At 40.1% G+C, this 141,790-nt stretch overlaps 3 protein-coding genes and 1 long non-coding RNA gene across 6 annotated transcripts; 3 read left to right on the top strand and 1 right to left on the bottom strand.

Moving 5' to 3' along the window:
- Nucleotides 1–4,083: 4,083 nt before the first annotated feature.
- On the top strand, nt 4,084–68,056 carry PPP3R1 (protein phosphatase 3 regulatory subunit B, alpha). Its single transcript, XM_069582997.1, has 6 exons — nt 4,084–4,629; nt 43,110–43,149; nt 60,539–60,715; nt 61,782–61,841; nt 62,911–63,095; nt 67,857–68,056. The coding sequence occupies exons 1-6, from the start codon at nt 4,627–4,629 to the stop codon at nt 67,902–67,904; spliced, it is 513 nt and encodes a 170-aa protein (XP_069439098.1). The 5' UTR covers nt 4,084–4,626; the 3' UTR covers nt 67,905–68,056.
- Nucleotides 68,057–74,843: 6,787 nt separating this feature from the next.
- Nucleotides 74,844–84,758, bottom strand: PNO1 (partner of NOB1 homolog). 3 transcript variants are annotated; one of them, XR_011255617.1, is made up of 7 exons: nt 84,409–84,737; nt 84,037–84,186; nt 81,784–81,867; nt 81,527–81,587; nt 81,175–81,296; nt 76,477–76,547; nt 74,844–75,588 (listed from the first exon to the last, which is right to left on the bottom strand). XR_011255617.1 is itself a non-coding variant. In XM_069582995.1 (7 exons), exons 1-7 carry the CDS (start codon nt 84,613–84,615, stop codon nt 75,521–75,523), a joined length of 759 nt encoding a protein of 252 aa, XP_069439096.1. In that variant the 5' UTR covers nt 84,616–84,758; the 3' UTR covers nt 74,844–75,520. The 3 variants fall into 3 exon arrangements, 2 of the variants coding, with proteins under 2 accessions (XP_069439096.1, XP_069439097.1); XM_069582995.1 differs by having other exon boundaries at nt 81,179–81,296; nt 84,409–84,758; XM_069582996.1 differs by lacking the exon at nt 81,175–81,296.
- A 156-nt stretch (nt 84,759–84,914) lies between these two features.
- Nucleotides 84,915–116,172, top strand: DNAAF10 (dynein axonemal assembly factor 10). The gene is made up of 8 exons (XM_069582998.1): nt 84,915–85,321; nt 100,018–100,118; nt 102,424–102,554; nt 105,503–105,604; nt 107,769–107,884; nt 108,590–108,724; nt 111,772–111,869; nt 114,975–116,172. The coding sequence occupies exons 1-8, from the start codon at nt 85,139–85,141 to the stop codon at nt 115,180–115,182; spliced, it is 1,074 nt and encodes a 357-aa protein (XP_069439099.1). The 5' UTR covers nt 84,915–85,138; the 3' UTR covers nt 115,183–116,172.
- A 7,027-nt stretch (nt 116,173–123,199) lies between these two features.
- LOC138436804 (uncharacterized) lies at nt 123,200–125,375 on the top strand. Its single transcript, XR_011255618.1, has 2 exons — nt 123,200–123,981; nt 124,379–125,375. It is a non-coding gene; the product is annotated as an uncharacterized lncRNA (long non-coding RNA).
- Nucleotides 125,376–141,790: the final 16,415 nt, after the last annotated feature.

Consider the following 141,790-nt stretch of genomic DNA (forward strand, 5'->3'; position numbering starts at 1 on the left):
GATAATTAATTATAATGTATGCACTTAATTATAATGTATTTATCATATAGAAAAATAATCAGTTTAGAAATATAATAAAGCTCATCATGTAAAAGGTGTTAATACATTGCCTTCAAAAACACTGTGAAATTTTCCTTCAACAAATGGAATTAGATGTGGATTTAAGATGTTCAGGAATCAATCTCAGGAAGTTCCTTCACCCCCACTTTCCTTTTTGGTCCTGTATATCATACAAAAGTAATTTATATAGCCAATTTAATGAATAAGTTTTGGAAACTTTCCTAATTAAGGAATATTTCTAACCTGCGTTTCATCTGAAAAGTAAATTACAGATTTTATTTTGAACAGACTCAATATTATTAATTCTTACGTTAATTCGAAAAGTTCCATACAATTCCATAGTTTTAAAAATAGTTACGTGTAGAATTAAAAGAAAAAAAATCCACCCAGCACTTTTCTTCCCATTAATTCTTAAAACTATATATATTTTAAGAGCATTGATTTCTATCATTGTGTTTTTAATAGCAAATACAGAGTTTCAGCTACATTATAATATAAGTAGGCTTTTGTAGGAAGGTCATTGTTTACAGAATTCTTTGTAAAATTGTTTCTATGGAGAAATGAGTTTCCAAGATAGAACTTGGAATCCTTGGTTCCTACTTTTGCTGCTTAGCAAGAAGGGAACTAGCCACTTCCCTGCCAACTCAGGTGCCAAGGAATCCTCCTTCAACCATACCATGGAGCAGGGGCCTACCTGGCATCCTTGCTTTCTTCTTGGTATAAAAAGAGATTCTAGGAAGGAAAGCGATTTTTTCCCCATGCAACCTCGGTGCTCACAGCAAAGAGAATTTTATATGAAACTGGATGGCAGAAAGGTACAAAATATTCTTAAATGTTGGCTTCTTGAGCTGGGACATGTATGGTTTTATTTAGGAGGGGAGGTAGATGTTTCCTCTGTGTTAACAGATGTGTACTAAAAAGGAACAGACATTATTTACAAGTTGTTTTGATTCTTTTTCAATTGGCATTTTCTTTCCATGTATGAGTATAAAGTTAAATGAGTATAAAAGTTAAATCGTTTAACTTTATGTTGACCACATTGTCATTCAACATAATCATGAATGACAGTGCATATTTTGGGGTAACATTGCACAGGAATGCCTTAAACAACTATAGAAATGCTAATTCAGCTCTTCTACCACTCTTATATTTTATATATAAGGAAATGACCACAATGAGACCTTTATTATCATGTAGATTTCTGTATATCACAATGACCTTGATAAAATTACCTGTGACATAGCTAACTTCAGAAAGATAATTACAGAGACACTGAAGTCTAAAGCTGTTGTGCAGTCAAATATGACTGCAAGCATTACGCTTTTTCTTAAAACCTCAAAAATAAATTCTACTTAGCTTTATGATGATCTTGGGGTCCCTTCTTTTTCTTGTGTCTAAATAAGGGGACACTTGAAGTTTTCAATTTTGATTTCTTTTTTTTTTTGAGATGATTCCCACATCTCTCCTCCTTTCTACCCTGCAGTTCCAGCTTCTTTTCCCTTGGGTGCTTCCACAACGATATCTCACCAGCAACTCAGATTTAGCATTTTAAAATCCAAACTCATCTCTTTCCACTCAGCAATCAAACTTCTCCAGACTTCTCTGTTTCTCTCAATGGTATCACTATTTGCTGTCACCAAACAAAGTATAATGGTCATCTTTTATTTTCCCTCTTCTTATTCCCTACATTGGTTAAACTGCATAGTCCATTTTTACTCCATGTTTTTCCTATTGATCCCTTCCTTTTCTCCACTATTGATACTTCTCATGACCTCATGCTAGCTGTTACCATTCCTATAACTGGTATCTCTGTCTGAAGTGTTTCTCCCAGCTGTTACCATTCCTATAACTGGTATCTCTGTCTTAAGTGTTTCTCCCTCCAACTTACCTCCATAATGTCCCCCAACAATCATCTTTTACATGCTAAGTTTTCCAGGAAATAATAACCCACTTATTAGATACGTCATTTGCCTTGTGTGTTTTTGGCAGGACCACTAGGTACTTGCTCCCTTAGTAAAAAGACAGAGAGAAGACTGATTACCATACTTTCCATTTTGACCTCAGGGGAAAAACCTGGATGATAAAGGTGCATTGTGGATTTACCTCTCTTAATGAATTCAGAATAATCGGTTTCAGAGTCAGAGATGCTACCAGTTTGTATACTATGCAGTATATGCAAAACTGGGAGAATGTAAGTGGTGAATTCCAGTAAATTTGCATGATGCCAAGAAACAAGTGAACTGGCCTTGTGTTTCTTGTTAGTCACAAAGGCTAGCCAATCTTTCACAGCTCTGAACTCTTAAATTCCTGATTTAAGTTCACAACAGATATTTGTTGAATGACTATAGTCTGCATTGGTACAAATCATGACAAAATTACGGGTCACTTTGAATCTATAGTATCCCATATAGCTCAAATTCCTTCTCAGTATTTAATCCTCAGTCAAAATGATAATTTCATTTTCACTAAACGTATCCGAGGGACACACAAATGCAGTTAGTGATGATCTCTAAGAGGTGGAGTTGAGGGGGAGGAATTTTTAAAATACTGTTCTTTTAAAAAGTGAGCTTAATTTTATGATGAAAAACTAACTAAAAATAATATACCTAGCAAACATAAATGACAATATACCTTAGGGATTTCCCTGTTTTGGAATACATATTAGAATCTAAATAGCAACATATCTAAGTCAAGACTTAACAGATTAAACGGTGGAAGAAACAGGGTCATTTCTCGGCCTTTCCTCCATACATTCGCTATGTGATACAGCTTGTCATCAGTTACTTTCCCTTATTTATACTGAAACGGATACAAAATAGTTTTTAAAGAAGAGGAAGGGACGAAAGGTTAGTTGCACATCTCTAGGGCACATCACTGAGTTTCTATTACAAATGATGAATGTTTATCACATAGAAAAATGATTAGCGCGTTAAGAAGAAAACCCACATAAGGAGCTTTAGCAGACTGCCTTTAAAAATACTATAGTTTTTAATAAAACTGTTGAAGACAATTTGTTCACTAGGAGTTTCTGACCACTCAGTAAACATCTCTCTCTCTCTCTCACACACACACATACACACACGAGATTATCAAGAGCTGAAAAGGAGTAACTGGTTAAAACTGTTGCAAAATGCTTCCATCATTATCCTTAATCACACCTCTCCTGGCAGCTTTTTTTTTCCCCCCCTGAACATAACTTTCCATCCTTAGGCTTTTCTGGACTCCACGTCCCACCGTAGTCCCAATTTTCTGAGAACAGTAATTACCACCAAAGTGAATACAGCCCTACTAAAGGGACAAGTGGGCAATCGGTCTTTCAACCCTTCACCAAAACACTGCCGCGTCAAAAAGGTCGCCTGGCGGGTTTCAGGAAAATCCAGAGCTGGGTGCGAAGGGCTTCGCGGCAGCCTCTCTATCGTCTGTTCTGTTGACTCTGCAAGCCTCCTCCTGTCTTCCCAACCCGGCTCCTGACTGCCAACCTATATACGTGTGTAGGCCTGCGGGCGCTGCACCTGGGTGACAAGTGTTTAGACGCGACATGCATTCTGTAGGGCATCCAAGCCATCACACTGATGCAAAGATACCTGTCTTCAGGCGCAAACTGATTCCCTCCAGCCCCAGGGCTGGGGTTGGCCTCTTTTTGGTGAAGAGTCTGGGTGTTCCGACCTTAAGGCCGCTCATCTGTTCCTCCTCTCCTACGAGGTTTTCACTCCCGGGCCCAAGGCCCCCTCTGCCCAGGCTCGCGCACCCCTCGCACTTCCTCCCTCACAGGGAACCCTAGTATTTCCTCGTTTCCCCCTCTCGGCTCAGCCTTCCCCCTCTTCACCCCCTCCACCCCGCCCGCCTCCAGCCACATGACAGGAAGGGCTCCACCACGCGACGTCACTGACGTCCGCGCCCCCGCCCCCGCGCTCCCCCCGCTTTGCACGCAGGGGGCGGCCGGCGCGCTCCGCGCTCCCCAACCAGAGCTCGCCAGAGCGCCGCCGCAGCCGCCGCCGAGCGGGTGCGCGAGTTCCCGGATGTGCGGCGCTCGCGGAAGCCCCGCCCCCGCCGCCGGCTCCGCGCGCGCCCCCGCCCTCCGCCCCGCGCGCCGCTGCGCTCCGCTTTCCCCTCCCTCTCCTGCCCTCCCCCTTTTTCGTGCCTTGAGGTTGCGGGTCAGTGCGAGCCACTGCAGTGAGTCCGTCACGGCTCTGGTGCGGGCGCGAGCACGAGTGCGAGGCTGCAGCCCCCGAGCCCCTTGGCCCCCTTCTCCCCCGCCTCCCTCCCTGCTCTGTCTCTCTCCACTTCTCGCCGTGTCTCCTCCCGCGCTCTCCGTCTCTGAATCTCGACCTTAATTTCTCTTCTCCCCGCCAGCTCCCGCGTGTCCAGTCACCCCGGCCGGCGCGCTTCCCGCGGCGCCGCTTGCCCTCCCCCAGCCTGCACCCCCCCTTCCCCCGCGGGCGTCCCGAGGGCCGCAGCCGCCCCAGCCGAGCGTAGCTGGGCCGCCGCCGCCACTGCTTCCTGCGGGAGACCGTCAGAGCGCCGACACTCTTCTCTGTGCGAGCGAGTCGCCGACCGCCAAGCAAAATGGTGAGCTCTCGGCTTCCCCACGCACCATCGCTCCCCGCCCGCCGCTTCCAGGGGCAGGGGCGGGGGCGAGCCCCGACTCCCCCGGGCGGCTTCCCCCGGTGGAAAATTCGAGAGACCCGAGAAAGCCCCAGCGGCCCGGGGGCGACGGGCGGCGGATTGACAGCCCGGCGGGGCCCCCGCGCCCGCCCCCGGGCCTCCGCGGGGAGCCCCTCCGCCCCCTCCCCCCTCGCGCCTCTGGGATTCCGCCTGGGCCTCGACCCCCAGCCACCCCGGCCGTGCGCCGGGTACTGTCCCCTGATCGGCCCGCTTTCTCTTCTCCGGACCCTCCTCCACGTGGAGCCCCCCTCTCAGCCCCGCACTCACTCTCAAGTTCGGGGAGATTCCGGAATCCTACGGCAATCATAGGTGGCCAGTGGCTCTTTATATAAGACCCACTTTCTCTCCAGGGCCGCGCTCTCTCCCACTCCCACTCTATTTTGAAGCAGCAAGTCTTGGCAGGAATCCTGCCACTTACTTCCCCCCTCTCCCGTTAGTGTTTATTTCACTGCTGTTTGCAACCTTACGAGGCTTTTTTTTTTTTTTTCCTTCTTCGCTGCTGGTTTTCTCTCTGCAGTGGCGAACCGGAAAGGTCCAAGGTGTCGATTCATGAACACAGTGTAGCTCGGATTGTGATAAACGGGGATACTTGTTTTTAGTGCTTACTGATTGCCAAGGGTTTCTCGTTTTCTTTGTTACCTTCGTGGGTCTCTCCGGTGCTGGTTGTTTTTGAATCATGGCGATTTAAATTTGTCTTTCCTTACCCTCACATTAATCCCTAGGTAGAACTCAACTGCTGTAGTGTTTCCGACCGACGCTAGGGGTGTGTCTCCCGCCTCTGTCACTGTAGCCAAGAAATCAACGACGCCCTTTTAGCCTGTTACCCTACCGGTTCTCTAGCTCCGGCTAGCCTGTGGAGTTTTCTCTTTGTAATCAAGAATTGCATGCAGAGTAGAAAAAGTTTGCAGTGCTTTTTCATCTAGATCAGATATCCGAACAGGTGATTTGGTCGTTAGGCTATTTCTAAAAGTTTTTGAACAGTTGTCCGAAGATTATTCCGACTGATTGCTAGGCGTTGAGTAATGTCTTGCAGCTTTTAATTGTATTGTATTTCACCTTGTATGTAGAATTAAGTATTTCAAAATAGTGTGGTGGGTGAGTGAAGAGAGAAATTGTGTGGACTGCAACTCGAGATCAGTTTAGTGTGATTGTGGGAGAAGAAAGTGACAGTAGTCAAGTAAGTCAGCTTTTATTTAAAAAATAGGACAAATGATTAAGTGCACCTATTGTGTGTGTGCTCAGTCGTGTCGGACTCTGCGACCTCATGGATTGTAGCCCACCAGGCTCCTCTGTTCATGGGATTTTCACGGCAAGGATACTGGAGTGGGGTTGCCATTCCGTTCTCCAGGAGAATCTTCCCAACCCAGGGATCGAACCCTCGTCTTCTAAATTGGCAGGCGGATTTTTTTTTTTTTTTTTTTTTTACCACTGAGCCATCTGGGAAGCCCTAAGTGCACCTATTAGTGTCCTTAAAATTCAGATTAGGAGCAGACTTAAGAAATGGTTAGTGATTTTGATACGTGGAGGAGGTTTTTCCTTGCCAATTTGGGAGGCAGCTTCGAGACGATTTTGGCCTTCAAAGTCAAAACTTAGGTTTTTCCAGACTGCTACAAAAACAAGTTATATCAGAGCCATTCATAGTACATAGTACTCTCTTTTTTTTTTTTGGCATAATCTTTTGGAGTTATGAATTGTGCTTTAGTGCTTTAATACAGCTTCCTTATAGATGTATTTTACCCGAGGGTCCAGATCTTGAAGATCTTTGTCCAGTGTTTTTTTTAACCGGTATTTATAAAGGATACGTTTTGAGGAACAAAGACCTAGTCTTGTTGATGTAGTGTATAGGAGAATGATCTGACTTCCAAATAGTTCTTTTCCCCTCTGTGGTGCCTCCTCTCCCGTACCCCCCTCGCGCTTTTTTTTTCTTGAGCTACAGTCAGAATTTGGGAAATGCTCTTTTAGCTTTTAAATTTATCTTCTGGAAAGTTAGTGTTTCTTTATCTTTCAAAAATATTTTAAACTTCCCATAGGGTATTTTTTTTCTTCCAGGTCATTATTTCCCTCTTCTTTCCAGTTTCCTTTTTAGTATTTATTTTTTGGTTCACTCTTGGCTCTTTTTTCTGCCGTCCTCTCAATACCATTTCAGGGCATAATTTGTCATGACAGTGGCTCCTCAACTTTTGGAATTGTGTTGGTCTGCTGAGTATAGCACTGGTTCGCAAGTGTCGAGCCTGTACCTCAGTTGTGCGTTATGGCATATTGATTAACTCAAATAAATAGGAGTTTGGAGTGATCTGGTTCATTTTCTTGTTATTTGAGCATGTAATTCTGAAAACTTTCACTGTCTTCGGAAAACCTTTGTAATTCCTCCTGAGTATCATGGACATACTTAGATTTTTGTTAATAGACTTTAATTTGTGAGTTAGTGATTAATTCAAGTAAGGGGAAAGCACAGAGGCTTAGAGATTGAATTGAACCGATCAAGACTCTTTTGACAGGTATTAATTTTAGTTGCTACCTTAAAAGTAGCCAACTTCTTTTTTGCCTGTTGTATCTTTGCCTCTCTTTATCATCTTTGTTTGAGTCTGAAAATGTTGAGCAAGTGGGCTGAAAATTATGGATGTCTCCCATATAAAATAGTGAGTACTGAGCTCCTAAGAATTTTTCTTGAATCATTAATGATCAGTTTTCTGTGATTACATAAATGAATGTATATTTATTGAAATAACTGGATGTCATCACAATGTTTTCTGTCGGTATGTATGTATAGTTTTAGATAGAGTACTTCAGTGTTACTGACATGCTGAGGCAGAATAAGAATAAAATAATCAAGTAGAATGCTTGTTTGAGTGAGTGAAAGTCGCTCAGTTGTGTCTGACTCTTTGCTTGTTTAGATGGGTGTAATTGAAAACAGTCTCTGAGTAAGTTTTGAAGGGGTAAACTTTTTAAGGTCATTTTTAGAAACTAATTAACTTTTCATTTATCAGAGGTGGTTTTTACTGTGTTCTTAGTGTAATTCAGAAATATGACCAGGTTTTTGGTTGGGATAGGTAATACAGAGTTTGTTCTGGATACATATATGAACATATTGTATAAATAATTAGCTATTCTTTTAAATTTCGTTTCTTAGGGCAACCTTATATTTCCTAAGTGACCTTGTTATATTTTTGTGTTTTTTAAACTTTTTATTAAAATTATCTCCACTATCTGTGATGAGAGCCTGAAGCATATTTATTGCTGTCTGCAATAATTGTAGTTGGGGTTGTACACAGGATATTTTAGTTCGGATTCTGTAACCAAGAGAGGCTACTTTAGGAAAAAAAAAAAAGGCAAGCAACCTGCCTTATGGCCAGCAGAATTAAAATTCAAAACAATCATACAGAGAAGATTTCTCCACTTACTATGTCCCATAGTTGTTAAAAAAGGTTCAGAGTACAAGGTAAAGAAGCTGACTAAGGGTCAGTGAGCAATAAGAGGGACAGATAAGTGTGGGAGGATCAGGCGTCTGTCATAGGTAGTCAGGCAAGCAAAAAGTACAGAGCAGTGTAAGAAGTCAGCTTGGGCCAGGAGGATTAAGCGACTCAGACTGTGGGCTCAGAGTCTGGGCAGTCAGCAGGGATTCATTCACATCAACAAATGCTTGTAGATTTCATCTGCTCTTCACTGGCTACTGTGCTAGGTTATGGAGAATATTAAAGTGATTAAGGCAGGTTTCCTTCCTTCCTTTAAATGGAGAATGGAAGACAACTGCCAGTATGTGTGGGGAAAGAAATTAGCATTCATTACCATATGAATAATGTATACAAGGCTGGATACAAATAAAGGAAAGAGCAAGATCAGTTTCTATGGGATTAGGGAACGTTTTATGAAGGAGATGACAGTTGGGCTGGGTCTAAAAAGATTATTCGGGTTGCAGTAGGCAGAGATGGATGCAGCTGGGGAAAGACTTTAAATTCTGGAGTGAGGAAGAGACTGCATCTATTTGGAGCACTGACACTCAAGATGTGATTCCTGTATTAGCTGTATCAGCATCATCTGGAAAGTTGTTAGGTCCCACGCTGAACCAGCTGAATCTGGAACTCCGGGGTGGGGCCAAGCAGTCTAGATTTATATTGCCTTCTGGGTAATTCTGATCTATGCTAAATTTTGAGAGCCAGCATTTAGAGAATGGTTCAGTGGTAAAGAATCTACCTGCCAATGCAGGAGATATGGGTTCAGTCCCTGGGTTGAGAAGATCCCCTGGAGAAGGAATTGGCAACCCACTCCAGTATTCTTGCCTGGGAAATCTCATGGACAGAGGAGCCTGGTGGGCTACAGTCCATGGGGTCACAGAAGAGTTGGACACGACTTAACAACAACAATTTAGAGAGCAATGTTGTTGCTCAGTCTTTCAGTTGTGTCTGACTCTCTGCCACCCCATGGACTGCAGCATGCCAGGCCTCTTGGTCCCTCACCGTCTCCAGGAGTTCACCTAAGTTGATGCCCATTGAATCAGTGATGCCATCCAATCATCTCATCCTCTGTCATGCCCTGCTCCTGCCTTCAACCTTTCCCAGCATCAGGGTCTTTTCCAGTGAGTTGGCTCTTGGCATCAAGTAGCCAAAGTATTGGAGCTTCAGCATCAGTCCTTCCAGTGAAGGACTGGAGCTTGAAGTCAAGTGGGCCTTATGAAGCAGTACTACCAATAATGCTAGTGGAAGTGATGGAATTCCAGTTGAGCTATTTAAAATATTAAAGTGCTGCACTCAATATGTCAGCAAATTTGGAAGACCCGCCAGTGGCCACAGGACTGGAAAAGGTCAGTTTTCATCCCAGTTCTAAAGAAGAGCAGTGCTAAAGAATGTTCAGACTACCAGACAATTGCGTTCACTTCCCATGCTGGTAAGGTTATGCTCAAAATCCTTCAAGCTGGGTCTCAGCAGTACTTGAATCAAGAACTTCCAGATGTGCAAGCTGGGTTTCGAAAAGGCAGAGGAATCAGAGAGCAACGTGGAATGTATTTATTTGACTTTTAGCTGAGTACCTGTTAATATTCCTAACATTTGACTATATAAACAGAAGACATAATTGTAGTTTGGGGAGCTTAATCAACTGGGTGAACAAGACAGTTGTTACACAGTGTAATATGTGTTAACGGACTAAACACGGAAAGAGGTGTACTCCAAACTTTCAGGGATTGAATGGAGAGAGAAATGTCACTCAAAGAAAGCTTCCTAAAAGAGATGGTGCCTGAGCTGAGTCTTAAGAATGAACATTTAGCCAGTGGAAAAGGCACTCTAGAAAGCTTTATGGTTAAAGACACTGAGGTATGAATATCCAGGCCTGAAGTTCAGCATGGCTGGAGGGTAAGGGGTTGGTTAGGGTAGCATGGAGAGAGAGAGAGAGAGTGGTAGCTGGAGGATTATAGAAGGGTTTGCTTAACACATGCAGGAGTTAAGTTTTTTTTTTTTCTTAAAGCCTGTGGAAGCTATTGTTTTTAAGTAGGAGAATAACATTGTCTCATTGGCATTTTTAGAAAGATGAATCTGATGGTCTGGGGCTAAAATAGGAAAGATGAAAGTAAACGTGGTGACCAGTTAAAAAGTTACCGCAGTCACATGAGAAATAAGGACCTCAGAGAACGTAGGAACAGTGCAGATGGAGGCATGAGACACATTTAGAGGGTAGCAGGTATGACTTGGTGTCTTAGTCTATGGGGAAGGAAAGGGGTGAATCCTGCTGGGGCTTCTGGCTTGGGTGACTGGATAGATAGTAGTGCCAGCCACTCTGCGATGCTTATCAAGCCTCCGTGTACTTGATTAAGATTTGATTCTAAGGATATACTAGAATGCTATCCCATGCTAAAGAAACTTCCAATTTGCTATAATGACCATTGTTTCATCTCTAGTCTTCTCTTATCGTGTGGTAAATAATGCTTAGAATGCTGTGTTGCAAGATTCTAAGTTCAGTAGAACAGAGTGCTGTGAAATATTAACAGTGCCTGCTGCATAGATATCATGGCCTAGGAGATAGCAGAATGAACTTGACAGCCTGGAGGCAGAAAGAGGTAGTATATGTGTGAACAGTGATTCTCAAAATAAGGATCCTGAACTAGCATCATGGGCATCATCTGGGACCTTGTCAGAAATGTGCATTCTCTGTCTAGGAGAAACAGGAGAAGGAGATTGGGAGGAGTGATGACGATTTCTACTTTGGACACAGTGAATTTAAAGTAGTCATGGGTCACCTGGGTGGATATGGCTAACAGATAATTGGTTATATTGGGATGTAGAAGAGAAATTGAGCTTTTATTAAAGATTTGAGTGTTGTTTGTATTTGTTTTAGGTAGCAGTTGAAGTCATGAAACTGAATGATAGCTTATAGATCTTTTTGTTTGTTTAGTCGCTGAGTTGTTTCTGACTCTTTAAAACCCCCATGGACTGCAGCCCGCCAGACTCCTCTGTCCATGGGATTTCCCATGCAAGAATACTGGAGTGGATTCCCATTTTCTTCTCCAGGGCATCTTCCCGACCCAGGGATTGAACCTGGATCTCCCACATTGGCAGGCAGGTTCTTCACCACTGAGCCACCAGGGCAGCCTAATCCTACAGAGAAAGAATATAAAACGATGAAGAGGACAGACCCTAAAGAACACTGCATTTAATAGCAGGTGAACCCGTGAATGTTGTCTGAAAGTAAATAAGTCAGAGAGATAGTTGAAAAAAGAGTATTGATGTCACATTTGAAGTTGTCAGCAGTGTGTAGATTTTGCAGAGATCAGGAAAGAGAAGAACTGAGAAGTGTCTTTTGGAGGGAGCCGGCAAGTTGTGGTGACTTTGGCCATAGTACTAGAGAAAAACAACATTTTGTACTGGTGGCGAGGAAAACTAGGATGCTGTGAGTTGAGGAATAAATGGGTAGCCAGAGATTGAGAACAGACTACTCTTTAATGCTTGATTTATGGAGAAACGATGCAAGAGAATTTAGGTTTGAGGAAGAATTATTTTTAGGGTTAAGGGAATGAACCTGGAAAGAAGGAGGAGTTAAAGATTCAAAGGGAAAAGTTGGAATTCTTAATATTTTGAGAGCCCCAGGGAGGTAGGAGGGAATATGAGTCTCCTTAGACAGTAAGAGAGGTTTTTCTCATCCATTAACATGGGAGAGAGGGAACTAAAAATGAATACTATTATAGAAGTTATAATCCTTAAGACAGTAACTTCAGTTAAGCCCTAGGTAATGAAAATAAGATCGCAAAGGAATGTAAACTGAGAATGCAGAGGCCTTGTCTTTGTCTTTTCATTGTTACAGTCCAAATGCTTGATATATGATAGAGATTAAGTAGTGTTTGAAGAAGGAATATGTGGATGAATAAGTGGAATGAAGGAGTAAATCCTGATGACAGAGTTGAGGCAGTGAGTGTCAGTTCATTTTTTGAGCCATTTATGGAAAATGGACAAAGAAAGGTTACCTTGAGTGGTTTACAGTGGGGTAATTCTCGATGTCCCTTTGAGTTAGAAGAAAGCCTGGAGAGGGAGCTGTGAGAAAAAGGATGATTAATGGAATGAGAGCCGACCAGTCCACCCTAAAGATCAGTCCTGGGTGTTCATTGGAAGGACTGATGTTGAAGCTGAAACTCCAATATTTTGGCCACCTGATGCGAAGAGCTGACTCATTTGAAAAGACCCTGATGCTGGGAAAGATTGAGGGCAGGAGGAGGAGGGGTCGACAGAGGATGAGATGGTTGGATGGCATTACTGACTCAATGGACATGAGTTTGGGTGAACTCCAGGAGTTGGTGATGGACAGGGAGGCCTGGCGTGCTGTGGTTCATGGGGTTGCAAAGAGTTGGACACAACTGAGCGACTGAACTGAATGGAATGGAATGAGCCCAAGAAGTGGTAGGAAAAAAAGATGGATGAAAGGAAAAGAGGGACATGGAAAGAGAGGGAAAGAAAAGAAGATGAGGAGAGTAAGTCATGACAGGTATGTTTTAATAATGGAGTTCAAACCAGGTGACCCCAAATCATCTCAGCAACTGGGGATAGTTTGAGGCAAGATCTTCTGCTGAAGTTGAGACTGATGCTGAGGTGAATGGGCTGGATTGAGGATGAGGAGTAGGGACACAATTATAATTTCAATTTTGAAAGATTTGATAGGTGGTTAACAGGGTATTAGGTACATATTAAATAATAGATGGATCCAAGGTCTAGAAAGTTCATGTGGGAAACAGGGGCTTTAACAGGAAAAGAGGTTAATTGTTAGTTTTTGTGTTAGTAACTTCTAATCAAATTACCTAGTTCTAAGAGGAACTATTTTCTGAGTTTAGATTTTATGATAAGGGGAACATCTAGTTGTAGATTAATATTCTTAAAACATTTTTAAAGTTCTAAACCCACTGTTGATACATTTACTTAAAACATAAAACCATACCAAAAGTTATGAAGTGGAAAATAAGTCTTTCCTGGTCATTCCTTCTTCTTGTGTTGATCATTGTTAAGTTTCTTGTATATTCGTACAAGGAGTTTGTGTGTGTGTCCCTTTCTTAAAGCTATGCCAGTGTGGGGATTTATTTTTTTTTTTTTTGTAATTTATCTCTTGTTAAGGTAAGACTTAAAGAGATTTTTAATGATGCCATGCTCTAGTTTACTCATTGTAATCAGTTTTATTCCAAGGTTTTTAGTGATATTTGAGATGTAAGCATTGAGTCAAAAACAATTCAGCATACTTTGTTAGGTAGCAATTTCATAATGGTTGAGGTTGGTACTTCAGCATGAACTATGACAGTGTTCTTATAAAAATTACTCTTAGGGAAAATAATATTTCACTAGGACATTTTTTGTGTTTATTTTTCCCACTTAGCCATCTTATTAAGTGTTAACAACATCAATAGCCGTTTTCTAAATTAAAAAGAGAAAATGATCTTCAAAGTGTAGTGGAGAAAGCTTTCATTTTATTTCAGGCTTGCCAAGTTAATTTCTTCCGCTTTTAGCCTTCCAAATAAACTGTTTATTCAGCAGTCCATCTTCACTCTCTCCCTTTCTGAGTTTTCTCCTTAGAGTCCCATACCTCCTTTGTGGTCTCGGGTTGACAGTAATTATAGCTAATCTTCGGGCTTCCCTGGTGACTCAGATGGTAGAGAATCCACCTGCGGTGTGGGAGACCTGGGTTCCATCCCTTGGTTGGGAAGATGCCCTGGAGGAGGGCATGGTAACCCACTCCAGTATTCTTGCCTGGAGAATCCCCATGACCTGAGGAGCCTGGTGGTCTGCAGTCCATGGGATGGCAGAGAGTTGGACATGACCCAGCAACTAAACACACAGCACATAGCTAATGTATAGATCTGGTGCAGGAATAAAAATTTGAAATGAAATGTGACTAATTCATGTTTCTGGATTTGTCTTTGGTTTTTATAGTCGTGTGCGATAAAAAAATGTTTAAAACTTTAGACGATTTCTATAGGAAATCCTTTAAAATTTAGCACAGGTACAACAAGTCATAGGTTCTTAACAGGTTACTTTCTCAGAGTTCTGTTTTGTTAGTTACAGCTCTTTCTTACCAGTATCGACAGCAGGGTCACGTGGTAGCCCCACTGCTATCCTAGAAGCATTTCTGTAAATAAGATAGCACTTTGACTTGTGTTCCAGGAGCATTATTAAGCTCATCTGTGCTCTAGCCAGGTCTCTTGACTTTTGTGAACAGAGAATTGTTTTTTCGCTTGTATGTTTTTACTTGTATGTTGGAACTAGGTATGCAGTTTTAACCCTAGGGATGAGAGTGTGAAGCACAACTACCTACAGAAAGAGTCCAGCCTTTTCCACTGGCATTATTAGAGCTGTCTGTTAGCACTTTTACGAACTTTTCCTTACTGTCTGTATAGTTTTCAGGGTGAGTTTTCATTCATATCCTCCTGAGTGCAGTGCCACATGCATCCTCCTGTTACAGGCAGGCAGTAAGCTGCAGCCTGTAGTGTTATTTGCTTGTAACACGGTTTTTAATAAAAACTAGAATGTCAGGTAAAACCAATGCTAAAAGGTAATAAGGGAAACCTGTGGTTTAATGTGTGCTTATGTTGCATCTATTTTCCTAACAAATAGAATTTCATGAGTTATAAACTAGCTCATAATGATCTTTCTCAAATAGTGAATTTATGAATGGACAGCTCTACTTCAGGTCTGCCTTCAGTATCTAGCTGTCACTCTTGACCATCATTCTTTTGACTTATCTGTATTTGCTCATTTTCTTGTTTTTTCAGTCTACTGCAATCTAGATCTGTGATGTCCAGTTCAGCAGCTGCTAGCTACATGTGCCTATTTAAAAAAATTTTAATGACATAAAATTGTAAGTTCAGTTCTTTGGTCATAATATCTATAAGTGCCCAGTGGCTGCTTGTAGCTGGTGGTTACAGTATTGGTGCAGATACAGAAGATCCCCATCATTGTATAAATGCCCATTAGATAGTGCTGGTCTAGAATGATTATGCACCTACATGTCACTGAAAATTACTATGTTGGCAGTAATCTCCTAATTATCAACATGAGATTGGGGGTTGAAAAGGTTTAACTTCAGACTCTGGTTCTGCCATTTTCTAGCTAAGTTGTTAAGTTGCTCAGTTGTGTCCGACTCTTTGCGACCCCATGGACTGCAGCGTGCCAGGCTTCCGTGTCCCTCACCGTCTCCTGGAGCTTGCTCAGATTGATGTCTCTTGAGTTGGTGATGCCATCCAACCATCTTGTCCTCTGTTGCCCGCTTCTTCTGCCTTCAGTCTTTCCCAGCATCGGGGTCTTTTCCAGTGAGTTGGATGTTCATAGCAGGTGGCCAAAGCTTCAAGTGGCCACATTCTAGCTGAGTGACCTTGAACAAATGCCATAAACTCTGCAGGCCATGTTTACTATGTATGTAAAGTGGGAGTATATGCACCTGAGAGACAGCTGACCCTGGAGAGTCTGGAAATCACTGCCAGCCTAGGCTCCTACATATTACAGGAATTCAGTAAATACTTGCTGAGGGAGTAAATTGAGTGAGTTCATGACTTCTTTCTTTCTTCGCAGAATTTCACCATCTCCTGTGTACTGATGATTCATATTTTTGGCCCACATTATTCTCCTCTAGTCCATAATTGCTTACTGTATATATACTAAATGAGGATGTCTGCAAAACAGCTCAAACTCAATGTAACTAAAACCACATTCATTATATTATCTTCATATTCATGCTTCATTTTTCCTTAATTTTTCTTAATGGAAACAGTATCTGTCCATTTGCTCCTTTCTGGAAACCCGGTATACCTTTTATTCACCTGGTAAAGAATCTGCCTCTCTTCTTTCCACAGCTATTTGTAAGGCCTCCCCAGACAGCCATTTTGCTTTTTTGCATTTCTTTTCCATGGGGATGGTCTTGATCCCTGTCTCCTGTACAATGTCACGAACCTCATTCCACAGTTCATCAGGCACTCTATCTATCAGATCTAGACCCTTAAATCTATTTCTCACTTCCACTGTATAATCATAGGGATTTGATTTAGGTCATACCTGAGTGGTCTAGTGGTTTTCCCTACTTTCTTCAATTTAAGTCTGAATTTGGCAATAAGGAGTTCATGATCTGAGCCACAGTCAGCTCCCGGTCTTGTTTTTGTTGACTGTATAGAGCTTCTCCATCTTTGGCTGCAAAGAATATAATCAATCTGATTTTGGTGTTGACCATCTGGTGATGTCAATGTGTAGAGTCTTCCCTTGTGTTGTTGGAAGAGGGTGTTTGCTATGACCAGTGCATTTTCTTGGCAAAACTCTATTAGTCTTTGCCCTGCTTCATTCCGTATTCCAAGGCCAAATTTGCCTGTTACTCCAGGTGTTTCTTGACTTCGTACTTTTCTGCTTTATTGACTATGCCAAAGCCTTTGACTGTGTGGATCACAATAAACTGTGGAAAATTCTGAAAGAGATGAGAATACCAGACCACCTCACCTGCCTCTTGAGGAATCTGTATGCAGGTCAGAAAGCAACATTTAGAACTAGACATGGAACAACAGACTGGTTCCAAATAGGAAAAGGAGTACGTCAAGGCTGTATATTGTCACCCTGCTTATTTAACTTATATGCAGAGTACATCATTAGAAATGCTGGGCTGGAAGAAACACAAGCTGGAATCAAGATTGCCAGGAGAAATATCAGTAACCTCAGATATGCAGATGACACCACCCTTACGGCAGAAAGTGAAGAGGAGCTGAAAAGCCTCTTGATGAAAGTGAAAGAGGAGAGTGAAAAAGTTGGCTTTAAAGCTCAACATTCAGAAAACGAAGATCATGGCATCTGGTCCCATCATTCATGGGAAATAGATGGGGAAACAGTAGAAACAGCATCAGACTTTACTTTTCTGGGCTCCAAAATCACTGCAGATGGTGACTGCAGCCATGAAATTAAAAGACGCTTACTCCTTGGAAGAAAAGTTATGACCAACCTAGATAGTATATTCAAAAGCAGAGACATTACTTTGCCAACTAAGGTCCGTCTAGTCAAGGCTATGGTTTTTCCTGTGGTCATGTATGGATGTGAGAGTTGGACTGTGAAGAAGGCTGAGTGCTGAAGAATTGATGCGTTTGAACTGTGGTGTTGGAGAAGACTCTTGAGGGTCCCTTGGACTGCAAGGAGATCCAACCAGTCCATTCTGAAGGAGATCAACCCTGGGATTTCTTTGGAAGGAATGATGCTAAAGCCGAAACTCCAGTACTTTGGCCACCTCATGTGAAGAATTGACTCATTGGAAAAGACTCTGATGCTGGGAGAGATTGGGGGCAGGAGGAGAAGGGGACGACCGAGGATGAGATGGCTGGATGGCATCACGGACTCGATGGACGTGAGTCTGAGTGAAGTCTGGGAGTTGGTGATGGACAGGGAGGCTTGGCATGCTGCGATTCGTGGGGTCTCAAAGAGTTGGACACGACGGAGCGACAACTGAACTGAACTGAAAGAATCTGCCTGCAATGCAGGAGACCTTAGTTCAATTCCTGGGTCAGGAAGATCCCCTGGGAAAGGGATAGGTTACCCATTCCCATGTTCTTGGGCTTCCCTGGTGGCTCATTTGGTAAAGAATCCATCTTCGATACAGGAGGCCTGGGTTCGATCCCTAGGTTGAGAAGATCCCCACCCACTCCAGTATTGTGGCTTGGAGAATTCCATGTACAGAGGAGCCTGGCGGGTTGTACAGTCCATGGGGTCTCAAAGAGTTGGACATGACTGAGCGACTTTCATTTTCACTTTTCACTAGTGCCTAAGTCTTAAGCAGTCATCCGTTGGGGTCTGTACTAAGAGAGCGTGACACAGGAACATCACCGGATGTGGTTTGGAGATGGGAGACTCAGTCACTCACTCGAGGGACTTCTGAGGCATTCCAGACTGGCTCACATGCTATCCATAAAGAGGAAAATGGAAGCGTGTTAATGCTTCCTACCATCAGTAGTGGCCCCTGAATTTAAAATACAGTAACATAGCTGAAAGCAGCATTCTGCTAAGCAAAGAGTTCTGTATACTCTGTCCATATACTGCATTCTTCCTCTTGACTGATATTTGCAGTTTATCTGTGTTGGAAGATTTTATTGCACATTTCCCTCAGGGTTTTTTTTTTTTTTTTTTCTAGTTCTACCAGTTTTTTGCTATCAACCTAACTCCCTCCACCCTCATGCACACGTTGCTCAGTCATGTAACCCCATGGCCCAGCAGCCTGGCAGACTCCTCTGTCCATGGACTTTGCCAGGCAGGAATACTGGAGTGGGGTTGCTGTTTCCTTCTCCATGCCCCAGTTTTTTGTGCATTGTTTTTTCTTTGTTTCTGTAACTTAGCTTCAGATACCTTTTACACTTTTTTTTTTTATTACAGTTGACCCTTGAACAACATGGATTTGAACTTGGTATGTCTGTTTACACGCAGATTTTTTTCAATAAATTCAGTACTGCAAGAGCAGCGGTTGGTTAAATCTGTAGGTGTGAATTGCATATGCAGAGGGCTGAACTATGGAACTTGAGCATCTGCAGATTTTGGTGTCTGGCAGGTTCTGGAAGCACTCCTGTACTTTGAGCCGTACTTTTAGAAAGTGCCATGCTTGTTAGTTATTTAAAACATCTTTAACTATGTTATTTTGCTTATTAGGATTCTTGTTGGTTTTGTCAGTAGTCTGGTTAGAGTTGCCCTGATTTTGAGTGTCTTGCTTCCAGCTGTTTTCCTTAGGCCATGTTATTTTTAAACTGTGATTGATGTATCTTTGTTTTAAGGTGTAGTTTTTAGACCATGAAGATTTTGCAGGAACATAAGTATCATGTTATACTAAATGTATCCTGTCATTTAGATCCCAAAATATCTCCTGAATCAACCTTATCCCTATGCTTCTGGCATCATTGCGGTTCCATTTATTTCTTACCTGGACTATTTCTGTAGCCTATTTGATGCTTTGCTCTTTTTGCATCTAGGTTTTTCATTCTGTCTTCCATACTACCACTGGAGTTGGCCTTCTGAAAAAGAAATCTAGTGTTACTACCTTATTTAAAAGTCGATGCCACATCTTCCAGAATTCAACATTTAAACTCTTTTGCGTGGTACTTATGTTCTGATCCTTATTTCTAGCCAGGCTTATGCTGTAACCAAGTCAAACTTCTTGGTTCTTAAATGCCTTATTTTTCACTTATTGGTGCCTTTGTATATACGTTTATTCCATCTGCAGTGTCCTTTCATTTGCTTTCTCTGTCTGGCAAACTTCAGGACCCTATTCCAGTTATATTTCCCAACTCCTCAAGGTAATTAATGGCCGTTTGTAAGTAACTTTGATTATAGTACATCCCATTTTTCATTGTGTTTCATTGCTTCCCCTCTTAAGTGCTGTGAAATCTCTAGGGCAAGGGATGCATTTTTATTCATCTTTGTTTAGCCAGTTGCCTTTGTGGTATGCTCGTGCAATATAAATGCTAATGCTGGGTGGGCAGGTAGGTACTTGGGAAGCCGGCAGAGGTACAGCTGAATGAGTTATATCTATCTTGGGCCACAGGGCGGAGGGGGAGGGGGGTGGTCTTCGAAAGTCTTGTGAATAAACAGTTAGAAAGCACAAGGGGTTAGGCACAATTGAAAAGCTACCAAAGTGGAAACTGCTGTTGATTCTAAAAGTTACAGGATTATTTTATTCTTTAAGGTTCTTTTTACATATCTGAGTAAAGTGTCAGTTACACGTCATTTGTTAAACAGTAAGAAAACTTTTTCACAAATAACATTCAAAATTTATAAATAATGTTTAGTTTTGTTAATTTACCTACATTTTATAGATGTATTATAGAACAACTGGTAAAGAGGAACTGCAACTCCAGGTCTTTGATTTCTTAGTTTAGCAAACATCTATCTTCACCTGCTACATATATTGGAATATCAAGTATAGTGTTAGGTACAGAGATGACAGGAAAAAAAAAATATAAGTCTTCACAACATAAATTGAGCCAGGCGTGTAGAGGGAAAGATTTTAATACAGTGTAAGTACTTCAGTAGATCCATTAGAAAGTGCTGGACTTCTCTCGTCGCTCTGCTTGCCAAGTTTAAACTTAACATATAGCAGCTCTTTGGACATTAAAAAAATTCATTTTAGTCACATTACTCATCTAAGAGAGTTGCATAATGTCACGTAATTGTTTAAGTGCTGAAAGAATACTGTCATCACTTTGTTGTTGACTGTATTGCTTTTTTTGTGCATATAGCTGACTTACAGTGCTGGGCCAGTCTGTGCTGGATGGCCCGGGGACTCAGTTTACTCACAGACATTCTTTACTTTTTCCATTATGGTTTATCAGCTATGTTGTTTTTAGTTTGCATCTTATTTGATACTATGAGCATACTATGATGTGGTATGTGGGCTATAGAATTGGAAGATCTATACTGGGGAAATATATATCTGTAAAATGGCCTCAAGACTGCTTGATTTAGAGTTCTGGTGGATATTGGGTAAGGTAGTTACCTAGAATGCTTGATATAGTGCAAAGTACTGTTCACATTTTTAAAAATCAAACTTCTGAAAACTAGTATGTAACGTTCTAGGCAGGTCTATATTTCATAATTCTGTTCAGTCACTCAGTCGTGTCCAGCTCTTTGCTACCCTGTGAACCACAGCACGCCAGGCCTCCCTGTCCATCACCAACTCCCAGAGTCCACTCAGACCCGTGTCCATTGAGTCAGTGATGCCATCCAACCATCTCATCCTCTGTCATCCCCTTCTCCTGCCTTCAATCTTTTCCAGCATCAGGGTCTTTTCAAATGAGTCAGCTCTTTGCATCAGGTGGCCAAAGTATTGGAGTTTCAGCTTCAACATCAGTCCTACCAATGAACACCCAGGACTGATGTCCTTTAAGATGGAGTGGCTGGATCCCCTTGCAGTCCAAGGGACTCTCAAGTCTTCTCCAACACTACAGTTCAAAAGCATCAATTCTTCAGCACTTAGCTTTCTTTATAGTCCAACTCTCACATCCATATATGACCACTGGAAAAACCATAGCCTTGACTAGATGGACCTTTGTTGACAAAGTAATGTCTCTGCTTTTTAATATGCTGTCTAGATTGGTCATAACTTTCCTTCCAAGGAGTAAGCATCTTTTAATTTCATGGCTGCAGTCACCATCTGCAGTGGTTTTGGAGCCCCCCAAAATAAAGTCTGACACTGTTTCCACGTCTATTTGCCAGGAAGTGATGGGACCAGATGCCATGATCTTCGTTTTCTGAATGTTGAGCTTTAAGCCGACTTTTTCACTCTCCTCTTTCACTTTCATCAAGAGGCTCTTTAGTTCTTCGCTTTCTGCCATAAGGGTGGTGTCATCTGCATATTTGAGGTTATTGATATTTCTCCCGGCAATCTTGATTCCAGCTTGTGCTTTCTCCAGCCCAGCATTTCTCATGATGTACTCTGCATATAAGTTAAATAAGCAGGGTGACAATATACAGCCTTGACATACTCCTTTTCCTATTTGGAACCAGTCTGTTGTTCCATGTCCAGTTCTAACTGTTGCTTCCTGGCCTGCATATCAGTTTCTCAAGAGGCAGGTGAGGTGGTCTGGTATTCCCATCTCTTTCAGAATTTTCCACAGTTTATTGTGATCCGCACAAAGGCTTTGGCATAGTCAGTAAAGCAGAAATAGATGTTTTTCTGGAATTCTCTTGCTTTTTCAATGATCCATGCAAAGAAATAGAGGAAAACAACAGAATGGGAAAGACTAGAGATCTCGTCAAGAATATCAGAGATACCAAAGGAACATTTCATGCAAAGATGGGCTCAATAAAGGACAGAAATGGTATGGACCTAACAGAAGCAGAAGATATTAAGAAGAGGTGGCAAGAATACACAGAAGAACTGCACAAAAAAGATTTCATGACTGAGATAATCACGATGGTGTGGTCACATACCTAGAGCCAGACATCCTGGAAGGTGAGGTCTAGTGGGCCTTAGGCGGCATCACTAGGAACAAAGCTAGTGGAGGTGATGGAATTCCAATTGAGCTGTTCAAATCCTGGAAGATGATGCTGTGAAAGTGCTGCACTCAATATGCCAGCAAATTTGGAAAACTCCGCAGTGGCCACAGGACTGGAAAAGATCAGTTTTCATTCCAATCCCAAAGAAAGGCAATGCCAAAGAATGCTCAAACTACTGCACAATTGCACTCATCTCACATGCTAGTAAAGTAATGCTCAAAATTCTCCAAGCCAGGCTTCAGCAGTACGTGAACTGTGAACTTCCCGATGTTCAAGCTGGTTTTAGAAAAGGCAGAGGAACCAGAGATTTCATAATTACTTCATCCTTATTTTTGTAATAGCTCTGTCCAGTAATTTGCTTATTGACAAAGTAGAAAATGTATCAGAATGTTTTGAAATACAAGTAACAAGACCCTCCCAGCTAATAAGGAATGTTTTATTTCACAGAATAAGAAGCCCAGAGTCAGAGTTACAGAGTAGTTCAGCAGTTTTCATCAGTTTCCCCAGAGACATAGGTCCAGTGTACTTTGAAGGTCTGCATGTCAGGAGAGGGCTGTCATAGTTTTAGATGCTGCTATCTGACTGAAGAAGAGCAGGTAACGCTCCAGCTGTCTCTGTTAGGGAGGAAAAGCTTCCTTGCCAGTCTCCCAGCAGGGTTCTTTCTTAGGTCCCCTTGTGTTTTACATGTTTCTTAGGTACCAGAAAAAGACCGGATTCCTTACTCAGGCAGCTAAGTTGTTATTAGCTGGCTAGCTTACTTTACATGACCAGAGGATAGGCCTTACAGTCTTAAAAACAACCTCATCGACCCTGTATGCAAGACAGGGAAAGAGACACAGATGTGTATAACGGACTTTTGGACTCAGAGGGAGAGGGAGAGGGTGGGATGATTTGGGAGAATGACATTCTAACAAGTATACTATCATGTAAGAATTGAATCTCCAGTCTATGTCTGACACAGGATGCAGCATGCTTGGGGCTGGTGCATGGGGATGACCCAGAGAGATGTTATGGGGAGGGAGGTGGGAGGGGGGTTCATGTTTGGGAACGCATGTAAGAATTAAAGATTTTAAAATTTAAAAAATAAAAAACTAATAAAAAAATAAAAATAAAAATAAAACATATATTAAAAAAAAAAAACCTCATCAATATCTTATTTGGTACTCTGAACAGAAGTCACAGATTTTTGATGGGAATTTTGGCAGTGAGAATTCTACCTGGCTTCTGATAGTATACTGTATCTTTTCCCTCACCCATATATAGCTGCCACCCAGTACTGTCAGCCTCTTAACACAAATATTTTCTATACCTAGTTTTCCTTAACCAAAACCATATTTCTACCCAGAATTTATAACAGGTTCTTAAAACTAAACAATAAAAAGACAGCCTAACTAAAAAATGGGCAAAGGATCTGAATTGACATTTCTCCAGAGAATGTAAACAGATGTCCCATAAGCACATGAAAAGATATGCAACATCATTAGTCATTAGGGCAATGCAAATCAAAACCACGGAGAGAGAGCACTTGACACCCCACTAGCCTGGCTATGATAAAGAAGACCAGGTGTGTGTTGAGGATGTGGAGAAATTGGAACCCTCATAACATTGCTGGTGGGGATGTAAATGTTGTACCTGCCCTAGAAAATAGTTCCCCAGAGTGTTTAACATAGGGTTAGGGTTACGTGTGTGTGTGTGTGTGTGTGTGTGCACGCGCACATGATTGTCAGTGTGAGTAGCTCAGTTGTGTCTGACTCTTTGCAACTCCATGGATTGTAGCTCACCAGACTGTTCTGTTCATGGAAGTCTCTAAGCAAGAATACTGGAATGGGTAGCCATTCCTTTCTCCGGAGAGCAACTGTAAGACTTGTTAATTCTATTCCTAAGTATACTCATCAGACATAAAATGAAAAATATTTACTGAAGTTTGTAACAGCCTTATTTATAATAACCCCCCAAATGGGAATTGTCTGCATGTCCATTAACTAAAGAATGGATAAATAAAATAAATGGATAAATAAAATGTGGTATATACATACAACAAAGCATTATTTGTCAGTAAAAAAATTTTTTCTTAACCATGGTTGAATCTAGAAAATATCTGCTAAGTGGGGGGAGGGGGGAACAGATACAAAGGAAGACTTATTCCATGATTCTACTGATATGTATTCTGGATACAGAATAGGCAAGTATGTAGAAACAGAAAGTTATACATTAGTGGTTGTCTGTGGCTGGGGTGAAGCTGAGAGATGGGAGTGACTGCCAATGGATATAGACTTTCTTTTTAGGGTGATGAAAATGCTCCAAAGTTAATTGTGGTAATGTCTACACAGCTCTGTCAGTGTGCTAAAAACCACTGAATTAATTGTATGCTTTAGTCGAATTATGTGGTTTGTTAATTTTATCTCAATAAAGCTATTGTTGAAAAGAAATCTTTGGGACTTCCTCAGTTGCCCAGTGGTTAAGACTTTGTTCTCCCAGCACAGAGGGCACAGGTTCAGTTCCTGGTCAGGAAACTGAGATCCCACATGCCACAAGGTGTGACCAGAAAACCCCAAAATACCCAACCAGCCACACAAAAAACCTTCACAAAGCAATAGTAATCAAAACAATGTGAGGATGGCGTAAAACCAGATACAGATCAGTGGAACATAATAGAGAGCCCAGAAATAAACCTGTTCATCTTTGGTCAGTTAATTTACGATAGAAAAGCCAAGATTATAAAACTGGGGAAAGGATAGACTCTTCAGTGGTGATGGGAAAACTAAACCACTGTCTTACACCATACACAGAAATTGACTCAGTTGTTTAAAGACTTGAACATAAGGCCTGAAACCATAACATTTCTAGAAGAAAACATAGGCAATAAGCTCCTTGACATGCATCTTGGCTATGATTTTTTTTTGGATATGACACTGAAAGCAAAGGCAACAAAAATAAACAAGTTGGGACTGTTGAAAAGCTTCTGCATAGCAAAGGAAACCGTCAGCAAAATGAAAAAGAGACGTACCAAACAGAAGAAAATATTTTCAAATTACGTATCTTGATGAGTTAATATCCAAAATATATAAAGAACTCATATAGCTCAATTGAATAAAAACAGTCTGACTGAAAATTGGGCAGAGAATCGAAGCAAACATTTCTCCAAAGAAGACATACAGATGGCCAGCAGGTACATGGAAAGATGTTCATCACTAATCATCAGGGAAACACTCACCAAAGCCACAACGAGATATGGTTCTCACACCTGTTAGAATGACTAATATATGTGTATATATATGTATATATACATATATGTAAATATAAATGAGACAACAGATGTTGACAGAGAAAAAGGAATCCTTGTGCATTGTTCGGAGGGATGTAAATTGATAAAGCCACTTTGGAAAAAAGTATGACAGTTCCTTAAAATATTAAAAATAAAACTTATCATATGATCCAGCAATCCCACTTTGGGTTATTTATTCAAAAGAAACGGGAAAAAAAAAAAGCTTTCTCAGAGAGATACATGCATCCCCATCCATTGCAGCATTTGCACTAGTTAAGACATGCAGCAGCCTAAGTGTCCATGGATGGATGGATGGTTAAGAGAAATTGTGGTATATATATTTGCATATATGATGTAATATTAGCCATAAAAAAGAATGTCTTGCCATTTGCAGCAGTATGGGCAGACTTTGAGGGCATTTTGCTAATTGAAATAAGTCAGAGCAAAACAAATACTCTATGATCTCACTTATATGTAGAATCCTAGAAACAGAAACAAAACCCCCAAACCAAGCTTACACATAACAGATTAACAGTGTTTGCCAGAGGCAAGGGGTGGTAGGTGGGAGAAATGGGTAAAGGTGTCAAAAGCTGTAAACTTCCAGTTATAAAATAAATTAGTCATGGAAATCTACAGCATAGCGACTGTAGTTAATACTGTGTTGTGTATTTGAAAGTTGTTAGAGTAGCTCTTAAAAATTCCCATTATGGCATTTTTCACAGACCTAGAACAAAAGATTTCACAATTCTTATGGAAACTCAGAAGACCCTGAATAGTCAAAGCAGTCTTGAGAAAGAAGAATGGAACTGGAGGAACCAGTTTTCCTGACTTCAGGCTATACTAAAACATCATCAAGACAGTATGGTAGTGGCACAAAAACAGAAATATAGACCAATGGAACAAGATAGAAAGCCCAGAGCTAAACCCAGAAACCCATGGGCACCTTCTCTTTGACAGAAGTGGCAAGAATATACAGTGGGGAAAAGATAGTCTCTTCAGTAAGTGGTACTGGGAAAACTGGTCAGCTACATGTAAAAGAATGAAATCAGAACACTCCTTAACACCATACACAAAGATAAAATGGATTAAAGACCTAAATATAAGACCAGAAACTATAAAACTCTTGAAGGAAAACATAGGCAGAACACTGTATGACATGAATCACAGCGAGATCCTTTTTGACCCACCTCCTAGAGTAATGGAAATAATGACCAAAATAAATAAGTGGGACCTAATTAAAAGCTTTTGCACAGCAAAGGAAACTATAAACGAGGTGAAAAGACAATGCTCAGAATGGGAAAAAATAATAGCAAATAAAATGACTGTCAAAGGATTAATATCTAAAATTCAGAAGCAACTCATGCAACTCAATACCAGAAAAACAAACAACCCAATCAGAAAATGGGCAGAAGACCTATACAAACATTTCTCCAATGATACAGATGACTAATACACACATGGAAAGATGCTCAACATCACTCACTATTAGAGAAATGCAAATCACAACTACAATGAGATATCCCCTCACACATCAAAAAAATCCACAAGCAATAGATGCTGGGGAGGGTGTGTGGAGAAAAGAGAGCCCTTGTGCACTGTTGGTGGAAATGTAAATTGGTAACCGTTGCTACGGAAGACAGTATGGAGAGAGATTGCTTAAAAAAGTAGGAGTAAATCTCATATGACCCAGCAATCCCATTACTAGGCATATACCCTGAAAGAAAAGTGAAAGTGAAGTCGTTCAGTCGTGTCTGACTTTTTGCAACCCCATGGGCTGTAGCCTACAAGGTTCCTCTGTCCATGGAATTTTCCAGGCAAGAATACAGGAGTGGGTTCCCATTTTCTTCTCCGGGGTATCTTCCCAACCCAGGGATTAAACCTGGGTCTCCTGCATTGCAGGCAGACGCTTTACCAGCTGAGCTACCAAAGAAACCCTATACCCTGAAGAAACCATAATTGAAAAAGACACATGTACTCCAGTTTTCATTGCAGCACTATTTACAGTAGCTAGGGCATGGAAGCAACTTAGATATCCATTGAGAGATGAATGGACAAAGAAGCTGTGGTACATATATACAATGGAATATCTGTCAGTCGTAAAAAGAAACACATTTGACTCGGTTTTAATGTAGAGGAACCTAGAGCCTATTATCCAGAGTGAAGTCAGAAAGAGCAAAATATATATTAACATATGTATATGGAATCTAGAAAGATGGTACTGATGAACCTATTTGCTGGGGAGCAGTGGAGATGCAAACGTAGAAAACAGACTTTCAGACAGAGAGAGGTAAGGAAGGAGTGGAATGAATGGAGATAGTAGCATGGCAACATGAGCACTACCATATGTAAAATAGATAGCCAGTGGGAATTTGCTACATGACTTAGCTCAAATCAGTGCTCTATGGAAACTTACAGGGGTAGGATGGGGTGGGAGGTGGGAGGGAGATTGAAGAGGTAGGGGACATATGTATACCTGTGGCTGATCCATGTGGATGTATGGCAGAAACCAACACAATATTGTAGAATAAATATCCTTCAATTAAAAATAAGTTCCCATTATAAAAAAAAGAATTGTTAACTATGTAAGGTGTTGAGTGTTGACTTATTGTGGTGATTATTTTGTAATATATACAAATATTGAATCATTGTGTTACACATCTGAGACTAATACAGTGTTGTGTGTAACATGTATCTGAATTTTAAAAATTACCTGAGGTGGTAGACTTGATTTGGCTACCTTACAGATTATTACTTCTGATAGTGCCTGCAAAATCGTTTCCTTCTATCTGACTGAACCTTCCTTTATTTCTTCTCATTGTTGTCATCTAACATTTTCCTGGATCAGTTTTCATTCAGAATTTAAGTACCCGTGTCCTGTTGCCCCTCTAGGTTCCACTGTTGTGTTTTTTTCATTTTTACCCTTGCTTTAGCGTTCCTTGGGCCTTCTCCATAATCACCACAGCTTCTGTCTACTAAAACTATATCTTGTAGCCACTATATCCTGTGGTCTCTTATCATAGTCCATAACTCTTCCACTACTGGGACTTTATTTCCTCCATTTAGAGATTATTTTCTCAATTATATTTTTTGAACATGCTGTGACTTTAGAGTTTTCTGTTTTGTTTTGGGATTGTGTATGTTTTTAAAGTAAAATACAGTACCAAATGAGTACTGTTCCCTACAAGAATTTGTTGGACCGTTTCCATTTATTTTATACTTTCCATTCCTTTACTCCTCTTCTCAGCTGTCTCCGCCTATCTCACACCCTCTCATTGTCATGTTTCTGCAATTGTTACCATTGTGTTAGATATATGAGCAACATATTTTAAATTGCTTTGCTAGTATGAGTTGTTAGCAACAAGCCTCTTTGAACTTAAGTGTTCTAAGATGTGATGAAAATGGTTTCACTGACTTCTTTCTCTTGTATAATGCAGAAAGGGTGTGGCTGTATGATATATTGGTAAGAATACTCTAGAAATTATATTAGGTTGGGTTCAAATTTGATCTCCACTACTACCAGCTGTGTGACCTTGTGCAAACTGTTTAACCTTGACACTTCATTTACCCAGAAGTTTGTTTGGAAGATAAATGAGATAAGGTACGTGAAGTTGCTAATGGAGTACACAGCACATAGTATTTCTTATTTTTTTGTATTCCATAAAGTTAACTATTCTTTTTCCATCCCCATTTATATTCACAAAGCTAACTTTTAAAGATTATGTTTTAGATCCATCAGTTTTTGCCTTAAAAGAAGTCCATTAGAACTTGACAAAGTAACAACGTTTATTGTACTGCAGAGTCTTTTTTCCTCCATGGAAAGGGATTTTATTTTAAATATAGCAGTGTGTACATGTCAATCCCTATTGCGTGTTTAGTTTGAACTAAAGTAATTACTGAAATTTAGGTGAGTACATTTAAAGTATCTGAAGGATTTTAGAACTTTTATGTATATTGTCTTAATTTGAAGAAAAGTCTTAATTTTATTGTTAGAATAAAACCAGATGAAAATGCCACCCATTAAGATAATTTTAGAGATAGTTTTTTAGGGTAGTGTTAGTAACTACTCTTTGTGTAGCAGTCTGCATAACTTAAGACTTATTATTGATCAAATTAAAGTTATATCTTAGTTTTAATAGTGTGAATTTTCTAGTCTGAACTTACCCCTGCCGTGGAAATAATTGTTACGTGTCCCCTTTGTGACTCTTGAACTCCCTCTTACTTAAATTTTTCCTTGTACAATTTTTAGAACCATATTAGAATATGATCCATAATAGAATGAAAACACTATATATGTTCTATTATGGACTAAGAAAACATCATGGAATAATATAGATTATGATAAAGCCATGATGGAATATTAAATTATTTGAATAGGACCATATTCTACTGACTCTTTACCTGTTTTTAATACTTTTTGTTCTTAGTGAATTTCTCATCTAATTTTTTAAGTGTTAATATTTTGCTATTTTTTATTTTGTTTTCTTTTTTTAATGAACTCCCCTTTGAGTGGTGAAGGCTACTATCTGTATGCTGATAATATCCAAGATCATATCTCTAATAGTTATGATCTTTCCTCTGAGTGCAGGTTCTGTACTTGGTGGATATATCTACCTTAATGTCCATAGCCCTCCTGCAGTTTCAAATTGTGTGTTTAGGGGACTTGAGAACCAGCAGTGTTTATACTTTGATCACGCCTCTCATATTGCACATGGATGGGCATTTTTCCCTCTCCTCACTCATGGCTCTGTTAAAGGGTATAAATAGGAGGCTCTTTACATGAAACAATAAACTTCAGAATGTTAATAAAGCAATATAAACAGTTACAAATTCATATAGCAAAGTTATACTTAGATTCAGACAGCTCAGTGAAAAAGTAATCGAGTGTGTTATGAATTAGTCATAGTGTAAAATGAGATGAATAAGCTAGGCTGCTTTAAAATTAAGAACTTTTCTTCATGAAGTGTTACCATTAACCATTCTCCACTAAAAGGATCTTGGGCTCCTTGGACAAATAGCCGATTTCAGGACTGGGGCAGGCAAAGTGCAGTGTATACTTGCAGCGTCGTGTGCCCAAAGGTAAGGAAGGCTCATAAAATGATGGGAATATATTAAAAGAATACAGGAACTAGCCTAAAGGGGAAGGTTCCCACTGGTCACATGTGGGACAATTTAAACGTCGAGTTAGATATGATAACAAAAGATTATACCCATTGAAATAAACCCAGTAAGTCCATGCTGAAATATATAAGTACATGTGGATATGGAGGAAAAAGAAGTCTTTCCTACAGGAGGAAACCAAATAAGAAATGTTGAAGGATTGATGAAATTTAAAAAATACCATGTGGCAATTGTGTCAGTTACCTATTGCTTCAGAACAAATTACCCAACAGTGTAGTAGCCTAAAATAACATGGATTATTTTGCAGTTTCTCTGGGTTTAGCCATGTTTTCTACTTCATGGAAACTTGAAAGACTGACATGAAGGTGTTAGTCTGTGGGTTGTGGTCTCATCTGAATGCTTGATTGGGGAAGAATCTGACTTCCACAGTGTTGTTGGCAACATTTAGTTCTTTGTGGGCTGTTGATTAGAGGTCACCTTGCTATGTGAGCTTCATTAAAGCGTGCAAGATGAGGTTATAGAGACTTGTTGGCAAGGTGGAAGTCACAGTCTTTTGTAACCTAATCACAAAAGTGGTATCCTTTTAATATTATCATACTCGGTTGGTTAAAGGCAAGTCACGTCAGGCAAGGGGATTATACAAGTCACACAAGGCAAGGGGAATATCAAGAGGTGGAAATCATCTTGCAGGCTGGCTAACGCAGCAGCCATCATGATATAATTGACTCAGATAAGAATCATCAGTTGATGTTAAAATGAGTGGATGAAAGTTTGAGGAATAACTTGAATATCTACATAGACCAAAAAATATCTTCCCACAAGATGCTTATTAAGTACAAAGGGAAAAATGTAACTTTATGAAAGAGAAATCTATCAGTCAAAGTGATCAATCAAAGTGAAAGTCGCTTAGTCTTGTCCGACTCTTTGCTACTCCATGGACTGTATAGTCCGTGGAATTCTCCAGGCCAGAATACTGGAGTAGTTAGCCTATCCCTTCTCTTGAGGATCTTCCTGACCCAGGAATCAAACCGGGGTTTCTTGCATTGCAGGCATTTCTCTATCAGCTGAGCTGTCAGGAAAGCCCCTCAGTTACCAGTAATCAGAGTTACCAGTAATGAGAAAAACTAACATTATCTTTTCCCCACTATCTGGCAAGAATATGTTACCACCTCTTTGGTATTTTACCCAAATCAAATCATGAGGAAGCATTAGGTAAACTCTTAGAAGGAGGGTCTACAGAATAACTGGCAAATATCATTTATAAATATCAAAGTTACGAAATACATGAACAGACTGAAGGATAGTTCCAGTTTAAAGTACTCTTAATTAAGAGCAGCATGGCTATTAACCACAATACATGATCCAAGTTGGTTTTTTTTTCCATAAAGAATGCTATTGGGACACATTTATGTATTGTAGAATCAGTTCAGTTCACTCACTCAGTCGTGTCCTACTCTTTGCAACCCCATGAATCACAGCATGCCAGGCTGTGTATATATTGTAGAATAATATAGACTATTATTATGGAACCATAATAGAATATTAGAAAAAGTAGAACAGATGCATAGTCTATTGGTTTTGTTGCTGTGGTAGATTTTCTTTTTCAGTGGTGAATTTCTCTTCAAATGTTGCTTTTCTCAGTTGGCAAAATTTAAATAAGATCTTTGGATCATTAGTTTTCAGAGTGGTTCATGATAACTGGGAAATCCCCAAGACCCTTTCAGGGGGTCCACGAGCAAAAGCTGTTTTCATTATAACACAGAAATAATATTTGTTTTATTCACTCTGTTTATATTTGCATTGATGGTGCAAAAGCAGTGGCTGGTAAAACTGCTGATACCTTAGCATGAATGAAAACAATGACACTGTACTCTATCAGTAGTCAATATATTCACTGCCATGCAGTTGCAGGTAAAAAAAACGCCAATTTCTCTCAGTATCGTTGGTAAAGCAGTAAAAAGTATTAATTTTGTTAAATCTAACCAAGAAGAAGCAAATGGCAGTTTTAGAACTGAAAAACAATAATTGATGGAGTAACGCAGTGGATAAACTCAACAGAAGAGAACAGAGGAGTCAATAAACGGGCAGACGGAGGAAAAGAAGTTACCTAGTCTGAACAACAGAAGGAAAACAGAATGATAAAAATAATCCACAGAGCCTCAGGAAACTGTGGGACTATAAAACAGATTTAACATTTGTGTCATTGGATTCCTAGGAGAGGAAGAGAAAAGGCTCCCTCAAGAACTGAAGAAAGAGAAAAATCTACCCAAAGGAAGGAAATAAAAACAGAAATCAGGGTAACTGAAAACAGAAGGACAGTAAAGGAAATCAGTGAAAGAAAGAGCTCGTTCTTCAAAAAGATCACTAAACTAACAAACTTCCAGCCACACTGAGAGAAATTAAAGAAGCAGCAAAGTATCAGTATCAGGAATAAAACTTAATAGTATTATCATAGACCCTAAATATGTGAACAAGATAATAAATACTACAAACAGCTCTGCACACTTAAATTTGACAACTTTGATGTAATGGACCAGTTTCTTGAAAAATGCAAACCACCACACCTCACCCAGTATGAAATAGTTTAAATAGTCCTATTGCCTTGATACCGAAAAAAGAATTTTTAAAAGGTACAAAGAACAAAACTATAGGTTAGTATTCCCATATCAGTGTAGATGCAAAACCCCTTAACAGATATAAGCAAATAGAGTTAAACATTAGATAAAAGAAATTTTTTTTAAATGTCATAACTGTGTATGGCTCTTTGCATGGATGCAGCAAGGCTGTTTCACTATTTGAAAATCAACTAACATTAAATAGTGTCAGTCACTCAGTCGTGTCTGACTCTTTGTGACCCTGTGGACTGTAGCCAACCAGGCTTCTCTGTCCATGGATTCTCCAGGCAAGAATCCTGGAGTGGGTTGCCACTTTCTTCTCCAGAGGATCTTCCTGACCCAGGGATCAAACCAGAGTCTCTTGCATTGCAGGGAGATTCTTTACCATCTATAGGGAGGTCCTCCAGTTAGGTAGTATAGTAATATCAAATCTTGTTTAATAAGGTAAATGTCTATTTTATTTATCCCATTCTAAATAAGCATCCAGAGATTTATTCATTTGAAGTTGCTGTTGTTCAGTTGCCCAGTTGTGTCTGACTCTTTGCGACCCTGTGGACTGCAGCACGCCAGGCTTCCCTGTCCTTCACCATCTCCCGGAGCTTGCTCAGACTCATGTCCATTGACTTGGTGATGCCATCCAACCATCTGGTCCTCTGCTGCCTCTTTCTCCTTTTGCCATCAATCTTTCCAGCATCAGGGTTTTTTCCAGTGAGTCACCTCTTCGCATCAGGTGGCCAAAGTATTGGAGCTTCAGCTTCAGCATCAGTCCTTCTAATGAAAATTCAGGGTTGATTTCCTTTAAGAGTGACTGGTTTGATCTCCTTGCTGTCCAGGGGACTCTCAAGAGTCTTCTCCAGTACCACAGTTCGAAGGCATCAGTTCTTCAGGACTCAGCCTTTTTCATTGTCCAGCTCTCACATCTGTTCATGACTCCTGGAAAAACCTTAGCTTTTACTATACAGACATTTGTAGTCAAAATCATGTCTCTGCTTTTTAATATACTGTCTAGGTGTGTCATTGCTTTTCTTCCAATGAGCAAACGTTTTTAATTTCATGGCTGCAGTCACCATCCACAGAGATTTTGAAGCCCAAGAAAATAAAGTTTGTCACTATTTCCATTGTTTTACCATCTATTTGCCATGAAGTGATGGGACTGGATGCCAGGATCTTCATTTTTTTTGAATGTTGAGTTTTCAGCCAGCTTTTACATTCTCTTCACTCCCTTTGAAAAGAAAAAGAAAATTTATTTTAATATGATCTACCACATTAACATTCTGAAGAATAAAAATCACATGATCATATCAGTTGAAGAAAATAATTTGATAAAATTTGAGACCCATTCATAATTTTTTTTTAAAGTATTTAATTAATTTATTTGGCTGCCTCGGGTCTTAACCTCGAGACTCTTGGGATCTTTGTTGTGACATGCAGAACCTTCTGTTGCTGGCCCCGGACTCACCGGTTGTGTCACGTGGGCTCAGTAGTCGCGGTGTGTGGGCTCAGTTGCCCTGTGGCGCATGAGATCTTAGCTCCCCAACCAGGGATCAAACCCATGTCACCTGCATTTGCAAGGTGGTCTTTTCACCACTGGACCACTAGGGAAGTCCCACTCATTCATAATTTGAAAAAAAAAAAAGGCGAAATTTCAGGAAAATATACTTTGGAGAAACTAACTCAGTTGGATAAGGAACATTTATGAAGACCTACTTTATCCTTTTCAATAAAAGGGAACATTTCATGCAAAGATGGGCTCGATAAAGGACAGAAATGGTATGGACCTAACAGAAGCAGAAGATATTAAGAAGAGGTGGCAAGAATACACAGAAGAACTGTACAAAAAAGATCTCCACGACCAAGATGATCACGATGGTGTGATCACTCACCTAGAGCCAGACATCCTGGAATGTGAAGTCAAGTGGGCCTTAGAAAGCATCACTACAAACAAAGCTAGTGGAGGTGGTGGAATTCCAGTGGAGCTATTTCAAATCCTAGAAGATGATGCTGTGAAAGTGCTGCACTCAATATGCCAGCAAATTTGGAAAACTCCGCAGTGGCCGCAGGACTGGAAAAGGTCAGTTTTCATTCCAATCCCAAAGAAAGGCGATGCCAAAGAATGCTCAAACTACTGCACAATTGCACTCATCTCACACGCTAGTAAAGTAATGCTCAAAATTCTCCAAGCCAGGCTTCAGCAATACGTGAACTGTGAACTTGCAGATGTTCAAGCTGGTTTTAGAAAAGGCAGAAGAACCAGAGATCAAATTGCCAACATCCGCTGGATCATGGAAAAAGCAAGAGAGTTCCAGAAAAATATCTATTTCTGCTTTATTGACTATGCCAAAGCCTTTGACTACGTGGATCACAAGAAACTGTGGAAAATTCTTCAAGAGATGGGAATACCAGACCACCTGACCTGCCTCTTGAGAAACCGATATGCAGGCCAGGAAGCAACAGTTAGATCTGGACATGGAACAACAGACTGGTTCCAAATAGGAAAAGGAGTACGTCGAGGCTGTATATTGTCCCCCTGCTTATTTAACTTATATGCAGAATACATCATGAGAAATGCTGGACTGGAAGAAACACAAGCTGGAATCAAGATTGCCAGGAGAAATATCAATAACTTCAGATATGCAGATGACACCACCCTTATGGCAGAAAGTGAAGAGGAACGAAAGAGCCTCTTGATGAAAGTGAAAGAGGAGAGTGAAAAAGTTGGCCTAAAGCTCAACATTCAGAAAACTAAGATCGTGGCATCTGGTCCCATCACTTCATGGGAAATAGATGGGGAAACAGTGGAAACAGTGTCAGACTTTATTTTGGGGGGCTCCAAAACCACTGCAGATGGTGACTGCAGCCATGAAATTAAAAGATACTTACGCCTTGGAAGGACAGTCATGACAAACCTAGATAGCATATTGAAAAGCAGAGACATTACTTTGCCGACTAAGGTCTGTCTAGTCAAGGCTGTGGTTTTTCCAGTGGTCATGTATGGATGTGAGAGTTGGACTGTGAAGAACGCTGAGCGCCGAAGAATTGATGCTTTTGAACTGTGGTGTTGGAGAAGACTCTTGAGAGTCCCTTGGACTGCAAGGAGATCCAACCAGTCCATTCTAAAGGAGATCAGCCCTGGGTGTTCATTGGAAGGACTGATGCTAAAGCTGAAACTCCCAATACTTTGGCCACCTCATGCGAAGAGTTGACTCACTGGAAAAGACTCTGATGCTGGGAGGGATTTAGGGGTAGGAGGAGAAGGGGATGACAGAGAATGAGATGGCTGGATGGCATCACCGACTCGATGGACATGGATTTGGGTGAACTCCGAGAGCAGGTGATGGACAAGGAGGCCTGGCATGCTGCGATTCATGGGGTTGCAAAGAGTCGGGTGCTACTGAGTGACTGAACTGAACTTAATTGAATATTGGGAGAATCAGATTCTTAAGTTCGGTTATTAAAAAATCTTTAGAGTTCTACTTTCCTTGATGCACACTTTTCATACTGGCTGTCTTTTAAGCATTTATATGTACTTCAGATCAACAAGCATATACTCTTAATGCTGAAATATTTATAGTTCACAAGGAGAGCCTGTAACCAAATAAGACAATGTTGTCACGACTTAAAGTCTACTAGATAAAGATGAATGTCTAAATATTCTGACAGCATGCCCTTTGAAAATATTCTAAACTTTATAGTATGCGTTTATAAAATTTATTTTTGTTCTCTCACATCTTGACACTTTAAGATCAAAGTAACTCTAAACAAAATGAGATAAAGGAGATCCAAATATATTTGCATTTCTTCGCCAGAAAATTTCTTTAGAAAATATTCTAGTATTCTTACTGATTTTTATGTATACTAAAATTGTAATCATAATTTTTTTTTTTTAAATTCTGAGTAGCATAGACTTGAGGGGAAAGTTAAAATCAGTCCAAGTGTCTATATCTGTTGAAAAACAAATTTGTCAACTTCTCACAAACCAGTTTTTTTCTAGGATAAAGTCAGACCATTTTAATAACTTTTAAAACATACTCCATTCTCAGAAGTATGACAGGTGTTAAACCTTTTTTATAATCCCTCAGTTTATAATTCCCCGAGGCTCTGTGGACTATTTTTTTTCAATTTGTTTTCTTTCTGTTGTCCAGACAGGATAATTTCTTTTCCTCTGTGTACCAGTTACTGACTCGTGCCCCTGTCTGCTCTATTCTGTTGAGTTTACTCACTGCATTACTCGATCAGTTATTGTTTTCCAGTTCTACAGTTGCTATTTGGTAGTTCTTTATGTTTTCTTTCTTTATTGTGGTTTTCTCTTTTTCATGTTTCAGGTATCAGTTGCTTTCCTTGAAGGGACAGGCTCACTGTTCAACACACTGATGCTTGAAAGTCCACTTAAACCAAATTGCTTAAGCAATGTAAATTTTTATATGTACCTATAAAACTCTTCTTCCTCTAGTAAAGTTAGGATAATGTTAAACCTGGCAAGGGATATAGAAACATAATAATTGTTGTCTTCATGGACTTTAAAATCTGAAAGTGAGTTGAGAGTGAAAGTTGCTCAGTCGTGTCCTACTCTTTGCGACTCCATGGGCTGCAGCACGCTGGGCTTCCCTGCTCTTCACCAACTCCCGGAGCTTGCTCAAACTCATGTCCATTGACTTGGTGATGCCATCCAACCATCTCGTCCTCTGCTGCCCCTTTCTCCTTTTGCCGTCAATCTTTCTAGCATCAGGGTTTTTTCCAATGAGTCAGTTCTTCACATTACGTGGCCAAAGTATTGGAGTTTCAGCTTCAGCATCAGTCCTTCCAATGAATATTCAGGACTGATTTCCTTGAGGATTGACTGATTTGATCTATTTGCAGTCCATGGGACTCTCAAGAGTCTTCTCCAGCACCACAGTTAAATATTGTTAAGGGTTTTTGTATCCATGGACATGAAATACTGGGGAATAGTTTTCTTTTTTGTGATGTAGTTGTCTGATTTTGCTCTCAAGGCAATGCTGGCCCCATAAAATGAGTTAGGAACTATTTCTTCTGCTTTCTAAATGAATTTGTATGTTTTTGGACTTTGAATGTATGGTAGAATTGACCAGTGAAGGCATCAGGTCTTTAGTTTTTCTGTTAAACTCATTCCCCCCCCCCCCCTCAAATTCAATTTAATAGCAATAGATCAACTTACCTGTTTTTTTCCTCTTGAGTCAGTTTTGGTAGATTCAGTTTTTCAAGAAAGTTGTCCATTTCAGCTGAGTTAGACATTTTATTTTCATGCTTTTTAAAAATATACACTTATTTTTCTTTTAATGTCTGTAGCATCTGTAGTGATTTGCTTCGAGTGTTATTTATTGACCTTTTCCAAAAAATGAAGTTTTGATTTTACTGATTTTTGTCTCTGTTTGTCTACTTCCTAGTTCATTAATTTCTGTTTTTAGTTTTCTCTTTCTCCCCTTGCCTTGGGTTTAATTTATTCTTTTTCTGGCTCTTAAAGGTAGGAAGAGATTTTGCATTTTAGACTTCTCTTCGGGTAGTACTTTCCTCAAAAGACTGCTTAACCTGTAGTCTTTAAATTCTGATCGGTTCAGTTTTCACTCTGTTCAAAATATTTTGGTTTCTCTCATCATTTCTTCGGTGACTTTTGGGTTATTTAGAATTGTGTTGTTTATATTCAGATATTTGAATGTTTCCAGATACCTTAATTTAATTCCATTGTAATGTGAAAATATATTCTGTATGATTTCAGTCTTTTATTAAGACTGTTTTTTTTGAGGCTCAGAATAATGTCTATCTTCATGAATGTTCATGTGCACTAGAACAGAGTATTTTGTTGTTTTAGGACATCTTGGGTGATACTGTTATTCTGATCTTCCACAATTCTGTTTACTTCAGCCTTTGGTCTGCTTATGTTCTGTCAGTTACAGTGAGAGAGATGTTAAAATCTCCAAATATGATTGTCTATTTCTTTTCAGTTCTCTGTGTTTGACACATTTAATTTTGAAGCTGTTATTAAGCATACAGTTGGCTCTTAAACATGTGTTTGAACTGTGCGAGTCTACTAATACAGGGAATTTGTTTTTTTTTTTCCCAGCAAACATTGTAGTACTCCATGATCGAAGTGAATCCAAGGATTAGGGTATCTCTGAGGGTCCTGGAACCAATCCCCTGTCATTACTGTGGGATAACTATATATGAAAGGGTTCTGGGACTCCGTTACAATGAGTTTCCCTACACAACCACAAAATTCTTGGATACCAGGTGTCCTACAATTCAACTCAATTCTGACACTGTGGATCTAGAGATATCATGAGATTCCACAGGTTAAGAACTCAGACCTATAAGATTGCCTCCATCCCCACCCCACCCCCACCTTAGATGGGAATTCCAAGTCCAGGTTGTTCCTTGAGGTTCTGACCAACCAGTTATAGATTGGAGGTTCCAACAACCCCCGCCTTGAGTTTGATTAGTTTGCTAGTGCATCTCAGAACTCAAACATTTTACTTACTAGACCACGGGCTAATTATAAAAGGGTGTAACTCAGGAACAGCCAGGTGGAAGAGGTACATGGGAAGGCGTGTGGAGCTTCCATGCTGTTCCAGGTGCTCCCAAACCCAGAAGGGGGTCTCCAGCCCCTATTTTTGTTATTTTTTTTTTCTGGAGGCTTTATTATATAGATGCCTTATATAGAAGCATTATTTGGCATGATTGTTAAACCACTCACCAATGGTGGTTGGGTTCAGTCTCCAGCCCAGATTAAATCATCAGCCATTGGTGAGTGGTTTTTATTTTGGCTGTGCTGGGTCTTCACTGCTTTGTGCGAGTTTTCTCTAGTTACGGTAAGCAGAGGCTACTCTCTGCTGTGGTGTGCCAGCTTCCCATCGGGGGTGGTTTCTCTTCTTTCAGAGTGGTGCATGGACTTAGTTGCCCTGTGGCATATGGAATCTTCCCAGACCAGGGATCAAACCCATGTCCCCTGCATTGGCAGGCAGATTCTTATCCACTGCACCACCAGGGAAGTCCCCTGGCCACCAGCCCCTGTCCTTGGTCCTTTCCCATAGTCATATCATTTATATAGCAAAAGAAATCTCAATAGCTCTCCTCACTTAAAACATTCTAAGGAGTTCTTATGCTAGAAATGAATGAGGACCAAGGATATTTCTCATTACATATCACAGTATATTTAAGATTGTTACATCTTTCTAAATGAATTGACTCTTTTAAGATTATGAAATAATTTTCTTTATCACTGGTAATATTCCTTGTTCTGAACTCTACATTGTCCATTATTGCTAACCACTGTATCTTTCTTTTGATTATTGCTTTTACAGTATATCTCTTTCTTTCAACCTATCTGTAAAGTAGGCTTCTTGTAGATAGCATATAGTTGTGTATTCTTTTAATTGGAATTATTAGGCCATTTATATCAAACATAATATAATTCTCAGAATACTTGGATTTAAATCTAAATTGCTAGTTACTGTTTTTTTCTCATTTGGTTTTTGATCCTTGCTTCATATTTTTCTACATTTCTTTGGATTGTTTTTATGATTCCATTTTTTTTTTATTATAAGGTACTGCTCTAGGGTTTACAATATGCATCTTCAGCATCATGCTCTACCTTCAAATAATGTAATGTTTCCCTTGTAGTATAAGATCTTGACAAATATATTAATTTTTTACATTTTTCTTGGTTACATGTCTGTCTTCTACACATTATATACTCTACAGTACATTGTTATGTTTGTGTTAAATACAAACACAAAAGTGAAAGTTACATTTGAAAGACATTTAAAAATGAGGGAAATGTATATTTTTCTTAACTTTGGGGTATCTTGGAAAGACACTTTACCTTAATATTAAATATTTGGAAGATACCTTTCTGGGTATAAAATTAGATGGGTTAAGGTTGAAATAAGTTTAGGAGAGAGATGAAGCGTTCATTGTTGATGGAAAAGCCCTGAGAAACCCAGCCAGATTGATCCTTGGGTCTTGTGATTGCTTAGAAGGAAGTGATACAGGCAGAGAGGTTGGATGGTACCATTTATAAAGAATCGATACACTGTGAAAGTCAGTGGGCTGGAGAAACAAGGACCTGGTTTCTAAGTCCTCCCTGAAACTACTACATAACCCTTTTGCCTTCACCTATGAAACAATTACATTTTAACATTTAAACAACATTTTTAAAAGTTACATCATTTAAAAAACACCTCACAGTGACAGTATAAGGATCACTATACTTTTTTGAGAACCTCATAAGAAACATACTTAATTGTAAGGTAGAGTGGAATTTTTAAATATGTGAAACAGTAAGCGATAAGTAAGAATCGTGGTAAGAATCTTAAGGTTAATTAAATAAGATGCAAAATAAGTAGAACTCTTTATCTCTGCTCATTAATAATGTCATTTTTTATCAATGTTTGCTACTTCTGTCTCTGTTTTAATATATATTTGATGTTTAAATTGACCTAAAATTAGACTAACCAGTTAAATTAGCTGCTATAATTTTCAAGGAAAAGATTGTTGGCAAGATAAGAATTACAGATGCTAATTTACTGATAAACTTTTCTTAGACCTTACGTTTACCCAGAATACTTTTAGACCTTACGTTTACTCAGGATACTTTTAGACCTTATGTTTACTCAGAATACTTTTAAGAGTTTAAAAGCTAGTTTGCCAGATTAAAATGATATTTCTCATTTCAGACTGTATTCAGTAACTTCTTGGAATACTTTGGTATATTCAAGTATTTAAGTGTTAATCCTGTTGTACACTTCCTGCTAGACACGGTCACAATTAGATAGCTGGGATATAGGATGCAAGGTATACTCAGTTTTATTGATGAACTTTAAAAATTCAATTTGTATTACTTTTAAGTTCTGTTGACTTTTTCAAAAAATTTCTTCATCATTTTTACTTTATGTTAGCCTGTTATACTTGGAATTTTTACTGTTTTAGAGCTACTCCAGGTGGCGCTAGTGAAAAAGAACCTGCCTGCCAGTGCAGGGGGCTTAAGCGATGTGGGTTTGATACCTGGGTCAGGAAGATCCCCTGGAGTAGCAAATGGCAACCCACTCCATTGTTCTTGCCTGGGGAATCCCATGGACAAGAAGACCCAGGAGGGCTACAGTCTTCAGGATCACAAAAAGTTGGACACGACTGAAGCAACTTAGCACTTGCACACACACATACCTGGTTCTATTATTAATCAAATGGTCTGATTTTCACCAACTTACTTGACCTCTGTGTACCAAGTCATCAAGAATTGTTAAATGTAGGCCTTGGATCAGGTCTGTAGTTTTTCTTCAGCACTTTTTTCTTAAATAAAAATTTAAGTTAGGGATCCAGGTAAATTGTATTAACTTAGAGTTTATCCATGAGATAAGACTTCTCCTGAAAAAAAACAAACAAACTGGAGTTCAAGTGGCTGGCTGTCTTACACTGGACTTACCTTCCTATTATTTCTTATTTTAGTTGCATAGCATATAGAAAATTCAGTTTCAATGCAGGTATAAAAGGTAACAGATTTTTCTTAGCAGCTTTAAAGTCTCAGTAAACTCTGCCATTAAAGAGAGATGGCAGGAGAAGCTTTATTCTGAACTCTACCCAAAAATGAGTTCGTCCAGCAAGACAAGTTAGAGCATTGACAGTCTGCAGTGTGTTAAAGTTTGATATACAGTATGTTTAGGGTGTTAAAAATATAAAATAAATTTTAATCAAATGTTTGTATGTCTTAAGTGACAGAGCTGCAGCTCAGGCCTGTTTGATGCAAGAGCTCTTTCTATCATATTGTATAATTTTTTAAAGTAAAAAAAATATTTGTAGTCTAACCACATTCGTTTATGGCTGTTGCTCAATGTTTCATGACTCAAAATACTCAAGTTCAATCTTCTAAAGACATTTGTGCCAATTTTGTGACTAACTATTATTATTTCTTTTCTCCAGGGAAATGAGGCAAGTTATCCTTTGGAAATGTGCTCACACTGTAAGTGAAATATTCTTATCAAGAATTTCTTTTATTTTCACATCTTTGTATATATTTATGTATATAAATCATACACCTCTGTGTATTTGTATGGCAAAGGTAGTTCTTAGCCGTTTTAAATGGTTAGTGAGTTTGACTTAGAGTCTTTCTGAGTTACCAGAATAGTGAAAGATATTTTTTAATGGATCTCTTTACTATTAGTGTCTGCACTGTGTTGTAATTACAAATTGACCCTCAAATTTCAGTGGCTTAACCCAACAGAAGTTTTTCAGATTAACAAAGCTTCAAGTAAACAATTACTTTATTTAGCCTGTGGCTATGTAAAATCAATGCTTATTGGAGGCACAACTCTGGTAGACTAAGCAGCTATTCCATAAGACCTTTCTGGGGAGAATGAGGAGTATAAGAAGTGTGAGTGGGCTGGTTATTTCTGACTGTACTAGAGAATATGAAGAACATGGCAGTCTTACAAATTCTTGATTCAAGTATCAGAGGACCAGGGAGCTTAAATAAAAATCATAAGGTCTCTTGTGTGGAAGTACAATGATTAGGGAAGAAGGGAGATCATGGGAATTGGAATGGTGACCCTTGGTAAGTTTAGATAAAATCCTGAGGTTCCAGAATTCCCAAACTCTTCTGAACCTTCCTTGCCTTTTCTGCCATCCCTGTGTGATGAAGCTGGTTGTGCCTTGTTTGGAGACAACTCACTTTGCGATGAGGTTTGTCTTATTAAAACTGTTTTTCCATTGTTCCATCATTTCTTCAGTCTCCTTTCTCTTCTCAGAACAGTTGTCAGTCCATGGGGTTGCAGAGACTGGGACACTTTTCATTATGATCAACACCTTTGCTTTCTTCTGCTTTCTGGTTAAATGCTCTTACGTCAGCTCTTTTCTTGACTGACTTCATTGTGTTTCAGGTCTCAGCATACATGTCCCCTCTTTGGAGATGTTTTCTCTTTCTCTACTCTCTTGAGAGTCTCTCTAACAAGGATAGTACCCTGTTTTTTTGTTTTTTTGTTTTGTTTTTTTTTTAATAGCAGTTACCATAAGCTTAAATTACTTGTTTATTAATACATTGTAATCCATTTTATTTTCTATTTTGTAACTTCTACAATTAAAAAAAAATTTTTGTGGTGATACTCTGACCAGTTACCCATAATTTGGCCATCTCTACTGCTGTGTACATTTTATTTTACTGTTTGCTCCCAAGCTTTCTCTTATGAATTTCTTATATAACTTTGATCATACATAGCTGTATATTTCTGTTTTAAACATGAAGGTAAAATGTTGTATTGAGGTTGGTAAACTATTACTTACCAACAGTTTTGTTGATAAAGTTTTATTGGAACACTGCCATGCCCATTTGTTCACATATTGTCTATGGCTGTTTTTGTCTGACCTGTGAAATGTGGTCAAAGTAGAGTAACGTAACACACTAGTGCTCCAAGTGTTACCTCGATCTATAATTCTTGTCTGTGCCGTAGTTATGTCAGTTATATAGTTTCTTTAGAAACCTGCTCAGAGTTGTACCTTGCCACTTACTGTTCAGCTTGAGCCTGTGGTGTAGTCCTTCCTCCTGTCGCTAGTGGGCTAAGAATGGGTTATAGAAGCCTGTAATTAACTAGGATTCAGGCTGCAAATAGAGTTGAGGTGGGCTGTGGGGAGTACGACTCTGAAAGGTATGAGGGAGGTTAGTTTTTGTTTCTTGATCAGGGAGCAGAGGTCTTAAGGGGACAGGACATCCCAGGTTCTAACCTTCTGCTCTCCCTGTAAATCTGGGACTGAGGGTCATTTACCTGATTGCAGAGAAAAATGTACCAGGGCGAAACGCAAGATGGTTCCCTTCAGTGTATCCAAGATGTTGAAAGCCAAGTTTTTTTAAAAATAGTAAGTATTTGAAATAGATTTCATACACTGTTAAAGCTGTTTCTTTTAGTTTTATCCCCAGAACTAAGTCTTCTTCCTTCTGACTTCATCTGTGCTTTGAGGAGGCTTGAACCTTGTCACTAAAGGTCTGTACTTGTCAGTGATTGTTCAGCTAGATGAGTCTGTCTGAATTCTTCTGTCATCCAGTAAAAGTGTAGTCTTCTTCCTTCCAAGTTGGTTCACCAGAATATAATATTTTAAACATGATTTGGATGAATATGAATTTATCCACATTAAAACCACAACTTTTCCCCCACCCACACATTGTAGTAAGTCTTTTTTGCTCATTTGCAAAACTTTGTTAATGAGAGAGCTTAGTGTTATTTATAAACAGCTCTTACCATGTATAGTGTTAACACCAATCCTTGAGACACTTGACTTTACATTCTTCCCTGTTGAGCTTTGGGCCTTTTTTTCCCTTTTAAGACCTAGCTCAGGTCTGTGTGCTCTCACATCATCAGTAGTTACTGTCTCTTTTGCTCTTTTAGTATTAAATTGTACTGTTTTGTAAAAGGTAATAAGATTCTAAATTATATACTGTAAAGTACTGTTTATAATCTTGTGTGTGACACACAGATAAGTACCCACAGTGCTTACAGTCTAGCTACTGGGCGAAAGAGAAATGCATTTTTTTCCCTAGTGGAAATAAACCATTATGAGCAATAAAAGCAAAGGCTCCAAGAGGGGAAATTACCATTGGTTAAGAAAATTAAGAAAAGCTTCATGGAAAGGGTAATGTTTGAAACTGTTTTTTGAAATCTGCATAAGATTTGAATGCTGATTAATTCTTACATTTGTCTGGTCATTTGCCTCTTTCAGTCTCTAAATTCCATCCAGATCTTTGACATTTTATCTAACCCCATGAATTATTCTTTCTAGCACTCTACTTTTAATCAGTGACTTAATGCTTTAAGAAATGCTTAAGAAAACTTGAGGCCATTTCAAAGTGTTAACCTCATTACCTCCTTACTCCATGACCCCGCTGCCTGCCACACACAGAAACTTTCCCATTGTCTTAGTCAGGCTTAATAGCTCTTTGCTCTTTCAATGTCAAAGTTTGGGTTATCTCCCTTATTCAAGGTCAGCCTCTGCACTTGTGCTTTTGGTCTCATCCCCTCACCTCTTGGACCTTACTTTTATTAGTTTTCTTTCCATTTTACCTATGTCTGCAACGTCTTCATTTTTCATCAGTTTACATAGTCAGCTCCCCTTTGATCCTGATCCTGCATGTATCTCCCAGTTTTTCTCCCTTCTCTGTCATATTTGAGCTTTGCAAGAGCATATACAGTGATCTCCATTTCCATATTTCTGTTAATTTCTTTGCCTGCTCAAATCTGGCTTTCATCTCCTACTTTTATTGAAACTGTTACTATTAAGGTCACCTTCATTTTATTGACACAATGCCCAATTGCTAAATCCGATGGAGTAAAAAAAACCTGTAAAATCATTTGTGGTATTTGGGGAAATTTGAACACTGATTATTTACTATCAAGGAATTAATTAGTAATAATTACTGTTTTAGTTAGAATAGTATTTTAGAGATAGATGGTAATTACTGAACAGACATGGATATGGTACTACTGTGTCTGGGATTTGCTCTAAAATACTTGAAGTGGATTATAAATAAGATTTTGAATGTGTTAATGATTGAAACCGGTGATGGGTATGTGGGATTCATTATGAGTCTCTCGATCTTTATATTTGTCTAAAGTTTCCTTTATATGTATTTTTTTAATAAGTGAAAAAAAGTGGAAAATAACTGAGTAACATCAAGGAGAAATTACTATTTAAGTATAGATAAGTATGGCATGCAACACAGCTGGCTTTAATAATAATAATAAGAGGTGGTTAAGCTCATTTTCACCACTGAACGAATTGAGGTGTTGACAGTAGAAGTGGAAGTGTGATGCCTGGCATGGAGCAGATGCTGAATAAGTATCTGTTGACTGAATAAGCTAGTGCGAGCTCAGTGCTGGATTGTATAGACAGCTAGTTGGACGATTTTAAAGGCTGTATCTTTAGAAAAACCCAGTAGTTACCAGTCACTCCATTTGTTTTCATAAATAATGACAAATACCTGCATGGCATTTAACTCATACCAGGCACTGACCTAAGCATATCACGTAGATTTACTTTCTGACCTTTGCAGTAGCCTCATGAAAGAGGTGTTGTTACTTTTCCCATTGTATAGATGAAAAAACAGAGACATCAGTAATTGACCTAAGATCACGCAGCAGCAGGTAAAATAACAAAGCTGTGATTTATATCAAGCAGTCATGTTCCAGAGTTATATCTTTAATCAATACTGTATAGCCTCTCTTATAGTAACTCTTATCAGATTAATGTTGTTTATCTACAAGAATGATTTTATGGAAAATTGGACTTGTCTAAGATATATTTAGGTATTCTGATTTTGTGTGTCTCTTTATGTCTCTTAATTCAGTATTTGGTTTTTGTTGAATTAAATTATTCTTGGCCATTGTGACTTTGTTCTTTCTGTTGGCTAACCTGTCTGGAGAAGGAAATGTATACTCTGTTGAGGTGATTTGCTCAAAGACTGTGGTTGTAACTTGGCATGATAACTTGGAAAAATGGCTGAGTACAAGATACTAGATTAGATAGTTTAGCAGAGGGGTAGATTGGAGCACAGGTGGAAGTGAGTGGAAAGTCAGATTCAACTAATCTTTTTACTGTTGATAAAACCAGTATAACTGAATAATTTTAATAAAATTGGTAAATGTAGGGCCCGTTTTGTAGATTGAATGCAGATGAAAGACACAAAGTCTTTTATCTGAAGAGATTTCTCAATTTTCTTTTGTTAGAAGGTGACCCAAGAGGAGCTTTGCAGGCTCTGAAGGACATTTCCCTTTGCATAATGAACTATCTGTAGAACCCTGGAAGACACCTTTAGCCGCTAGGACACTGCTCTTATTTTAAGTCAACAGTCTCATGTTTAAGTGGTTTTGTTTCTGATTTGAATATTTCTGCTCACAGTCGGATTGTCTTAGGGAGGTTTACATGTTCATATTCTTTACTTAGACGTGGATGTTTGTTTTGAAAACAAAACTTTCTCACAGAAAAAGTTAAAGTGAATTTGATTTCCTTTTTCACTTCTGCATTCCTTTATGTTTCCTTTCTTATATGGACTAGTTAACTCACTATACATTTTTCAGTGTTGTGTATTCTAAAGAGAAATACCTGGTTTACTCCCAAATCATTCATCATCTCAAAAATTTTTGGAGGAAACTTTTAATATCAACAAAAATTTTGTCACTAACTTTGCTACACATGTTACTTTAAATTAAAATCTTCATAAAGGTATTCCATAATTCATGCTTCTTAAAGACTCCACCAGCCTTGATTATCAGTTGCTTAGTGATCCTGAACTCTACTGTATTTCACTTAGTCCGCTGAGAATTGCTTACATTCTCTCTTCTTTCAGTAAAGCTTTATTGCTGAGTAATAAAGTATAACCTAGGCTTGAATTTGCTACCTTGTTTTGTAGTTAGAGTACCTTAAAAAAAAAAAGAAAAACCCCTGGATGGTCTGCTATAAATATTTCAGATTTTTATGTGATTAGTCTTAAGAAAAATGAAGTGCTAACTCTGTTTTCTTTATCTGTACTGTCAGATTTTGGCATTGTGGTAGCACTTGCACGTTTTTAGTTTTAGCAGTGAAAAGTCCATGGCAAGTAGTAATTTGAGAGTCTACCACAAATTTGAATCGTTTTGTAGCTGGTATGTAGAAGACAGTTTCATCAGCTGGTGAGAAAACCTACCTAGGTATTTAGCAAAAATTCTTGGATCTTTCTCAGAATATTAGAGCAAAAGATATGGAAAAATATGCAAGGAACTTGGGGAACAATACAGAATGTAATAGCATCTGCCTAAAAGACATCTCGAAAGATGTAGTAGATAAAACAGAAGCAAAAATAACCAGTGCATTAGTAGGAGGAAATTTTCTTCATCTGGAAAATCGTATCTTCGATTGGAAAAGCATTCTGATACTTGGGAAGTTTAGATGAAAAGAAGTCTATATTTGGTGTCAACCTCTTTGGTAATTTTAGAAGTCCAAAAGCAGAAAAGAAAACCCTAGAAGCTGCTCGACAGGGAAATGTTTGGCCTCAAAAGAATGAGAGTCTGCTGACATTGAAATTCTTAGCAGCAGCAATGGGTATTAGAAAACAATAGGGCAGTTGATTCAAAGTTCTGAGTTCCTAAATCCAGAATTTGATATCAACCAAATGATTACTCAGGTGAGAGATCAAATTAAAGACATTTCCAGGAATTTAAGGACTTGCAAAATTTACCTTTCATGAGTTCTTGAATATGCACCCAGAAAAGTGAAATAGAAGTTAGAGAAAAAAGAAAGGAACAAGATCCAAGAAACTGAATCTCTAAGACACCAGTGAAAATCCCAGGATAACAGCTCTGCCAGGGGGCCTGAAAAGCAGGTGGTTCAAATTAGAGCAAGAAGCCACAACTGTCTGTGGAAGACATCATCAAGAAGAAAGTAAAAGCCATTACATAAATTGTATGCTGGAATTTCTTAGTGTTAAGATAAAAAGCAAGTCAATAAGGAAAAAAGAAAAGCAGAGACTGTGGTTGCAGTGTGCAGTATTACATTCTTGGTGATAAACCAGATTGAGCTCTGGAGCAGCCACAAATAAGTCTTTTGACTTATTGGTCCTGAAAGTAAAAGAAGACTCTTGAATATGCTTGATTTTGTGAAAATACCATATTTTGGGGAGAGTTGGTTGTGGGGAGTGATACAGTGCTAAAGAAAAGGGCAACTAGCATATTCAAGCACAACATATCATAGAAATAGATAAAAGGAAAGCTTGAAGAATGTAGTGTAATGAATTAGGGTTGGATTTGATTTACAAAACAATGGAAATCATTGAAAGCCACATCTTTTGAATAAGGTATGTTAGTGACATACACAGTATACTTAGGTTAAAAGGAAAAAAGAATATGACTTAAAAATTAATTATTTTTAATTGGAGGATAATTACCCTATAGTGTTGTGTTGGTTTCTGCCATACATCAACATGAAACAGCCATGGGTATATGTATGTCCTCTCCCTCTTGAACCTCCCTCCTGAGAGTATGACTTATAAGCCAAGTTATTACTAACTTAGAAAACTTGAAGATGTGTTATCTGACCTATTAAATGTATGCTTTTTCATTAACTTATTGCATATTTTGATTTGGATCACAGTGTAAATAAACCAAAAGGAGAAAAAACAATAGCAATACAATTTTTTGGTTTTTATCTACCTGCAATGTGGAAATACTGTCATTATTCCCTTTTCTCCACACTTGGCCCAAGAGTACAGGTTGAGTTGAGAAACGGAAATATTTAGTATCTCTTAGCCCAATATTCCATGTTAACTCTTCTGGTGGAACTAACAAGGAAAAGAAATTGTAAAGTATTTTAAGAAATCCCTTTATCCAGCTTTTACCATCAAGCTTTTCAGGTTAAGCAGTTTTACTTAACTCTCTGGGTCTTTATTTCTCATCAGAGTTTTTCATTTCCAAGGTTTCTTCCAGCTTTTTGCATTACATGGCTTTTCTATGACAGATTTTCTTCTGAAACTCAGTGAGCTCTGAAAATTCTAAGAATGTTTTTTTGGATTAAGTGTGTAGCTTCTTTTGTGACATCTTTGGCCAGTATTCATTGCCTTGTGAATTTTGATGTCGTGGATCATTTTTGACTGTCTTTTATGTAAAGTAGAAGTTAGTGTTACATAGCGTTCGCATTTTGAAGGAGCATTCTAGAAGAAAGGAAGGAAACCGTTTCCAGTATTAGTAATGAAAAAGCTGAAGTCACTTACAGTCCCTGTACATGTTAAAAGAATAACAAGGCAATTTTATAAACAGTCTTATTCCAGTAAGTTCTACACCTTGGATGAAACAGACAAATTCCTTGAAAAATGAATACAGGCAGACCTCTTTTCATTGTATTTCACTTTATCATGCTTGCAATATTGCATATTTTTTCATTGTTATATTTGTTATGGTGATTGTGATCAGTGATCTTTGATATTTCTGTTATGACTTGCCAAAGGCTCAGATAATAGCACTTTTTAGCGGTAAAGTATCTGTAGGTTTTTTTACATAATGCTATTGCATACTTAATAGAGTACAGAATAGTGTAAACATATTCATAACTTTTATATATGCTTTGGAAAAAAAAAATCATGTGACTTGCTCTTTTTGCAATAGTCTAGAACCAAATCTGTGATATCTTCAAGGTATACCTGTTCCTAAAACTGACACAAAAGGGAATAGAAAATCTTAATAGCATTATATCTATTAATGAAATCAAGATTGCCGGGAAAAATATCAATAACCTTAGATATGCAGATGACACCACCCTTATGGCAGGAAGTGAAGAAGAACTGAAGAGCCTCTTGATGAAAGTGAAAGCGGAGAGTAAAAAAGTTGGCTTAAAGTTCAACATTCAGAAAACTAAGACCATGGCATCCAGTCCCATCACTTCATGGCAAATAGATGGGAAAACAGGGGAAACGGTAACCGACTTTTATTTTTCTGGGCTCCAGAATCACTGCAGATGGTGACTGCAGCCATGAAATTAAAAGATGTACTCCTTGGAAGGAAAGTTATGACCAACCTTGACAGCATATTAAAAAGCAGAGGTACTACTTTGTCAACAAAGGTTTGTCTAGTCAAGGCTATGGTTTTTCCAGTAGTCATGATGTGAGAGTTGGACTATAAAGAAAGTTGAGTGCCAAAGAATTGATGAGCCTTTGAACTGTGGTGTTGGAGAAGACTCTTGAGAGTCCCTTGGACTGCAAGGAGATCCAACCAGTCTATCCTAAAGGAAATCAGTCCTGGGTGTTCATTGGAAGGACTGATTTTGAAGCTGAAACTCCAATACTTTGGCCACCTGATGCGAAGAGCTGACTCATTTGGAAAGACCCTGGTGTTGGGAAAGATTGAAGGCAGGAGGAGAAGGGGACAACAGAAGTTGAGTTGTTTAGATGGCATCAACGACTCATTGGACATGAGTTTGGGTAGACTGCAGGAGTTGGTGATGGACAGGGAGGCCTGGCGTGCTGTGGTTCATGGGGTTGCGAAGAGTCGGACACCACTGAATGACTGAACTGAACTGAATACCAAAAATGCTATAGAAAACTATAGACCTATATTCACCGTGAACATAGGTGCAAAAATCCTTAAATATTTTTAAATCACATAAATAATGTGTAAAAAGGACAGTAAAGCATGATCAAGTGGAGTTTATCCCAGGAGTATGATTTTAACTTAAAAAAAGAAAATCAATGTGATTCACTATATTGACATAATAAAAGAGGAAAAAATTTCAATAGGTTTAGCAGAGTATTTGTTTGAAGAGTTCAGTACCCATTAATGATAAATACTTTTGGTAAATTAAGAACAGAAAGGAATTTTCTCAACCTGATAAAGGGCACCTACAAAAAAAAACCTACAGCTAGTGTCATACTTATTTAATGATAAAGGACTGAATGCTTTCCATGTAAGATTGGGGGGGAAAAGCAGTTTTTCATTCTAATTGTAGTCAAACTCGTACTAGAAGTTCTAGCCAGTACATTAAGTCCAGAAGAAGAAATAAAATATGAAAGTGAAAATCGCTCAGTCATGTTGGACTCTTTATGACCCTGTGGGCTATACAGTCCATAGAATTCTCCAGGCCAGAATGTTGTAGTGGGTAGCCTTTCCCTTCTCCAGGGGATCTTCCCAATCCAAGGATCAAGCCTCGGTCTCATGCATTGCAGGCAGATTCTTTACCAGCAGAGCCGCAAGGGAAGCCCGAAATAAAATGTATTCAGATTGAAAAGGCAGGAGTAAAATTGTCTTTATTCTTAGATGACATGGTTGTGTTTGTAGTAAATCCTGTTACCAGAAATAAGTGAGTTTAGCAAGATTGTAGGCTACAAGGATGATATTCAAAAACCAGTGGAATTTCTATATAATAGCAGTGAGCAATTGAAAAGAATGAAATTAATAAGAATATTATTTATAGTAAAATAAAAACATTGGGATATTCAAGTGTAAATTAACCAACTAGATGTTAAGATCTGTAGATTGAACTATGAAACATCACTGAGAGGAAACTTAAAAAGACCTAAATAAATGGAGGAAGGTACCATATTCCTAGATTGGAAGACTTTGATACTCTCAAGGTATTGTTTTGACTCAGATTGATCTGTAGAGTTAAGACAATCTCAGTCAAATTTTCAGCAGGGTTTTAATGCTGGTGCTAAACCGCTTCAGTCGTGTCCGACTCTGTGCGACCCCATAGATGGCAGCCCACCAGGCTCCCCCATCCCTGGGATTCTCCAGGCAAGAACACTGGAGTGGGTTGCCATTTTTTAAATAAAAACTACCAAATAATTATTAATTCTATATAGAAAAATCACAGGTCTTAGAAGAGCCAGCACAGTTTTGGAAAGAGACAAGAAAGTGTGAGGACAGTGTCCCCTGATTTAGAGACTTACTATGAAACATAAAGCTGTGGTATTCACATAAGATAGATAAGCACATCTAGAGGGTATAAACCCCTGTATGTTTTTATTCACTTGATTTTTTAAAACATTTTTAATTGGATATTTTATATGTAACATTTTGTGAATTTAAGGTACAATTTGTTGATTTGTATAGTTAATTGGTTTTTGACAAAAACATCAAAGATACCATTGTAAGGGGAGCCTTTTAAACAAATAGTTGAAATGAAAGTTTCCCCTTAACTTACATACAGAAAACATTTGGTCATAAGTTTAAACCGTAAAAGCTACAACTGTGGAACTTCTAGAAGAAAACATCAGCCAAAATCTTCTTATTAAAGGCAGAGATTTTTAGTTGATCTGCGAAACATGAATCATTAAAGAAAAAAAAGGGTCTCATCAAAATTGAAAGTTTTTGCTCTTTAAAGGCAGTTTATAAGCAGCATATAAAGCTGTCTTTGTAAAAAGTAAGATACTTGAAATACCTCCACCTGACAAAGGACTTGCACCAGTCAGTCTAAAAAGAGAATCACATAACTTTTAAAAGACAACCAGACAGTGAAGAATCCGCCTGCAGTGCAGGAGACCCAGGTTCAGTCCCTGGGTTGGGAAGATCCCCTGGAAAAGGGAATGGCTACCCACTCCAGTATTCTTGCCTGGAGAATTTCATGGATGGAGGCCTGGCAGGCTCATGGGGTTGCAGAGTCAGACATGACTGAGCAACTAACATTTTCCCTTTCACAGTTAAAGAGATAAAGGACTTGAAGTCATGTAACAAATGAAGATATATGAGTTGCCAATAATCACGTGGAAAAGATCCTCAAGATCATTAATCCTCAGAGAAATGCAGGTTAAAACTACAATCACATACTTCTGCCATCCACCAGAATGGCTCAACTTAAAAAGGCTCGTAATACCATGATCTGGCAAGGAGATAGAGAGAGCCCTTGGAATTCTCAGGTAGTGCTGGTGGGAGTGTCAAACGGCACACCCACTTTGGAAAACTTCTTAACAGTTTCTGAAAATCAGACCCTATGATCCAGCAATTCAAGAAAACATTTGTTTACACAAATGTTAAGTATAATATTCTTAGAAGCTTTATTCCTAATAGTTTCAGATAGGAAATAATAGGAATGTCTATTAAAAGATGAATGCTTAAACTGATTGGGAAGTATTCATACGATGGAATATATATACTACTCTGCTGTAAAAAAAGAAGAAACTACTGACATGTGAACCAACCCGATTAACGTCAGAAACTTGATGAGAAAAAGAAGACGTCAAAAACTTAATGAGAGAAAGAAGAGTACGTACGTATGATTCCATTTACATGAAATTCTAGACAGAATTTAGTTGCAGAAAGCAAATCAGTGGTTGCCTAGAGTTGTGATGGGGAGGTAAGTGGGGTTTGTTTGTGATTGATTGAAAGGGACCCAAGGAAACATTTGGAATGACAGACATGTGCTTTTTGTCTTGATTGCAGCGCCACTTCCATAGACGTATACATTTGTCAAAACCTGTAGAACTATATGATGATGTGTTTTGGGAATATCATTTATTTCCCAAAGTTGGCTTAAAATTTCTTTTTAACATTTTATTTACAACTTGATAATCCTTTTGTTGGTGCTGATGTCTTGTTTTTGTATATTTGATAATTAATATTTTTAAGTTGGCTTCACTCATAGCTCAGTCGGTAAAGAATCTGCCTGCAATGCAGGAAACCCAGGTTTGATTCCTGGGTTGGGAAGATCCCCTAGAGGAGGAAATGGCAACCTAGTCCAGTACTCTTTCTTGGAGAATTCCATGGACAGAGGAGCCTGGCAGGCTACAGTTCATGGGGTCACAAGAGTCGGACACGACTTAGCAACTAAACCACCACCACCACCATTTTAAAGTGTGTAATAATTTAATCTAGAAATACCAAAAGCGCATATTTCATCTTGCTTTAGAAAATCGTGATATACCCCCTAAAATCTAAATATTTTAAAAGTGGTTGAAAGTTTTTCACTTGTAAGAAAAAGACACAGTACAAATGTCCATATTTCATAATATACTTTTTTGATTCTCTTTCAATATTAATAGGGAGTTTTCTTTGTTTTGTTTCATTGTCAAACTGTTCTGTGCAGAACATAAATATTAGACTGTTAGTCTATAGAAAAGGTCAGTATAAAATTAGGTGTGTATTTTGAAGCTGATTCAGTTCAGTTCAGTTGCTTGGTTGTGTCCGACTCTGTGACCCTATGGACTGCAGCACACCAGGCTTCCCTGTCCATCACCAACTCCCGGAGCTTACTCAGACTCATGTCCGTTGAGTCAGTGATGCCATCCAACCATCTCATCCTCTCTTGTCCCCTTCTCTTCCCGCCTTCAATCTTTCTCAGCATCAGGTCTTTTCAAATGAGTCAGTTCCTTGCATCAGATGGCCAAAGTATTGGAGTTGGAGCTTCATCATCAGTCCTTCCAATGAATTTTCAGGACTGATTTCCCTTAGGATGGGCTCGTTGGCTCTCCTTGCAGTCCAAGGGACTATCAATAGTCTTTTCCAACACAACAGTTTGAAAACATCAATTCTTCGGTGCTCAGCTTTCTTTATAGTCAGTCTATGGAGCTGCTTATGAAGGTTTTTATATGTGATGGTCTCTTCTGCGCCCCCTGGTGGTTTTGATTTCTTATTTGGGATAACATTGGAAATACAGTCATTACTTTTGTTGAATTTTACAGAAGACTTGAAAACTTTTAAACTAGTCTTTACTTTGAAAACCTACCCAATAGCTTCTGTTGACAATAGTGTAAGGCTTTAATCATATGATACTCTTTATAATAATTACTTAAAAAAAAAAGACAGGGTTTTTTGTTTGTTTGTTTTTTTGACAGTAACAACCTAGTTAATAATGAGGGGAAAAATTATTAGGCAATACCACAGAAATAAAATTCTGCAAACAAGGCCTACCTAAGAGGATGCTAAATTTAGATCAGAGTTTGAGAAGAAAATAGGATGTTTGAATAATCTCAGAGTACTCCTCCCTCTATTTTTTGATGAAAAGGAAAGATAGTAGACTTACAGTGGAGAAGTCTGACAGAAACCCCTTTGGCCACCCTTGACAATGATGAAGTGAGAAGGGCACATTATTTCCACGGTATTCTTGCCCCAAATGCATTCTAATCATAAAATAAAACATCAGCAACTCATGCTGGAGGACATTATACAAAACACTGGATCAAAAGTTTTCAAAGACAAGATAAAAATTGAATTGTCACAAATTGGAGGAGACTTAAGGAAAAATTACCAAGAAGTTGCAAAAATAATAAAGTCTCAGTTATCACATACCCAGCTTCTTCTGATGTTAACATTTCACAGATTTGAAATGCAATTATTGTTATCAAAATCGAGAAATTAATCATTGTTACAACATTGTAAGCTCTTATCAGTTCAGTTCAGTTGCTCAGTCGTGTCCGACTCTTTGCAACCCCACGAATCGGAGCACGCCTGGCCTCCCTGTCCATCACCAACTCTCGGAGTTCACTCAGACTCATGTCCATCGAGTCAGTGATGCCATCCAGCCATCTCATCCTCTGTCATCCCCTTCTCCTGCCCCTAATCCCTCCCAGCATCAGAGTCTTTTCCAACGAGTCAGCTCTTTGCATGAGGCGGCCAAAGTACTGGAGCTTCAGCTTTAGCATCATTCCTTCCAAAGAAATCCCAGGGCTGATCTCCTTCAGAATGGACTGGTTGGATCTCCTTGCAGTCCAAGGGACTCTCAAGAGTCTTCTCCAACACCACAGTTCAAAAGCATCAGTTCTTCAGCACTCAGCATTCTTCACAGTCCAACTCTCACTTCCGTACATGACCACTGGAAAAACCATAGCCTTGACTAGACAGACCTTTGTTGGCAAAGTAATGTCTCTGCTTTTTAATATATCTAGGTTGGTCATAACTTTTCTTCCAAGAAGCAAGCATCTTTTAATTTCATGGCTGCAGTCACCGTCTGCAGTGATTTTGGAGCCCAAAAAAATAAAGTCTGACACTGTGTCCACTGTTTCCCCATCTATTTCCCATGAATGAGGGGACCAGATGCCATGATCTTCGTTTTCTGAATGTTGAGCTTTAAGCCAACTTTTTCACTCTCTCTTTCACTTTTAAGAGGCTTTTTAGCTCCTCTTCACTTTCTGCCATAAGGGTGGTATCATCTGCATATCTGATGTTATTGATATTTCTCCCGGCAATCTTGATTCCAGCTTGTGCTTCTTTCAGCCCAGCGTTTCTCATGATGTACTCTGCATAGAAGTTAAATAAGCAGGGTGACAATGTACAGCCTTGACATACTCCTTTTCCGATTTGGAACCAATCTGTTGTTCCATGTCCAGTTCTAACTGTTGCTTCCTCACCTGCATATCGGTTTCTCAAGAGGCAGGTCTCTCAGAATTTTCCCATCTCTTTCAGAATTTTCCACAGTTTATTGTGATCCACACAGTCAAAGGCTTTGGCATAGTCAGTGACGCAGAAATAGATGTTTTTCTGGAACTCTCTTGCTTTTTCGATGATCCAGTGGATGTTGACAATTTGATCTCTGGTTCCTCTGCCTTTTCTAAAACCAGCTTGAACCATCAGGAAGTTCACAGTTCACGTATTTCTGAAGCCTGGCTTGGAGAATTTTGAGCATTACTTGACTAGCATGTGAGATTAGTGCAATTGTGCGGTAGTTTGAGCATTTTTTGGCATTGCCTTTCTTTGGGATTGGAATGAAAATTGACCTTTTCCAGTCCTGTGGTCACTGCTGAGTTTTCCAAATTTGCTGGCATATTGAGTGCAGCACTTTCACAGCATCATCTTCTAGGATTTGAAATAGCTCAACTGGAATTCCACCACCTCCACTAGCTTTATTCGTAGTGATGCTTTCTAAGGCCCACTTGACTTCACATTCTAGGATGTCTGGCTCTAGGTGAGTGATCACACCATCATGATTATCTTGGTCGTAAAGATCTTTTTGTACAGTTCTTCTGTGTATTCTTGCCACCCCTTCTTAATATCTTCTGCTTCTGTTAGGTCCATATCATTTCTGTCCTTTATCGAGCCCATCTTTGCATGAAATGTTCCCTTGGTATCTCTAATTTTCTTGAAGAGATCTCTAGTCTTTCCCATTCTGTTGTTTTCCTCTATTTCTTTGCATTTATCGCTGTAAGCGCTATATTTTAGTGGGGATAAAAAGTGACTTTTCCAAGATTCTTTTCAGGATACCACCTCACATTTAGTTGTTTCTTTGAAAATACTATTATTGCTGGAAGGATTTGATAGACTTACTTTGTTTTTAAATCATAAACAAACCAATAGGTAATAAATTATTTATAAAGTGGCTGTTAGATTTTTTGAAGGAATAGTGTTTTGTTCTTTATTACAATTATACAAATTTTGGAAATTGGCTAAAATTTGAGGAAAGCTTGTTTTTCTACCATTCTGCTTTTCCTCAAAACCACCTAACAGTCGAGTAGCAACTTTGTGTGTGTGTGTGTGTGTTTAGTAATAACAGTGCTTGAAGGCCTACATCTCTTTGCTGCTGTTGGGAATCTCTTATATTCTTTTTTCTAAATGAGAAAAAATATATATAATAATTTTTTGATGTTTCTTTATCTGAGATGATGAATAGATAGGCAACTTTCTATATATATTATATATTCTTTAGTGTTATTATGTCCAATTAGAAATACTTATTTAAACTTAGAGTAGCATCATGAGATCTATGAAAGCAACTTCTTAATTATTTTATATGTTAATACTAATAAGATTCTTGAAATCACTTTAAATAAGTAACCATCTAGATTGTACCTTTGTTCCTGAGTATATTCAAGGATGGATTGATCTGGGTAAGGTTTCAATCATTTAATTTGGTTGTTTTCTGTGTTAACATTCCATAGTAATAGCTGTATTTTAGAAACTCAGACTAAAAGATCTGTTTTTAATATCTTGATTTTTAGAGGCAGGCATATATGTATGATTATAAGATTATCTGTTTTAATACTTTGTATAGTATAGTTTAAATTGAATATGTAGAAACTTTCAACTACTAGAAAAGATAGTCCCTCCCAGAGGTATCCTTACAAAACGTGGAGAAATAGCATGAGTCTCAAGTTGAGACTTGGCAAAACATGAAAAACAGTGTCTCTGAGTCACAAGATGAGTCAAAAGGGTGAGGTTTGTTTGTTTTTCCTTGTTCATCTGTTCTAAAGGGAGTGTGATTCCAAGTAGCTGAAAAAAATCTTCGATGAAAGATGGTGCCAAAAGTTGGAATTCTTTATATTTAGAAGTACAGATCTGAAACATTCAGTGGTGTTGCCAGGATGGATTTGATCTGTGCCTAATTTTTAGGAGATTGGTAATAACTGTAAATGAAAAGTAACCTTTAAAAATATTTAACTTTTATGAAAGTTTTTCCTTAAAATTTAATAAAAAATTAAAAGGTGCTGGGTTTTATTTGTTCATACTTGCGAAGAGTGATCTTTAGACGAATATTCAAGAAGCTGGCAGCATTGGAGGGAGACTTTGAATATTGAACTGTATTCAAACCTTGTTCAGATTTTGAACCATGAACTGTTAGAAATAAACTAAATTAAAATTTTAAAACAGAAATGAAAATCAGAGTGCCTGGTGTACATAGCAGAGATTGATTTAGTCCGCCTGATATGAACCACCTGACTTTCATGATCAGCTTAGCATTGTCAATCCTGTAATATCTTGGTACTCAGCATACAGTTGGTTGTATGTTATGGCGGGTGCACACAGGCAAAGAGGTAATGAAAAAAATTTCATGATATATTTTCTTTGCTATAAGAAGTTATTCCATAGTATGTTCAACTCTAAATTAAACTGAAAATTAAACTATTGGATAACTGCTGAATTTCTTCTTGTAGTTATCATACAATCATTTGGTAAATCGTGCTGCCTCTTTTTGTTTGCTTTTAGTTGATGCTGATGAAATTAAAAGGCTAGGAAAGAGATTTAAGAAGCTCGATTTGGACAATTCTGGTTCTTTGAGTGTGGAAGAGTTCATGTCTCTACCTGAGTTACAACAGAATCCCCTAGTACAGCGAGTAATAGATATATTCGACACCGATGGAAATGGAGAAGTAGACTTTAAAGGTAAGAAAGTAGTTTTAGTTAAACTGCAAGTTAGGCAATCTATCAGTAGTCTTACATTTCTTTGTACAAAAATGTCTGAAAAGTTGATTTTTTTCTTGAATGTCCTTGAGTACTGGTTTTCTTATAATAATAGATTGTTAAAACTCAAAAGTCTGTGATATATGAACTTTAATAAACTAATAAGACCTTGTACTTTTTGGAACATAAATGATCGAAATACCCTTTTAGGTAATCTAAAAAATGGGATTTAGTATTTCTTTTGTTGTTAGAAAATTTCAGAGAAACTTAAAATATTAGAAGCCACATTTTTAAAAAACTGTTTTTTAAAAGAATGAGACTTTAACAATAAGTCAGCAATTAAAAAAAAAGCTGAAGTCAGAAGGATAGGAGTATTATCATAGACAGGATTAATTTAGTTAATCTAGATTTTACAAAGACAGTAGTGCTTTTGCTAATGTCAGCCATTTGGTTCTGCACTTTAAATAAACCTTTCATTTCATCAGGAAGTCAAAGAATTTTTGTTATTTTCATTTGAAGAATTGAATTGTCCAAGTGAAGGGCTCTAAACTAGTTGTGATTTAGTGTTCAGCAGCAGTGAAGAAAAATGACCATTTGTTATGAAACTTTGAACAGTTTATGTAAATGGTTCTGAATTTTGGAACCAGAAACCTCCCAATTTTTTCTGCCAAACAATGTAAATATTTTTTTAAAGCCCTCTTGTATAGTCATATTCTAAGAATATAGAGTTAAATAGCTTAAAGAATATGTTTTTTGAGTGTTATGCTCTGTAGCAACTAATTTTTAATAATAATAAAAAATAAATCAACTTGTTCAAGTTGATTTGATTTTAGAGAGTTCCAGGTTCAAATTATATATAGAACCTTGTTTGTTGAACTTTCAGATTTGGCTTTTTCCGTTGTAAATGCCACTAGTAATATTTTCTTTTGGAACAGGAAAATATTCTGTTGTGAGCATGTAGGGTTTGTGTCCATGCGCGTGTTTGTATTGTTCTTCTTTGTAAAAAATTGAAACTTCTGATTTGTAAATGTGTTTTATTCTTATTCAGAGTTCATTGAGGGAGTCTCTCAGTTCAGTGTCAAAGGAGATAAGGAACAGAAGTTGAGGTGTAAGTATTTTTCTTCACTGAGTTCTTAGACCATTACCCCATACTGCATTATAACCTCTTTTTAAAATATTCTAAAAGGTATCTTTTATTCTAGATCCTTAGTAGACATAACAGAAATTTTACATTCTGGAGAAAATCCTTCTTGGACATTTGCAATTTGTATTTTTTAATGATGTGTCATTATTACTTATAAGTTACAGGTGTACAGTAGACAAAATTGATTAACAGTTTTTAAGCATTATATTCCATTTGTGGGTAAGTAATATAAAATATTGGCATGGAAGTGAGAAGAAATGCTTTAATATGATTAGCCTAACTTCGTTTACACTTGTATTCAGAATTATTTAGCTGGAAGTTTACTATTTTGGTTTATGTAGGCTTGCCTCTCTTTCAGGGAACATCTGGTATCTTTTAAAAATATTCATCTCTTAACTGGAGAGACATTATATTCAATAACAGTTCTCTGAGGCACAGGCTATATGCTAACTTCTTTGCAAATGAACTCTTGATACAAATGAGAATAATATTAATAGTAATAACAGTTGCTGTCTTTGATTGTATATTATCTCACTCAGTACTGTAAAGCAGCAGTCCCCAACCTTTTCAGCACTCAGAACCAATTTTGTCAAAGACAGTTCTTCCATGGACTGGGGGTAGGGAGTGGTTCTGGGATGATTCAACTCCATTCATTTATTGGGCACTTTATTTCTATTACTGTTACATCAGCTCCACCTCAGATCATCAGGCATTAGATCCTGGAGGTTGAGGACCTGGGACCTGGGAGGTTAGAACTGTTATTAGCCCCCATTTTATATGTGCAGAAACTGAAGCTTAGGAAAGGGTAAATGACTTAAACTCCAGGCTATGTTAATTGTCCCAAGCAGTTTTAACTCCATAGCCCATATACTTGTAACCACCTAGTTTCACCTAAAGACAACATCTCTGTGTAGGAAGGAGCTGTCCTCATAGTAGAATTCTAAATGCTGGGCAGCTTCCTATCTTCTCTCTCTTAGAAAGTGTTCGTGATTACGATGCAATTGCCATTGATTTTTCCTTACTCTTTTTTTAGTTGCTTTCCGTATCTATGACATGGATAAAGACGGCTATATTTCCAATGGGGAACTCTTCCAGGTGCTAAAGATGATGGTGGGGAACAATCTGAAAGACACACAGTTACAGCAAATCGTAGACAAAACCATAATAAATGCAGATAAGGATGGGGATGGAAGAATATCCTTTGAAGAATTCTGTGCTGTAAGTACAAAAAAGCTAGTTCTTCATTAGTTACATTTCATAAAAACATTTTTAATATCACTTAATAGAGAATTCCTTATAGTTATATTTTGCCCTAGAAATTTCTGTTTGATTTTGCCCAATAGCCCCAGATTCAAAGTTTTGAAATGTTCTTTGTTGTAACTGTTACTAATTACTAATTATTCTCAAGAACTAATATTCTCAGTGATTGTCTGATAAAATGCCCCAACAATGGAACTAGTCACTTTTACTTATTATTGGTAGCCTTCCAAGTGAACAACTAGGTTATTTGAAAATACTTCTGTAGGAAATAAGAGTTCATGAATTTCAGCTAGGAATTCAGAAGCTTGGTCACAAGGATGACAGAAATGGAGTCCCCATCTGTCAAACTCAGCAGCGAGGCAGTGTAGAAAGGTGATTTGTTTTCCCCTCTCCTTTTTTCCTAAGCTGCTGACGGGTAGTTACTGTGATCTGGGGCAAGGGCTCCACAGAGGCATAGCCTACAGTTGTGAGAAGTCCTGGAGAGCTTGCTCTCGGTGAGAACTGGGGCCCTGGCTCGGCTTCCTGTTTATTGCTTCTCTTCTGTGGCTGCTGCCCCTAAAACAGAGATAGTAACTTTCTGATGTGTCATAAGCGGTTGTAACAGTAAATTGAAAATCCTGGACAATCCAAAGGAATGCAAAGAAAATAAAACGTTTTGAAAATTTTCAGTCATTACTGGATACCTCTGTAGAAGGTTTTCCTCCTCTTCATTTTTCCCTTAAACGACACCAGGGAAAACAGATTAGTTTGTCATGTGTTACATAAGGACTTAAGTAGCTGCTTTGGCTTTTAAGTAGAAGTTCACATTATACTTCAAGGATCTTTTTTCATCTCAAGGGAATGAGATCTTTGCATTTTGTTTCAAAAAAGTAGGGTGGTGCTCTAGTTTAAAGAACAGGCTAGTTCTTCTTGGAAGAGAGTTAGAGAGGCTGAACTGCTGAGATGGGAACCGATGCCGAGGGTGCTGCTGCCAGTGAGTCCTCTTCCTCTGCCGCGTCTCCCCCACTCCGCGTCTCCTCCACGGTTGCCGGCACATGTTGAAGGCCTCCCGTGGGCGGGCATCAGATTGTGCATGACATGAGACTCGCCTGGTAGTGGCATCATAGATAGCAGCCAGTTTTCAAAAGTAGAAAAAAAAAAAATTCCAAGACTTGAGGGAACAAAATAAAAATGAGGAACTTGGCTGGAGTAACGTGAAGGGATGTATATAAGTGAAGACTACTTGCATTTAGTAAATATAAACTGTAACTTAAAACTACATTAAATCACTTTACTGGTGGAAGGAAATACATCCCTAGGTATAGAAATTATGCTCTGTACACTGAAGGTGTAAGCTAAGCTTTGAGATTATTTTTCAGCCTTTGTTATAAATTGCCCTTACTTGTAGTTTTGAAGGGCATAGTTCAGGAATGAACAAAAATGTTTGTATATTAAGCCAACTTTTGGGAACATTTATCAGGCTGATAACTTGGGCTTTATTGAGTTCTCTTTATTCTGTTTTCTTAAGCTGTAACAGAGAGAAGAAAGAGTTATCTTAAAAGATCACATACTATGTATCTATTTTAACATTTTCAGAATACTTTACCATACACAAATCTTATAAATGATCAGTGACAGGATTAACATTGGTGGATTGAACGCATGTATTTACTTTTGTTCCCTTTGAAAACTTCACTGAAATTAAGTGGGTTAAAAAGAAAAGGTTATAAACCCACAAGGGCCAGTGAAGAGTGGAGAGGATGGTAACTCAGTTTGGTAATTTTATAAAGTTGAGTGGCTAGCAGACAGGAGTGAAAATTCGAAGCTGTCAACTAGGAAAGCGGAGAAGCAGCTTGGTTTATACTCTGGAACCCCTGAAAGGCTCAGAAAGTGGAGATATGACTGAAAGTGAGTGCGAAGGTGGGGCTAACAGCAGAATGGCTTAAGTCTGTTTAAGAAGCATGTGGAACACAAGATCTCCTTCCTGACTCTGTTCAGTCCCTCCTGCACTGTAGTGGGAGATTGGCAAGAGTGAAATGGTTGTGTGTGTCTGTGTGTGTGTGTGTCTGTGTGTGTGTCTGTGTGTGTCTGTGTCTGTGTCTGTGTGTGGTGCGGTGGGGAGGAAATTGAGTGAAGAACAGCATATTTGCATTTTGACACCTCCAGCCTTCTTCTCTTACTTGATTCCCTGGCAGCAACACTTGTACCCTCTAGGCAAGAGGTGGGAAAAGCCCTGTCTGGGAAAGCTGACCTCTAGAAATGGTGTTTACCCAGTTGTTCAAAGCGCAGTGCACAGTCAACAGCCATGCCCTGTGCACAGAGGCTCTGGGGCGGCACTTTCCACATGAGGAGAGAGCCTAGGATCACCAGACATTCAAGGAAAACCTCTGACACGGATTACAGAGATGAACTCAAACCTGAAAAAGAAGCATGCTGAAGCAGGCTGTGCAAGGCCAATAAACACTTTAAAAGTAGAACAGAAATCTGTCATTATTACCCTCAGGGATATAATGTATTAGGTCTTTGAAACAAAAATTAGACAATGTATAAAAGAGCTCTGGGAAATTTAAATGTTGGGATTCATTCTAGGAGGTCTAACATCCCAATGTTAGGTCCCAGAAAGAAATTGGAGGGAAGGAAATCATCAAAAATGAATCAGAAAATTATCTCAGATTCAAAAGTAATGAGTTTCCTTGACTGAAAGGACTTACCAAGTACCCAGCATAGTATATAAAAATAATCTGGGCCTTGGTATATTGTCATGAAATTTTAAAACAAAGAGATGGTTTACAGGCTTCCAAAGAGCTAAGGTAGAGGCATAGGGGAAGGGCTTCATACAAAGAGTCAAGAATCGTAATGATGACAAATTTCTCACTTAGCAACTTGGAAAATAGAAGACAAAATAAGAATTCTCAGTAAACTCAAACTGGATGGTAGAATCAGACATTTTCAGGGATGCAAGTCCTCCTCCCTTTTTTGGAAAGTACTAGAAGATGTGCTCCCACTATGAAAAGGTTATAGATCAAAAAAAGAAGAAGTCAGTGTGGGATCAGGAAGCTCAGAGGGTCAGGCAGAAGAGAAAGCCCATCTCTAGGAGGATCCATGGATGCCAAGCCTGGATGGGAGTAAGTCCAAAGACTCTGGGAGTGATTTGAAAATAATAAAATTGATAGCTTGATACAATACATCTGAGTGCCTTTAGAGCAAAGTTTAGTGTTGAATTAATGATAAATGCATAGAACACTCAGTGAAGAAAAAGATTAGTTATTAACTGTAGCAAAGCAAATATGCAGGGAAGCAAAAGTAATCATAGTACACAGTTCTATTCTGTAAGTAGTGTTTTATGTAGTCATAAATAAAACGCTGAATTTCTATCTAATTAAAAAAAAGTGCAGCTCTTTGAAGCATGGGAGAGGTGGGAAGCATGTGGGGTAGGAGATGATGTAAGATAGGAGATGAAAGGGAAGATGTGTGTGTGTGGAAGTGAAAGCTGCATCTCCTATGATGGGAAGTTGATGGCTAATGCCTAAAACTTTAAATCCAAGAAGAAGCAATGGGGGAATGTTATTCAGAGTCTTGTAGGCAAATACTGAACATCAGCTGAAAATTCTAAATGATTGCTGCTAAGTAAAAAAAAATTTGAGGACAAGATAGCAAACGGCTGTTTTCATGACAGGAGTTGTAGAACTAGCTAGCTGTTTAAGTGTTATTTTTCAAATAAAAATTGAAAAGTTCAAAAATATTAGCAGATGCAACTATGTACAACATGGATGAATCTCACAAACCTAATGTTGAGTGAAACAAGACAGACACGAAAGATTTCATTTGTAAAGTGTGTAAAAACAGATCAAACTAATCCATGGTGTTAGGTCGTAGTGAGTAGTTCTGTGCGGGTGGTGGCTTGGGAGGAGGGAGGTATTGGTGGGAGGGGCGTCGCAGAAGAGCCATGGTGACGCCCTGGGTGCTGGTTACTTGGGTCATCACTCTGAAAATTCACCAAGCTGTTAACCTTTATAGTTTGCTTATTTTATGTAGGTTTTGCTTAATAAAAGTTATCCCCAAATAATACTACAGGTAATCTCACTTCGACATTGCCATGTCAGTATTGACAGAGGTGTCTGTAACAACTCTACATGTATTTGACGCCATGGAAGAGCAATGTGCAGAAAATTTTAGTCATTACTTTTGTTTTTGTTTTTTATTATTATTATTTTTTATTCATTACTTTTGATACATTCTAGAACAGAGTGACAGTGAAGCCCGTATTTGATTTTTGATAGTTTTTATGGTAACACCTAGTTGAACATTTGATATTAAACTACTGAAGTCCATGTCGAAATGCAAAGAAAAGAGTGGGCCAAATCCCACCGGTAGCCTATTTTTTATATTTTTGAGCTAAAACAGTTTTTTTACACTTGAAAGTGTTGTTTAAAAAAAAATGGAAGAAGGAAATTTAAGAGAAACTATACATGGCCTACAAAGCTTAAAATATTTCCCGCCTAGTCCTTTACAGAAAAATTTGCCATCTCTTGTGTTAGAACACAAGAAAATGCTTGTTATCCTGGGAGCAAGAAGCCCTGAAAATTCTAACAAAAGGCAGTGCGAGTTTTAAAAAAAGAGCAGCTTCTGGAAATGGCTAAAGTAGTGTGCTTTTTAAACTGCGGTTTTGGTAGGGTGGTTAGACTGGTAGAACGGAGGCCCTCAAACCTGTTCAAGCGTGGTCTGTTCTGTCTGTTGCAGGTTGTAGGCGGCCTAGATATCCACAAAAAGATGGTGGTAGACGTGTGACTCTTGTGTAAAGAGTACCACCCAACACTTTTGCTTTCTTCTCCATCTCTGAAGATCTGCTCAAGACGTCCAGCAATGCTCTCTGTGTATTTAAATGGAAGTATTTTTCTCTGTGAAGCCACATTTTCCAACATGAGCCTCATGAAGCCCAACTAAGTGTTATTGAACTCTTATTCTCTCAATAACTCAGTGTAGCACTTTAAAGCTGAAGGACAGCAGCATGAAAAGAGCATATCAATGTGGCGAAGAAAGGGAAGGGGTTGGCTTTTTAATTTATTTTTCTTCATCTTTTATAACAAGAAAGTATCTATATATACATATGTAAATATTTATATATAGATATATGTAGCTTTCTATATGTGTAGTAGGTTGGCTTTAATTTAATATACTTGATTCAGAAACAAAAATGATAAAGAGTACAAAAGTGCCAAGCAGAACATTCAACATCCTTACTTTTATTTCACACAGTTTTATATATAGATCGAAGATTGTACAGTTTGAGCCGGGTGTTAGGCCAGCTGTTTTCCTTTGCCTGCTCTTTCTCCTTTGAGAGATTGACAAAGCATTTGTTAACATCTTATTATTTACCTTGATTACATTTTTGTAACAAAGGAGTTTGTAACTTAATTTATACCTATGATATATTTCCAGGGACTGTGTCTCATTGCTGAGCAGCTTTGGCGACGTCTCTGCTCGAGGAGAAAGCAGAGTCGAGCGCTGCCGCCCTGAGCTCGTCCTTGTGTCCTTGCAGTCACTGCACAGAGCTTACGCCTCATGCTGTCACTTCATCACTAGGCGCCATTGCGTCCATTAGGTGTCCCTGAGTCGGTGTCAGTTCGTCGTGATTTTATTCGTAAAGGACAGAAGCTATGTGAGGCAATCCTGATTTGATCTCAGACATGACTTGATGAAGAGTTCCGGAAATAATCATGTAATAGCTCAGGATATCCGTTTATGTTTCATTACATGGGTGGTAAATTGTCATTAAACTTACCTTTAAACCATAAATTTTCCCTTCTCTGTTTCAGAAGACTTGCAGCTAATCTAAAAACTGGTGATGTTTAATGTGCATGTGTGTGTCTATACACCCACATATACTTACATGTGACTTACCTGGGAGAAACCTTATTAAACTGTTTGCCACAGAAGAGCAAAATTATATCCAAATTTATATCTCTTAAATTTCTTTACCACAAGGCATAGAGAGTGCATGATGGTGTTCTTCCTTTGCCCGAAAATGTCTCGGGTAACTTAATACTTTGTGTGATTTAAAAGTAGTGTACCACGCTCCGCCAATTGATGTTATTATCCCTTCCCTTTTCTGCAAAGGTACTATTGGCTGGAAGAAGACATTCTGGTTAGCTTTGTAGGACTGTAGTCTTTCCCTATAATAGATTTTGTAGAAAATTGGTTTTATACTCTGAGTGGGGAAGGGCAGGTTGAATCAAGGCTGAAAGCATCTTAATTTGGGCACACCCGCCTGCCACCGCTGTTCCTTCAACTGAGTGCTGCACGCCATGGGCTCTGTCTGTGAGAGAAATCCCGGTGCTTGGTGTCCTTGCATGACATGGAGTTTTGCATGTAGATCAATTTAAAATGTACCTCTTGTTTACATAATTTGCATAATTTTAAAACATAATGTTGCCAAACTTTGGAAATGTTAATGTTCAAACTGAAAATCTCCACATGTAACTTTCTCCTCTGGATCAGTGCGTGGCTCACAACCCCAGCCAGTGGCTTGATCTGTTCCAGTGTCAACTGCCATGTGCTCTGCTTCAAGAGGGGAACTCATCTTTTGTGAATTTTTTGTACATAAGTATTTGTTACAGATATTTTAGCAAATGCTTTCTATTTCTCTTGCTTGTGCATATCTTGGCTGGCGTTACAGAAAAAATAGTGCAAACATTATTTCCTTACTGGGGAATGAGGGTTTTTTCTTTTTCTTTTTTTTTTTAGTGTGTGTGGGTGGGTGGGTGGGGGATGGTTTATGTTGAATGTTTAGTTTTTCTTCTGCATGAAACATCATGTTGTGGGATCTTTAGGAAACTTCATACTGTATGAATAAGAAAATAAAATATTTGAAACTTGATTGAGTGTATCTGCAGTGGTCTTTAGGCTTCCCCAGCCATCGTGTGTGCGTGCGTGTGCTCAGATACACCTGACTCTTTCGCTACCCCATGGACTGTTTGCCCGCCCACCGGGCTCCTCTATCCATGGAATTTTCCAGGCAAGAGTACTGGAGTGGGTTGCCGTTTCATCCTCCAGGGGGATCTTCCTGACCCAGGGATCAAACCTGCTTCTCTTGCGTCTCGCGCATTGGCAGGTGGATTCTATACCACTAGCACCGTTGGATGGGCTTTCTTCATTCTTTCAGATTTTTTAAAAAACTTCGGTGGGTTGATGTTTGATCTTTGACTATAAAAGAGTAAGTCTGCTTTGTCACTGGGTGGAAACAGGTCAGTGTGACCTGGAGAGCCCAGGCTGTCAGCCTTCCTCTACTTGCGGCCTCCCTGCCTCCTCTGTAGGCCTTTGCAGCCTCTTTCCCGACAAGGAATGCTGCTGAGGGGCTCGGCCGTCTCGCAGTTCAACAGGAACTCTGCTGGCCACCGTTCAAACACGCTAAGCCTGATTCTCCTTTTACCCCAGTCTTCTTCCATGACATTGAACCTCGTCTTATCTGATTCATGTTATATTTATCTTCCCTGGTTATTCAAATAACATGAATGAAAGCTCCCTAAGGGCAGGGATTTCTGTCCCTTGTTCACTGATAGACCTGATTGTCTAGATTCTGCCTAGCTCTTAGTGTTTACTCAATTAAGTACTTAATGAAGTAGGAAACACCTTTTTTCTACAGGTTGTGATACTAAGATTCTGTTCAGTACTTTGGTTACTCTTCATAAGCATTAGTATTGGGACTTTTATTCATTCAACAACTTTGTAGGGTTCCTAAGCCATGCCTGCACTATAATGAGCACTTGAGAGTCTTGCGACAGGTAAATGATGTACCTGGCCCAGATGAAATATAGGCTCTTGGTGTTTTATACCCAGAACACCTATATTGTCAGGCATGCACTAGTTACGAGATACTAAACACTGGGTTCCTGACTCTTCATGGGTTAGTTAAGCTAAAATCAGTAGGTAACATTTAAGCTCTAGGTCTCCCTTTCTTTCCTTAGTTCTGATAGTAGAAAAGATGACTTAAGTGAAACAGCAATCCACAGAATGGGAGAAAATACTTGTAAATCACATATCAGCTAAGAGATTGTTAGCTGGACTATGCAGAGTTACACTCAGAAACAAAGAACCTGATTAGAAGATGGGCAAATTACTTGGACACTTCTCCAGAGGAGGTAACATATAGCCAGTGCCACAAGAAAAGATGTTTAGTATCACTAGTCATTATGGAAATGCAAGTAAGAAGATACGACTTCATTAGAATTGCCATTAGCAAAGTAAAGGTATTGGTAAGGATATGGAGTAGCTGGAATGCTTGTGCATTGCTGGTGTGGATATCAAATGGTGAAGTCAGAGGAAAATGGTATAATGGTTGGTTCAAAAAAACAATTAACCGGGTGTGTTTAGTCGCTCAGTCATGTCTGACCTTGCGACCCCATGGACTGTAGCTTGCCAGGTTCCTCTGTCCAGGCAAGAATACTGGAGTGGTTTGCCATTCCCTTCTCCAGGGGATCTTTTCAATCCAGGGATTGAACCTGGTATGACCTGGCAATACTACTTCTAGATACTTAACCAAGAAGTTCTAGGGACCTGTAGAGGTATTTGTGCACCCACATTCATAGCCGTAGTAGTCACAATAGCCAAAACTTGAAAGCAACCAAAACATCAATGATGGATTGATAAGGAAAATGTGGAATATTATTCAGTTATAAAGGGAAGGAAATTTTGACACATGCTATGTAACATGGATGAACTTTGAAGACATGCTAAGATAAAAGAGCCAGTTCCCAAAGAACAAATACTATATTCTATTTATGCAAGTTCCTGGAGTCATCAAATTCATGAAGACAGAAGGTACAACTGGTTGCCAAGGGCTGGGAGGAGGTGAAAATAGTGAGTTGGGTGTTGAATGGGTACAATGTTAGATGAGGAAGATAAATGTTCTGGAAATGAAAGATGGTTGGAGGAGAATGAACTTAAATGTCACTGAGCTGTACAAATGGTTAATGGTGAATCATGTATAATTTACCACAGTTTAAAATTTAGAGTAGACAAGATGGTAGAAAAAGAATCTCGGTTTTTCTGGATGCTCTCCAGGACTTAGAAAGAAATGGTGTTCAAGCTCATCATATATGCCTTGAAACAATTCTTAGTCTTCAGAGATTCCCATATGTTCAAAAATCTCTCATTACACTACCTCCCATTTTAAGCTAAGGCCCACTGCCACTTCAACCTCTCACTAACCCTGTTGGTTTAGTCACTTAAGGTGTGTCTGAGTCTTGAGACCCCATGAACTCTTTCCCTTTCCATGGGATTTCCCAGGCAAGAATACTAGAGTGGTTGCTCTTCCCTTCTCCGGGGGATCTTCCCTGACCCAGGGATCGAACCCACGTCTCCTGCATTGCGAGCAGATTTTTCCTGTTGAGCCGCCAGGGAAGCCCTTGGGCAGCATAAATCTGACAGCTAAGTGGATCAAAACAGTGAATCCTTGCTCTCCCGAACCTTGAGATTATTGGTGTCCCTGAATAACCCTAGTTTCTTTCACCAGATAAGTCATTGACACTTGTAGAATACAAGCATTTTACAAGGTATAGGATGGTTATGTTCATCATCACTGTATACTCAATGTTATCTAACATTAAGCATGCTGTCCCATGGCTCCGGAATCAGGGAGGTTACGTCTCTTCCCCAGGGCTCAGTGAACATAGCTTTCTTCTGTCAATAGGATGAGAACTGGAGTCCAAATCTTCTGGAACAACAGGAAGAAACACGAAGGTCTCTTCCCTTATCAGCCAGAGTAAGAAAACACTCCTAGCCAATGCAGCAGTTAATATGTTAATAAACTGTTACATGATGTTATCGGAAATTGTACTACATACTGAGAATTGAAAGATCAGAGGCTTTAGGGTGGAAGGCAGACACTTAATGGCAGGATAGCATGATAGATGCCACAGAAATATGGATCAGCATGGCTAAGGTTCTCAGCATTAGTCTCCAGGCCTTAGAGAATTTCAAGAAATGATTTGAACTACCAGATCAATTACCACTGTCACGTAGTTAAACTGATTACGCTTCTGTACGGTTCCATTCTAAGAATGGATAAGGTGGCGATGGTGGTGCAGAGGTAAAGAATCCGCCTGCCAGTGCAGGGGATGTGGATTGGGAAGAGGCCTTGGCAGAAAGTGAAGAACTAAAGAGCCTCTTGATGAAAGTGAAAGAGTGAAAAAGTTGGCTTAAAGCTCAACATTCAGAAAACTAAGATCATGGCATCCGGTCCTATCGCTTCATGGCAGATAGATGGGGAAACAGTGGCTGACTTTATTTATCTGGGCTGCAAAATCACTGTAGATGGTGATTGCAGCCATGAAATTAAAAGACATTCCTTGGAAGGAAAGTTATGACCAACCTAGACAGCATATTAAAAAGCAGAGACATTACTTTGCCAACAAAGGTCCATCTAGTCAAGGATATGGTTTGTTCAGTGGTCATGTAGGACGTGAGAGCTGGACTATAAAGAAAGCTGAGTGGTGAAGAATTGATGCTTTTGAACTGTGGTGTTGGAGAAGACTTGAGAATCCCTTGGACTGCGAGGAGATCCAACTAGTCCATCCTAAAGGAGATCAGTCCTGGGTGTTCATTGGAAGAACTGATGTTGAAGCTGAAACTCCAATACTTTGGCCACCTGATGCAAAGAGCTGACTCATTTGGGAAGACCCTGAGGCTGAGAAAGATTAAGGGCAGGAGGAGAAGGGGACAACAGAGGATGAGATGGTTGGATGGCATCACTGACTCAATGGACATGGGTTTGGGTGGACTCTGGGAGTTGGTGATGGACAGGGAGGTCTGGCGTACCTGTGGTTCATGGGGTCGACAAGAGTTGGACACCACTGAGTGACTGAACTGAACTGAACTTGGAGTAGGAAATAGCAACCTGCTCCAGTATTCTTGCCTGGAAAATTCCATGGACAGAGGCGTCTGGCGGGCTATAGTCCACGGGGTCACAGAGTCCAACACAACTGTGAGCACACACACCTCTAACATTTTGTTTCTCTTTTAAGTCCCAAGCAGTACTAATTCCCTATTGGGTGGGGATGCTTCATCAGGGAGAGGCTCAGCAGTATCCCAGATTTTAGCAACTGCCAGAGAAATACATTTGCTCTCTTGTTACTGATAATTCTATGTAAGAAAACTTAAAAAGGAAATGCAAATAATACCAAAAGATAACCAGTTTAGCATAGAGAACCTGTTTTCCCAATCAAAATTATGCTTTTTTAAAAAAAATTCAACATAAAATGTTTATGGTTACCGAGCAATGGTTCATTTCAGTCCAAGCGCTCTGAAAACTGTGGACCCATGCCTCAGAAAAGTACACACCCTCAGTGGTCAGACTTTTGTATCTGATTTCCTAGACAAGGCATGGCGAGTAGGCAAGTACATGCTGAAGCCTGTGCAGACTAACAAAGTGCCAACAAATTCCAACTTTCCGAAAAGTTAGGAGTAAAATGGTAGCATACACATACTCTCTCCATGCTGCTGTGCTGCCAAAGGACAAAAAAATATTGCTGGGACATTTCCAGCCACTTCCCACTGGATTTCCACTGTAATACTAAGTACATCTAATACCAATGCAGCGTACAGGCTAGTTTGGGACAGTGGCATATGTAACACATAGAACTCTTAATAGCAATACTTAACACTTGTTCTTACATGTACTTTCAAGTTTAAAGTTTTGGTCAAGGGTTGTGGAGATAATATACAAGAGAATACTATCATCACAGTCACAATTTAATGAAGTGAGTTCATTAAAAAAATGTGTAATATGAATCAAAGAACATGTAGGCAGATGCTTGTTAAAACAATCTATTACATTTGCAGAATATAGTAGTTTTCTTAGGAGTAAAAATTCTTTTATTACATTTCATCTTACTACTTAGAAGAAATATACCCAATACTTAGTAAGGTCTGACTGCTTTTATTGAACACTTATTTTTACAAACTGCAAAAATAGGTAAAAAGATTAGTCTTTCTTATTTCATAGAGGATATTCAAACTGCTGTTTATGACCTGGATCTAAAATATTCACACACGACTCACTATTAAGGGTCATAATTCAGAGAGATTTTCTGAGATAATTCTTTTAATTACAACTGACAGAGAAGAAATGTTTATAAATTTAGAAAACATAAATTTATAAATAAACTCAGAAAATAAAGAACTGTTACTTAAAGTAAGAGGTTTCCCCCCCAAATGAGAGGATTATAAACTACGCAAACCTGCTACATGTGATTTAAAATGGAAACAATGATAAATTATACTTAATGTGCTAGTATAATAATGGTACCCATGACTGAAAAGTTCTTCCTATGGTGTTGGGTGACCACGTGTAGAAGTAAAGTCTTTTTCTCTATAGAGGTCAAAGATTAAAAGTCCTTGATGTGAAATCAGAATCGGTCTGCCGCTCTGCTAGCCACAGCTCGAATATTGCCATAAACCTTTGATGGAGGATTTCCTGCAGGAGAAAATAAAAACGCTTATCTTCACAAATATATGTATAGATGCTACACAGACAACAGCCTGCAACACTGCCTAGAACTTTTTCCCACTGGATCCTCCTTAAATCAACAAAAGAGCTGTAAAGGAAGCCATACAAATACCCTCCCAAAACTTAAAATCCTAAGTGCCAAAGACACCAGGTTGTCAAAGTATTTCGAAAAGCAGCTGGTCCAGTCAGACCTGGGCATGCGTACTAAGTCACTTCAGTTGCGTCTGCCTCTGTGACTCCATGGGCTGTAGCCCCCCAGGCTCCTCTGTCCACGGGATTCTCCAGGCTAGAATACTGGAGTGCGCTACCATGTGCTCCTCCGGGGGATCCTTCACAGGGACTGAACCCACATCTCTCCTATCTCTTGCACTGGAAGGCAGGTTCTTTACCACTAGCTCCACCGGGGAAGCCCCAGCCTTGGACACCAGAGTGAATTCCATGTGTTTCCGCAGCAAGTGCTATAGCCTGCATCTCTGACCACAGGTGACAGTACTTTGTGGTCTGAAGATGGGACCAAGTGGGTAATTAAAACAACTGATGCTAATCAGCAGCTCCCTTTCGGCTGAACCTAAAACACTGCCCACTGCTACTCTGGAAGGGGTCCCAGTGCGTCTCCTCAGGGGGACACAGCCATGATGTAAGCAACATGCTCCAATGAGCCCTTTCTCTTGGGCTCACAGATGGAATCCAAGCAAAAATATTCCAGCTTCCTCTCTGGGCCAATACTTGCCAACCCCCAAGAGTTTCTGCCTGCTACCTTTATCAACTGGGCCCTAAAGTGAGATGCAATGTGATCTGAGCTCCTAAATTCTCTATTCCTTTAGAGAAAACAGCAGAGGAAAAGACTGCGGTTACCCAGAATGAGGTTGCAAATGGCAGTTCTTGCCATCTTGATGTTTTGAAAAGAACCAAGGATGTGAACTTTCCTGCAAGAGATAAGTGAGACAAGTTAGCCACAAAAAACATTTCCTTAACTAAGTCCCATGATCCAGAAACTCTGGAAAGATGACATGGATTTCTAAATAAAGGTGGTGGTGATGGCCCAACACTGTAAATATACTACCATTCACTCTGAAAGGAAGGATTTTATGGTAAGTGAATTAAAACATAAGTTCTTCAAGATTCTTGGTGAATAATGGCTTCCCTCCATTCAGTACTCTGCATACACTAGGGCTTTATATACATGTTCTCATCATTTAATCCTCACACAAGCTTTATTAGATAGACGTTATTCCCACATTACAGATGAGAAAGAAGTTTGGGAGAACTCAAAACACCGGTCCAAGATGACACACTGGCAGAACTGAGATTAGATGCAAATTAGATGCATTAACTATACTTAGTTAAAATATATTTGGATTTCAAATGCAAATATTTCTAAAAATGATCTAAATTTCTTCATCACTGAGGATTATCCAGACCCCTTTTACTGTGCATTCCTTGCTGAATGGCTCCAATTAGACTGATATTATAGCATTTTACTTTTTGCTTCCCTGATGGCTCCCACGGTAAAGAGTCTGCCCGCAATGCAGAAGACCCGGGTTTGATTCCTGGGTCGGGAAAGTCCCCTGGAGAAGGAAAAGGCAATCCACTCCAGCACTCTGGCTTGGAAAATCCCATGGACGGAGGAGCCTGATAGGCTACAGTCCATGGGGTTGCAAAGAGTCAGACATGACTGAGCGACTTCACTTCACTTCATTTCACTTCAAAATATCAGTAAACTTAGGAAACTGAAGCCAAAATCTACAGGGGAAGAACCCTCTCCCAAAGCAGAACCCTCTTCACACCACAGGCTCAGACATTTCTGAAACTGGAGGAAAACTGAGGCTAAAAACAAGAGAACAAGTTAAAGTCAGTTCAAGATGATCCCCAGGTTTTCTTCCCCACTCTAGGCAACAGGCAACCATCCAACTACCCTTTCTTTTACTCCAGTAAAACTAAGGGCAAGCGGCTCACTGGAGAAGGCGAAAGACTTGGGGTCTCGACCAGGGGCACCAGGCACAGCAGAAGTAGGAAGACCATGACCAGAACGGAGGCAATGTCATGTGGACATCCGCACAGTCAAAGACAGCTGGCTTCCAGACGTTTGTCAGCAGAAGGACTAGAGAATACGTCTCAGGGGAAACTGGCCTCAATGGGAAAGACTAAAGATACTGACATCAGGGCTCCCCCAAAGGAACAGCCTGGCAATCACCCAAGTGAAGCCCAACAGTCCACCAGTCTCTCCCACCCCCACCCCCAAGCACCCCGAGCCCAGGGTTTCTAGTCTACTCTTTATGGTCCCACTTTTACACAGAACACTCTCACTATAAGGAATCAGAACCCGAGGAAAGCATCTAATACAAAGAGTAGGCGGCGTGACCAGCAGGCGAAGAAAGCGGTACAGAAACTTCTGCAGGGAGAAAAGAAAAACAGAACTAGTGCGATGAGAAAAGCAGTTTTCACTCACTCATGAATCAAGGTCAGGATATTAAGAAAACTGAAGACAAAGATTAGAAGATGAAGTTACTAGAAGCAGCTCTGAATGAACATCATTTACAACAAAGTGGAAGACATCTTCAAAACCAGGTCTCACCAAATGTCCTTCCTATGCTAAGCCAGCTCCAGGACCATCTGTGCCACCAAAACAAAGCAGGACAAAGAATCCAAGAACCGAGGGGCTCAAACACCAAAGGCACCAAAGGGCACTGGGGAAAGAAGCCAGGATGGCAGCTGTGGGCCAGGTAGAAGGGAACAGTGCTTTGGGAACAGAAACCTCCAGCAGAGACTTCAAAAATGTCTGATATCTCTGAGCCCACCAAGAGGAGATACAGGTACAGCGTTCTAGTCACTGCAACACTGAGGAGGCACAGAGACACATTAAGCATGACTTCTTCATGTGACAGCAAAGGGGCAAAGGACAGATGAGCCCACTATACTATCTGGCTCAGCTGGTAGTACTCCAGTACCAATGCATACTCAGACAACACTGAGCGGGAACTGAGCAAAACCCAGAGTACAGGGAGGCGAGCAAACGCCTGCTGAAAGGCTGACTGAGGGTGGAGGGGGAGGCGGGGGACGAAACAGTACAAGTCTTCCTCTTTCACAGGAGAAAATCAACAGTGAATCTGAAAAAAAGAAAAATGAAGCTGGTATATAGAGATATTTGGAGATACAGAGATAAATAACGTTTAAAATTTAGCTAGAAGAGCTCAGTTTGAAGACTTGAAATTTCCTCCCTCGGAGGTGGAAATGGAAGTAGACAGTGGCAAGTTTAAGCATGTGTATATATAACTTTGACAAAAATAAAACTGTAAAAGTCAGGCACGAAAGATGAGGAAATAGAGAAGCAAAAACACATACAGGGTGAGTAGTTTAGCTACTAAAACAAAGCTTCAGGGCAGTAGTTGGAATGGGATGTATATAGGTCTCCAGAACATAGGCAGCACTCTTTCCCATTCGATATACTGAATGTATCTGGAACAAATGGATGTTAGCTTTATATCGTGTTCACATTCTACTCTGCCAGGTTTTCAGCAACTCATCAAAAAGAACATTTACGGGTGCATAGCAGTCCATCTTATTACTATGTCATAATTAACATGAGTTGCCGAACACATGCATTTCCAATTAGCCTACCTACAGTAAAAACTGCAGGACAGTATATCTCTTTGCTGGTACTTGGCACTTGAAAAAAACCTACTGCTAACCACCAACAAACCGGAGAAACTTGAACCCACATGCTATCTAAAAACAGTCATGCACTAAAGACTACATACTGGGTATTTTTAACCTACATGAATTGCAAGAAAAGGCAAAACCCTAGTGACAGGAAGGAGATGAGCGACGGCCTGGGAATCGGGAGGGGTTGCAAAGATGCACAGGGAAGTTTTGGGGTGACACAGCTGAGTGTGGAGGGATCACAGGACTATATAGACTATTTGCCAGAATCTCACTAAATTACACCTAAAACAGGTGACTTTATCTGAATGAAAATCATACTGTAATACAGCTATTTAAAAAATGAATTTGACAAGGAAATTTTAAGCCAAGCCTTAGAAATAATACTTGGTGGTGGTTTGTCTCTAAGTTGTGTCTGACTCTTGGACCCCATGGACTAGCCTGCCAGGCTCCTGTCCATGTGATTCTCCAGGCAAGAATACTGGAGTGGGTTGTCATTTCCTTCTCCAGGGGATCTTCCCGGCCCAGGAAGCAAACCCAGGTCTCCTGCATTGTAGGCAAATTCTTTACTAAGTAAGTTATGAGGGAAGCTTTTATAAATTATAAACTTAATATTATGTCCTAACAATAATTAGAATTACAGCAAATCAGTTACATTTTAAAACTTCTAAATTAAAAAACTATTAGGACTGTATATGATATTTTAAAGTATAGTACACACTTCAAAATTATTGAAATTTCTAGTTCAAGAGAGCTTTTCCCATGACTCTGGAGCCCCATCTCCAGGCTCAAGTCATGAAACGTCAACGCTGTAACACACTTACCTTCAGGTAAACAGGGCCACCAATGCAGTGTTAACAGTTTTCTACTTAAGTATAAAAAATAGTCTAAAATTTAGATTTGAAAATAATAGTGAGCCCCTCAGAGCAAAGATGAGATGACTTTAAATAAAATTATTTCTGGATTTAGTAGCAGGCAGATCCCTCCTCTTCACAGTCAACTGCTTCGTTTCCCAACTTCTCGGCACTGTATAATCTCTGCGCCATCTGCCAGTAACCCCAAGCTGGTAAAGGAGCGGCTTCATCCGCAGGCAGAGAAGGGTAATCCCAGCTTCACTTCCTGCACCCTTATTTTAAGCCCATATCATCTTACTGATGTTCATATTAACTGCTCTGTAGTTTTCCCAACAATGTGCAACACTCATCTTCCCTTTATGAAAGGCCTTTATATATTCGTGCATGCACATGTGTATATATACATTTATGTTTTTATTTTTTTATTGAAGGATAATTGCTATATAGAATTTTGTTGTTTTCTGTCAAACCTCAACATCAGTCAGCCATAGGTATACATATATCTCCTCCTTTTTGAACCTCCCTCCCATTTGCCTCCCCATCCCACCCCTCTAGGTTGATACAGAGCCCCTGTTAGAGTCTCCTGAGCCATACAGCAAATTCCCACTATCTATTTTACACATGGTAATGTAAGTTTCCATGTTACTCTTTCCATACATCTCACCTTGTCCTCCCCTCTCCCCACGTCCATAAGCCTATTCTCTTTTTAAAGTAAAGACTCATAATGGCACTGAACCCGCATACTTCTTGCTCTCCTCTGCTGATTTAATCGGCTCCCGTGATACTATTTAAATATTCCCGTCATGTAATTTAACAGTGATTCTCAACATTTCCTTCATTGCAAACTGAGAAAAAAGCTATAATATCTAAGATTTTTCTCAACTAAATCTGCTCTCAGTGTAGCTAACTGTTCAGCCAAAAGCATATCCTCACAAAGATTTAGAAGTTACGTCATGCATAAATACAATCTAAATCACTTCTTGAAACCATCAAAAGACCAAATGTAAATTATGACAATAGTTTTCTCAAGACTACATACTTACACATCAGCTAAAACTATCCGTGTCCGGGTCACGTTCTCGATGGTGAATTTGGTTTTTCCTCCTTTGCCAGCAATTCTGCCTATTGCCCTGGACAGGTGGTCTCCCTTTAAAGGTTTAACTAAATGAGAAAAGCAAGACCTCAGGAAGGAAGCCATTCCAGCATTACCCACTTCCACAGGAGTTTAATCATTAGCCAAATTTCCCTCCTAAAAGACACAAAACATGCATTTCTGCTAAGAATACGGCTCAACTGATGCTACCGGAAAGCTGAGAGTCATGCAGAATACAAAGTCAGCAGTAAAAAAGTACCATCCAGGAATTCATACAAAAAGACCACCATACACTCACCATCTGTAATTTCAAAGGACTCTAGAAAGAGGTCATCCAGTCTAATAAGGGCAAGTGCATCCTACAATACAGAAATACATACTGTGAAGTGCTTCCATTCAAGTACCTGTGTGAGTGAGTGAGTGTTAAGCTAACTCATAAATTGTAAAACTAGAACACTCAAATTAAAAAACAAACAAAAAATGCCCAAATCTATCACAACATTCATGTGGAGTGTTTTCTGAGCTCCCCATTTCAGCTATCATGAAATCACTCACCTCCACCTGAAACCCAAGAATGAAGGCTTTCACAAAATCAGCTGCTTTTGTCAGAGCGCTAACATCTTTAGTTTCTTTACAAGTCTGTTTAAAAAAAAAAAAAAGGTGGGGTAAGAGCCACAAATTATAGCTGGAAATGAAAACGGCAACATTCTAGCAAACTACTAGGACTGACCTTTCCCATTACTGTAATTTCCTTCACCATCACCCTTCCCAATAAATTCTCTGTGACCCAGTTTTTGGTGAGGTAAGTACTGTGTTTAGTTTTCAAAACAAAACTTTGCTAGCTCCAGGGTTGGGCAGTTCCCCTTCAAATACTGTCAAAAGACCGACTGGACTCCATGGCTGATCTGACTCTGGAGCTACTGGCAAGATTCCTCCACTCACTCCCATTCTGAAGTACCTCCATCCTCAGTTCATTTCCATCCAAGCTGGTCCTCTTCAGTGCCATCTCCCTGGGAGTCCAGGTCTAACCTCCCGACTTCAACCACCATTCCTGTGCTGATGTTGCCGTCCCAAAGCAACAGCTCTAGTACTAACTACCAAGAACGGTTTAGGCAATGATCCTGCCCTCAAAGATTTTATTTGATAATCACAGAAATAGGTGCTCTTCATAAAATGCCCACCCCTGTAAATGACACGCACTGCAAAGATGCTTGACAACACTATAACTCTGATCTTCATGTCAACCTAAATTTAAGCAAGATAAATACTTTTACATTAGAGGAAACTCAAGCACCATAATGAAAAAGTAAAATCTGAACCCGGATCTGATTCCAAAACCATGAGTTCTCTTCCACACAGACTCACAGTTGAGTCGAGGAGGCTGTGTTTGTATTTGGCAACTTTGAAACCATGCAGGGTTGTGTAACAGCACATTTAAAACTACAGATCCCAGTCCCAATTCCATATGTGACCTTAGGCACGTCTCATGAATGCTCTAAGTCTTAAGTTTTCTCATCTGTAAAATAAATTGGAACAGAAGAGCCTGAGAGGTCCCTACCAGCACTGATGACTTTGCCCAAGATACTCCTTGGCCAGTTTCCTCACATCTATTAGATGGGGTATGTTATCTACCTCACAGGGCTGTTCTCAAGACCAAAATGATGTAATGCCTGCCAAAGCGCCACTCTGTGTCTGGTACAGAGCAATATCAACAAACATCAGAGGAGTCCAAACTGATGGTGCTGCAATACATAATCAAGAGACTCTGACAACTTCTTTATTAAGCCTTTTATCAGTCAGCAAAACATAAGTTTAAGCCCTGAAGACTAGACTGAAAAAAATGGACTGGCAGTAAAGGAGAAAGAACTTGAGCTAGATTCTGAAAGATGATGAAACTGAAGTAGGAAGGAAAAGGAAGTAGGGAGGAGACGGTCTTCACAGAGCATAAGGAGGGACAAGAAAAATGTTCAAAGCAATGGTAAGAGGACTTGGGAATGAGATTCCTAATTTAAAGTCAAATTCAAATATTTTTATCTTTCAGAGATACTGTAGATATCAAGATATCAATAAAAGAAGTGTGGTCTGGGAAAATTAATCTGGCTCTGGCAAGAAGGATGGAGAAGCGAAATGAGATTTAAAGATATTAAAGAAAGCAAACTTATAAGCAAACAAGTTCTGGCAGAAAACCATAAAAACCTAAATGAAACTGACAGTGAGAACAAGGAGAAATTCTGTCAAGTTCTGTATTTTAAACTCTGCCAACTATTTAGGACAGTGCCTCTCTGCTTTGCTCCATTATTCTAATCCCTCAACAGAAATAAGTCTATAACAACCCTGATAATGAATCCTTAAAATGGAAGATATAATTAATTTTGGTCACTGATTCGAATGCACAATTGGAATCCACAGGAAAAAAAACCCCATCTATTAATTTTAATTGTCCACCTCCTAGACTGACATCATGGAATGAATAAACAAATATTTTTACGTAATTTACACTTACTCTCAAAACTTATTTTTTCCTAAAAAGTAACACTAAAATATAGTATCTGTACTACAGCAAGTACTTCGGCTGCTCATTTACATACTTCTATTTACGATAACCTCTTTATTAACCCTTTAATCAATCAACACAGAACACTTAAAAATGTGCTGAAACGCAGCTGGTAGTTTAGTTTAGTTTCAGGTCAAACTGGAAGAAACTCATTCAACAAGGTAAGTCCCACTAAGAATTCCTAGAAAGTCTGTTCTTTCTTCCTAGAACAGAAAAACCTCGGCATATTTTAAAGTGGTTAATAGTCTCCTTACTCTGATTTCAACATTCCTCGATTTCAAGTTAAAGCGTATCTGAAGTCCCAAATGCTCCACAATAGGAGTAAATATCTTCAGCCAGTTCTCTTTTAGTGGCGTGTATCTGTTAGCTGGGACTGGAATTTTCCTGGTTTCTTCTTTCCCATTCTACGACAAAAGAAAACACAACTCAGCAGTTGTTTAAAGGAATGAGGGTGAAGTTGTAACGACAACTGATCCTCAAAAAGCCTCCTTTAATTGGACAGATTAAACACCAGGAGAGTCGCCGCTCTGAACTTCACTCCAGAAAAAGCGTCATCACCCAGAGGCCACCGGGCCGACCCGTCTCTGGCCCCAGCCCCGTTCCTGTTCCTCGGTCCCAGCCAGTACCAGGAACCCGTCCCCGGAGAGGGGCGGGAAGACGGGCCTCTTAGCGGGTCGAGCTTCCTCGGTGTCCATGCAGGTCGCGTCGCCTCCCTCCTCCGGCGTGGACGGCTGCTCAGCCTGCCGTTTCTTCGCCCGCCGGCCACCTTTGCGGGTGACCTGACTGAAGCCGTCCTCGGCCAACGGGCTCTGTGCCTCCATCACGCTTTCCATTCTCCAGAGCCTCCAGCCCCAACCTCAGCTTCCAGCTTCAACACGTGCGAGGCTGTACCGCGCAGGCGCGCCTCGCAGGCCCCCAACCTCCGCCAACCAGCCCCAGGGCTCCGCCCTCTTTCCTAAGACGTCCCATGCGGGGGACCTAAAGCGGGAGTTTCTGCGTGTTTGTTGGTGAGGAGGGAGGGCTGTCCTAAAATATGCCTGATTCTTAGGTTCGCCCTCTGCCCACACCTCTCGCAGTCAGCGCGCTTTATAACCCATAATCTGTATCTGTACGAAAGGCACTAGGTAAAGCCATAACAAGTTTGTGTTGTTGGGGAAGGAAACTCTTGTGGGCCTGCACTAGAGCATCCGGCATTATCTGAGAAACCTAAAACTACTTGTTAGGTTTCTAGGGGCGCCTACGGCAGGCGGGAGGGACAAACTATCCGTAACGTTTGGACTCTGGTTTCCAGGTTTGTTTCGTCAGGGTTTGTTGGCTGTGTCCCGCTTGGCGGAGGCGAAATCTCTCGGCTGGACCATGTCGGCCTTTGAGAAGCCTCAGATCATCTCGCATATCCAGAAGAGCCTCAATTACACGGTGTTTGACTGTAAGTGGATGCCCTGCAGCGCCAAATTTGTGACCATGGGCAACTTCGCACGGGGCACCGGCGTCATTCAGCTGTACGAGATCCAGCAAGGGGACCTAAAGCTGCTGCGGGAGGTGGGTGCCGGGGCGAGACCTCCCAGTTCCAAAATCTGGGACTGCTGCTGGAGGGGAGTGCGGATCTTGGGGGCGGGAGTTCTGCGTTCCTTTTTGCCAAAGCCTTTGTCCAGCGTCCCCCCAAAGCGGTGCTGAAACTGCGCGGGAGTAGCGAATCTGACCGCAGACTGAGGAATAATTCCGACGTAAAACGCTTTCGTTCGAGACCTGAATTCTCATCGGGCTAATTCATTCCTGCTTTGCTGGTCCCTTCCTCCAGCCATCCCCACCCCTCTCCCAGGCCAGTGCGAGGTCCCTGGAGGTGACGTTATAACTTCACGTTTAAATTCGAGGCGTTTCTGGGCAGTGCGCATTTGTTTGTGGAGAGTCTTTTTTTATTTTTATTTTTTGAATTTTATTTTTAATATAAATTTATTTATTTTAATTAGAGGCTAATTACTTTACAATATTGTATTGGTTTTGCCATACATCAACATGAATCCGCCACGGGTGTACACGTGTTCCCCATCCTGAACCCCCCTCCCACCTCCCTCCCCGTACCATCCCTCTCGGTCATCCCAGTGCACTAGCCCCAAGCATCCTGTATCATGCATGGAACCTGGACTGGCGATTCGTTTCATATATGATATTATACATCTTTCAATGCCATTCTCCCAAATCATCCCACCCTCTCCCTCTCCCACAGAGTCCAAAAGACTGTTCTATACATCTGTGTCTCTTGCTGTCTCGCATACAGAGTTATCGTTACCATCTTTCTAAATTCCATATATATGCGTTAGTATACTGTATTGGTGTTTTTCTTTCCGGCTTACTTCACTGTGTATAATAGGCTCCAGTTTCATCCACCTTATCAGAACTGATTCAAATGTATTCTTTTTAATGGCTGAGTAATACTCCATTGTGTATATGTACCACAGCTTTCTTATCCATTCATCTGCTGATGGACATCTAGGTTGCTTCCATGTCCTGGCTATTATAAACAGTGCTGCGATGAACGTTGGGGTACATGTGTCTCTTTCAATTCTGGTTTCCTCGGTGTGTATGCCCAGCAGTGGGATTGCTGGGTCATAAGGCAGTTCTTGGAGAAGGCAGTGGCACCCCGCTCCAGTACTCTTGCCTGGAAAATCCCATGGGTGGAGAAGCCTGGAAGGCTGCAGTCCATGGGGTCGAGAAGTGTGGGACACGACTGAGCGACTTCCCTTTCACTTTTCACTTTCATGCACTGGAGAAGGAAATGGCAACCCACTCCAGTGTTCTTGCCTGGAGAATCCCAGGGATGGGGGAGCCTGGTGGGCTTCCATCTATGGGGTCACACAGAGTTGGACACGACTGAAGCGACTTAGCAGTAGCAGAAGGCAGTTCTATTTCCAGTTTTTTAAGGAATCTCCACACTGTGCTCCATAGTGGCTGTACTAGTTTGCATTCCCACCAACAGTGTAAGAGGGTTCCCTTTTCTCCACACCTTCTCCAGCATTTATTGCTTATAGACTTTTGGATCGCAGCCATTCTGACTGGCGTGAAATGGTACCTCATTGTGGTTTTGATTTACATTTCTCTGATAATGACTGATGTTGAGCATCTTTTCATGTGTTTGTTAGCCATCTGTATGTCTTCTTTGGAAAAATGTCTGTTTAGTTCTTTGGCCCATTTTTTGATTGGGTCGTTTATTTTTCTGGAATTGAGCTGCAAGAGTTGCTTGTATATTTTTGAGATTAGTTCTTTATCTGTGGAGAGTCTTTTAATGGGTCCAAGATAGTAAAATACTTGGTCATACAAGCAGAGCCAAAGCAGGCACTAGGATGCCTACTATGTAATTGGAGGAGACAATCCAAAACAATTATTCTTTCAACAAGTGTCAGTTGATTGCCTGGTATTCTCCAGCTAGTAAATGACAGACAATGTCCCTGATTACTGTGGAGTTTTTTTTTCCTAGTGGGAGAGAGAATCAATTAAATAATCAAACTAACAATACATAAAACACAAACTGAGATGAATTCTCTAATGTAAAGGCACATGGTTCTATGAGAGTAAAAACAAAACCAAAAAACCAGATTTGCATTGAGTAAAAGCTAAGTAGGTCAAATTAGGAGTTGAGATTTCCAAGAGGAAACAGCTCAGCAATGAGGGAGAGAGATTATCTCCTTTTGGAACAAAACAGCTGAGAGGAGGCCTTGCAAATGCTGTAGATCATTTAAAAGATTTGTGCCTGTTTTTGTAAGAAAAATGGGACTTCAATGAAGGGCTTTATGCAGGGTGTGGCAAGGTTAGGTTTACAAGTTTTGTAAAGATTACACTAATGGAAGAATTGGAGAATGAGGATATTAACTAACATTTTTATATCTGTTTACTAGTTTTTAAATGCCTTTAGAGCACTCCAGGACTCTTGCCTGGAAAATCCCATGGACGGAGGAGCCTGGTAGGCTGCAGTCCATGGGGTCGCTGGGAGTCGGACACGACTGAGTGACTTCATTTTCGCTTTTCACTTTCATGCATTGGAGAAGGAAACGGCAACCCACTCCAGTGTTCTTGCCTGGAGAATCCCAGGGACAGGGGAACCTGTTGGGCTGCCGTCTATGGGGTCGCACAGAGTCGGACACGACTGAAGTGATTTAGCAGCAGCAGCAGCAGCAAAAAAAAAAAAAAAAAGATCAGTTATACTCAGATGTTAGCACTGTCATAGACTACAGGGAAGTTTGTAACTCCAGGGACCAAAAACTATGGAGAGAATCTGCTTGGAGGAGTTAGGGCCTCAACTGATAGGCAAAGGATGCATACACTTTCTCTAGGAAAGCTTAGATTAGAAAGTATGTAAGGCCTCATCCCATTTTAAATTTCTATAAATGCTACTTTTCTTGTTCAGATTGTCTTTGCTGGCCAGGCACTCTGCTCCTAAGCAAGGCATGTTCTTTCCTATCTTTCCTTATGTTTTTCATCATTTAGCCCCTAGTCACCTGTTGCTATTCTAAGATCCAGTTCAGATTATTTGACTATTGACATCTCATTCCTGATCCCCACATAAAGTAACTTTTCTTTATTGCTTTCCTATGGTACATAAGTACCATTATTATCTGTGCTAGAAATATATCCTTCTGTCCCATGTATCTCTAATTAGATTATAAACTCCCAGAGAGTAAGGACAGTTCTTTCTTTAGTGTGGTATAAAAGGAGCAGCCACTCAATAAGTGACTTGTTAAAAGAATGAGTGAATTTATGTCTGTAAAAGAATATAGCTTGGAACATTTAAATATTGATTTATTAATCACTAATTGATTGAGGCCAGGAGTTTGAACACGTAGGAAACATTGAAATTGGAGAAAGAAAATGGTGAACTATTAGGAATAAATACTAGTCAAAACTCAACCAGAGTTGAGTTTTGTGACATGTTTTTAGTAGGGCTTTATGACTTGTGTACATTTCATGAATACACTTGTTTTGTAAAGAGAAATTGTGTTCTTTGTCTCTTCTAGAATTCTGGAAGAGTCTAGCAGTATTTTTTTTTTGAATAATTTTGCTTTTTAACTAAAGTAATGTATGTTCATGATAGAATATACCAAAAATATAGATAGGGAAAAGAAGTAAATTGATGTCACCCACCTCAACACTAGGAGTATCCACTTTTTATATCTTCACCTGTATCCTTTGAGTCTTCTCTTTCTCTACCATAAATTTTCCATTGAGAACCTATCATTTCAAGGTACTATGATAAAGAAGGACCAAAGTTATTTGAAAGACGAGTCCTTCCTCCTAAACAACCTACTGCCTAAAGTGAGGGTAAAACAAATGCACAAACAGATTTAAGAGCTTACATTGTATTTGGCTGTGATGATGCCGTGGAAAAGAATATAGGTTAAGGACAGTCCCAGTGATTCTCAGCTCTTACTGTGCTCCAGGAGCATCTGAATGTGTATCATTACTGTTGTTTTGGGTGTACTTGGGTGTACGTGTTTTAAAATATTCGTGCCTTGGTTCCACCCCTGGAAACTGATGCACTGGGACTCTTTCTTGCCTCTAGACGAGTTTGAGTCCCAGAGGTAAGTATCTTTTAAACTTCCAACAGATGATTCTAATGAGTAGTAGGGTTGACTGTCTTCATTTTTTAGTCACTAAGTTGTGTCTTATCCTTTTGCGACTCCATGAACTGCAGCCTGCCAGGCTCCTTCTGTCCATGGGGTTTCCCAGGCAAAAATACTGGAGTGAATTGCCATTTCCTCCTCCAGGGGCTCTTTCTCACCCAGGGATCAAACCTGAGCTTCCTGCATTGGCAGGCAGGTTCTTTACCACTGAGCCGCTTAGGTACCTTTCAGTTCAGTTCAGTTCAGTTCAGTCGCTCAGTCGTGTCCGACTCTTTGCAACCCCATGAACCAGAGCACGCCAGGCCTCCCTGTCCATCACCATCTCCCGGAGTTCACTCAGACTCATGTCCATCGAGTCCGTGATGCCATCCAGCCATCTCATCCTGGGTCGTCCCCTTCTCCTCCTGCCCCCAATCCCTCCCAGCATCAGAGTCTTTTCCAATGAGTCAACTCTTCACATGAGGTGGCCAAAGTACTGGAGCTTCAGCTTTAGCATCATTCCTTCCAAAGAAATCCCAGGGCTAATCTCCTTCAGAATGGACTGGTTAGATCTCCTTGCTGTCCAAGGGACCCTCAAGAGTCTTCTCCAAACCACAGTTCAAATGCATCAATTCTTCAACGCTCAGCGTTCTTCACAGTCCAACTCTCACATCCATACATGACCACAGGAAAAACCATAGCCTTGACTAGACGGACCTTAGTTGGCAAAGTAATGTCTCTGCTTTTGAATATACTATCTAGGTTGGTCATAACTTTTCTTCCAAGGAGTAAGCGTCTTTTAATTTCATGGCTGCAGTCACCGTCTGCAGTGATTTTGGAGCCCAAAAAAATAAAGTCTGACACTGTTTCCACTGTTTCTCCATCTATTTCCCATGAAGTGATGGGACCAGATGCCATGCTCTTCGTTTTCTGAATGTTGAGCTTTAAGCCAACTTTTTCACTTTCCTCTTTCACTTTCATCAAGAGGCTTTTTAGCTCCTCTTCACTTTCTGCCATAAGGGTGGTGTCATCTGCATATCTGAGGTTATTGATATTTCTCCTGGCAATCTTGATTCCAGCTTGTGTTTCTTCCAGTCCAGCGTTTCTCATGATGTATTCTGCATATAAGTTAAATAAGCAGGGTGACAATATACAGCCTTGACGTACTTCTTTTCCTATTTGGAACCAGTCTGTTGTTCCATGTCCATTTCTAACTGTTGCTTCCTGGCCTGCATACAGATTTCTCAAGAGGCAGGTCAGGTGGTCTGGTATTCCCATCTCTTTCAGAATTTTCCACAGTTTATTGTGATCCACACAGTCAAAGGCTTTCGCATAGTCAATGAAGCAGAAATAGATGATTTTCTGGAACTCTCTTGCTTTTTCCATGATCCAGCGGATGTTGGCAATTTGATCTCTGGTTCCTCTGCCTTTTCTAGGTACCTTTGGAGCTTCCCAAATGCATTTTCCTTTCTTTTCTCTCTTTTTCCCTCTTCTAAAGCTAAGTTAGTTTCTAGCTATCATTGTGCTAGTTGAATTATTAGTTAAAAAATTAGGAAACATCAAATATTAGGAAACTTGATTTTATCCTTGTAGAACTACTTCAGCCTTGTGCTCCAGAGTCCGTGGGTGCAGGATAAAAAGGAAGGAAGAAAATGGGTCTTTGTTGGTGCCTCCTTATTACTAATCAGATAGATAGGGAATGAAGGCAGGGTCTTCGTATACAATTGAGTAGTTTGTTAAACTGCACACAGGTATCTGGCCAAGGGTTCAAGTGAAGGCTGAAATCCATCTCTCTCCAGCTTTTCCCCTCCTGTGTGAAACTTCCATCAGCCTGTAAAGGGCGCCTTCCACCCCCCCCCCCCCCGACTTGGCCCAAAGGACTAGGGGTGGCCCTGAAAAGTGCCACATTTGGGGATGTTTACACTTTAAAAATTAGTAATAATCTAATAAAGTTCTGCTCTCTTAGCCCCTGTGCCACTGAATTCACTGCTTGTTAACATTTGGTTGACTAAACCTTTTAATGTTAATTAAGTAGTGCCAGGATGTGGAGGAGGAAATACTGACAAGCTGTACTAGACCCACCCACAGATAGAACAAAAATAGCTCTGCTGGGAATTATTGATCATGGGCTTCCTTAATCAACTTAGAGCAAAGAGAACCAACAACTGGGGGTCAAATATGTCTGTCATCCACTGTCATTTTCAGTATCATAGCGAAAGTTAATACATTCTAATTTACTTTGTGGAACACATTTTGCAAAATAGATCTCCATTTTTTTTTTTAACCAGTTTTCTAGCAGGAAAACTTAAGTGTCCCCTGAATTCTTTTCATCTTTTCTTTTCTAAAGGTAAAACATTTAACAGGGACAAGGAGGGGTCCCTCTTATGAACTATTAGAAAGAAAAATTAACTTTACTCCAATGTCCTTTCTTAATTTAGCTAATTAACCTAGCTCAGCCTTTGAGCAAAGCGCAGCCCTCCCTGCTGTGCAGATAACAAGATGTTTACACATTTGAGTTTATTTTTCAGTATGGTTCTGTATTTTGAGTTTAATTTGATTATTGATCTTTAATTTGATTCTTTAAACATCATTTGCAACAGACTACTAGTTAAATCTTTGATATAAGAATATATGGCTATCCTTTGATAAAAGGATGCAAGAATAAAAAAATAACAGGAAGCATAAATATCATGTTTACATTTTATGAAGACATAAAATGAAGGTAGAAACCAAAGGACACAAATCTGAAAGTAGGTTTAAGTCAGGCCTTACTTACCTCACCAGTCTAGTTCAGGATTGGAGCATTTCTTTGGGACTTCTCAGGGCTCGGTTTTACAGAATGGGGGCTACATAGGAAATGTTTATTTAACTGATTTACATATAGTCCTGGAGACAGCCTAGTGTAGTAGAAAGAGCTTGGAATCTACCTGACTGTAGGAATCTTTTGAACCTGCTTGTCATCTGGAAAGGGGTGTGCCAAACACTTAGTTTGCAGTGGCATGTGTTAGAAAGAGAAGGGATGGACTAGCACAGAAGGACATCAGAGCAGTATCTGATACATTGGTGTTCCATATACGGATGCTGTTTTTATTATTGCATATAAAATGACACCAAAAACTGTGGTCTGTCAGGTGCAAATACGGCGGAGAAAAGGGAACATGACCTCCAGCAGTGGTTTCCCTCTCTCCAGCACTGGGACTGAGAAGTTAATCCATGTTCATTTATACTTTCATTTAACAGATGTTGAGCACCAATTAAGTGTTGTACAAGTTGCTGAGGGCCCCATTCCTGTGGTATTCATTCTAGGAAGAGAGGAAATAGATAACTGAGTGAATAAAAGAATTTTGTTGATAAGTGAAATAAGATTAAACAGGGCAAGTGATTGGGATTTGGGGGTTTCACTTAAGATTAGAGGGGTGGGGAGGATCTCTTAGAGGCGTTGGTTGACATTTAAGCTGAAATCGTTGGTAGAAGACATGAGAGGAGGGAAGACCAGTCCAGGCAGTAGGAGAGTGAAGTCACTCAGTCGTGTCCGACTCTTTGCGACCCCATGGACTGTAGCCTACCAGGATCTTTTGTCCATAGAATTTTCCAGGCAAGAGTGCTGGAGTGGGTTGCCATTTCCTTCTCCAGGGGATCCCAACCCAGGGATCGAACCCAGGTCTCCTACTTTGCGGGCAGACACTTTACCATGTGAGCCACCTGGGAAGGCCTAGTCCAGGCAGTGGGAACAGCAAATGCAAATACCCTGAGGCCGCAGGACTGGTGAGTCTGGATAACAAAAATGCAGCCGCAGGTGTGGCTGGAGTGTGAAAGGAGAGAAGCAGGAAATGAGGTCAGAGAGACCTGCAAGGTCAGCCTTCAGAGGGCTTTGTACATTTATATACCACAGGCCTTGGTGCCACTCCTATGGGTCTGTGCCTCTAAATGTAGATACATTTTTATCTCATTCCATTCATTATTTGCAATAAACTCCTCTTTTAGAATCCATGTGATGATACATGTTAAATTATCTAGTATAGGCCCCACCGTGTACTAATATTAGAGTAGTTCTCAGGTTGTTTTCTCCTAAGGTAGGAATTCTCAGATGTGTTCAGGTGTCAGTACATCTGGCCATTGTGGTGTGGTTTTTAGAACAACATGAAATATTGTAATAATCAGGTCCACCTCTGCACAAGCACACGTTTTCCCAGTAGAAAAAAATACATGTACTCTGAGTATATATATTATATATACTTTGATATTTGCATCACAAGAAGTAACCATACATAAACATTTTAATCCTCATTTCCAGGTTTTCTTGATGTTTATTAGCTGGTATTTCCTAGCAGACAAACTAAAAAAGTTATTGAAGAAAACTTAAACCTGAGAAAAAATATCCATTAGTTCTGTGTGTGTGTGTGTGTGTGTGTGTGTGTGTATCTATCCGTGTATCTGTGAATTTATGTTAGTGCTGGAAGATCAGTGGTTGCAGTTTTCTGGTTTCTCTATTCCACAGGGTCTAAAGGCAAAAGTTAGGTAAAGCTATAACGGAGGAAAACTTTGGCTTCCCAATTTTTTATTAGCAGCAGTAAACACTTAGAACTGTGTGCTTCCTACAGGGACTGAAAAGTAGGGGTCAACTTTTTTCTCTTCCATGACCTAGGAGGAAGAGAGACCCCATCAGAGACTCCTGGGGAAAGCAGTGGAATTATGGGAAACAGAATCTTTAGCTGGTGGAAGAGAAGACAGTGGGTGACCAGTCTTCCCAAGGCTATTTGGGGAAGAATTTTCCCAAAGAGTTTATCAATATACGGTGCAAGCCCTCCTGTAGTGCTGAGGTCCTTTAATGGACCGGAACCTGGTGGTCCGGAGTCGACCGATAAGAAAGTAAAGGAGAGAGAAAGAGGCTGATATTCCTTGGTTTACGCAGGAAGCCAATGAAGCCCCTGCACGGGGCTTACTCTGTTCAAGAAGGCCTCAGGCGCCCTCTCGATGGAGAGAAGGCAGAGAGGGTCTTAGAAGCCTGGGCAGGAAAATGAACTCAAGAGAGCCTCTGTGCTCCAGGGGATCAGCCTGCAAAAGAGAGAGAGGGAGAGAAAGAAAGACACAGGAACCAGAGCTCTGATGGAGCAAAGCTGTTTTAATCAACATGATGTGGGCATATATACTGTCTTACAAGGTAGTTATTCTCAGCAAAGATAAATATTAAAATTCCAGACTTACAAAACATAGGCGATCCATATTAAAGAGAGAGAGAGTTGTAAACAATCACTTTTACCATATGGTTCACAAGAAGGAAGATGGTGCTTATCACCGTATAGGAAAACTAACGAAGGAAATGCTCTCCTCTTAATTCCTGAATACTCAGTAATTAATAAGGAACAGAGAATTCCTGACAGATCCAAAACAGCACACAGGAGGCCTCCTGTGAAATGCTTCCTGACACTGTAGTTCTTAATACCCAAGACCCTGGAAGCATATTCCTGTCCCTCAGGGCCCACCTGTTTCTGACCTGAGAGGCCTGTTCACATCCTCTGCCTTAGACTGAGGGAGTCATTAGCGGTGACCTGGAGTTGGGGGAGACCCAGGCCCTGTGTGAGACAAGTGGAAGGAAGGAGTGGGGAGCTGTTTCTTCAGTTGGTCCAAGTTGAAAGTCTGAATTAGTTTAGCTATAGAAATTGTGTTCTAATAGTGTGATTAGGTGATTAGCTATAATGATTAATTAGTTGAGTGATTAGCTATATCCATATTAACATATTGTTTCAGGTATTTTATTTGGGGGAAGGGGATGGTGGGGAGGATGTAAATGATTTAGAATTGGAAACTGCTTTATTAAATTCACAAAATTTTGATCCTCCATGGTGTCCCATTGTAAGGTACGTTTTCCATAAAATCGGAAAAATAGCTGAAATAGATGACTATCAGTTTTCTGATGTCAGATATAACTGATGCTGTCTCAGATCACCAGGGTATTAAAAAGGAGAGAAAACTGACATTCCGTGTTCTGTTCTCACCAATACAGTCTTTTACCACCGTGTTATTGTAAAGTGAAAGGAAAGTGAAGTCGCTCAGTCGTGTCCGACTCTTTGCGACCCCATGGACTGTAGCCTACCAGGCTTCTCTGTCCATGGGATTCTCCAGGCAGTAGTACTGGAGTGGATTGCCATTTCCTTCTCCACATGTTATTGTAGGCATCTGGTTAAACAAAATTTAATCAAAAGGTCCCGGACAGTTCCAAAGAGTCCCAGCTTTATTTTAGGCCAGGCTACCTAGTAACTGCTAGTTCGTCCAGATCCCAAGCAGAAAGTTCAGCAGACTAGGAGTTTCCAAAGCCGCGGAGCACATGATGATTTCTTTTGAATCATGAAAGAGAAGTTCAGTTATAGTTTGTGTTAAATGAATTTTATTTTCTTCTTTGAAAATTGCTACATATACCCTATGTGGAAATACCCAACCAAACATTGAAAGTGGTAGGAAAATTGTTTTCACAAAGTATATGAAATAGGCCAACCCTAGTAGTAGGGTTGAAGATTGGCCCAGCAACTCAAAGATTATAGGGGAAGTGCCCTAGAAACTGGGGAACTCTGTGGAGGGAAAAAAATTCACACAGATATTTCTCTAAGTGAAAAAAAATCAAGTCAATGGACAATATATTGATATTATGATGCTCTCTGTATTAAACCAAATCTATATGTAGTTGTAAATAGGTAGCAAAGGGTCTAAGAGAATGGGGATTACTTCTGGGGAATGTCAAAAGGAAACTTACTTTTCACCCTTCAGGTCTTTGGTTTTGTTTGTATCTTTATAGGGAACAGGTACTATTTTTATTGAGAATAAAAGAAAAAAAAAAGGGAACTTCCCTGGCAGTCCCATAGTTAAACTCCACCTTCCAATGCAGCAGGTGTGGGTTTGATCCCTGGTCTGGGAACTGGGATGCCACATGCTGCAGGGTATGACCAAAAATTAAAAATGAATACGTACACATAACATTGTAAATCAACTGTAGTAAAAATTCAGAAAAGAAAAAAGTTAAAGATTGCAAGAGACGACTAAATAAAAGAAATAGTCTTGCCCTGTTGAGCTGACAGTAAATAGAAGGTGCTATTCTGCATCTAGAGTGTGATGTGTGGATGTGTGTATATATGTGTGTGCACTCAGACACTCGGTCATGTCCAACTATTTGTGACCCCATAGAACCTCAATTCTGTGTCCTCTAGAGTTTCCAGGGGTCAAGGCAGCTGGACATGTGGACTCCAAGATGGACTTCAGCAGGTGGAGTTTGCATGTGGCTGTTTTACTGATGTGACTGCAGTTGACCTTTGTATAGCATAGGTTTGAACTTCATGGGTCACTTATACCTGCGTATTTTTCAAGAGTTAATACTACATTACTACGTGGCCCATGGTTGGTTGAATCCACGAATGCAGAGGAATCTTGGATATAGAGAGCTGATTTTAAGTTACATGTGGATTAACTCCTGTGCTGTTCAAGGATCAACTGTTATATATAAACTTAGAACAATAGTCTTTTACTTTTATTTACATTTATTTATTTGGCTGAGTGGCTGTGGGATTTTAGTTCTCCAAGCAGGGATCAAACCCAGGCCTTTGGCAGTGAAAGCTCGGAGTCCTAATCACTGGATTTCCATGGAATTCCCAACAGTCTTTTAAATTAAAGCAATATCAAAACATTGGCTAATCCATGTTAACAGCTGTGCCTTTGGTGCACACAGGTCTACACATCTCTTTGCACTGAATCTGTCTAAGAGAGAATCAGACATAGCCATTCTCAGTTTATAGGATTCCGCAGGGAAAACTATACAAGACACATAAGTGAGTTTTTTTCCTGTTGTCACCTGGAAGAGTAATATCTTCATGATATCCTTTTTCTTTGAGGCTCTTAAAGAAGAATTCCACATTAAAAGCTGAAATCTGCATATTTGCAAACCAGTGGAGATATTAGAGGTATCAGCATTTTAATGTCTTATTAGCGAGATGAGAAGAAAGGCAAAACTCATTCATTTGACATACAAGCATACCTCCTTTTATTGTGCTTCTCTTTACTGAAATCGCAGAGACTGAATCTTTTACAAATTGAAGGATTTTGGTAACCCTGTGCTGACCAAGTCTATCAGCACTGTTTTTCCACCAGCACTTGCTTGCTTTGTGTCTCTGTGTCATGTTTTGGTAATTCTTATAGTCTATTTGTTTTGGTGATCTCTGGTCAGTGACCTTTGATGATGATGTTGAAATTGTTTTGGGATGCCATCACCCTGACAAGACTGCAAACTTAATTGGTAAATGTTGAATGTGTTCTGACTGCTTCACTTGCTGACTTTTCTCCAACCCTCTTCCTCTCCTCAGGGCTCCCTATTCCCTGAGACACAACAATATTGAAATTAGCCCTACAGTGGCCTCTAAGGAAGAGTCACAGGTCTCTCACTTTAAATAAAAAACCAAGAATGTTTACGTTTAACAAGGAAGGCATGTTGAAACCCTAGATGGGCCAAAAGTTAGGCTTCTTGCATCAAATAGTAGCCAAGGTGTGAATGTCCTTCTTCTAGCCAAGGTATGAATGTTCTAATCCAGAGCAAAGGCCCTAACTCTCTTCATTTCTTTGAAGGCTGAGACAGGCGACGAAGCAGCAGAAGGTAAGTTGGAAGTTAGCAGAGGTTGGTTCATATGGTTTAAGGAAAGAAGCCGTCTCCTTAACATAGAAGTACAAGATGAAGTAGCAGGTGCTGCAGAAGCTGCAGCAAGTTATGCAGACCTACTAAGATAATTCATGAAGGAGGCTACACTGCACAACAGATTTTTGGTGTAGATGAAACAGCCTTCTATTGGAAGAAGATGCCATTTAGGACTTGCATAGCAAGAGAGGAGAAGCCAATACCTCGAGTCAAAGAACAGGCTGACTTTCTTGTTAGGGGCTAATACAGCTGGTGACTTGAATTTTAAACCAGTGCTCATTGACCATTCTGAAAATCTGGTTCCTTTAAGAGTTATGCTAAGTATTCTGGCTGTGTTCTATAAATGGAACAATAAAGCTTTGATAACAGCACATCTGTTTTATAACAAACTGTTGAATATTTTAGGCCCACTGTTGAGAGCTACTACTCAGGAGAAAAAAGGCCTTTCAAAATATTGCTGCTCACTGACAATATACCTGCTTACCCAAGAGCTCTGATGAAGATGTACCCATAAGATTCATACTGACTTGATGCTTGCTAGCACAAGCATCCATTCTGCAGCCCATGGATCAAGGAGAAATGTCAACTCTCAAGTCTTATTATTTAAGAAATAAATTTCTTAAGGCTACAGCTGCCAAAGAAAGTGATTCCTCTGATGGATCTGGACAAAGTAAATTGAAAACTTTCTGGAAAGGATTCACCATTCTAGATGCCATTAACAACGTTGCTGATTCATGGAAGGAGGTCAAAATATCAACATGAATAGGAATTTGGAAGAAGTTGATCCAGACCTCATGGTTGACCTGAGGGGTTCAGGACTTCAGTGGAGGAAGTAACTGAAGTTGTGGTGGACACAGCAAGAAAACTAGAATTAGAAGTGGAGCCTGAAGATGTGATTGAATTGCTGCAGTCTCATGAGAAAACAGTAATGGATAAGGAGTTTCTTTTCATGGATGATCAAAGCAGTTAGCAATTTTTTGGCTATAGTATATTTCTTAATTAAAGTATGTACATTGTCTTTTAGACATGATTTGCATACTTAATAGGCTACAGGATAGTATAAACATAACTTTTACATAAACTGAGAAACAAAAATTCACCTGACTCAGTTTTTTGCAAATATTTGCTTTATTTTGGGCGTCTAGAACCAAACTTGCAAAATCTCCCAAGATCTGCCTGTACTTTTCAGTTCAGTTCAGCTCTGTCACTTAGTTGTGTCCGAGTCTTTGCAACCCCATGGACTGCAGCACACCAGGCTTCCCTGTCCATCAGCAACTTCTGGAGCTTGCTCAAACTCCTGTCCGTTGAGTCAGTGATGCCATCCAACCATCTCATCCTCTGTCATCCCCTTCTCCTCCCAACTTCAATCTTTCCCAGTGTCAGGATCTTTTCCCAATGAGTCAATTCTTCACATCAGATGGCTAGAGTACTGGAGCTTCAGCTTCAGCATCGGCCTTTCCAATCAATATTCAAGACTGATTTCCTTTAGGATGGATAGGATCTCCTTGCAGCCCAAGGGACTCTCAAGAGTCTTCTCCAACACCACAGTACAAAAGCATCAATTTGGCGTTAAGCTTTCTTTATAGTCCAATTCTCACATCCATACATGACTACTGGAAAAACCATAGCCTTGACTAGACGGACCTTTGTTGGCAAAGTAATGTCTCTGCTTTTTAATATGCTGTCTAGGTTTGTCATAGCTTTTCTTCCAAGGAGCAAGTGTCTTTTAATTTCATGGCTGAATTACACACAGGTGGATTCTTTGTCGGCTAAGTCACAAGGGAAGCCCGCCTGTACTTTTAGACTATACAAAAATTACTGAAGGAAAAGAATGATAATTTTTTATCAGAAAACATTCTAATTGCTTTTTAAAATTGTGTGCCTTATTTAATTCCCATAATAGAGCTGTAAATATGGATTACAAATAGGTGCTTACCTAAATAACGTATCCTCTCTCCCTCTCTTCTATCAAGATTGAAAAGGCCAAACCTATTAAATGTGGAACATTTGGCGCAACATCTTTACAGCAGAGATATCTAGCCACTGGAGATTTTGCTGGAAACCTTCATATATGGTAAGATTATTTCATCACTGTGAAGACATAAGCAGTTTCTTTGATAGTTGTGTTACGCTTCCACTGAAAGAATTCTAAGATTTTTTTGTTAAATTTTAACTATTTATAAGAATATTGCAATTACCTTTTAATATATTTTTTTTAGATTTCACGTTTCAAATCTATTTTAAAATACTAACATTTTTCTTTAGCTTTTTCAAATAATGTTAATATTTATTTCCACACATGCTGTTTAGTGCTAGCATTTAATACCCATATTTGTAATAAAGGGCTGTTCTCTCCACCATACAGTATATAACAATGCTCATGTATAACACTGAAAAATTAGATGATGTTTACATTTTAAGATATTTGGCATTACACAATAATATATTTTTGTATGTTTTAATTTGTTTAACATAGAACTCCCTAAACTTTTTTCTTTTTATGCTTTAACTTACATCTGAGCACAACTTTTCAGGAACACATCTGTTGAGTAAATCAAGACAAACCTGTTTTGAATAAGCAAAATCTCAATAGTACCAAATACTTTTAATTTTCATGTTTTACCTAGAGTTATTTCCTCATATTTAGAGTTGAATGAATCGAAATTCCTCTGTAAAAGCTTTTTAAGACTATCTCTTAATCATGTAAAGTATACAGTAATGTTCTAGAGGAACTGTCTTCCCTACCTTGTGATTGTAACTGAATTACTTTGGCATATTTATTGGTCTTAGAATCATAATATAACATAGAATGAGGCTGTTTTAATTCAATTTGCTTTAACTTTTTGATAATTAGCAGGCTTTCCCAGGTGGAGCAGTGGTAAAGAATCTGCCTGCCAGTGCAGGAGATGCAAGAGATGCAGGTTCGATCCCGGGGTGAAGATCCCCTAGAGTAGGAAATGGCCACCCCCTCCAGTTTTCTTGCCTAGAAAATTCCACGGACAGGGGAGCCTGGCTGGCTACAGTTCACTGGGTTGCAAAGAGTCGGACACGACTGAGCGATTGAGCGCACATGCAATTAAGTTGGCATTTACTAGACTGCAGAATGCATTACTTTTTACCTGCTGTGTCATATACTTTCAAAGAACTTGAGAGAGAGACCAGTCTGAGTGTTATTTTTTTTAAATAGATACATTTCAGCACAAAAGTGTGCAACAAATATAACAGTTGACTATCTTCCTAACAGAGCTTCCTAGTATAGGTATTACTGTTTTATTTTAATTGGTAAGTCATAATTTCATGTTAAAAGAATTGATGTTTCAAAGTCTATGAAAAGAGTAAACCAGTTCTTTTCAACAGAACCTCAGCCCTCTTTAGTCTCTTGACTAATTAACGCCACAAAGATAAACATCACCTCTGTACCAGGTGAACTTCTCAAATTTTCTTTGCAAGATTTTACTGATAAATCTAGGCCTAGTAGTAAGTTGAGGTTACATGTCATGAAGAGCTAAGTTCATTAAAGAGAAAAAGCGTAAGTATTGTTGAAAACTGACTTGCTGAAAAGGAATGTGGATAGAGGCTCCAATACAAAAGCAGAAGGAGGGGTGTGGAATGGAGAGACAAGAGAAAGGTGTATTCAGTTCAGTTCAGTTCAGTTCAGTCGCATAACCTATTTGAGCCACTCACCCAGCCATAGATTCAGACACACATAAGAGCAGGTGCTTTCCAGTACTCCCTTCACTTAACTAACCTAGAATTAGAGACTTCAGCTGGTTTGCCTGTAATATTTATTGTAATCAGCATGACGACAAACTGAACAGTGTAACTAGATGAAAATCAGTGTGGAACTCAGAAAATAATATTAAGGAAGAAATGTATACAAAGCAAACCCTACTCCTGTTTTATCTCTCAAAAGATCTCAAGATCAAACTACCAAGGCCCACTTTGGAAACATTCTAAATCACTTTGAATTTACTCTGTATTTAAAGCAGTATTATCAGCCTCAGAGAGTTGGGAGGTTTGGGGCCCCACCCCAGAGATACTTGTTCATTATGTCTGGGGAGGAGCCTGTGAATCTGTATTTTTTTAGAAACATCCCTGGTGGACTCATGTGCAGAGGTCCTGGATCAGTCGTCTTTGAGGATCATTGAGTAAAGTGGGCTCAGGAGTTAGAATTCCAAGTTGAGTGATAACAGCCCTCACAGAGGCCTTGAAAGAAGCTAAAGTGTGGAGGAAAATTTGGAAGTAAATGTATAAGTTACCTTAATTGAAAAACCCTTTTTTTTAATCCAAAATCTCAATATGGCCTGCATTCTTAGATTTGAGTAGTGAACTAAACATTTGGGGTATGTGTAAGTAAGAAGCTGTGTTCTGTTGTTCAGGAATTTGGAAGCTCCAGAGGTCCCAGTGTATTCTGTAAAGGGCCATAAAGAAATTATAAACACTATAGATGGTGTTGGTGGACTTGGAATCGGGGAAGGGGCCCCTGAAATTGTGACTGGCAGCCGAGATGGTAAGTCAGAATATTCTGTGTACATTAATTTTTTTTTTTAGTTAAGTCTCTGTGCAACAATATATTCTATGTGGAAGTCTTCTTCAATCCTTGACCCCCTAAATCTCTCTATTTTTTTTGATGGGCAAGTTTGATTGTATATCCCTCAATTGTTTCAGGCTCTTGGGAGATTTCGAGATAGAGGCATAGCACTTACTATTTTAGTCTTGTGCTAGTTCAGCTATTAACAACCATAGTTTCCTCTGAACCTTGAGGATTTAAAAAGTCTCTAGAAATTTTTGAGGTAGCTGACGATATACTGTGGGTGGCAGCTTTTCATTTTCTTTTTTTAAAAAGCAGAATTAGTACTTGTGAAAATTGTCATATTGACAGCTGGTTGAACACTGCAGTCTGTGGTCTTTCCGCTGAGCTTTGCAGGAAGCTTCCGGAGCTCCAACTCTGCTTTTCCCCCGCAGTGACTAACAAGCAACAGGCCTTTTGGGGTCCTGAGCTGTTGTGAATAAAACAGAGTCAGAATTTTTGTTGCTGCAGAAGGGGGACCTAAGTGATTGGTATATTTATTGGTTTGGCTAGGTTTTTTTTAATGCTCAAGACCATGAAGAAATTGTTTTCACAGAAAAGTGGAATTTAATTTTCTAACAGTTTCTTAAGAGCAGCCGTGTTTTAGAAATCAAATTATTTTTTCCAATCATAGAAGAAGTCTGGAATATAGAAGGAAAAATTACAGTCTACCACACTAGCATAAATATCAGGTTGGTTTTCCTTTCCAGCCTAAGATACAATTTATTAATTAACACTGTATTATCAGGGTTAATATGATTGAGTTTTGTTCTTTCTTAGTCTGTTTATTTTTTTGGCTTCACCAGGGCATGCGGAATCTTAGTTCCCTGACTAGAAATTGAACCTGTGTCTTTAGTAGTGGAAGTAGGGGGTGCTAACCACCGGACCGCCAGGGAATTCACAGTTTTCTCAATTTTGTATCTTAATCTTTTTATATTTAGTGTTTTGTCATATGATATTGCTGTTTTGGTGTGGTCTTCATAATTATCATTTTGATGCTTTATAGTATTCCATCCTATGAATGGATCACAGTTCCTTAGCGATGCCCCTGTTAATGAGCATTTGCTTTGCATGAAGGTTTTATTTATTGTTTTGGGAGAGTGACAGTGAAATGAGTATCATCATGTATGTAACTCTTTGGAATAATCATATTTTATCACTTAAGAAACTTGTCAAACTTCCCAAGGTACCTATTTACCGTATCAACTATGGTAGACGAGGTAGATTGCCAGTCTACCCACCAGCAATTGATTCCTTTCTCCCCCTAATTTTAGAGATAAAAATGCTGTCCTGTCCTGACTTGCATTAACGTCTCTCTGTATTTGTTTTTTTAGTTAATTTTGCTTTGCAGATTGTCTGTTTATGTCCTTTGTTCATTTAACTGTTACAAGCTTAATGTTACCAATTTTTATGAGTTCTGTCACGTATAACATGCGTGCTCAGGCATGTCCGACTCTTTATGACCCCCATGGACTGTGGCCCACCAGGCTCCTCAGTCCATGAGATTTTTCAGGCAAAAATGCTGGAGTGGGTTGCCATTTCCTATTCCAGGGGATCTTCCCAACCCAGGTGTCTCCTGCACTGGCAGACAGATTCTTTACCACTGAGCCACCAGGGAAATGCATAGAGAAATTATAATAACTTGTCACATTTATAGGAAATTTATTTTTCCTTGAAGCAGCCTTTATAATGACCAACTTTATCCTTGGCCATAAATCTAGTGAAATATCTCCCCGTTTCCTGCATTTATTATCCTTTTCATGGATTTTTTTACCCTTTTTCTGTTCTCACTTGGGTACTTGCCTTTTAACCATTTTATTACATGTCTTTGTGTTTCTCAAAATCAGTGACACCAGTTAGTTTTCCCATAATTTGCATTAAAATGAGGGAGTTAAATTGAGAAGAATTATTGGTTACTTTTATTAACTTCTTCCCTCTTCTTTACTGCCATGGGGAAATTAAACTGAATTGTATATGAAATGGTATTCTAAAGCCTCATATAAGAAATCATAGATGCAAAAATTAGTTTATTTATATGTATAAGATGTGAGAGTTGGACTGTGAAGAAAGCTGAGCGCCGAAGAATTGATGCTTTTGAACTGTGGTGTCGGAGAAGACTCTTGAGAGTCCCTTGGACTGCAAGGAGATCCAACCAGTCCGTTCTGAAGGAGATCAGCCCTGGGATTTCTTTGGAGGGAATGATGCTAAAGCTGAAACTCCAGTACTTTGGCTACCTCATGCGAAGAGTTGACTCATTGGAAAAGACTCTGATCCTGGGAGGGATTGGGGGCAGGAGGAGAAGGGGACGACAGAGGATGAGATGGCTGGATGGCATCACCAACTCGATGGACGTGAGTCTGAGTGAACTCCGGGAGTTGGTGATGGACAGGGAGGCCTGGCGTGCTGCAGTTCATGGGGTTGCTGAGTCGGGCACGATTGAGTGACTGAACTGAACTGAACTGATATGTATAAGAAAAATGCCAATGATTATATGGGTACTAAGGAGAAAACATTAAAATGATACTTGCTTTAGTCTGAATAAATAGTACATTTGTTTTAGGCTTAAATCAAGAAAGTAAGGCATGGTTTAACTTACGTAACATTTGTGTTTGCCTTATCAGTCATACCTTGTTGACAACTTAAGAACAGTTGTTGGCTTTGTTGTGTATCTGCTAGTTGGAAATCAAGTCAGACGGTATAACATGTGGGTTATAGCTCTTATATTAAGTACAACTTGCCCAATAACAAGTCAGAAAAACGTGACTGTTTTTCAGATATTGTAACAGCTATAATATCTCCATGTACATAGGAAGCCATGTGAAGAGAATGCAGAAAGAAATGCCATCATTCACTGTTAAATTTTGCCAACTCCTTTTTTTTTCTGTCAGGAACTGTAAAGGTGTGGGACCCACGGCAGAAAGATGATCCTGTTGCTAATATGGAACCCGTGCAGGGAGAAAACAAGAGAGACTGCTGGACTGTGGCATTTGGTAAATTACCGATGGACTCTTACACCTGAAATGCCAGATTATAAAAAGCACAGTGCTTCAGGAAAGTCCTGATAGTTTAGAATCTCTTCTGTACATTATTCTGGCAGTTTATTGAGGCAAATAGACATGGTGATTGGGCCTGGGTTTGAATTCTCACTGTGCTACTTAACTGGCTTTGTAACCTGGGGCAAGTTATTAGGCTTCTCTGATTTTTGCTTGGTTCATTTATAAAATGAAAGTCATAATAGAATTTACTTAATAGTTTTGTTATGAGGATTCAGAGTTAATACACGTAAAATGCTTAGACTTGTGCTTAGATATCAAGTGTTCAAAAATATGGAGTATTATTATTTATTTTTGTTTAACCTGGTGATATTGACCTAGTTTAGAACCCAATGCCATTAGTGAAATTAAGTAGAGCCTTAGATGGTAACCTAACCAATCTCACATTATGCTCTACACGGTGTGTATTTTCTAAAAATAGTTATACTATTATAAAATTATATCTTACAAATTTTATAACCATGTTCCTCTATTAATATACTTTTAAAACTAAATTACCACTGAAATTGGGAGATTTCTATGTGTATATATTATAATTACTATGTGTGTATGTATAAGTAATGATATAAGCCAAAAACATGTACACTTGGGAAGAAATTTCAGAATTAGTGTTTAGAATCATCATGTAAAATTTATGAAATAATTAAAAAATAATTAACTTTGGGCCCATTAAAGGCTTTTTAATCATTGTTCTAAGGGATGTAAGTGCAGTTTTAAATATAGGACATTAAAGAAAGGACATTTATCGGAAGCAGATTCTTATTTTAACTTAAAGAAGCTGGTAACTTTAATAAAAAGTGCTACAAGTATAAAAGGTGCTCTAATGTATAAAAAGTGATACATTAATTGTATTACTCCTACAAGGTCAGAGTGATGAAAGGTCACAGAGGCATGGGTCAACACAGAAGGAATCCCAAGGCAGCCAAAAGAACATATTGACCTCAGTCCAAGGATTTGTAGGATTTGAAACACTGAAATGGGGAGATTTCGAGTATGTAGAAGGAATGGAGGTAGGACTAGCCTTAAAGGTGGCACGTGGCCACAGCCAGAGGCGTTTAGATGGTCTGGAGGTAGCGGTAAACCTTCGCAGGCTTCTGCAAGGAGGAGATATGATCAGAGCTTTAGCTTTACACTGTGGCCGCGTAGGCGGGAGGAGTGGCAGAGGAAGTGTGAGTTCTGAAGCTCTTTGCAGTATTCCAGGAAACATGTAGGGTTAAGAAGCAGTGAGAATGGAACAGAGGAGTGAATTCAGAAATAATGTGGCAAAGAAAAAGAAAAAGAAATAATGTGGCAAAATAAATACACTTTGGCAATTTTTTTGGAGATGAAGAACAAGGGAAAGGATTATGTCCAAAGTGACTGAATTTTGAGGTTGACTATGAAGTGAATGATGTTTATTGAAGGAGTTCCACAGAGTGTATGATAGTTTTTAAAGGAAGACGATGACATCAGTTTTAGACATCAGAGGTTTCAGCTGCTGTCATGTCATCTCAGTGAACCCTCCAGTGGAAATGCAGGGCTGGAGTTATAAGAAGAGGGAGTAATCCAAGAAAATTCCTGGATCCGAGCAAGGTGAATTCAACTGCAGGTTGTAGATTTACTTCAATTGTGAGCATCAGATAACACCAGAACAACATTTTGCAAAATAAATAAGTTTAAAGTAGTTTCCATTTGCATGCAAAGAAAGCATTGGAAGTGTAACTGTGTTTATTCTACCAAACCCTGCTATGTTAAATTGTTAGTCTTTGCAAATAGAGTATAGAAAGAATATTTGGTTTCAATTTAAAATCCAGTAAACACTTTCTTTCATATATCTCTTGAGCACAGAATCTCAATAAAGAGTTTTTTTGGTAAACAATATCAGAGACTAAATTAATAATCTTGATGTCCTGTAGGATTAGTAAAATGAGATTCTATCCAATGTGACTTCTTCACTTGATTTGGTACAAGTTACCTGTGTAGTTCTGTAAGATTATTGTTTTGTTTTTTATTGGAGTATAGTTGATTTACAATGTTGTTAGTCTCGGATGTCCATAAGTTTTTTAAGCAGCCTTCAAATCAGCATTTAAAAAGATCTGAAATGTCATGTCCTGATTTCCAGGCAATGCTTATAATCAAGAGGAACGTGTCGTGTGTGCTGGCTATGACAACGGAGACATCAAGCTGTTTGATCTCAGAAATATGTCCTTACGGTGGGAGACAAATATAAAAAATGGGGTAATCTGCATTTGCATTCTTTGCAGTTTCTCTGAATGTCTTTTCCACGTACCTCTGAACTACAAAAGGAAAGCACCCCTAATAACTCGTCTCAGTAAAACCCCTTTATGGATGGATGGTTCTTAACCTTTAGGGTCTGTGAAGTCCTTTGAGGATCTGATTAAAAATCAGGGACACTCTTCAGAAGGAGAACACACAGCCAGGTGTGGTGTGACAGTGCCTGGTGGGTCACCGCCCCTGTAGCCCATCTCTAGATGCCTGTGGGCTATGCAGTGTGATGTTAAAGTGAGCTGGTACCAGGCCCTTTTCTGGTAATATCAGGAAGACCAAGACTGTAATTGACTCCCAGGTACTCACAGGTTTTTTGGTTCCCGGGTTGTACATCTTTAGTGAAGAATGTGGTTCCTTCCTGTTTCCTCTAGTCAGCCTTGACTTGACTTTATAAAATCATTATGTAATAATGGTAAAATGTTAAAGTATGGCTTTCCAAATGTACCTCAGTGCCTGAGATGATTTTGGGACCTTACTAACCGAGAAGAAAATTTTCTAGTTACAAGTATTCGGTATACAGATTCAAAAGATAAAATGATTTTTTTAAAAGTGCTTTCACATAAGCCAATAATGTTACAGTTGTTTTACTTGGTTTGAAAGAAACTCTTGGATATAATGATTGGAGCATCACTCATAAATATTCTCTATTTTCAGGTGTGTAGCTTGGAGTTTGACAGAAAAGACATAAGTATGAATAAGTTAGTAGCTACATCTCTGGAAGGAAAGTTTCATGTTTTTGACATGAGAACACAGCATCCAACCAAAGGTTTTGCTTCTGTTTCAGAAAAGGTAAAGATGAGGGAAATATCTTTCTATGAAGAGGAATGTTCATATTAATAGCTTGCTTTAGACTAATAAATAGAATGAGTCACCAGGTTCCTTCCAGGTTTTTTGCATGAAGGGAGCTATTTTTAATATATTCTTATAGGATCTTGATAAGTTATTCTGTGCAAAGAATACTTTCCTAAAGTTTGTCAGTTTCATATTTCTTGATTATATTAATAATAAAGGCCTTCATTGGTAATGACTATTATTTTGTAGTTTAAGAGCAATCACAAGGAAACTAGCTGGTTTAAGAAATTAGTCAACAATAAATGGGAAGGAAATCCAAGAGAGTATATATGTATATGTGTGGCTGAGTCACATTGTACAGCAGAAACTAACACAACATTGTAAAGCAACTATCAGAATTTTTTTTTAATTAAGAAAAAGAATTTGGTTAACAAAACTTAGTCTGGTGTTTCCTAATAAATATACTTGTATTAATACCCAATTATATACTTTTAGGTATATGCCGGTATCCCAACCCAGGGATCAAGCCCAGTCTCCTGCATTGCAGGCAGATTGTTTACCCTCTGAGCCAGGATGGAAGCCCAATACATACCTTAACATAATATTAACTATATACTTTTCAAAAATGTATCAACACATATGCATGTATGCACAGTTGTGTCCAACTCTTTGCGACCCGACAGACTGTAGCCCACCAGGCTCCTCCAGGGATCTTCCTAACCCAGAGATCAAACCCGCGTCTCCTGAATTACAGGTGGATTCTTTACCACTGAGCCACCAGAGAAGCCTCATATATATACTTTGTCTTGTTCTAAATAGTATTTGAGGTAACTTAGAGGGAAACATTTGGTATTACAACATTAGAAAACTTGATGAAGAAAGCAGGGCAAGTGGAAAGCACTGGTTTAAAAAAATGAAATTGCCATCTGGAGTAAGGGGATGGCATAAAGTTCCTGCTGAAACATCCCATCATTTGCCAGAGATGAGTGGGAAATGTGACTCTGAGCTTCCTCGAGTATAAAAGAAAAGAAAAATCAGTCTCAGATTTGTAGTTTCCATAATATTAAATTATGTAAGTTGCTCAGAAAATAAAAATTCACTCTCATGCTCCTTTTCGCTCTATCATGGGGTCAGTGGTACTTCTTAGACCTTCATGTGTTGTCTTAGTATTATTAAACTAATTATTATTGCATACAAATTACTGTTACTGCTCAATGAACTCTAATCTTAACTAGCTATCCACTGTAATTTTGTTTTGCCTTTGTCATTCCAGGATATATTAAGTATCTATTGCAACATAAGTGAAGTAAAAGTCACTCAGTCGTGTCTGACTTTTTGCAACCCCTTGGACTATACAGTACATAAAATTCTCTAGGCCAGAATACTGGAGTGGGTAGCCTTTCCCTTCTCCAGGGGATCTTCCCCACACAGGGATCGAACCCAGGTCTCCCTCACTGCAGGTGGTTTCTTTACCAGCTGAGCCAGGAGGGAAGCCCATCTGCAACCTAAAGCACTTACTAAATTGTTTCAAATACAGTCCTTAACACATTTCTCCTTAACTGGAAATTACAATGTGTCTCCAAAAAAAACTTTTTTGTTACATTTAGTTAATCCAGTAATTGCTAAATCTGTCAAATAAAACACTGGTGTATTTTAGTCATTTCCCCTCTTACTTTTTGGTTTTTATCAGCTTCCAGGAGAAAAAGAGAAGTTTAAGCTACAAAACAAATTAAGGTTTAACAGCTTGAACCTAGTCACTTGAGGACTGTCACGTACTTAAAGTGTGTATTTTGAGATATGTGTTTTTCTCTGCTAATGGTGATTCTCTTAAAAGGCTATTAAAATCATATGTCAAGACTGATCATCAACTGAAATGCACATGTCTTACGTGTGGCTTAAATCAAGTTAACTGGTCTCACTACTTCTACGAAGCAGCAGTCTTCCCCCTCCCCCATCCTCCTATCTCCCCCTCCCCCCTCCCTCTCTCAAGTTCCCCATAGTGAATGTAGCACCGTAAGGATTGATTTACAAGCTGTTAACATTCATCCAGTTGCTATTTCTATCTTTAATATGAGTGATAAAGGACCAGGCTTGTTATAACCATAAACACCGTCTGTAAGTCCTCGTGACCCTTGTTTTGAAGACTAGACAAGTCCAGTGGTGTAAATTACAGAGAAGACTGGAGCTTTACATTAAACTCTTGGTACTTTCCACTCAGTTTCGTTGGGAACATAAAACTGCTTTAAAAAAGTAAAGTTGTTAAAAAGTTCAGTCCATCCTTTTTTCCCCTTAGAAAATACTTGTCTTTTTTTGTATTTTGAGGATTTTTTCTCTTTGGAGTGAGCTAGAGATATTTAAATCTATAAAATCTATTTGCATAATTCATATGATACTATGAAGCTAAATGTTAAGACTTTTAATCTGATAATTTTTTCCTTAAGTCCAGCAGAACTTTGCCTTAGAAAACAAGAAAAATGATTCTTTTACTAATTTCTGATGGGCCCGTATAAATCTCTGTAGCCATTATAAAGAGAAGTGCCAGGGGACTTGGTACTTTCACTGCCCAGGGCCCAAGTTCAGTCCCTGGTTGGGGAACTAAGATCCCACAAGTCATGCAGTATAGCCAAAAAATTTTTTTAATTTACAAATAAGAAAGTTTAGAAAGAGAGACATGCCAGAAAATAATTACTTTTATAACAGTAATTGAAATGTATTTTATTGAAGTATAGTTGATTTATAATGTTGTATAAATTTCTGCTCTACAGCAAAGTGTTTCAGTTATATGCATATATCCATTCTTTTTCATATTCTTTTCCAATATGGTTTGTCACAGGATATTGAATATAGTTGCCTGTGTTAGAGTAGGAGCTTGTTGTTTATCCATTCAGTATATAATAGTTTGCATCTGCTAATCCCAAACTACCAGTCCTTCCCACCTCCACCCCTCCTCTCCCTTGGCAGCCAGAAGTCTGTTCTCTATGTATGGTAGTCTTTCTTTATCCTAAAAACTTATACACTGCTTTTGTGCCTCTTGTTCTGTTCAGGCTCATAAATCTACTGTGTGGCAGGTCCGACACCTGCCACAGAACCGAGAGGTCTTCCTGACAGCGGGAGGCGCCGGCAGCCTGCACCTCTGGAAGTAGTAAGTCTCTCCCAGTGCACAGTGCTCCGTTTTAGGTTACTTGTGGGCATAAAGTAGGATTCGATTAAACTGTTTTTCCTCCTTTAATTTAGTTCATTTTGATACGATTTTAAATTTCATGGTATTACATAAGAACTACTTTTCTAAACATTTTTTTTACTAATATACTTATTTATATTTTATAAATATCAATATAAACCTTTTAACACAACAAATTTTTTTTTAGTGGTATGTTCCATACATTAGAGTAGCTCATGAACACTTCATAAATTTGAAATTGTGGTTTTTGCTAGGTGTTTTTTTTTTTTTTTTAGTAGGAAGACTTTGACTGAAGGTTTTTGTGAAATATTATTTGGTCATCAGAACAGTACCTCTAGAGGAAAGGAAAGGGGCTGAAATTCTTAGTTTTAGACCCTGATAATTGACTTGCCCAAGTTTAGGTGATGTCACTATGATGGGACAGAAACAGAGCTTGAAGATGCTGACTGGCCTCCAGGAAAAACTGTGTCGTGTGTTTGCACGTCTGCTCTTACTATGTATTTGCCTTTCCAAGCGGGCTTTCCCCTTTCCTGTAGATTCTTCTTTTCCACATGGGAAGACCCTGTAACATTTCCTTTAGGATAGGTTTAGCATCGATGAGTTCTTCCAGTTTCTGCTTGTCTGAGAAGTTGCTTTATGTCTCCTACTCTAAATGATAATCTTTCCAGGCAGCACAACCTGGGCTGCAGATTCTTCTCTTTCAGCATTCTGAGTGTATTGTGCTACTCCCTTCCAGCCTGCAAAGTTTCTGCAGAAAAATGAGCTGATAGCCTTCTGGAGATTCCTTTGTATGTGACTTTCTGTTTTTCTCTTACTCCCTTTAAAATATTTGTATACTTAATGTCATCCCTAATGAGATCTCTTAAACTGTTTTCATTTTTTTTTAATTTGTTTTTCTTTTTGCTCCTCTGATTGGGTGATTTTCATCATCCTGTTTTCCAGGTCATTTATATATTCTGCTGTATCACTGTCTGTTATTTGTTCCTTTTAGTATTTTTTTTCCCACCTATTGAGTTCTTCATGATCTCTATATATTTTCTAGTTCTTTGTTAAAATTTTCACTGTGTACATCTGGATTTTCCCCTAATTCAGTTAACATTTTTCTGACCAGTGCTTTAAATTATTTGTCTTGTAAATTGTTTATTTCTGTTTCATTATTCTTTTTCAGAGATTTTATCTGGCTCTTTCAACTGAGTGCAGTTTTGTTTTGCTTAACTTTCTCTGCCTCTGTACCTATGTAAGTCTTAAAGGGGGTTCTTATGTGGGAGACTGCGTGTGCCCAGTGCCTTTGGTGAGAGAGGGGGTCTGGCGTGGACACAAGTGCATCTTTCCTCCAGGTAGCTGGCAGCTACTACTCTGGGAGAGGGTGTGGCTGGAGATAGAGGGGCTCAAGCTGGAGCCAGGGATGTGGTGGGACCTCCCCTCTGTTCAGTGGCCATTATTGCGCTATTAGAGTAGGGGTCTGATCCCAAGTTGCTGAACAGAAGCCAGGGAGGTAGGCCCAGCTTACAGCTTTCCTGTGAGTCCCAGTGGCCCTCCAAGCAGCCAAGGGGACTTGTCTCCCCAACATAGGACCTGGAGGCACCCACTCTGTAGCTCTCATCACCTACTCCCCAGGATGGGTGTCTGGCTATGTATCTTCCCTTTTCCTCTGAGTCCCTTCCCAGGGGCCCAGGTCTTGACCTGATCACTCTTCTTTTCTTCCCTTCCCAATTCCATGTGTTTCTCCTCACAGCCTTGGTTGTACAGAAATCCTTGTGCCAATTTCCAATTAGTTTTCAGTGAGAATTTTCCTGTTTTTGATGTGTTTATGCAGAGAGGTGAGCTCCACATCCTATTCTCAGCCATCTTGATCAGTTTCCACTGTAAAACTTGAATAGGTGTTATGGGGGATTTAGGAAAAAAAAAGATCTTTATTATCCTTTAAATATTAAACAACTGCAGTATTTGCCAAGAGACATGGAAAATGTTCTGTAATCTGTCTATTCATCTGAATGTTGTATTCTTTTTAAAAATCAAAAGGAGGTGTAGGGTCCAAGAGGAAGAAAGGATAGGCAGTTATCTGCTTATCATTTCTTTGTTTCTGTTCTGCTTCTGAGTTAGTTCATGCCTCTTAAAGTCTTGGCCTTTATTGCTACTTTTGAAATAAAGGTAATCATAGTTTGATACCTAACAGGGTTTAAAAGACCTTTGGAGGAGTACCCCTGTGTTTCACTAGGAACACATCTCCATGGGGACAGGTGTTTCATTTTTCACTTTCTCAAATCTAGACCAAATCGTGTTTATGAGTTGTTAACCTTCATCTCTTTTTATGTTATGATTTTATATTCTTAGCTGATAGAAGATCAAACGTTCTAGAACTCACTGTTTTTTTTTTTTTTTGAGGCAATGATGTCCAGATCTAAAATCTCCTCCCAGTAGTGCTTTCCCTTAGAAATGGTACATAGAAGGTCCTTCAGCTTGGAGGAGCGTTGGGCTTAGAAACCAGCATCAGTTTCCCTTTCTGGAAGTGTTAAGATGAGGTTCTGCAAATGTTACTTGTAAGGCAAAAGGTTACTTCTGGCATCTAACAATCCACATCTAGAGGAGAATTATAGTAAAAGATGATTAAGAGCACCAGGTCAATTTATTAAAGATGCTAGATCAATCTAGAACTTTCATAGTAAAATAAAAAATACTCATGCTGAACAGAAATGATGTTTCAACGTTTTTAGTAGAAATAATGGCTTTTTATGAGATTCGTGGGGTTTGGGCTTGAGGTTGAAATACTGTCTCCTTATTGCAATACAACTCAACATTAGAAAGATGCCTTGTGTTAGTCAGACAGTCATGTCTGACTCTTTGTAACCCCATGGACCATAGACCGCCAGGCTCCCCCTGTCCATGGAATTCTCCAGGCAAGAATACCGGCGTGTGTATTCACTTCCTTCTCCAAGAAAGATGCCTTAGTATTTATCAGTTCCAGTAGTCAAGTGAGAAATAAAAATAGCTGTTGGAGCACATGTGTAAGAATAAAATGACAAATACTAAGGTCTATCTCCTCTTACACTTTGATCTTATTTTCAGTGAATACCCAATTCAGCGATCAAAGAAAGACTCTGAGGGTGTAGAGATGGGAGTTGCAGGTTCCGTCAGCCTTCTGCAGAATGTTACGTTGTCTACTCAGCCCATTTCAAGTTTGGACTGGAGTCCAGATAAGAGGGGTCTGTGCATCTGTAGTTCATTTGACCAAATGGTGAGAGTACTGATCATTACAAAACTCCACAAAATTTGATCTTTGGACTTGAAACCCTCCAAAGCAAATACTCAGAGAATATAGAATACGTTCTGGGATCCTCTGACCCTCACTGAACAAAGTGCAATTTGACTGACGGGAAAAGGCGTCAGACACAAACCTCTGGGCCAGCCTCTCTCTGGCTATGAAAGGTCACACGGCCTGACCAGCGTCCTGACTGGGTGGTGGTTTGCTGTTGCACATGGGGCGCCAAGGTCTCCAGAGGCAATTCTGTTCCTCTGCCCTCCATTTCTAATAAAAAGTTGAAACTTTTCTATAATTAATTATTTTAAATTTGTTCTATGTCCTGAGAGTTTCATATTCTGTAATTACAGTTGTATTGCATTTTAGTCTTCACAGGTTTGTAGTAGTGATTTAATTTGTTTTAAAATAGTTTACCTTGGTAAGACTATTGCGAATTAACCTTCATAGATAAATATACTTTGAGATAGTTCGGTGTCAATAAATCTCCATAAAGAACATTACTCTATAAAATACCAAAATGACATGTCATCAGTTTTCAGCTATTTGACTCAGAATGAAATGCTGTGATTGATAAAGACTTTTCTAACATTTTTTTAATCTTAAAAAACAAGTTGAATACTGGAGACTGTTCAGCTGCTGACTGTGATGATGTTGAGATGTGTAAGACTGGGGCTTTTGTAGTCTTGTTTTTTGTCAAACTTTTTAATATATTTTGTGAATAAATTTTGTTTTTGAAGTCTGTAGAAGTTTTGATTCTTTTAATGGGAATAATAAAACCAACATCATCCCTTCTTTTGCTTTGTAAATGCATATTAATAAGTATCTCTTACGTCACTTTGTTTCCCCAGTGCCCTTCAAGAGACAGAACCACCTAAAACACTCATAAAATTCTTGTGATTTCAGGGGTTCTTAGAAAGTCACTTGTTTGAATTCCCTAAATGTTTATAGAACCAAGCTACAGATGTAATTATTAAAGTAAAAATTAAATTGAACTTTTAAAAAGCCTATCTTTGTGTTTTGTTTTTGTTTTTAATTTTCAAAGGAAAAAAATGAAAAATTTGTGAAGTTTCTTAGAACACTTATGTTTGGTGGTATAATTAGATTTAAGTCAAGAGGGATAAAACATTTTTAAGACTTTATTTATTCACTTTTGACTGTGCTAGGTCTTTACTGCTTACGGGCTTTTCTCTAGTGCTGAGCGAGGGCTGCTCTGTAGTTGCAGTGTGCGGGCTTCTCACTGAGGTGACTTCTCTTGTTGCACACTATGGGCTCCAGGGCACGTGGGCTTCAGTAGTTCTGGTTCCTGGGCTTTAGAGCACAGGCTAAATAGTTGTGGCTCACGGGCTTGGTTGCTCCACACCATGTGGGATCTTCCTGGACCAGGGATCAAACTCGTGTCTCCTGCCTTGGCAGATGGATTCCTTACTACCGAGCCACCAAGGACGCCCTAAGATGTCCTTGATCGTAAGATTATCTTATGCCACTGAGAAAGAAAAATGTTGCCAATGGAACTGATACAGTGCATCCTTATCACTTAGCGTTTCTTTCATATTCACTGAATGCTTTCTCAAACTTATTTAGATATAGTTTTTTTCATTGTATGTCCTTTAAAAGGAAAATATATTCAAAATAAATTTGGTGTGATATTCCTCAGATTTCTTCCTATTCAGAGTCTGATCCTTCTGAGTCACTTTTTGAATTGAGTCACTACTATTCTTTTTCTCCTTACAATATTGTCCTTTGTAAGGATACCATCATGAACATCGTTGATGATGCAACGTTTCTTTAAAACACGCTCTCTATTGTCTTCAGGGTTTTCCTTCAGTTAACTGACACTTATCCTACAAGTTTTGGTGTACACATGCAGGCCATGACGACTGTTACCATTGCTGTCTGGCTTAACTGCTGTGTAACAAACCACTACTAACCTTAGTATCTTAAACAGCAACATCATTTACTGTGTTTAAGGTCTGTTGTTTGGGCAGGGCTTAGCAGGGAGGTTCATCTGTGCTCCACACAGAGTCTGTCAGGCAGTCTTGCTCAACGCTGGAGGACCTGCTTCCAAGGTAGCACTCAGATGGCTTGCAAGGTGGTGCTGACTGTCCCCTGGGACTTCAGCTAGGCCTGAGAACCAGAGGCCTCTCCCTATGGCATGAGCTGCCTCAGAGCATAGTGGCTGGTTTCCAAGAATGAGCATCCCCAAAGAGAAGGCCAGGTAGAAGCTATAACGTTTTTAATGGCCTACCTTCATAATTCACTCAGCATCACTTTTACCTATTATATCAGCTAAGGCAGTCATACCCACTCCCTCCAACCATCCCACCAATGCATGGGGAGGGGACATACATTCCACTTTCTGATGGGAGCTTGGCTAGGTTCTGGAAGAACATGTGAGAGACTGAAATATCGTGTTCATTTTTGGAAATACAATCTGGCACAGTGATTAAAAGAGGCATCCCAATTTCAAAGATGGAAGAAGGGAGGGTGGGGACGATGTGCTTGTTAAAAGTGATGAAACACATTACTTGTTATGTGGGTACCCCATCCCACTCATCTGTCTACACCCCTCCTTGCCCCTGATCTATTGCAGACATTGTTACTCAATCATGGTACTTGTTTCCTCTTGAGCTTCACGAGTTTTATCACACTCTATTAGTAGCCATTCCCTACTGTTGGCAGGTGAGCCCACACTTACTTACTATCCTGAGTCTAGAGAGTGTTGTCCCATGGAGCCAGCTAGCCTCCTGGACCAGCATCATTAACTTAGTGTGGACCCCACCTTGATCCTCAGCTTTGTCAGTACCCCCACCTGAAATGATGAGGCTCTCCCACACTAGAGAGTAGAAACTGACCATGCAAAAACCGGGACGGCACTTCCCTTACGATACAGTGAGGGTTGAGTCTCTTAAGTACCACAATGCTTAAGCTTGCCAATTGGTGCTCCTTCCTCTTCGTGTCAACTTCTCTGAGGTGCTGTGTTGTTCTGGAGGCTTCCTGTGAGTGTAGAATTAGAGACAGACATTCTTGAAAGCATTTAGAAAGAATTTATCCAGGCCTTGTTTGGTCGCTCAGTTGTGTCTGAATTTTTGTAACCCCCTGGATTGCAGCATACTAGCCTTCCCCGTTCTTCACTGTCTCCTGAAGTTAGCTCACTGAGTCAGTGATGCCATCCATCTCGTCCTCTGTCATGCACTTCTCTTGCCTTCAGTCTTTCCCAATTTCAGAGTCTTTTCCCAAAGAGTTGGCTCTTCACATCAGGCAGGTGGCCAAAGTATTAGAGCTTCAGCATCGATCCTTCGAATGAATATTCAGAGTTGATTTCCTTTAGGATTGACTGGTTTGACCTCCTTGCATCCAAGGGACTCTTGAGTCTTCTCCAGCACCACAGTTCAAAAGCATCAATTCTTGGCCTCAGTGAAGCCTAAAATAATCAGAGCATCACAGAGCAGTGAGTCCCTTGAATACTGGGCACATTCTGACTGCCAGTTCCTCTCTGCTTTTGTGTTAACATATGGCTCTTTGCTAGGTGTGGTGGTAAATTGTGGACTGTTTTGATAAGGGATCCAGGAATAGTTCTCACCATGGGGCCTAGGCCTTTCCAGGCAAGGGCTGCTTCATACAGAGAGATGCTTTCCTTTTGGTCACCAGATGGTCCCCTGAAGTAGGTGACGCCCGTAGGCTTTGCATTGTACAAAACTGGCTTGTGCAACACGAGTAGAATATCACCATCTGTATCAGATGCTGTGTCTAATTTGGAAAATAAATTGGCCATTGGCTTTTAGTTATGTTTCTAAAAAGGATCAGCTTTGCCCAGAAAGCCCCCGTCGCTGAAGGCCTTGCTACCCTCATCATGTTGTGTAGCTGCCCTCCTTACTGTGAATGAGACTAGGTTGCCAGGCTTCTCTTTCCACAGAACTCTTCCTTAGAGCTGGGCTCTACCCTGCAGGCCTTATAGGCTATATAATAAGTCCTAGAAGGGCCTGATGCTGCTCCTGAGAGAACCTGGGGCATTGGGCACATGCTACTCTCAGATCCGTTGGGACCTGCTGACAGCAGTCCTGTCCCTCATCCATCCAGGTGAGGACTCAGGGCTTCCAGAAAATGTCCCCTACCCCTCGGCCCCACACCCTGAATGCTGCCTGGAGTGTTGAGAAGTCCTCTGGCCTGTGGACTCCCCGCTCTATCTTCCCTATGGGATTGGGCGGATAAGGGGTGGTGTGAAAACTTTTTTTTCTAGAATCTGTGAGACTGTGTAGGGATCTAGAGGGTAAGGAGCCTGCCTCTGCTCAAACTTGAAACAGAAAAGTGGTGGGTTTTTGTTTTTTTTTTTTCTGCACCACACAGGCTTCAGGATCTTTGTTCCCTGACCAGGGATTGAACCTGGGCAACGCCAGTGAAAGCACCAAGTCCTGATCACTGGACTGCCTGGGAACCCCCACTAAAGAATTATCAGAACAGCACAGAGGGAGCAGACGCAGGTTAGCCTCACGATACCATGGCCATCAACACAGGGTCCACGGTTTTGAATCAAACTTCAGGTTTGAAGGGAGGAATAGGATTTTGACTTTGTGTTCTTGCATCACAAAGGGAAATGGAAGATAAACACAACCTCTGCTTCCCGGAGGGAAAGCATGCATGTCGGAAGCAGCTCTGACTCTGATCAAATACTGCTGCACTTACACAGTAGTGCTGGAGAAATTCTCCTGAAGGATTTTTTTAACAATTGAACTTTGCTTATGGTGTCTTGATCCAACTCTGTCCTTAAGGATAATACCAGATCACCCAGCGCTGTCCTTCATACAGCGTTCAGTTAAATGTTGATTGTTGATTTAAAAAATATGAAACGACAAAATGAGTAAAAATTCCATCTTAATTACGTCTCATCTGTTTTCTCAAGATACCTCTATTGATATACAGATTCAGCTGCAGGTAACTGAAAACACAAAATATTTGTATTTTTCTTTCTTATAGCAATCCAGGGAGGTAATCCAGGCTGCTATGATGGCTCATAATAATGAGAGACCTGGCTCTCTCCGTTTTGTTTCTCCACCCTCTGCATGATCCGTCTTTCTCCACAACACCCAATGTGGCTGCTCCAGCTCCAACCATCACATCCACATTTTAGCCATCAGGAAAGTAATGCCCTGCCACTTTAAAGAACACCACTTTTGCTTTCATTCCATTGAAAGGGGATCTTTATAGGCCACGGTTTGGTCATACCTAAAAGTAAGTCTGAGCAACATAGACTTTATTCTGTGCAGTGATACACTCAGCTGACAGCTGGCAGCTTTGGTACAAAGGACAACAGGGAAATGAGTATCAGAAGACATACGTGGATCTGCCACATAGTCAAGCGTAAACTCCCCCTGGCTAAGTTTTCCCAGGAGATGAAAACTATGGAGTGATCAATTCATGTGCCGCTTTTGGCCAGATCTGGGGCCTGGAACCAATAGGACCATTGATTTGTCCTTCAGCTGGTATAGACAAGACATAGTAGAATCAGTTGGTTTCCTGACATGTTTAATCACTTATAATATTTCAATACATTCTGTGGAAATCTAGTCCATTACAAAAATATCAAAGGAAAATTTTCCCTAAAATAAAACAAAACAAAAACACCTCTAATTTTCTATCCTAAATTTCTTGGGAACTTATTTTTACTCAGTAATTGCAGGCAGATTCTTTACTGTCTGATCCAGCAGGGAAGCCCTTACTCAATGATAATTTACTATAAATCCTAAGCACTATTTCCATCCAGAGCCAGTCCAAAGACATGATCAGTAGAACACGAATGAATTATTTTACTTCATGCATTTCCCTGCTGGCTCAGCGGTAAAGAAACCACCTGGAATGCAGGAGACACGTGTTCAATCCCTGGGTCGGGAAGATCCCCTGGAGGAGGAAATGGCACCCCACTCCAGTACTCTTGCCTGAAAAGTCCCCTGAACGGAAGAGCCTGGCGGGCTACAGTCCAGAGGGTCACAAAGAGTCAGACACGACTGAGTGACAGCTGAGTGAGAGAGCATACACTTCTATAAGCTCACGAAAGAAACTTGAAGGGGAAACAGTATGTTTACAAGTCAGTGTGTATTGGTACCTGCTTAAAATCGCATTTGTTGATGATGTCGGTGGGCAAATTTTGTATTTATATAGGAAACATTGTTTCTGTCAATGTTTAAGTTCACCACACAAAATGATTTCATCCTTTTTCTGCAGAACAGCTAAGAGGTTTCTGGCAAATACTTAGGGCTTTCGGTTGTGCCAAGGCACCATCAGGTCTGCTTCTTCACAATTGTAAATGAATTGTCCGCCAACCCGCGGTCCCGGGAAGGAGGCAATCTTGCCCAGGGCTGTGCATTCCCGATCGCGGGTTTTGCTGTTCACTACCCTGTGGTGCGCTGCCCCCTTGTGGTAAAATGTTAGTATTACAGACCTTTCATCACAGAAAATGGATTTCACTTCTCTATCCAGTTCACAGTAGGCACACACGTTACATTGGACCTTGAGAAAGACATTATCGTACAGAATTTTTTTGACCTAACTTTATTTTCTTTTTAAATTAATTTTTATTGGAGTATGATTGCTTTGTTGTTGTTTTTTTTGTTCAGTCGCTAAGTCGTGTCCCACTCTTTGTGACCGCATGAACTGCAGCACGCTAGGATTCGCTGTCTTTCACTATCTCCCGAAGTTTGCTCAAACTCATGTCCACTGAGTCAGTGATATCATCCAACCATCTTATCCTCTGTTGCCCCTTCTCCTCCTGCCCTCAGTCTTTCCCAGTATCAGGGTCTTTTCCAATGAGTCAACTCTTCGCATCAGGTTGTCAAAGTATTGGAGCTTCAGCTTCAGCATCAGCATCAGTCCTTCCAGTGAATATTCAGACTTGATTTCCTTTAGGACTGACTGGTTCATCTCTTTGCTGTCCAAGGGACTCTCAAGAGTCTTCTCCAGCACCACAATTCAAAAGCATCCATTCTTCAAAGCTCAGCTTTTCTTTATGGTCCAGCTCTCACACCCATACATGACTACTGGAAAAAACATAGCTTTGACTATACAGAAGTTTGTCGGCAAATGTTAGTTTCTGCTGTACAACACTTATGGAAATTTATCCCCAAAATGTGTGTTTATTAAAACGTAAAACAAAACACTTTATCTATAACACGGCAGAGCACGGCTATGTTTATTATGCTTATTAAACAGTAGGTTTATTAGTCAAAAGTTGTATAATTAGCTTTATTACATGCATCAACTTTACATTTAGTACCCATGAATGCTGACTTCCTAGAAGAAATATCTGGCTTTTTATAAAGTGAGGAAATCATCTTGTAGAGTCAATAAATAATACGTGCTTCCCCTGCCCACCACGAGTTCATTCTGTAAGTGCTGATTATAATGTGAAGCATTTCTTAAGTAAGGACTTCTTTATGCCATTACTTAACTTCCTGCAAATATTCTAGAATTTTCCCCTACCTTTCTTACTCCGAATTTGCATGGGATAGTTATTGCTCTCACAAGCTATTTCTGCATGAACAAGCTGATGAGCAAGAGGCCTCCACCTGCCCACTGTGGGCACCGTGGACCACATAGCCACACAAACAACATTAAATCAACAGTGCAGTCAAGAGAGACTCACAGTTCTCCTTCACCAGAAGGCTGAAGACATACTTCCGGCTCCTCATTTTAAATCTTCTTCCACTTCTCTGGTTGGTCTGTAGACTGAAAAAAAAAAAAAATACACGTTGAGAATTATGTTTTATTTGGTGGATTGCTATGGACTCCAGCCCCAGGGGGCAGCCTCTGAGATAGCTCTGAGGGACTGCTCTGAAGAAGTAGTAAGGGAGGAGCCAGGATACAGAGGAGTTTTGCAACAAAAACCAGGTTGTCGAACTTCCCTGGTGATCTAGTGGTTAAGAATTCTCCTGCCAACGTGTGGGATGGGGTATCGATCCTTGGTCTGGGAAGATCCCACTTTCTGTGTAGCCACTAGGCTGGGGCACCACGACTGCTGAACCTTTGCTCTTGTGCCCTCCAGCTGCAACTGCGCCCTCCAACTGCAACTGCGCCCTCCAGCTGCAACTGCTGAAGCCCACGTGCTCTAGTGCCTGAGTGCTGCATTGAAGTCCTCTCACAACTACCGTGCCCACAGCTGCTGAAGCTCACGTGCCTAAAGCCTGTGCTCTCCAACAAGAGAAGCCACTGCAATGACAGGCCTGCACACAACCAGGGGGTAGTCCCTGCTTGCCTCAACTAGAGAAAGTCTGGGGGCAACCAAGACTTAGCTCAGTCAAACATTAAAAAAGCAAAACAAACAAAAAACGGGTTGTTGGAGCATCAAAAGATTGCTGTTGATTAAAGAAAACCAGACATCTTAAATTAATGGATTTAGCACTTTTTTTTGTATGAGAGGATACAGTAGTCACTAAAATCATCTCTTTGATAAGCACCTTAACTATCGAAGGCCAGTGTCCTGTTTTCTCCATCCTGAGTTCCCTCAGGGTGAACTCTAGGGGCAGCTGCAGTAGCTGATGGCCACAACACCCTTTGCTTCCTGATATGGCAGGCAACATTCTTCATCCACAGGCCCTAAGAATGCTCACTCAGGGGCCTTTCGCAGCAAATCAGAATTGTCAGCTCTGGAAGAGGCGTCAGAAACGGCTAAGACCCATGGTTCATTTGGAGACAGGCTGGGTTCTGCATCCCCTGACCCTGGCCCAGGGCTCTTCTCCGTGCACTGCCCAAGGAAGCCACTCTACACTCCAGTCCCCTGGAACCAGGACACCACCTCTCAGGCCTCAAGCCAGAAGCTGAGATCAGGTGAGCGAACCACACCACGCTCAGAGGCGTTAAGAGTGAGCAGGAAGTGACTGGAGGAAGAAAGGCAGAGGCTTGGTGCTTAGCACCTGCAGATAAGTGAGTGTTTGACCTGGGCTGAACACACTGCTTATCTGGTGAGAGATAACAGTCACACTCCTGTGCTGTGGGAAGAAGCTGGCCTGGTCCTCACGGCCACTGAACAGCAGACTCGGAAGGATAGACAAGGGGAGACTGTTAGCACCCACCCAGGGGGGCCCTGAACTCCTCGGAGGGCTCAGGAGGGGAGTCCTGGCAGCTAGGCTCCTTACTTATGTGTGAAGGGCCATCGGGCGTGCACTGGACTTCCCAAATCTGCTCAGTAAAGCTTCTAAGCCTCATCCTATTTCTCACTGTTCAGGCTCCCGAAGCTGAAGAAAGCTGTGAAGAATGAACCCAGAGGGGAAAAAACACCATTAGTTTGTCTCTGGAGAAACTTGACCCAGGTAACATAAAAATAATCACATTGACAATAATCACAGCTAATATTTACTGCTTAGTAACTATGTGGCAGGCACCATACTGTCTCCCCGTTCGCAGTAACTTGTTCACTCTTCACCACAAAACTTGGAGGTCAGCACTGTTGCTGTGGAGATTTGCAGCTGAACAACAGGCTTCAAGAGGTTAGGAGGTTTACCCAAAGCCCCGCGGCCAGGAAGCAGGAGCTCCAGGAGTACAGAAACGCGGTTTGGGGTGGGGGTGGGATGAATTGGGAAATTGGGATCAACACATATACACTATTGATGCTATGTATAAAATAGATAACTAATGAGAATATACTGGAACTCTACTCAGTGGTATGTGGTGACCTAAATGGGAAGAAAATCCGAAAAGAGGAGAATTGTGTATATGCATAGCTGATTCCCTGGTGGCTCAGATGGCAAAGAATCTGCCGGCAACGTGGGATACCTGGGTTTGATTGCTGGGTTGGGAAGATCCCCTGGAGAAGGAAATGGCTACCCACTCCAGTATTCTTGCCTGGAGAATTCCATGGACAGAGGAGCCTGTCAGTCCCCAGTCCATGGGGTCACAAAGAGTCGGACACGACTGAACAACTTTCACTTTCACAGCTGATTCACTTTGCTGTACAACCGAAAGTAACACGACATTGTAAAGCAATTATACGCCAATAAAAATTAATTTAACAAATTACAATGTAATTTACCTACTTTTAAAGAGGCTCCCTCTACACTACAATGGAAATGAATCAGACAAAAAAAGAATATAGACATATACGTATATATAATTGAACCACTTTTCTGTACAGTTGAAACTAACACAATATTGTAAATCAACTATCCTTCAATTTTAAAAAATGATTTAAAAAAGAAATAAATGTAGCTTGTCCATCTCTGGAACCCAGACTCTGAACTTCATCTTTTCGATGCATCGGTGAAAGCTGCTGATGCATTTGGGAGGAGTTCGGTGGGGGGAGGAGCGGGCAAGGAGCACTGTAAGGGGAGGAGGGGAGAAGGAAAAGCACCGCTCACAGGTGGGCTGGGCAGCACTTTCCACCACACATAACAACAGTCCACGCCCAGGGTTACCTCCTTCATCAGTGACAGAAGCCCAGTCTTTATCACAGCCCATAATGAAGATTACATTTGCCAGCCTCTCCTTCAGGTAGGTATGCCCACCATAGGGTAGGGGTAGGGGACCCTGAGGAAGGGGGTAGAGCCTAGAGGATGAGGAGCCTGAGTCCTGAAGACCTCGGAGCCCCCAAGTCCGCACAGTCTATTTACCGCGTCTGCTTCTACCTGAAGACTAATGAACGTGTTTCTTGTTTAAGCCAGTGACAGCTTGAGATTCTCTTGTATGTGTGGATATTAGCGCTAACTGCTAACTTTCACCCACTTTTTACAAAGGGGGACTCAGGCTCAGAATGAGTAAGTATCTTAACCAAAGTTGTGTATTACCTGGCAGAGTTCAGATTTGATTGTCCATCTGATCCTAGAGTTTCTTTCTTCTTAGCACAGTCTATACTAGCAAAAGGAACAGCAACATGCACGATTTAGCGCTTTACATTTTGAAAACTTTTTTTTAATATCTTGAAAACATTTAAAAATACATTAGGCAATGTGTATGGTTTGGGATTTAGGATCTGCAAGCAACAGAAATGGATTCTCCATCAGAAGTCCCCAGCCTCTGGGGTCTGAGATGCCTGATGATCTGAGGTGGATCTGATGTAATAATAATAGAAATAGAGTGCACAATAAATGTTATGTGTTTGAATCACCCCAAAACCACCCACCACCCACCCCCTGGACCTGCCGGCTGTGGTCTTCCGTGAAGCTGGTCCCTGGTGCCAAAACATTTGGGGACTGCTGCTCTAGATAACTTATACTAAAGAGCACTCTACTGGGAGGATTTGGGGGTGGGTATCAGTTAGTGTTCAACCAGAGAAGCAGAGTGACTGCGGGCTTATTACAAGGGTTTGACATGCAATTGTGGGAACTGGTTAAGCTGGTTAAGTAGTCTGTAAGGCTGCTGTCCTCCAGGTCTGATGCTGGAGCTTGGTGTCCACAGGGCAGACGGGGACCAAAAAACCTGTCTACACGCATCTGCAGTCTTGGTTGCCCAGCTGCTGGCCTGCTTCTCTGCCGACGTAGCCTGACTTCAATGTGGGAACTACTGCAACCTTCATCTTGGTTGGAATTTTGGGCCTTGTTGATGAAAATAATTAATAAATCAATAAATAAGAATTCTATAGTAGAAATGGGAGCATTTTATTTGAGCTAACTGAGGACTACGTGCTTGCGCTCAGTCGTGTCTGACTCTTTGTGACCCTTTGGACTGTGGCTCACCGGGCTCCTCTGTCCATGGGACTTTTCAGGTAAGAATCCCACAGTGGGTTGCCATTTCCTGCTCCAGAGGATCTTCCCAACCCAGGGACTGAACCTACACCTCCTTTATCTCCTGGGTTGCAGGCAGATCCTTTACCAGCTGAGCCATCAGGGAAGCCCAAGGGTTATAGTCTGGAGACAGCTCTCAGATGACTGAGGAACTCCTCCAGAGAAGCACGATTTCCAGCATGGTTCTATATCTGTCAGAACAAAGAACACTAAATAAATCAGGTACACATTCCATCAAGATGTCAGAAAAGCCAGATCAGCACGTACACAGTGAGTCACCACTATATTTTACATGGACATTCTTTACTTTTGGTCAATGTGCCCTTTTCTCTAATAATTGAGGCAGATGTACAGTGCATGCTTCAGTTCAGTTCAGTCGTTGAGTCATGTCCAACTCTTGGCGACCCCATGGACTGCAGCTCACCAGGCTTCTCTGTTCATCACCAACTCCCAGAGCTTGCTCGAACTCATGTCCATTGCATCAGTGATGCCTTCCAACCATCTCGTCCTCTGTCATCTCCTTTTCCTCCTGCCTCCAATCTTTCCCAGCATCAGGGTCTTTTCCAATGAGTCAGTTCTTTGCATCAGGTGGCCAAAGTATTGGAGTTTCAGCTTCAGCATCAGTCCTTCCAATGAATATTCAGGATTGATTTCCTTTAGGATTGGCTGGTTGGATCTCCTTGCAGTCCAAGGGACTCTCAAGAGTCTTCTCCAACATCACAGTTCAAAAGCATCAATTCTTTGGCGCTCAGCTTTCTCTATAGTCCAACTCTCACATCCATACATGACTACTGGAAAAACCATAGCCTTGACTAGACAGACCTTTGTTGGCAAAGTAATGTCTCTGCTTTTTTATATGCTGTCTAGGTTTGTCATAGCTTTTCTTCCAAGGAGCAAGTGTCTTTTAATTTCATGGCTGCAGTCACCATCTGCAGTGATGTTGGAGCTCCCCCAAAATAAAGTCTGTTTCCACTGTTTCTCTATCTATTTGCCATGAAGTGATGGGACTGAATGCCATGATCTTAGTTTTCTGAATGTTGAGTTTTAAGCCAACATTTTCACCGTCCTCCTTCACTTTCATCAAGAGGCTCTTTAGTTCCTCTTCACTTTCTGCCATATGGGTGGTGTCATCTGCATATCTGAGGTTATCGATATCTCTCCCAGCAATCTTGATTCCAGCCCAGCATTTCGAATGATGTACTCTGCGTATAAGTTAAATAAGCAGAGTGACAACATACAGCCTTGATGTACTCCTTTCCCTATTTGGAACCAGTCTGTGTTTCCATGTCTGATTCTAACTGTTGCTTCTTGACCTGCATACAGATTCCCATCTCTTTAAGAATTTTCCACACTTTGTTGCTTGAAAGGCCACAAACAGGCTGTTTTAGTTGACATGAAATTCAACTGAGCTCATTGATAAGCCAGAATAACTTTCTCAGACCTCAGTATGTGAACTTTTCTTCTATCAGCCTGAGTCCTAAGATGGGAGCACCCCTGCTCCCTGATCATTCTGGTTAGCTCAGGAGGGGCTGGGCCCAGCCAGGCCAGTGCAGTGAGCCTTGGTCCCCAGATATCTGGCTCCATATCCCATGTTCCTTCTCCTACAAGCAGGCTAAATGACTCAGGTGACAATGAATCATTACTTAGAGCAGAGAGATCCCCTAGGTTTAACTGAGCTTTTGCCACACTTGATTCCCAATTGACAGGTTCTACAGGTCCCCATGGAGATTAAAAAGGAATTTTATTTGCTGTCTTCATTTACTAGGAAAAGTGGGATTTGGCTGGGGACTCAGCTTACTTGTCAGACGCTTTATGTAACATTTGTCACCAGGAGGGCTCAAGCCCTTGCCAGGATCCCTCCAGGAAATGTGAAGCGAGTCACTCCTTGTTTCATATTGAAACTCTAACTAAAAACCTTAATTTATCTACTTAAAAAATAATTGTAATATATAGTGGAACTATATGTAACCTTGTCCTGTATTTTCCAAGTCTCCTGTAAATATGTTATCATATTTTCATAATTTAAAAAAATTTTTAAAAGGGAAAAAAAGAAAGTCACTCCTGCTTGATCCTTACCAGGGATGGGAGAGGCTCAGCTGCCAATAAAGGTCTATCAATCTTCAGAGGGCTACGGGCACCACATTTATTCAAGAGCAAATATGGATCGTTAGGCAAAGCCGACTGTAAGTTAGAACAGTAGTCTCTTGATTGTGCTGTTGATATTCATCACTGTAATAAAATTGTCTAATTGAAAAAGTCCATATTGACAAACCAAAAAGAAGTGCATTGATTTAATCGTAGTTTTGAATTATTAACTCTACAAATTTTTATTCCATGGAGCTGTCACATTTTTCATCAGGCAGGTCATCTCTTAAAGGGGGCCAAAGGTTTATCTTGGAAAATTCCTGAGACTGGAAGATAAGGAAGTTTTGTGGCTCCCAAGAAAAGCTGTTTTGTTTTTTGTATGCAGTGGTGTGTGTGTGTGTGTGTGTGTGTGTGTGTGTGTGTGTGTGTGTCCATAGACTGATCTCCTTAGATGATCTGAGCCAAAGAGATGGGAATGTTAAGTTTGCTTGGTCAGTCCTGTGGACTATCACTTATGGGCAAGAAAGGATGGGGAGTCAGTGTATTACTACAAGCTCACATACCTGGTGGCTCTGACCCTGTAAGGACAGCCCAGTTTGGGGATGGGCAAGGGCACTGTGGTGATTATCCATAGCAGTTGACTGGGCTCATCATAGTAAGTACTCAGTAAAGACTGGCTTATTGGTTAAATGTTTGGAAGCAATGGTGTCATTTAGAGATTGCATTCGGTTGCACGTAACAAAGACCCAGAAAGTCCTGGGTTTATTCTCAGCACGATGGCAGTCAAGATGAAAGCAGCCTAGGGTTGCAGGGCAGAGCTCCAGGATGCTGCCTCCCTTCTTCTCCACAGTGCCTGTACGTGGCTTCCCTTCTAATCGCTTCATGGTCCAGGACGGCTACTGGGATGCTAGCCATCTAACCACTATGCGGGTCGGAGGGAGAAACAAAGGCAGAAGAACCAAAAGACGCGTAACTTCCAGGAAGCAGCATTTCAGAACGCTCCACACACCACTTGCATTCACAGTTCTGTGGCCAGAAGCTAGCCCCGTGATCATATTTAACTGAAAGTGGGGCAGTGAAATGCAGTTTTTCGTTAGGTATACCACCACTCTGAAACTAAAAAAGGAATCCCTTACTAAGGAATTAGACGAAAATGGATATTGTGCTGGTGTTAGTATCAATAGTTTCTGTCACAAACACTGTTACATTAGCATGGTTTGGGGAAGAGATGAATTGGTGACATCCATTAAAATGTGAAATATTCATAGCCTTTAAACCCCCAAATTTATTTTTTAAATCCTTTCTATAGGTTATTCTCACATATGTACACACATATACACATGACTATTATATCACTGTACTATTTATATAAGCAAATTGGAAATAACCTAAATGTCCATTGACTACTAAATTGTTAAAAAACACTGCGATACTATTATGGAGTAGTATGCAGCTATGAAAAAGAATGAGGCAACTCTAAGTATTGAGATGGATTATGTGCATGCTAAATTGCTTCAGCTGCGTCTGACTCTGCGCTCCTATGGACCATAGCCCGCCAGGCTCCTCTGTCAATGGGATGCTCCAGGCAAGAATACTGGAGTGGGTTGTCATGCCCTCCTCTAGGGGATCTTCCAGACCCAGGGATTAAACCCACATCTCTTCTGTCTCCTGCATTGGCAGGTGAGTTCTTTACCACTAGTGCCACCTGGGAGGCTCCCTGGGATGGACTATGATGTGTTCTTAAACCAAAAGGCAAGCTTCAGGATATTATACATCTTGTAATAAGTATAATATGATTCCATTAGTAACACTGTATTGTATATGTTCCTGGAAATGTATCAGAGTCTTTGTAGACAGAGAAATGAGCCTGTATAATTTGAAAGAGTTGCCAGAAATGCTAAAAATCAGTTAACAACTGTGAGCTGAACTCCTGATTAAAATAAAAGAATCAAGTCTGTGGTCAGAGAAAGTGGAACCAATCTGGTTTCCAGAAGAATTCTGCTGGGACCAAGTCTGCACCAGGATGTTGGATGGGCTAATCAGATGTGAAGTCTTTGCAGCACATTTTAAGGGTGAAACTGGAATGCTGCTGGCAGAATGGTGAACAGATGCCCTGATGTGACATTCTGATGGCATTAGTGTGGGATAATAATAGGCTTTGTAATATACTGAACTCTCACAAGAAACAGAGGGAGGGAATTCCCTGGCAGTCCAGTGATTAGGACACTGTATTTCTACTGTAAGGGGCACAGGTTTGATCCCTAGTTCAAACTAGTTGGGGAACTAAGATCTCAAACGCCTCAAGGCAGGGTCAAAAAAATACAGAAACAGAAGGAAATTTCCAGCAATAACAAAACAATAGGACATGCAGATACTTGCATAGTGAGCTAAAACTAGAATCAAGGGAGAAAAGCAAACTGCAAGTCTTGGAGGATCAATGTCAGTGTCAGCCTCAAATGCAGGGGTTGGAAGCTAAGCCCTGAGCCTGCTGCCATACCTCATTATGAAGTTTAAAAGCATCCCCTGTTGGTAGGATACACGACTCCAGGAAAAAGTAAATGGAAATCCCTTTTGGAGGAGAGCTCAGTCGTTCAGTTGTGTCTGACTATTTGTGACCCATGGACTCTAGCCCACCAGGCTTCTCTGTCCATGGGATTCTCCAGGCAAGAATACTGGCGTGGGTTGCCATTTCCTTCTCCAGGGGATCTTCCTGATCTAAGGATAGAACCTGTGTCTCTTGCATCTCCCACATCTGCAGGAAGTTTCTTTACCACTGTGCCAGGACGGTGTCAATAATTCAGGATTTCAAGATTCCCACAGATTAAAGACAACTAAATAACAGATCAAAATAAGAAATCACCAAACAGTTCCAGTCATGCCACTGCTACTTAATTGCTTGTATGACCTTGGGTAAATCACTTAGCCTCTTCAAGCCTCAGTATTCCCACCTTTCAAATAGGGGCAATAAGTTTATAAAAGTTATCAAACTTGTAGAGCAATTAGTAAATGCTCAGTAAATGCAAGAAGTAATTATTATTATTACTTTTATTCCTGGATATCCCTTCCTTCTGGTCACTGTGTGCAATCAAGTCCACTGATTAGCATGTATCTGAGTATAATCCACTCAATTGCATCTCTAGGTCCCCAGTGCATCTCAACTTTGATGGCAGCACCCTGACCCTCTCCCTTCCATGCCCCTCTCACAAATATAAGCATGAACCATATCCACATGTGGTGTGGTGCAACCAAATATTTTTTTAAAAAAATAAATAATAGTGCATATATGGAGGCTAAGAAGGGAATCCTAAATGCAAAGGGCCAGAATCTTTGTGTTAGGGTCCAACAGATGTGGCTTATGCTTCAGAATGTTTGTGGATGGTTCTCGCTGACTTTTGGGGGCTTCCCAAGTGGCTCAGTGGTAAAGAATTCTCCTGCCAATACAGGAGATTTGGGTTCCATCACTAGGTCAGGAAGACCCTCTGGAGAAGCAAGTGGTAACCCACTCCAATATTCTTGCCTGGGAAATCCTAAGGACAGAGGAGACTGGTGGGCTATAGCCCATGGGGTCACGAAGAGTCAGACACGACTTAGCAACACAACAAGGATGAAAAAGTTGACACTGAGAGTATGGCTCGTCTTCAGCCATCAGTCAGGTATTTGCTTTCACATCCAGGGCACTTACAGTTCTGTGCCCCCAGCACTGTTCACCTAGGCAACCAACCCCCGGCCCCCTGACACACACATCTGGGCATCTCAGCCCTGTTATAGAGGCTCACCATCCTCAGTCACAACCTTGGGTGATTTAAAACTGCTTCACCATGGTTCCAGAACCCTTTTCCTTTTATTAAAAACCTGGCCCATTGACCCTGTCTATGGACCTATGCTTTAGCCAGCAAGCACATATGAGTATCTTTCAGGGTAAGGACCTCTAGGGCTTCCATATGTTAATGTTTAGTTGTTGGTTTACAATGAGTCTAGAGCTGAAAACAACATAGACGGTGTCTTGGGTAAAATTTCCTGGAAGCAGGGGATCTGAGTGCATATGAGTCACTGATTGGGAGTGCCCATCAGAAAATAAATTAAAAAATAAACAGGAGACAAGAAAGTCAGATAGGGAAGCAAGACAAGCCTTTGTGTGATCCCTAGGGGTAGACTCTGGAGCAGTGCTGTCCGGCAGAAGTTTTTGCAGAGGAGAATGTTCTATATAACTAGCGCAGTACAGTACAGTTACCACTATCTATGTAGCTCCATTGAGCATTTGAAATACAACTCGCGTAACTGGCATATAATTTTTAGTTAAATTACATGTGTACTTTAATTAAATAAATCACATAATTTTAAATAAATTACATAATTTTAAATAAAGTATATAATTAAATGTGACTGATGGCTACTATTGGACAATTCAGTTCTGGAGTATGAACCTCAAGTCAGAATTGAGAAGAGGGAGTGAGCTTCTTGTGGTCTAATTGATGGTGGGCTGCCCTGGCTTTGGTGGGAGGGCAGGTAGGGCACGATTTTCCAGGCAACACTGTTAGCAGCGCTTTTCTCTCTACCTTTCTCCTCTTAATCAACAGATGCTCTTCTGTGTCTGTGAATCTATTTATGTTTTTATAAATAAGTTACAGAAAACAAACTTGGGTTACCAAAGGGGAAGAGGAGGAGGGATATATTTGTAGTTTGGGATTAAAATATACACATTACTGTGTATAAGATAGGTAACTAACAAGGACCTATGGTATAGCATAGGGAACTATACTCAATATCGTGTAATAATCTACAATGGAAGAGAATGTTAAAATATATATATATATATGCATGTAAATACTTTGGCTACCTGATATGAAGTGCCAACTCATTGAAAAAGACCCTGATGCTAGGAAAGATTGAGGGCAGGAGGAGGAGAGGGTGACAGAGAATGAGATGGTTGGATTGCATCACTGAATCAATGTACATGAGTTTGAGCAAACTCCAGGAACTAGTGAAGGACAGGGAAGTCTGACGTGCAGTCCATGGGGTGGCAGAGAGTCGGACTTGACTAAGCAACTGAACAACAATAATAGGATCACTTTGCTGTACATGTGAAACTAATACAACATTGTGAATCAACTATATTTGTATAAAAATTTAAAAAAACTTTTAGCAGTGGACATTCAGACAGTTGGGGGCTTCCCTGGTGGCTCAGACGGTAAAGCATCTGTCTGCAATGAAGGAGACCCAGGCTTGATCCCTAGGTCGGGAAGATCCCCTGGAGAAGGAAATGGCAACCCATTCCAGTATTCTTGCCTGGAAAATTCCATGAATGGAGGAGGCTGGTAGGCTATGGTCCATGGGGTCACAAAGAGTTGGACATGACTGAGTAACTTCACTTTATTCAGACAGTTGAAAGGGTGTGTGAGTGTGGATACTGGCAAGTAGAGAGGATTAGACACTCTCACGCCCCCTACAGATCACAGAATGATCAGCTGTGTCACCCTGACGCCCTATTTTCTTTCCATCTCACAGATTCTTCGAGAACTGAATTATAGCCATAGAATAACCTGAAGACAAACCTGGCCACTGGCTTCATGGAGCAGAACAAGTTTCCTGGTCCCCAGAGCTGCTGGTTCCTCTCCCACCTCATTCTCAAATTGCCCCTGGCAATTCTACTGGTTTACTGGTCCCAAGAGGAGCGTCATGATGTATTGCACAAGTACACAGAAGGAATTTTTCTGTGGGTTTCTGATTATTAGCTGTTTCAGCCTTAGAAAGGAAATATATTTAATTTTACACTGTCTACTGCAACCTTTGAGATGGCTAGCCCAACAGCTCTAAAAAAAGAAAAAAATAATAACTCTGCCCTTTCTACACTGAAGTATCATAGATATGAAGTTATAAATGAGGAAACCTAGGTTCATGTTTTATTTATACCTATTACCTTTGATTTATGGTGTTGAAAAACATATTCAACCTAATTTATGCAGGAATTAACTTTGGTAGAGATTAATTTTGGATCTATGGCCCCTTTCTAAAATATATCATCTCTATTCATAATCTTGGCTTGCAGACAGAGATGGTAGTGAGGAAAAGGAAAAAAAAAAAAAAACCTTCAAGAAGGGAAATACTTTTAAGTCCTTAAATGAGGATAACAGAATGTTTTTAAAATTAGGATCCCTAGCAGTTCAGAGCCAGAATTTAGAATGAACCAAACAGTGTTTTCCACTGAGTTTGGACATTTGGTAGAGCATTTTACGTGAACATACATAGAATAGAAGAAAATAAAAAACAGGACTGTGGCATACATTAATGCTTAATAATAAGTCATTAATAACTCTGAAATATTTAACCAGAGTAATATTTAATACTCTTCTATTATCTGTGTCGTATCTTATAGACTCCTGAGCACATGTGTGTCTGAGTGTGTGTCTTGGAAGAGAAAAAGGATAGGAAGGAGAGGGAAAGAAATCAAAGGGAAACATTTTTTTAAATCAAAGAGAAGTACAAAATATAGCTCCGAGCCTCAGGACAGTCAAGGGAAAAAGGCTACAATGAATGTCATGCCTAACACAAGAAGCATGTTAGTTTGCCAAGAGGAATTAATTTTCAGAAAGTCACCTTTGTTTTAGAAAACAAACAACATAGCAGACAGTGTCTCTTTTGCTTTGCTTTTCTTAGACCCCAGCTCTCTTTACCGTTTCACACCTCACTGGCTGAGGTGAGTCACTCACTGACATTACCTGCCTGACCCCAGTCCGCACTTGTGCTTGTGACCCCTCGTCCTGAGGCTGCTGTTCAAAGCTCATCACGCCTCTTCCTGTGGAAGCCTCGGGCCAAAGAGCCACCCGGAGAGTAGAGGAGGAGTCAAAGGGAGTCGTCCCCCACCCTTCCTACTTAAGGGGCACCTTGTCTCCACAGCTGCTGGTGCTTCTCTCCTGAGTCCCCTGTGCTGTGGTCCCCGCCTCCAGCCAGCACCCACACATCCAGGCCCTCGCTGGTTATGGAATGGTGTACCACGGGAGAGTGTCTGGGGAGAGGGCCCCCAGAGAGCCTCCCTCATCGGGGGGGCTGTGTCTATTAGTTTTCACTTGTACGGGAATGCAAGGGCATTCCCCTTGACTATGTGTCTTATTGGACCAAAACAGAGAGTATATAATATTAAGTCATTGTCCTGGAGATTATCTGACCGAGGGAGTGATTCCGGTTGGCTTCAAGACTGTGTCCTTGGCAGTGACATGCTTTAGTTCTGAAAGGGAAAACAAATCTCTCTCCTCTACCAGCCTGCCACAAAAAGCACTGTGCAGAGCTTAGTCAAGTGCGCAAATCTCTACTGTGAACTTTCCTGCCAAATCTGGGGGAATTACTGGGCCTTGAAAGCTCCCACCAGCAGATAAGAAGAAAGGTTATAAGATGATTTGACACGCAGTTTTGAAGGCCCCACTCGGAAAAGTGGAGAAGGCGGCTTTCAAGGCACCATTTCAGGAGATTAAGATTCGAAATTGTGTCGCTTTATCTTACTGTTTTCTTTCACAGGCTTTTCCTTAGGTCTTGCTGGGGAGTCTTTTTTTTTCCTTCATTTTTTCTTTCCCTGGTGTACATATGAAGGTTTGTAACGCTTCACGCTTGAAGACTAAAGGAAAACTGAGTAAATTCAATATGACCGACTTCAGAGTCTCTGGTTTCACATGCATTTACTTGCTGTGAAGAGAAAAGCATGTGAGGAAAATATATCGCCACTGCAGGAAGGGATCTGTCCCGCGTGTAATAGCTCATTTTTATCCACCCCTCGTGTCTTACCAAATAGGTTACTAAAGAGGCTGGCCCTGCAGCACGGAGGCCTCTCAGCCTCAGTACTGTGGGATGGGCCTCATCCCCAGGCCTCCCTGCCTCCCCTGGGCAGACCTCACCTCCCTGGCATTCTGGAGCTTCTTTCAGATCCCTTTTTGGTTTTGGTTGTGCAGGGTCTTAGCTGTGGCACTCAGCATCTTTGTTGCGACACTCATGATCTAGTCATGACCAGGAATCCAGTCCAGGCCTCCTGCATTGGGACTACAGAGTCTTAACCACTGGGGCATCAGGGAAGTCCCTTCTCATAGGTCTTGAGCCCCCATGCTGTTGGCAGCTGAAACAAAAGCTGAAAGAAACCCACTCAGACCTGCGATCAGTGTACTGGAGCCCCATCCACAGCAAGGGGCCAAATCCTTTCATTTTTTTCATCCTGCAGAGGCTGGAGCTGCTGGGCTCAGATCCCCGGGTTAATGGGCTTGTAGAAGTGGAGACCAAACTCCAGATCCAGAAGCAAAGAGAAGATTCAGCCCCAACACAAATCTGCCTCTATTTCCTGAGAAGAAAGAGGAAGCAACCACTCACCTCAGATTTTCTGGAGCAACCATGTCTTGAGGATCCTTATTTTGTGATTGATAAATTCTGTCTGATGAGAGTACATGTTCTACCTGTGGCAGGGGTGAGGTGTGGAGAGGTTGGGAAAAATATACGCCTAGGAGCAAACAGAAATTGATGTTGGAAAACTTTGTTAGTGTAGGGACTCTCTGCAACCATTAACGTACTGCGTTACTAAGACGGGCCATGGACCAGTGAGGCAGCGGAGGCTGGTTTATCTTTTCGGCCCATTCTCAGTTTCATCCTAAGCAGAAACTGGGGCTCTGATGAATGGTGGGGGCAGACGAATGGCAGAGTATGAAGCTGGAAACACAAGCGAGGGCCTGAAGCCCCTTGTTTACCATTTGGTGTCCTGCACAGGTAGAGGCTTCCAGACGGCCCTGGAGACCCTGGTTGCGGGGGAGGTGAGACTCAACAAAATGAAGGGCTGGGAAAAGCTTTGCCTGTTCCCTTGTTTCACTTAAGCCAACGTTAATTCCTGGGGGTTGTGGTCGAAAAATGCCACTTGCCATACCAGTAAACAAAGGATGATGTGGCCCTCAAGCTGTCAGCCACTGCAGCTGCCCCTGACTGTGAACCTTGAGGGGATTCAGGATGGAGAAGAAAGGATACTGGCCCCACACAGTTGAGGAGCATATCAAAGGAACGATTTTACTGAGCCCAGACTCTTGCATAGAAAACACTAAGTTCATTACCTTGAAAGGCTGCTTTTTCCTTTAACGGCTATCTGTTGATGTTTTGACTAGCTGGCTTTTTAAAAACCTCCTGTATATGCTCGCTCCTCCCTCCTCTTTGGAACAGCCCCTCCGAGCTATCTATGAGTCTGTATCCCAAGTTTAAGTCCCTGACAAGTTTGCTGAATAAAATAAAATTCTCAACTTTTAGGTTGTGCTTTTTTTTTTTAGTTGACTGATTGAACATCTGAATAATGAATTAAAAATTTTGCCATAGTGACCTACGATAGTAGTATCAGTGATGAGACACATTGCTGGGGCTACTGATCAGTTCTTAGCAGTCTTGCTGGCATGTGTGTTAGCAGAGGAAGAGACACCAGTCTGGTGTGACCCTAGGATTTTGATCATCCAGCTCCAGTTTCTCTTTCCCAGTTCATCTTTTCCACCTTCCCACCAGTTCCTTGCTTTTGTCTTTCTGAACTCTTCCCCATTCCCAGGCACAACCTGCACTTACACGGCTGTGCTCAGAGGATTCTGTCTGGTAGAAGTCCTTCCCTTTCTGTTCTCTGGAAAAGTCTTACCAACTGTTCTTCATGTTCCCAGTCAAGTTGCTCCTATAATGGTGTTTCTAGCTCCTCAGATGAAATTAATCCTATCCACTGAAATTTTTTTTGATGTGGACCATTTTAAAAAGTCTTTATTGAATTTGTTACAACATTGCTTCTATCTTATGTTTTGTGTTTTTTTTTTTGGCATTGAGTCATGTGGAATCTTATCTCCCCAACCAGGGATTGAACCCGCAGGCCCCTGCATTGCAAGGCGAAGTCTCACCACTGGCCTGCCTGAGAAATCCCTGAACTTTCACTTTATGGTCCTATAGCATATGTGAATTATAATTATTCCTTCATTGGTATTGCTTTGCTAGATCATGTATGCTTTCTGGGGAGACCAAAGTTAAACTGAATTGCCTTGTCCTGTATTAAACTAAATGAAAAGTCTGAAATAGGCAAGTATCTGGTGAAGTGAAAGTCGCTCAGACATGTTCAACTCTTTGCGAACCCATAGACTAGACACTCCATGGAATTCTCCAGGCCAGAATACTGGAGGGGGTAGCCTTTCCCTTCTCCAGGGGATCTTCCCAACCTAGGGATCGAACCCAGGTCTCCTGCATTGCAGGCGGATTCTTTATCAGCTGAGTCACAAGGGAAGCCCCAAGTATCTGGTAGGAGCTCATAAAAGGGGGAAGGAATGGAAGCGGAGAAACTGTTTCTCTTATCACTGTTGGATGCTGGAACGCACACACACAATGTGTATATATTCACATACACACATATAGATGTATTGAGCTATTTACTATGTACCGTATACTGTACTAGGTATTTTTACACGGACATTTTAATTCAATCCTCACAAGGACTTGTTTCAGAAGCAAGGAAAGAGACATGATTAAGGGTTTAAGTCATATGCCCAAGGTCCCATAGCTAGTAATAGAGCATAAATTCAAATTCAGTTTTAGTCTGACTCCAAAGCCCAAGGCTTCATTTATTATTAACAACCTCCCTTCATCACAGCTCTAATGGACAGCTGTCATTCCCGTGGCTGCCTGCCTCCACTTTAGAAGCTGAAAAGCCCAGACATTGTCCCAGCCTCCCTTGCAGCTAAAACACAGGCAGATGACCTGGGGTTGCCTAAATGGACGCCTCTGCTACAGACTTTGAATTGAGAGCTGGTGACATAAGGAAGCAGAGACAGCGGAGAATCCAGAGGCACTGGGGAGTGGTAGCAGGAGCAGCAGTTCGGGTGTCTGTGGTTGCCGGGCGAACCGTGGCATCCATTTTTCAGAGACGGTCAGTGCAGCGGTTCCCACTAGGTGGATTAGGTGACGTGTTGTGTCTGGAGTCCACCCGTGGCACAGCTTCTCTCATCTGCTCTCCTTTTCTAGTCTGGTTTCAATCATTTTGGAAAGTCCTGGAACGATTTCACAACTCAGCAACAAATGCTTTTTTTTTCCTGCTTAGTCAACCAGAATGGGTTTCTGTTGCTTGCAGCCAACACTGACTGATAATAACATATACACTCATAATCTTGAACGCAGGTTGACTTTGCCATACATCGTTTCTACCTGGAATTAAAAACACACATGGACACAGAATTTTATGAAAGTTCGACAGAGCGGAGGGTGACTGTGGGAGGTCATTGGGAACAATGTCTAGCTCACTGATCTATTTATGATTCATGTTATAGTTTGCATGGATGATTATGGAACTTTTCAGTGTGGTTTTACAAAACTGGGATGCAGAAGTGGACTTTTACCTTTCAAGTGTAATTTGACTTCCAAGTCTAACTCTGAGCTTTAAAAATGTTGTGATGAATTTGGCCTTTGAATAATAAGAAAGAAAATTACTTAAATACATATCTTTCCTGTTATTATAAGCAAAATGGCTTCCTCAAATTGTACTACTTACAAAACTAAGATCACAGAGGAAGTTGAATTGCTGAATTATTTAAAGTAATCTGATTCACTGGAGGCTTAGCTTCTGAGATGGAAGAAGATACGATAGCTTACAAAAAAGTTACTGATAAATTCCAAGATGGAATTCACTTTGAAGAGAGTGAAATGTGGTTGGTGGGTAATGGATCTCTCTGACCTTGTGCAATGAAAGAGTTGAATTTGCAGTTTGACAAAATGGTTACAATTACAAGGCGTCTCTGAACTTCTGGAAGAAGCTACTGCTGCAGATGGCTAAGTGATCTACTGAGATGTCAGATATAAGACAAGAATAAACCTTACAGAGGCCAGGGGTTTGACCTTGGTAAGTCTAGACATGCTAATATGATTATCATCACGCTAATCAAGTTAGAATGTAAACACACATTCTACAAAGCAAAGACTCTCTTGGGGTGATTATTTAGAGGATGATGAAAAGCTGCTTTCTGTCTCTGCTGAGAACAAAATGTGAAGAAATGAGGTGACTTTGATTAGGTCAGTGGCTTTCAACCAGGGATGATTTGGCAATGCTGGTAAGGAGAGGGGAAAGGCAGAGTGTTACTAGCATCTAGCTAGGGGAGGCCTGGGATGCTGCTAAATATCCTACAAGGCACAGGGCAAACTCCCACAAAAATAACTATCTGGGCCAGAAATGTCAATAGTGCTGAGGTTGAGAAACCCTGGGCAAGATGAAAGAAAGACATTTCTGGACCTGAGCTTGTATAAATCTCAGAATGAGGTTTACAGCTCCAGGACTACTGTGGGGTGAATGAAACACTGGCCTCAGGGTGCATAATTTGAGAATGTCAAAAGCCCCAGTAATCAAGATAAATGCTACTTTAAAAAAATCAGTGCAAAAAAATCCATGATGATCAGGGTATCAAAATTTTAATTTATTTAAATTTTAAATAATAATTTATCAAAATTTTAAATAATTTTCAGGATCCAACAGAGATGGGATTTGAATAGAGGAAGTTAATATAATATTTATCTTGATTACTGAGGAAGGCAAGGACCTCAGTCTCATTCTAGTCCTGGCCTGTTGATTATCAAGGGTGTGGAATTGTTTCAGCTTAAAGGTGACCTGATTTGATTGTAATTAAGCTGGAGGTAGCTAAACCTGAGTGAAAATGTTAGTCACTCAGTTGCATTCGACTCTTTGTGACCCTGTGGATTGTAGCCCACCAGCCTTGTCTGTCCAAGGAATTCTCCAGGCAAGAATACTGTGCTGCTTCTGCTAAGTCACTTCAGTCATGTCAGACTCTGTATGACCCCATAGACGGCAGCCCACCAGGCTC

Source organism: Ovis canadensis, chromosome 3 (genome assembly GCF_042477335.2).
Source record: "Ovis canadensis isolate MfBH-ARS-UI-01 breed Bighorn chromosome 3, ARS-UI_OviCan_v2, whole genome shotgun sequence".
NCBI classification, from domain to species: domain Eukaryota; kingdom Metazoa; phylum Chordata; class Mammalia; order Artiodactyla; family Bovidae; genus Ovis; species Ovis canadensis.

What these genes read in the sequence shown, in the direction of transcription:
- PPP3R1 (XM_069582997.1), top strand. An exon ending in TTTGGAAATGTGCTCACACT is followed by an intron (nt 43,150 to 60,538) that starts GTAAGTGAAATA and finishes GTTTGCTTTTAG; the next exon opens with TTGATGCTGATGAAATTAAA. An exon ending in TAAGGAACAGAAGTTGAGGT is followed by an intron (nt 61,842 to 62,910) that starts GTAAGTATTTTT and finishes CTCTTTTTTTAG; the next exon opens with TTGCTTTCCGTATCTATGAC.
- PNO1 (XM_069582995.1), bottom strand. Translation starts at nt 84,615, where the DNA reads ATGGAAAGCGTGATGGAGGCACAGAGCCCGTTGGCCGAGGACGGCTTC. An exon ending in TCTCCGGGGACGGGTTCCTG is followed by an intron (nt 84,187 to 84,408) that starts GTACTGGCTGGG and finishes CTTTTGTCGTAG; the next exon opens with AATGGGAAAGAAGAAACCAG. An exon ending in TTCTTGGGTTTCAGGTGGAG is followed by an intron (nt 81,588 to 81,783) that starts GTGAGTGATTTC and finishes TCTGTATTGTAG; the next exon opens with GATGCACTTGCCCTTATTAG.
- DNAAF10 (XM_069582998.1), top strand. Translation starts at nt 85,139, where the DNA reads ATGTCGGCCTTTGAGAAGCCTCAGATCATCTCGCATATCCAGAAGAGC. An exon ending in CTGCTGGACTGTGGCATTTG is followed by an intron (nt 105,605 to 107,768) that starts GTAAATTACCGA and finishes CCTGATTTCCAG; the next exon opens with GCAATGCTTATAATCAAGAG. An exon ending in TTGCTTCTGTTTCAGAAAAG is followed by an intron (nt 108,725 to 111,771) that starts GTAAAGATGAGG and finishes TGTTCTGTTCAG; the next exon opens with GCTCATAAATCTACTGTGTG.